This window comes from Oreochromis aureus, linkage group 12 (assembly GCF_013358895.1).
Source record: "Oreochromis aureus strain Israel breed Guangdong linkage group 12, ZZ_aureus, whole genome shotgun sequence".
In the NCBI taxonomy this organism is placed as follows: Eukaryota; Metazoa; Chordata; class Actinopteri; order Cichliformes; family Cichlidae; genus Oreochromis; species Oreochromis aureus.
In genome coordinates this window covers 10,903,685-11,042,387 of record NC_052953.1, presented here as the reverse complement: position 1 = coordinate 11,042,387, position 138,703 = coordinate 10,903,685, and the positions used below count along the sequence as shown (strand labels likewise).

Genomic DNA, 138,703 nt, shown 5'->3' with positions numbered 1-138,703 from the left:
TTTTTTGCTCCTCTCACTCTAGCAGTTGAGCTGTCTCACTCTAGCCCCAACATTCCGTCCCATACACACCCATTATAAACTCTGAAACGGCTGAAAAAACATCATGAAACTTAAACTGGAACTGAAGAAAAAGTATAATAGATATTGAAAAGATAAATACAAGTTGAATAGTTGAATGTCTTGTCTTCGTTTTAAAGTTTGAATGGTGGCTCTACGTCAATGTATGTGGAAGTAGATACAGTTTAAAGAGGAGTAAGTTGAAGGAGAATTTGAAGGGTCTCCCCATTGAAATACATGGGAAATTTTTGTTGAAAAAAGTTGAATAATTTTAAAAATATAAATGTTAAAAATGAAAAAAATAGAAGCACACCATTCCAAAAGAAGAGGAATCTAACGGTGTTTGAATGGTTTTTCTAAGCTGAACGGTTTTGAAGGAGTTAGCGTCCAAAAACGCGTCTGGAATAGATAGTGAAAAATAATAATAAAGAAACAGAAGAACAATACTGTGAATGCTTTTACAAGCATTCACACTAATTAGAAGAACAATACTGTGAATGCTTTTACAAGCATTCACACTAACTAGAAAGTGCATTTTCTGAAGAAACTGCAGTGTAAATGCTTGAATCTGAATGTATGCATTGAAATGAATTAATTGCTGAATTTTAAATTAAAAATGTTGAATGAGATGAAAAATACAGAAATCTGCACCTGAAAAAGAAAGTGCTGAACTGCTAAAAGCTGACATCCACACAGAAGAAGTTGGAAAAGAGCTGAAAATGTTTAAAATGCAAATTAGAAAAAGATGGGTAATGACTAAAGAAAATTTAGAGTCAGAAAACATCTGAATGAATATTAAAAGTTCATATTCTTTGAATCACTGAATGACTAAAATGTGATCCTCCACTTGGATCCACACCGTTTAAAAAGTTTAAAATCTGAGCTTTGAAAGACATGCTGTTGGAAAGAGAAGAACGATGGCGACGTTTTGAGGGTAAAATGATGGCTGTAGAGCAAACACTGTGGACACAGCAGCAGTTGAAAGAGAAGTGTTTAAGATCAATCTTGGCAGAGTGAGAGACAGAGCTCGTTAGGCAGGCAGGTGTGAGCCTGGTTGCTATAGTGACTGCACCCAATGGCTCCATACACACGCGCACAGACATGCACCTCACTTTTGCTGCTTAAAATGAACAGAAAAGTCAGGTCGAAACAAATCGCTCCCAAATGAAAAGTACAGGTCCTATTGACAAAATTCTTTCACCGTGAGCGGCAGCAATGTCCAGTCTACCTAATTCTCAGTTTTCATGCTTGTGGAGTTTATTATATGGACGTGGTGACAGTGTAAAGACAGCCTGTACTTCTGGTTTTCAAACGAACCTTCTGAGCCATTTTAACATTAGAGTCTATGGAGGAGTTGGAGGGAGGAGGCTGTGCATTGGTGACATTTATGAAAGAACCATAACACCTAGTACAATAGTAAACACATTGGATGAAAGAAGACAGCGATGGCTACGTTTTGAGGGTAAAATCATACCTGTAGACCAAACACCGTGGACACAGCAGCAGTTTTAAAAAATATTTTAAGATTAATTTTTTTGCTCCTCTCACTCTAGCAGTTGAGCTGTCTCACTCTAGCCCCAACATTCCGTCCCATACACACCCATTATAAACTCTGAAACGGCTGAAAAACATCATGAAACTTAAACTGGAACTGAAGAAAAGTATAATAGATATTGAAAAGATAAATACAAGTTGAATAGTTGAATGTCTTGTCTTCGTTTTAAAGTTTGAATGGTGGCTCTATGTCAACGTATGTTAAAGTAGATACAGTTTGAAAATGAGTAAGTTGAATGAGGATTTGAAGGGTCTCCCCATTGAAATACATGGGAAATTTTTGTTGAAAAAAGTTAAATAAAATTAAAAATATAAATGTTAAAAATGAGAAAAATAGAAGCAGTCATGTCCAAAAGAAGAGGAATCTAATGGTGTTTGAATGGTTTTTCTAAGTTGAACGGTTTTGAAGGAGATACAGTACAAAAAACGTACGGAAGAATAAAATATAACTAGAAAGTGCATTTTCTGAAGAAACTGCAGTGTGAATGCTTGAATCTGAATGTATGTACTGAAATGAATTAATTGCTGAATATTAAGCCAAAAATGTTGAATGAGCTGGAAAATACAGAGTTTTTAACCTGAAAACAAAAGTGCAGAACTTTTGAAAGCTGATGTTCACACAGAAGAAGTTGGAAAATAGCTGAAAAGTTTTTAAATTAAAATTTGGAAAACCTAAGAAATGAGAACAGAAAATTTAGAGTCAGAAAACATCTGAATGAATATTAAAAGTTCATATTCTTTGAATCACTGAATGACTAAAGTGTGATCCCTCCACGTGGATCCACACAGTTTTAAAGGTTTACATCTCTGAGCTTTGAAAGACACGGTGTTGGAAAGAGAACAACGATGGCGACATTTTGAGGGTAAAATGATGGCTGTAGAGCAAACACTGTGGACACAGCAGCAGTTGAAAGAGAAGTGTTCAAGATGAATCTTGGCAGAGTGAGAGAGAGCTCGTTAGGCAGGCAGGTGTGAGCCTGGTTGCTATAGTGACTGAGCCAGGGGCTCCATACACACGCACACAGACATGCACCTCACTTTTGCTGCTTAAAATGAACAGAAAAGTCAGCCCCAAACAAATCCTTCCCAAATGAAAAGTACATGTCGTATTGACAAAATTCTTTCACCGTGAGCGACAGCAATGTCTAGTCTACCTAATTCTCAGTTTTCATGCCTGTGGAGTTTATTATATGGACGTGGTGACAGTGTAAAGACAGCCTGCTCTTCTGATTTTCAAAGGAACTTTCTGAGCCATTTTAACATTGGAGTCTATGGAGGAGTTGGAGGAGGAGTCTGTGCTTTGGTGACATTTATGAAAGAACCATAACACCTAGGACAATAGTAAACACATTGGATGAAAGAGGACAGCGATGGCTACGTTTTGAGGGTAAAATCAGACCTGTAGAGCAAACGCTGCAGACACAGCAGCAGTTTTAAAAATATTTTAAGATTAATTTTTTCGCTCCTCTCACTCTAGCAGTTGAGCTGTCTCACTCTAGCCCCAACATTCCGTCCCATACACACCCATTATAAACTCTGAAACGGCTGAAAAATCATCATCATGAAACTTAAACTGGAACTGAAGAAAAGTATAACAGATATTGAAAAGATAAATACAAGTTGAATAGTTGAATGTCTTGTCTTCGTTTTAAAGTTTGAATGGTGGCTCTATGTCAACGTATGTTGAAGTAGATACAGTTTGAAAATGAGTAAGTTGAATGAGGATTTGAAGGGTCTCCCCATTGAAATACATGGGAAATTTTTGTTGAAAAAGTTGAATAAAATTAAAAATATAAATGTTAAAAATGAGAAAAATAGAAGCAGTCGTGTCCAAAAGAAGAGGAATCTAATGGTGTTTGAATGGTTTTCTAAGTTGAACGGTTTTGAAGGAGATACAGTACAAAAAAGCGTCGGAATATATAATAAAATATAATAATAATAATAATAATAAAGATTAGAAGAACAATACTGTGAATGCTTTTACAAGCATTCACACTAACTAGAAAGTGCATTTTCTGAAGAAACTGCAGTGTGAATGCTTGAATCTGAATATATGCATTGAAAAGAATTAATTGCTGAATTTTAAGTTAAAAATGTTGAATGAGATGAAAAATACAGAAATTTTCACCTGAAAAGAAGAGTGCTGAACTGCTAAAAGCTAACATCCACACAGAAGAAGTTGGAAAAGAGCTGAAAATGTTATAAATGTAAATTAGAAAAAGATGAGTAATGAGAAAAGAAAATTTAGAGTCAGAAAACATCTGAATGAATATTAAAAGTTCAAATTCTTTGAATCACTGAATGACTAAAATGTGATCCCTCCACTTGGATCCAAACAGTTTAAAAACTTTACATCTCTGAGCTTTGAAAGACATGCTGTTGGAAAGAGAAGAACGATGGCTTCGTTTTGAGGGTAAAATGATGGCTGTAGAGCAAACACTGTGAACACAGCAGCAGTTGAAAGAAGTGTTTAAGATGAATCTTGGCACAGTGAGAGACAGAGCTCGTTAGGCAGGCAGGTGTGAGCCTGGTTGCTATAGTAACTGCACCCAATGGCTCAGTACACACGCACACAGACATGCACCTCACTTTTGCTGCTTAAAATGAACAGAAAAGTCAGGCCGAAACAAATCGCTCCCAAATGAAAAGTACAGGTCCTATTGACGAAATTCTTTCACCGTGAGCGGCAGCAATGTCCAGTCTACCTAATTCTCAGTTTTCATGCCTGTGGAGTTTATTATATGGACGTGGTGACAGTGTAAAAACACCATGCTCTTCTGATTTTCAAACGAACCTTCTGAGCCATTTTAACATTAGAGTCTATGGAGGAGTTGGAGGGAGGAGGCTGTGCTTTGGTGACATTTATGAAAGAACCATAACACCTAGTACAATAGTAAACACATTGGATGAAAGAGGACAGCGATGGCTACGTTTTGAGGGTAAAATCATACCTGTAGAGCAAACGCTGCGGACACAGCAGCAGTTTTAAAAAAGATTTTAAGATTAATTTTTTCGCTCCTCTCACTCTAGCAGTTGAGCTGTCTCACTCTAGCCCCAACATTCCGTCCCATACACACCCATTATAAACTCTGAAACGGCTGAAAAAACATCATGAAACTTAAACTGGAACTGAAGAAAAAGTATAACAGATATTGAAAAGATAAATACAAGTTGAATAGTTGAATGTCTTGTCTTCGTTTTAAAGTTTGAATGGTAGCTCTATGTCAACGTATGTTGAAGTAGATACAGTTTGAAAATGAGTAAGTTGAATGGGGATTTGAAGGGTCTCCCCATTGAAATACATGGGAAATTTTTGTTGAAAAAAGTTGAATAAAATTAAAAATATAAATGTTAAAAATGAGAAAAATACAAGCAGTCATGTCCTAAAGAAGAGGAATCTAATGGTGTTTGAATGGTTTTTCTAAGTTGAACGGTTTTGAAGGAGATAGAGTACAAAAAACGTACGGAATAGATAAAATAGAATAAAGATTAGAAGAACAATACTGTGAATGCTTTTACAAGCATTCACACTAATAACTAGAAAGTGCATTTTCTGAAGAAACTGCAGTGTGAATGCTTGAATCTGAATATATGCGCTGAAATGAATTAATTGCTGAATTTTAAGTTAAAAATGTTGAATGAGATGAAAAATACAGAAATTTTCACCTGAAAACAAAAAAGCTGAACTGCTAAAAGCTGCCATCCACAGAGAAGAAGTTAGAAAACAGCTGAAAATGTTTTAAATGTAAATTAGAAAAACCTAAAAAATGAGAAAAGACTATTTAGAGTCAGAAAACATCTGAATGAATATTAAAAGTTCATATTCTTTGAATCACTGAATGACTAAAATATGGTCCCTTCACTTGGATCCACACAGTTTTAAAGGTTTACATCTCTGAGCTTTGAAAGACACGCTGTTGGAAAGAGAAGAACGATGGCTTCATTTTGAGGGTAAAATGATGGCTGTAGAGCAAACACTGTGGACACAGCAGCTGTTGAAAGAGAAGTGTTCAAGATGAATCTTGGCAGAGTGAGAGAGAGCTCGTTAGGCAGGCAGGTGTGAGCCTGGTTGCTATAGTGACTGAGCCAGGGGCTCCATACACACACACACAGACATGCACCTCACTTTTTTGCTGCTTAAAATGAACAGAAAAGTCAGCCCCAAACAAATCCTTCCCAAATGAAAAGTACATGTCGTATTGACAAAATTCTTTCACCGTGAGCGCAGCAATGTCTAGTCTACCTAATTCTCAGTTTTCATGCCTGTGGAGTTTATTATATGGACGTGGTGACAGTGTAAAGACAGCCTGCTCTTCTGATTTTCAAAGGAACTTTCTGAGCCACTTTAACATTGGAGTCTATGGAGGAGTTGGAGGAGGAGGCTGTGCTTTGGTGACATTTATGAAAGAACCATAACACCTAGTACAATAGTAAACACATTGGATGAAAGAGGACAGCGATGGCTACGTTTTGAGGGTAAAATCATACCTGTAGATCAAACGCTGTGGACACAGCAGCAGTTTTAAAAAAGATTTTAAGATTAATTTTTCGCTCCTCTCACTCTAGCAGTTCAGCTGTCTCACTCTAGCCCCAACATTCCGTCCCATACACACCCATTATAAACTCTGAAACGGCTGAAAAACATCATGAAACTTAAACTGGAACTGAAGAAAAAGTATAACAGATATTGCAAAGATAAATACAAGTTGAATAGTTGAATGTCTTGTCTTCGTTTTAAAGTTTGAATGGTAGCTCTATGTCAACGTATGTTGAAGTAGATACAGTTTAAAGAGGAGTGAGTTGAATGAGAATTTGAAGGGTCTCTCCATTGAAATACATGGGAAATTTTGTTGAAAAAAGTTGAATAAAATTAAAAATATAAATGTTATAAATGAGAAAAATAGAAGCAGTCATGTCCTAAAGAAGAGGAATCTAATGGTGTTTGAATGGTTTTTCTAAGTTGAACGGTTTTGAAGGAGATAGAGTACAAAAAACGTACGGAATCTATAATAAAATATAACTAGAAAGTGCATTTTCTGAAGAAACTGCAGTGTGAATGCTTGAATCTGAATATATGCGCTGAAATGAATTAATTGCTGAATTTTAAGTTAAAAATGTTGAATGAGATGAAAAATACAGAAATTTTCACCTGAAAACAAAAAAGCTGAACTGCTAAAAGCTGCCATCCACAGAGAAGAAGTTAGAAAACAGCTGAAAATGTTTTAAATGTAAATTAGAAAAACCTAAAAATGAGAAAAGACTATTTAGAGTCAGAAAACATCTGAATGAATATTAAAAGTTCATATTCTTTGAATCACTGAATGACTAAAATACGGTCCCTTCACTTGGATCCACACAGTTTTAAAGGTTTACATCTCTGAGCTTTGAAAGACACGCTGTTGGAAAGAGAAGAACGATGGCTTCATTTTGAGGGTAAAATGATGGCTGTAGAGCAAACACTGTGGACACAGCAGCTGTTGAAAGAGAAGTGTTCAAGATGAATCTTGGCAGAGTGAGAGAGAGCTCGTTAGGCAGGCAGGTGTGAGCCTGGTTGCTATAGTGACTGAGCCAGGGGCTCCATACACACGCACACAGACATGCACCTCACTTTTGCTGCTTAAAATGAACAGAAAAGTCAGCCCCAAACAAATCCTTCCCAAATGAAAAGTACATGTCGTATTGACAAAATTCTTTCACCGTGAGCGGCAGCAATGTCTAGTCTACCTAATTCTCAGTTTTCATGCCTGTGGAGTTTATTATATGGACGTGGTGACAGTGTAAAGACAGCCTGCTCTTCTGATTTTCAAAGGAACTTTCTGAGCCACTTTAACATTGGAGTCTATGGAGGAGTTGGAGGGAGGAGGCTGTGCTTTGGTGACATTTATGAAAGAACCATAACACCTAGTACAATAGTAAACACATTGGATGAAAGAGGACAGCGATGGCTACGTTTTGAGGGTAAAATCATACCTGTAGATCAAACGCTGTGGACACAGCAGCAGTTTTAAAAAGATTTTAAGATTAATTTTTTCGCTCCTCTCACTCTAGCAGTTCAGCTGTCTCACTCTAGCCCCAACATTCCGTCCCATACACACCCATTATAAACTCTGAAACGGCTGAAAAACATCATGAAACTTAAACTGGAACTGAAGAAAAAGTATAACAGATATTGCAAAGATAAATACAAGTTGAATAGTTGAATGTCTTGTCTTCGTTTTAAAGTTTGAATGGTAGCTCTATGTCAATGTATGTTGAAGTAGATACAGTTTAAAGAGGAGTGAGTTGAATGAGAATTTGAAGGGTCTCTCCATTGAAATACATGGGAAATTTTGTTGAAAAAGTTGAATAAAATTAAAAATATAAATGTTATAAATGAGAAAAATAGAAGCAGTCATGTCCTAAAGAAGAGGAATCTAATGGTGTTTGAATGGTTTTTCTAAGTTGAACGGTTTTGAAGGAGATAGAGTACAAAAAAACGTCACGGAATCTATAATAAAATAGAATAATAAAGATTACAACAACAATACTGTGAATGCTTTACAAGCATTCACACTAACTAGAAAAGTGCATTTTCTGAAGAAACTGCAGTGTGAATGCTTGAATCTGAATGTATGCACTGAAATGAATTAATTGCTGAATTTTGAGTTAAAAATAAAAATGTTGAATGAGCTGGAAAATGCAGATTTATTAAACTGAAAACAAAAGTGCAGAACTTTTGAAAGCTGATGTTCACACAGAAGAAGTTGGAAAATAGCTGAAAAGTTTTTAAATTAAAATTTGGAAAACCTAAGAAATGAGAACAGAAAATTTAGAGTCAGAAAACACCTGAATGAATATTAAAAGTTCATATTCTTTGAATCACTGAATGAGTAAAGTGTAATCCCTACACTTGGATCCACACACTTTTAAAGGTTTACATCTCTGAGCTTTGAAAGACATGCTGTTGGAAAGAGAAGAACGATGGCTTCTTTTGAGGGTAAAATGATGGCTGTAGAGCAAACACTGTGGACACAGCAGCAGTTGAAAGAGAAGTGTTTAAGATGAATCTTGGCACAGTGAGAGACAGAGCTCGTTAGGCAGGCAGGTGTGAGCCTGGTTGCTATAGTAACTGCACCCAATGGCTCAGTACACACGCACAGAGACATGCACCTCACTTTTGCTGCTTAAAATGAACAGAAAAGTCAGGCGAAACAAATCGCTCCCAAATGAAAAGTACAGGTCCTATTGACGAAATTCTTTCACCGTGAGCGGCAGCAATGTCCAGTCTACCTAATTCTCAGTTTTCATGCCTGTGGAGTTTATTATATGGACGTGGTGACAGTGTAAAGACACCATGCTCTTCTGATTTTCAAAGGAACTTTCTGAGCCACTTTAACATTGGAGTCTATGGAGGAGTTGGAGGGAGGAGGCTGTGCTTTGGTGACATTTATGAAAGAACCATAACACCTAGTACAATAGTAAACACATTGGATGAAAGAGGACAGCGATGGCTACGTTTTGAGGGTAAAATCATACCTGTAGAGCATACGCTGCGGACACAGCAGCAGTTTTAAAAAGATTTTAAGATTAATTTTTTCTCCTCTCACTCTAGCAGTTCAGCTGTCTCACTCTAGCCCCAACATTCCGTCCCATACACACCCATTATAAACTCTGAAACGGCTGAAAAAACATCATGAAACTTAAACTGGAACTGAAGAAAAAGTATAACAGATATTGAAAAGATAAATACAAGTTGAATAGTTGAATGTCTTGTCTTCGTTTTAAAGTTTGAATGGTAGCTCTATGTCAACGTATGTTGAAGTAGATACAGTTTGAAAATGAGTAAGTTGAATGAGGATCTGAAGGGTCTCCCCATTGAAATACATGGGAAATTTTTGTTGTTGAAAAAGTTGAATAATTTTAAAAATATAAATGTTATAAATGAGAAAAGTAGAAGCAGTCATGTCCAAAAGAAGAGGAATCTAACGGTGTTTGAATGGTTTTTCTAAGTTGAACGGTTTTGAAGGAGATAGAGTACAAAAAACGTACGGAATCTATAATAATAAAATAGAACTAGAAAGTGCATTTTCTGAAGAAACTGCAGTGTGAATGCTTGAATCTGAATGTATGCACTGAAATGAATTAATTGCTGAATTTTGAGTTAAAAATAAAAATGTTGAATGAGCTGGAAAATGCAGATTTATTAAACTGAAAACAAAAGTGCAGAACTTTTGAAAGCTGATGTTCACACAGAAGAAGTTGGAAAATAGCTGAAAAGTTTTTAAATTAAAATTTGGAAAACCTAAGAAATGAGAACAGAAAATTTAGAGTCAGAAAACACCTGAATGAATATTAAAAGTTCATATTCTTTGAATCACTGAATGACTAAAATGTGATCCCTCCACTTGGATCCACACAGTTTAAAAACTTTACATATCTGAGCTTTCAAAGACACTCTGTTGGAAAGAGAACAACGATGGTGACGTTTTGAGGGTAAAATGATGGTTGTAGAGCAAACACTGTGGACACAGCAGCAGTTGAAAGAGAAGTGTTTAAGATGAATCTTGGCAGAGTGAGAGACAGAGCTCATTAGGCAGGCAGGTGTGAGCCTGGTTGCTATAGTGACTGCACCCACTGGCTCCATACACACGCGCACAGACATGCACCTCACTTTTGCTGCTTAAAATGAATAGAAAAGTCAGGCCGAAACAAATCGCTCCCAAATGAAAAGTACAGGTCCTATTGACAAAATTCTTTCACCGTGAGCGGCAGCAATGTCCAGTCTACCTAATTCTCAGTTTTCATGCCTGTGGAGTTTATTATATGGACGTGGTGACAGTGTAAAGACAGCCTGTACTTCTGGTTTTCAAACGAACCTTCTGAGCCATTTTAACATTAGAGTCTATGGAGGAGTTGGAGGGAGGAGGCTGTGCATTGGTGACATTTATGAAAGAACCATAACACCTAGCACAATAGTAAACACATTGGATGAAAGAGGACAGCGATGGCTACGTTTTGAGGGTAAAATCATACCTGTAGAGCAAACGCTGCGGACACAGCAGCAGTTTTAAAAAAGATTTTAAGATTAATTTTTTCGCTCCTCTCACTCTAGCAGTTCAGCTGTCTCACTCTAGCCCCAACATTCCGTCCCATACACACCCATTATAAACTCTGAAACGGCTGAAAAACATCATGAAACTTAAACTGGAACTGAAGAAAAGTATAACAGATATTGAAAAGATAAATACAAGTTGAATAGTTGAATGTCTTGTCTTCGTTTTAAAGTTTGAATGGTAGCTCTATGTCAACGTATGTTGAAGTAGATACAGTTTGAAAATGAGTAAGTTGAATGAGGATTTGAAGGGTCTCCCCATTGAAATACATGGGAAATTTTTGTTGAAAAAAGTTGAATAATTTTAAAAATATAAATGTTATAAATGAGAAAAATAGAAGCAGTCATGTCCAAAAGAAGAGGAATCTAATGGTGTTTGAATGGTTTTTCTAAGTTGAACGGTTTTGAAGGAGATAGATGCCAAAAAACGTACGGAATATGATATAATAATAATAAAGACTAGAAAATGCATTTTCTGAAGAAACTGCAGTGTGAATGCTTGAATCTGAATGTATGCACTGAAATGAATTAATTGCTGAATTTTAAGTTAAAAATGTTGAATGAGATGAAAAATACAGAAATTTGTACCTGAAAACAAAAAAGCTGAACTGCTAAAAGCTGACAACCACAGAGAAGAAGTTGGAAAAGAGCTGAAAATGTTTTAAATGTAAATTAGAAAAACATAAGAAATGACAAAAGACTATTTAGAGTCAGAAAACATCTGAATGAATATTAAAAGTTCATATTCTTTGAATCACTGAATGACTAAAATGTGATCCCTCCACTTGGATCCACACAGTTTAAAAACTTTACATATCTGAGCTTTGAAAGACACGCTGTTGGAAAGAGAAGAACGATGGCTTCGTTTTGAGGGTAAAATGATGGCTGTAGAGCAAACACTGTGGACACAGCAGCTGTTGAAAGAGAAGTGTTCAAGATGAATCTTGGCAGAGTGAGAGAGAGCTCGTTAGGCAGGCAGGTGTGAGCCTGGTTGCTATAGTGACTGAGCCAGGGCTCCATACACACACACACAGACATGCACCTCACTTTTGCTGCTTAAAATGAACAGAAAAGTCAGGCCGAAACAAATCCTTCCCAAATGAAAAGTACATGTCGTATTGACAAAATTCTTTCACCGTGAGCGGCAGCAATGTCTAGTCTACCTAATTCTCAGTTTTCATGCCTGTGGAGTTTATTATATGGATGTGGTGACAGTGTAAAGACAGCCTGCTCTTCTGATTTTCAAAGGAACTTTCTGAGCCACTTTAACATTGGAGTCTATGGAGGAGTTGGAGGAGGAGGCTGTGCTTTGGCGACATTTATGAAAGAACCATAACACCTAGTACAATAGTAAACACATTGGATGAAAGAGGACAGCGATGGCTACGTTTTGAGGGTAAAATCATACCTGTAGATCAAACGCTGTGGACACAGCAGCAGTTTTAAAAAGATTTTAAGATTAATTTTTTTCGCTCCTCTCACTCTAGCAGTGCAGCTTTCTCACTCTAGCCCCAACATTCCGTCCCATACACACCCATTATAAACTCTGAAACGGCTGAAAAAACATCATGAAACTTAAACTGGAACTGAAGAAAAAGTATAACAGATATTGAAAAGATAAATACAAGTTGAATAGTTGAATGTCTTGTCTTCGTTTTAAAGTTTGAATGGTGGCTCTATGTCAACGTATGTTGAAGTAGATACAGTTTAAAGAGGAGTGAGTTGAATGAGGATTTGAAGGGTCTCCCCATTGAAATACATGGGAAATTTTGTTGAAAAAAGTTGAATAAAATTAAAAATATAAATGTTATAAATGAGAAAAATAGAAGCAGTCATGTCCTAAAGAAGTGGAATCTAACGGTGTTTGAATGGTTTTTCTAAGTTGAACGGTTTTGAAGGAGATAGACTACAAAAACGCACGGAATATATAATAAAATATAATAATAATAATAATAATAAAGATTAGAAGAACAATACTGTGAATGCTTTTACAAGCATTCACACTAATAATAAAGATTACAACAACAATACTGTGAATGCTTTTACAAGCATTCACACTAATAATAAAGATTAGAAGAACAATACTGTGAATGCTTTTACAAGCATTCACACTAATAATAAAGATTAGAAGAACAATACTGTGAATGCTTTTACAAGCATTCACACTAACTAGAAAGTGCATTTTCTGAAGAAACTGCAGTGTGAATGCTTGAATCTGAATGTATGCACTGAAATGAATTAATTGCTGAATTTTGAGTTAAAAATAAAAATGTTGAATGAGCTGGAAAATGCAGATTTATTAAACTGAAAACAAAAGTGCAGAACTTTTGAAAGCTGATGTTCACACAGAAGAAGTTGGAAAATAGCTGAAAAGTTTTAAATTAAAATTTGGAAAACCTAAGAAATGAGAACAGAAAATTTAGAGTCAGAAAACACCTGAATGAATATTAAAAGTTCATATTCTTTGAATCACTGAATGAGTAAAGTGTAATCCCTCCACTTGGATCCACACACTTTTAAAGGTTTACATCTCTGAGCTTTGAAAGACATGCTGTTGGAAAGAGAAGAACGATGGCTTCTTTTTGAGGGTAAAATGATGGCTGTAGAGCAAACACTGTGGACACAGCAGCAGTTGAAAGAGAAGTGTTTAAGATGAATCTTGGCACAGTGAGAGACAGAGCTCGTTAGGCAGGCAGGTGTGAGCCTGGTTGCTATAGTAACTGCACCCAATGGCTCAGTACACACGCACAGAGACATGCACCTCACTTTTGCTGCTTAAAATGAACAGAAAAGTCAGGCCGAAACAAATCGCTCCCAAATGAAAAGTACAGGTCCTATTGACGAAATTCTTTCACCGTGAGCGACAGCAATGTCCAGTCTACCTAATTCTCAGTTTTCATGCCTGTGGAGTTTATTATATGGACGTGGTGACAGTGTAAAGACACCATGCTCTTCTGATTTTCAAAGGAACTTTCTGAGCCACTTTAACATTGGAGTCTATGGAGGAGTTGGAGGGAGGAGGCTGTGCTTTGGTGACATTTATGAAAGAACCATAACACCTAGTACAATAGTAAACACATTGGATGAAAGAGGACAGCGATGGCTACGTTTTGAGGGTAAAATCATACCTGTAGAGCATACGCTGCGGACACAGCAGCAGTTTTAAAAAGATTTTAAGATTAATTTTTTCGCTCCTCTCACTCTAGCAGTTCAGCTGTCTCACTCTAGCCCCAACATTCCGTCCCATACACACCCATTATAAACTCTGAAACGGCTGAAAAACATCATGAAACTTAAACTGGAACTGAAGAAAAAGTATAACAGATATTGAAAAGATAAATACAAGTTGAATAGTTGAATGTCTTGTCTTCGTTTTAAAGTTTGAATGGTAGCTCTATGTCAACGTATGTTGAAGTAGATACAGTTTGAAAATGAGTAAGTTGAATGAGGATCTGAAGGGTCTCCCCATTGAAATACATGGGAAATTTTTGTTGAAAAAGTTGAATAATTTTAAAAATATAAATGTTATAAATGAGAAAAGTAGAAGCAGTCATGTCCAAAAGAAGAGGAATCTAACGGTGTTTGAATGGTTTTCTAAGTTGAACGGTTTTGAAGGAGATAGAGTACAAAAACGTCACGGAATCTATAATAATAAAATAGAATAATAAAGATTACAACAACAATACTGTGAATGCTTTTACAAGCATTCACACTAATAATAAAGATTAGAAGAACAATACTGTGAATGCTTTTACAAGCATTCACACTAATAATAAAGATTAGAAGAACAATACTGTGAATGCTTTTACAAGCATTCACACTAACTAGAAAGTGCATTTTCTGAAGAAACTGCAGTGTGAATGCTTGAATCTGAATGTATGCACTGAAATGAATTAATTTCTGAATTTTAGGTTAAAAATTTTGAATGAGATGAAAAATACAGAAATTTTCGCCTGAAAACAAAAGTGCTGGACTGCTAAAAGCTGACATCCACAGAGAAGAAGTTGGAAAATAGTTGAAAAGTTTTTAAATTAAAATTTGGAAAACCTAAGAAATGAGAACAGAAAATTTAGAGTCAGAAAACATGTGAATGAATATTAAAAGTTCATATTCTTTGAATCACTGAATGACTAAAGTGTAATCCCTCCACTTGGATCCACACACTTTTAAAGGTTTACATCTCTGAGCTTTGAAAGACATGCTGTTGGAAAGAGAACAACGATGGCTTCGTTTTGAGGGTAAAATGATGGCTGTAGAGCAAACACTGTGGACACAGCAGCAGTTGAAAGAGAAGTGTTTAAGATGAATCTTGGCAGAGTGAGAGAGAGCTCGTTAGGCAGGCAGGTGTGAGCCTGGTTGCTATAGGGACTGCACCCATTGGCTCCATACACACGCACACAGACATGCACCTCACTTTTGCTGCTTAAAATGAACTGAAAAGTCAGGCTGAAACAAATCCTTCCCAAATGAAAAGTACAGGTCGTATTGACGAAATTCTTTCACCGTGAGCGACAGCCACATCTAGTCTACTGAATTCTCAGTTTTCATGCCTGTGGAGCTTATTATATGGACGTGGTGACAGTGGAAAGACACCATGCTCTTCTGATTTTCAAACGAACCTTCTGAGCCATTTTAACATTAGAGTCTATGGAAGAGTTGGAGGGAGGAGGCTGCGCTTTGGGGACATTTATGACAGAACCATAACACCTAGTACAATAGTAAACACATTGGATGAAAGAGGACAGCGATGGCTACGTTTTGAGGGTAAAGTCATACCTGAAGAGCAAACACCGTGGACACAGCAGCAGTTTTAAAAATATTTTAAGATTAATTTTTTTGCTCCTCTCACTCTAGCAGTTCAGCTGTCTCACTCTAGCCCCAACATTCCGTCCCATACACACCCATTATAAACTCTGAAACGGGTGAAAAACATCATGAAACTTAAACTGGAACTGAAGAAAAGTATAATAGATATTGGAAAGATAAATACAAGTTGAATAGTTGAATGTCTTGTCTTCGTTTTAAAGTTTGAATGGTGGCTCTATGTCAACGTATGTGGAAGTAGATACAGTTTGAAAATGAGTAAGTTGAATGGGGATTTGAAGGGTCTCCCCATTGAAATACATGGGAAATTTTTGTTGAAAAAAGTTGAATAAAATTAAAAATATAAATGTTATAAATGAAAAAAATACAAGCAGTCATGTCCAAAAGAAGAGGAATCTAACGGTGTTTGAATGGTTTTCTAAGTTGAACGGTTTTGAAGGAGATAGAGTACAAAAACGTCACGAATATATAATAATAACTAGAAAGTGCATTTTCTGAAGAAACTGCAGTGTGAATGCTTGAATCTGAATATATGCACTGAAAAGAATTAATTGCTGAATTTTAAGTTAAAAATGTTGAATGAGATGAAAAATACAGAAATTTGCACCTGAAAACAAAAGTGCTGAACTGCTAAAAGCTGACAAGCACAGAGAAGAAGTTGGAAAATAGCTGAAAATGTTTTAAATGTAAATTAGAAAAACCTAAGTAATGAGAAAAGAAAATTTAGAGTCAGAAAACATCTGAATGAATATTAAAAGTTCATATTCTTTGAATCACTGAATGACTAAAATGTGATCCCTCCACTTGGATCCACACAGTTTTAAAGCTTTACATCTCTGAGCTTTGAAAGACACAGTGTTGGAAAGAGAAGAACGATGGCGACGTTTTGAGGGTAAAATGATGTCTGTAGAGCAAACACTGTGGACACAGCAGCAGTTGAAAGAGAAGTGTTTAAGATGAATCTTGGCACAGTGAGAGAGAGAGAGCTCGTTAGGCAGGCAGGTGTGAGCCTGGTTGCTATAGTGACTGCACCCAATGGCTCCATACACACGCACAGACATGGACCTCACTTTTGCTGCTTAAAATGAACAGAAAAGTCAGGCCCAAACAAATCCTTCCCAAATGAAAAGTACAGGTCCTATTGACGAAATTCTTTCACCGTGAGCGGCAGCAATGTCCAGTCTACCTAATTCTCAGTTTTCATGCCTGAGGAGTTTATTATATGGACGTGGTGACAGTGTAAAAACACCATGCTCTTCTGATTTTCAAACGAACCTTCTGAGCCATTTTAACATTAGAGTCTATGGAGGAGTTGGAGGAGGAGGCTGTGCTTTGGTGACATTTATGAAAGAACCATAACACCTAGGACAATAGTAAACACATTGGATGAAAGAGGACAGCGATGGCTACGTTTTGAGGGTAAAATCATACCTGTAGACCAAACACCGTGGACACAGCAGCAGTTTTAAAAATATTTTAAGATTTATTTTTTTGCTCCTCTCACTCTAGCAGTTGAGCTGTCTCACTCTAGCCCCAACATTCGTCCCATACACACCCATTATAAACTCTGAAATGGGTGAAAAACATCATGAAACTTAAACTGGAACTGAAGAAAAGTATAATAGATATTGAAAAGATAAATACAAATTGAATAGTTGAATGTTTTGTCTTCGTTTTAAAGTTTGAATGGTGGCTCTATGTCAACGTATGTGGAAGTAGATACAGTTTTTAAAATGAGTAAGTTGAATGAGGATTTGAAGGGTCTCCCCATTGAAATACATGGGAATTTTTTGTGTTGAAAAAGTTGAATAAAATTAAAAATATAAATGTTAAAAATGAGAAAAATAGAAGCAGTCATGTCCAAAAGAAGAGGAATCTAATGGTGTTTGAATGGTTTTCTAAGTTGAACGGTTTTGAAGGAGATACAGTACAAAAAAGCGTGCGGAAGAATAAAATATAATAACTAGAAAGTGCATTTTCTGAAGAAACTGCAGTGTGAATGCTTGAATCTGAATGTATGCACTGAAATGAATTAATTGCTGAATTTTAAGTTAAAAATGTTGAATGAGATGAAAAATGCAGAAATCTGCACCTGAAAACAAAAAAGCTGAACTGCTAAAAGCTGACAAGCACAGAGAAGAAGTTGGAAAATAGCTGAAAATGTTTTAAATGTAAATTAGAAAAACCTAAGTAATGAGAAAAGAAAATTTAGAGTCAGAAAACATCTGAATGAATATTAAAAGTTCATATTCTTTGAATCACTGAATGACTCAAATCTGATCCTTCCACTTGGATCCACACAGTTTAAAACCTTTACATCTCTGAGCTTTGAAAGACGCAGTGTTGGAAAGAGAACAACGATGGCGACGTTTTGAGGGTAAAATGATGGCTGTAGAGCAAACACTATGGACACAGCAGCAGTTGAAAGAGAAGTGTTTAAGATGAATCTTGGCACAGTGAGAGACAGAACTCGTTAGGCAGGCAGGTGTGAGCCTGGTTGCTATAGTGACTGCACCCAGTGGCTCCATACACACGCACACAGACATGCACCTCACTTTTGCTGCTTAAAATGAACAGAAAAGTCAGGCCCAAACAAATCCTTCCCAAATGAAAAGTATAGGTCGTATTGACAAAATTCTTTCACCGTGAGCGGCAGCAATGTCTAGTCTACCTAATTCTCAGTTTTCATGCCTGTGGAGTTTATTATATGGACGTGGTGACAGTGTAAAGACAGCCTGCTCTTCTGATTTTCAAAGGAACTTTCTGAGCCACTTTAACATTGGAGTCTATGGAGGAGTTGGAGGGAGGAGGCTGTGCTTTGGTGACATTTATGAAAGAACCATAACACCTAGTACAATAGTAAACACATTGGATGAAAGAGGACAGCGATGGCTACGTTTTGAGGGTAAAATCATACCTGTAGATCAAACGCTGTGGACACAGCAGCAGTTTTAAAAAATTTTTAAGATTAATTTTTTCGCTCCTCTCACTCTAGCAGTTCAGCTTTCTCACTCTAGCCCCAACATTCCGTCCCACACACACCATTATAAACTCTGAAACGGCTGAAAAACATCATGAAACTTAAACTGGAACTGAAGAAAAGTATAACAGATATTGAAAAGATAAATACAAGTTGAATAGTTGAATGTCTTGTCTTCGTTTTAAAGTTTGAATGGTGGCTCTATGTCAACGTATGTTGAAGTAGATACAGTTTAAAGAGGAGTGAGTTGAATGAGGATTTGAAGGGTCTCCCCATTGAAATACATGGGAAATTTTTGTTGAAAAAGTTGAATAAAATTAAAAATATAAATGTTATAAATGAGAAAAATAGAAGCAGTCATGTCCTAAAGAAGTGGAATCTAACGGTGTTTGAATGGTTTTTCTAAGTTGAACGGTTTTGAAGGAGATAGACTACAAAAAAACGTCACGGAATATATAATAAAATATAATAATAATAATAATAATAAAGATTAGAAGAACAATACTGTGAATGCTTTTACAAGCATTCACACTAACTAGAAAGTGCATTTTCTGAAGAAACTGCAGTGTGAATGCTTGAATCTGAATATATGCACTGAAAAGAATTAATTGCTGAATTTTAAGTTAAAAATGTTGAATGAGATGAAAAATACAGAAATTTGCACCTGAAAACAAAAGTGCTGAACTGCTAAAAGCTGACAAGCACAGGGAAGAAGTTGGAAAAGAGCTGAAAATGTTTTAAATGTAAATTAGAAAAACCTAAGTAATGAGAAAAGAAAATTTAGAGTCAGAAAACATCTGAATGAATATTAAAAGTTCATATTCTTTGAATGACTGAATGACTAAAATGTGATCCCTCCACTTGGATCCACACAGTTTTAAAGCTTTACATCTCTGAGCTTTGAAAGACACAGTGTTGGAAAGAGAAGAACGATGGCGACGTTTTGAGGGTAAAATGATGTCTGTAGAGCAAACACTGTGGACACAGCAGTAGTTGAAAGAGAAGTGTTTAAGATGAATCTTGGCACAGTGAGAGAGACAGAGCTCATTAGGCAGGCAGGTGTGAGCCTGGTTGCTATAGTGACTGAGCCAGGGGCTCCATACACACGCACAGACATGCACCTCACTTTTGCTGCTTAAAATGAACAGAAAAGTCAGGCCCAAACAAATCCTTCCCAAATGAAAAGTACAGGTCCTATTGACGAAATTCTTTCACCGTGAGCGGCAGCAATGTCCAGTCTACCTAATTCTCAGTTTTCATGCCTGTGGAGTTTATTATATGGACGTGGTGACAGTGTAAAAACACCATGCTCTTCTGATTTTCAAACGAACCTTCTGAGCCATTTTAACATTAGAGTCTATGGAGGAGTTGGAGGAGGAGGCTGTGCTTTGGTGACATTTATGAAAGAACCATAACACCTAGTACAATAGTAAACACATTGGATGAAAGAGGACAGCGATGGCTACGTTTTGAGCGTAAAATCATACCTGTAGACCAAACACCGTGGACACAGCAGCAGTTTTAAAAAATATTTTCAGATTAATTTTTTTCGCTCCTCTCACTCTAGCAGTTGAGCTGTCTCACTCTAGCCCCAACATTCCGTCCCATACACACCCATTATAAACTCTGAAACGGCTGAAAAAACATCATGAAACTTAAACTGGAACTGAAGAAAAAGTATAACAGATATTGAAAAGATAAATACAAATTGAATAGTTGAATGTTTTGTCTTCGTTTTAAAGTTTGAATGGTGGCTCTATGTCAACGTATATGGAAGCAGATACAGTTTGAAAATGAGTAAGTTGAAGGAGAATTTGAAGGGTCTCCCCATTGAAATACATGGGAAATTTTTGTTGAAAAAAGTTGAATAAAATTAAAAATATAAATGTTAAAAATGAGAAAAATAGAAGCAGTCATGTCCAAAAGAAGAGGAATCTAACGGTGTTTGAATGGTTTTTCTAAGTTGAACGGTTTTGAAGGAGATAGACTACAAAAAAGCGTCTGAATATATAAATAAAATATAATAATAATAATAATAATAAAGATTAGAAGAACAATACTGTGAATGCTTTTACAAGCATTCACACTAATAATAAAGATTAGAAGAACAATACTGTGAATGCTTTTACAAGCATTCACACTAATAATAAAGATTACAACAACAATACTGTGAATGCTTTTACAAGCATTCACACTAATAATAAAGATTACAACAACAATACTGTGAATGCTTTTACAAGCATTCACACTAATAATAAAGATTAGAAGAACAATACTGTGAATGCTTTTACAAGCATTCACACTAATAAAGATTACAACAACAATACTGTGAATGCTTTTACAAGCATTCACACTAATAATAAAGATTAGAAGAACAATACTGTGAATGCTTTTACAAGCATTCACACTAACTATGAATAATAACTAAGTTGTGTTATTCAGAAAAAAAGGAGGTAAGATTTGTGGAGGTAAGAAATGATAATTGAAAGGGTGTTTGGGCATATACTGAGATCATGAATGTAGTGCTGTCATGTCCTCTGAAAATGTGCAAGTCATAGTCTTGTGGCCTATAGAAGGTGTAGAAGGTGTAGGAGTAAAAAGATGATGCTTGGTAAGAGTTACAAACAATGAAAGAAAGAGAGAAGAATTATTGCCTCTAGGTTTATTATAAAGTAGAATGTTTATACAAGTATCTTATAGGGTGTTTTAAGCAGAAATAGATGGAATGAAAAATAAACAACAGAGCTTGTTCAAGAAAAAAATATTTGTCATAGCTAAAAAAAAATTCATCAAGCTAACAGAAACTGAAATATCAGAAAATAGAATATGAAATGATAAAATGGATAATGGTCATGTAAGCAGTCTACATTAAAGGCATGGACATTTAATATCAAAGAAAAGATTTCCTTCTTGCTCAGCTTGTATGGATTGACACCTGTGGGTTCATAACATTTCTGAGGATTGCATTGTTTTTTTGATCCACTTGAGTTGTTTCTCTGAGAGAAACGAGTAGACTCCAGGTTTTTTAATGTTACCACAACCTTCTCCGAAAGAAGTGACACCAACCAGCACTCCATCGCACACGAAAGGTCCTCCTGAATCCCCCTGACAAAATACCAAAAAGGTGTTGAGGTGGATGGATATTTTAATATTGATATTTACTTACTTACATACTTTCTATATACTTACTGGACAGGTATCAGCCTTTTTTTCACCATTTGAACCAGCACATATCATGTCACTGGTGATAACTGGGTTGTGGTTGTAATAATCACGAGAGTTGCATGTCTGTCTACTGACCACAGTCACATTGACAGACAGGAGAACATCTGATGTTTTGTTGTTTTCAGTTTTTCCCCATCCAGCCACCAGACACTTCCTTCCAGCTGGAGGGTCCTTGACAACTTTGGCTAACTGGAGACATTTTACTGTCTTGGTTAGCTTTACTGGTTTCTTCAACTGAAAAAAATATATATAAAAAGAAATATTACATATTGATAATGACTACATTACTTTTAGAGAGCTGGCCTTAAATTTTAGTATTTAGTATATATACACCAATGTTGTAAGGTTTTGAAACACCACTCATTTATTTGTATTCTGCTTGGAAAATCCAAACTAGGCACAGCAATTTATTCAAATATGTCCATACATGCACAGAAATAAATCATATAAGATTACAAACAAACTTGTTCACATTAATGCATCTCTCTTTTACTTGCATTTGGACAATTAATTATCACTTTACCTTGAGCAACATGAGGTCATTGCCCTTGATTGTCTGGTAATAGTCAGGATGAGGAAAACGTTTATCAACCTTTTGGACCTGCTTAGAAGTGAATTCTTTTTTCTTGAGTGAGTGTGCTCCCAGGGTCACCTTACTCATACTGTAGAAGAAAAAAAATGTATTAGTGAAAGTTCACTTATAACTTATAAACTTATTAATAGGTCAAATTAACCCTTTTAAATAAAACAATTATAACATTATCATAGCTGCACATATGTGTATTATTGTATATAGTTGGGTTATGGTTATTTTAGAGACATAGATAAAGCTGCACGGTGTTTTCCTCCAGGTGAATAAAGAATTTCAACGATAAATCATTTTTCAGTTATGAAATTTCTGAGTGCAGTCCCTTTCTATGACAGTGATTACCACGCTGTTTAAACATTTAATCTTTTTTTTCTCATTTGGATTATGGCCAACATCAATATTTATGTGCAATGCAGACAAATCTACTTGTGTTTTGCAGGCTTTTCTATAAAAACAACAGACAATATGTTTGATGCCAATTTGATTTGTATCTATGATAAGGAAATGAAGAAATTCTAAAAAATTAAAAAAAATATGACAATGACTAGTGCAAAATTCTCTGTGAAGATATTAATACCTACAAGAATATGGACAATCTATAAATAAAAAAGTAACAAACATTTTCCTTTTTCTTTTTCCTTCTGATCTCTTGTGAAATCTCTTTATGTATTATCTTTCACACTGTCAGTTAAAGATAAATATTGCAATATTGTGATTTGAAAAGCGTTCCTACTCTTTGCAGTGGGCAGCTGTCAGGACCCATTGTGGATCGATTAACGTCCCTCCACAGAAAGAATTTTTGCTTTTCACATGGGCCATGAAAGGCAACGAGTGTGGCTTGACTTCTTTCCCTCCAATAATCTCAGACCCACCACCTAAAACAAAAAGAAAACATCCATCACATAACAAACATCACATAACAGATGATGCAGTCAAAAACAGATGAGTGAAACAAACACTCTTCACCAACTGCTTTTGTAATGCCGACTATGCATTCTGCTTATTTAAATGAATGAGAAAATTGTCTACAAGTAAATTAAAGTACCATAGAAAATATTAATCACCTGGCTGGATGATCATGAGGAGCATGCATGAAACAAAAACAGTGAAATAACTCCGGCAGAACATTTTGCCCTGTGTCTCTCATAGATGTTGAATGCACTGAAACTGTGACGCTCAGCTTTACATAGAGAGCTGAAAGGATGTGGTCTGACAACTGAAATTAACAAGTCAGCAAAATGGGCTCCTAAACGCTTCTAAGGTTGTGATCAAATATATCATTACCAATCTTTACCCCATTCACCATCACCACCACCACCAACAACAACAACAACGACAAGAACACACACATATATACTTAACCACTTTTTGATCATGAGAAATCTGACTAGGTGTATTTCTCATGGATGAATACTTCATTGTCCTTGATTTGACTGTAAAACTAAACTTAGATTGTTGTAATTTTCATTCTGTGCTTTAAAAACTTCCACATTTCATGACATAGTGTCTGTGGTGAGGCATGGTCAGTGGTGCCGTGCGGACGCACCTGCACGGCATCCGCAATCACGCCTGCCGCCTGCCCCGTATTAAAAACACGGGGAAGCAGGGGTTGTTGTGAGTTGTGGTGTGATGAATGTGCAGCTGACAGCTGAGAGCTGCAGCCGTGTGTGCAATAACGATGGCTTTGCCTAACACTCTCTGGACCTGCCGTGTCTCTATCACACACCACTCATTCTAACTCATGGGACAATTGAGAGAAATGTGTAGGCTGGTCAGCAGGATACAGCTGAGACATTGTCTACTTGCAGTAGAATCCGATTGCTTGTTGGAACAGGAAGGGGCCATTCCCAAAGTTGTATATTTAATACATAACTAACATATTTTTAAAAAGGCACTTATTTTCTTGTTAGTGATGACTGGTATTCATGGCCACTGGCCATGGCCCTACATTGCTCCATCTGTGGCACGTGATCGCATGCAGGAGGCACTGATGGAGGCCACAACTAAATTTAACTCCACTTTGACTGAAGTGGTGAGGAGGTGAATGAATTACAGGGGTTTTTTTTAAGAATTAGAATCAGAATACTTTCATAATCCCTAAGGAAATTATGTGGGTTACAGTTGCTCCAAGAGAATAACAGTAACTACAGTGACTAAGTAGACTAATTAAAGTAACTAATTAAATAATACAATATAATATAAAGTTACCAAATAGAAGAAATAGTTCTAATATATACAAACAGCTCAATTATAAATATCCAGAATATTACAAAGGTGAGACATATATGATTGACATTTTACTCTAACCTTGTTATTTTACTGTAGAGCATGTGCAAAAGGGTGTAACTACTGCACTGTGTACTGTGCAGTAGTTACACCAGTGCACCAGCAGAAAAGTTAGGCGCACCCAAATTTTTCAACCGCATCGCTTAACACCACAGTTTTACATGTGCACTTTTTTGGGGGGGAAATTGCTGTCCATACAGACAATATTGATTAACTAACAACCTTGACAAGACAAAGTTCTTTATTTGGAGCACAGTACTACAAGAAAGATAAGTTACTGAAAAAGTGCTGGTGCTTTAAGTGCTTTGGCACTCTTTGGTAATATTGTAGACAATGTTAAACTTAATCATCACATCGACCTCCTCTGATGACCCATTTGCTGCTGCCTGCTGCTGAAAGGTGGGGAGAGGGAACACTTGGGCAGTGCATCTATCACAGCATATAATGTGTTTTCTGGATACACTGTGCTTTTTCAGCATTCACGGATTGATGGCTCCGTGTCAGAGCACTGGCTATGAATTTCAGACAGATCAGGCCTTAACTTAACGAAAAAGTTATCAATAGTTCTTTTTACATCTTTTCTTATTACCCACAGCTACATCCACTTCTGTTGGGCCTAGGCTACTTACTAGGGCTGGGTATCATCACTGATTTCTATAATCCATTTGATTCCGATTCACAAGGTCCCGATTCAATTCAATTCAATTTTGCCTCAGACAGTCAGAAATATTACATATTGTAACGATGGTTAAATGTTATTTTACAGTGACAGGTTGGTTATCTCTGCACGCTGTTGTTATTTCTTTAAGATACATGTTTGGTTGTACTGCAGGAAAAAGGGAGTTAATGTGTGCAGGAAGGGGAGGGGGGTCCTTGCTGTTGTGTGACTGCAGTGGCTGAAGTGAGGGATTGTACGAGGGCACTCTCCCCTGAGTTAACGGCCCGTTTGCCTGTGTTACTGAATAAACGGACAAACTGAGATCAAAATGTCTGGTTCTTGAGAACGTTACAATATTATTATATTATAGTCTGATCATTTATCAGTACTGATACATGTGAGACTTCTTCAGTTGTGTTTGCATCACAGCAGATACCTTTGTGTCAAAGTAACTCAGGATAAAACACCGAAAAACATGAAGGAGATTTCCCTGGCCTGGCTTTTTATAACAGATAACCTTAAAAATGTTCTGCAATATTCTGCAATTTTGCATAATTTTAAAAAGTTTAAATTTCTTCAGTATTGAACAGCAGAAATTAGGCTTTCTTGTCTGAGGTCATTTAAGTAAAAAAAAAAAAAAAAAGACAGCATCTGACAGCGCTGTAAACAATGGTAGACTGGTGGGTAATGAGCGAATGAATAATGCAGAAAACAGAGATTTGAGATGGGAAACTGTTCTTGAAGTACACTGAGAGAGAGAGCTGTGCATGAAGTGTGATTTTAACGTGGTGGAAGCAAAACAGCAAAAGTAAGAGGGAATTAATGATGACATTTATCAAATGTAAAGCGTAGTTTGGATCTTCTTTTGCTGCTGGTTCAGTGAATTTTGGTTAAAGAGAGACAAAACCTGCAACTCAGAATCTAGCGCAAAAAAGACGTAAACACAAAGCGCAGACCCACCAACGCATCAGAATCTGTGAGCTGTCAGCTTTCAACGGTGCCATCGGGTGAGAAAGCCGAGAAAGTGAAAGCTGATTCTGATGCGTCGGGTTCGCGGTCTGTGTTTACGTCTTTGTGTGGAATCCGTTTTCCTGCTCTCATTTGCTGTTTGCTGAAATAGTTTTGTGAGCTTTAACCTGAGATTCTGGCGTTTCTGGCAAAATACAATTCTCCAAAAGTTGAATCTGTTCATCTGGACGTAGCATTTTGTGGGAGAAATGTTTCGTCACTCATCCAAATGTACTGTTTATAAGGTTTGGGGAAACCTGCAGTCAGCTGAGACTGAAGAAGTCACTTGGATGAGTGACGAAACGTTTCTCCCACAAAACGCTACGTCCAGATGAACAGATTCAACTTTTGGAGATTTACTTTCCTGGATGATTGAGAATGCATCAAGACAAAATACAATTATATTTATAAGTTGATCAGGATTTAATGAATTGATTTCGCTTTATTCAAGCTACTCACCTCTCTCTATCTGCCTGCACTTTCAAACGTACACATGAAGGACTACAGGAATATCTGGACTGCGGCCAATTAGACAGGTCCCACCCCTGACTATTGTGAGTACAAGAAAACAATTATTAGAATATAATGTGTTAAGTTTGCTTAGATGAGAGGGTCCAGCAGTAGATCAGAGGAATAGGGAAGGATTTGTCTGTGTTTCAGTTTAGTTTAGCTGTAGGCCTGAGAGTGTGTGTAATTGTTTAGAGGGAAAGGAATTTATTGACACTGGGGGTCTGCTGTCATAAAAGGAGACAGGAAGCTACAGTTGGGGGTTGCTGATGCTGATGCTTGTACCTTTAATAAAAGCTCATAATTGTCATAACTTAGAAGTAGGCTTGCAGGAGACTCTCCACCTGATCTGTAAATGTAAGACAACAAGAGGCCAATGGCCCAGTGGATGCAGAGTGGAGGTCTCAGTGTTTGTAATATGTTAACTCTGTTTTGTATGTTGTCTAAAGGAATTTGGTGTAGCTGGGGAGAGGAGATTACTTTTATGACCGGCAGGAAGTCACAGATACAGACACACACACACACACACACACACAGAGTGCTTTAACTGTTACTACGCACCCACACTCACGTGCACTCACACATACACACAGGTACACGCACATAGTCACTCACGCGCACTCACATAGACACACGGGTACGCGCACACACAGGCACTCACGTGCTCGCACATACATACACAAACACAGAGTTTGCAACACACCACGGGGGTTTTATGATGGGGTCACTTCTATAAAGCTGATTGTAACAAACAAAAGAGTGGAAGATCTGCAGAGGGACACCGGCCTTGCACGTTTTCCCTTTTAGAAGGTGCATGCGTAACTGAAGATGAATAAAAATGAATAAAGGTTTTGTGAAAAGACTACTGAGTTCCGGTGCCGTCTCTGGATGCCTCGAGGAATAAAAAAGAACCGGGGTGAAACTGTTTCGCAACACTATCTCTGATTGGTTTAGACCATGATAGGGGCACAGGGGCGATTTTAGCCCATTTTGGGGGGTGCTGAAGCACCCCCAAAATGAATCAAAGCACCCCCAAAGATTTCTTACTTTTTTTGGACAATATTTGCTGCTTGTGTGACACACTGCTACAGTAAATGGTTGAGACATAACATTTTAACAACAAAAGTATAGATACCCCCCCCCCAAAAAAAAATGGTTTGTTCCAGCTCGCCCCCACTCTGGCTCTAGCGCTGTTGCTGCCAGAGCGATGGTGGCTGAGACGCAGCGGAGCGGAGGTGTGAGTGCCTGGCTTAACTTTCAGTTACTCTTTATATAGTTAGGTAGGAGTCAGACCATGTTTCTTTTTAGCTGAAAAACATTACACCAGGTAACCTGCAGTGTTCAAAACATGTTTTCCGACGATGTTTGCTACCCTACAATCCGTCCTGCTCTGTAGTAAAATCAGCGACATTTGACCGTCCTGTTGCTCCCACTGAAATGTATACAGCCTATTTAAAATCTAAAACTTAAAATTGTCAGTAGCTACTGTTGTTACCACTGTCCTGTTTGAAATGGATACTAACTAGTTAACTGACTGGATGCCCATTAACCTTATAACTCCTGTTGTGTGTGTGTGTGTGTGTGTGTTTGTGTAGAGAGAGACAGCCAGGTTCATAATGGATATAAGGAAGTTTTTTCAAAAACAGGAGCCACGTTCAGGTAAAAGTGTAAAATCAAACGATCCGTCAATCAAGAATAATGTTGGATCAGTATTTCAATATTTATATCTTTTATTAGATGTTCATGTGGTTTGGTTATTTGCCTTTTGGTTGAAAGTACACTGAGAGAGGACTTTTTGTTAGTGATCTTAATAATATTTTTTTCATATTAATGTAATTTTTCATCTAATTGAATACAATCTATTTGTGTATGATTGTCAGTCCAAAGACGGAGAGAGGAAAGGGGGAACGTGAGGAGAAAGTACAAGGTCAGGAAGAACCAGGTAAGAAAACAGACAGGGAACAGTGACGGGCAAAACAGAAACTGTTAAACTGACAAAGAGGAAAAAACCTGATTTTACTCACACAATCTGGAAGTTGTGCTCTCCCTGTATTAAAGCTGCTATACAGAAGCTGCAAAACAAACTGGGTTGAAACATTTTTGACCCTCTTTAACTACATTCCAACATAACATTATCATTGATTGGGGAGATTAAAATTAATGATATATTTTTATGTGGTTCAGCCACAACTCTACTAAAACCTCAGCCAGTAATAGGTAGGCCAACTTTTGGACCGTCCAGTTGTCTTTATGACTGCCGCAGTACGTACATCACATTTGCACACTATCAGAAAGTGCCAAACACTGCCCTGGTGGAGTGAGGAGCTGTAAAGAGAAGCAGAGTGCTCTGTTTATATTCTAAAAATGTTTTAAGCTTGTTTCAAAGATTCTGTACTGCAGCTTTAAATGTTTTCCAAAAGCACACATACACTTATCAGTGTTTCTCAAACTTTTTACAGTGTGTACCACCTGAGAAAATGTCAAGCTCTCCCAAGTACCACTATGAAAGCATGAAACTCATAAATCTTACAACACAAAATGATAATTATTAAATTAGTAAAATTAGTATCTGCAGTAAAGATTTTTATTTGTAATAATTTATTCTGTTTTGGAAGTATTTTTTATGTATCTGTATTATATTATACATACACATTAAAAGTGAATCTCTGTCCAAAAAATGCACTCAGTTTACTTTTTACTCACTATGAGCATCATTCATCATTTTCCCCCAGTAATTAAGGTTAGGATATGTTTTTTTTTTTTTTTTTATTTCAGTCCATTCTTCTTTTGCAGCATTTAAATAACCTTTATCAGATTTGATGGTTTTGTTACAGACAAAAACAGTGTTTTGCTTTTCTTTCACAAATGTGAGGATTAAATTGTGTTAAAATGTACAAAACAGTGATGTCATGTTTTGTGACGAGGACCCAGGCACAGAGAGACTTGATGAATTTAAGAATCATATGATTTAATAAAGAAATTTGCAGACTTGCACAGAGATGGTAAAATTATGATGACTGATAATGGAGATGAAGACAACAGATGATGACGACAGGGAGAAACACGGGACAGTCAGAGAGAACTCGGGACAACTGGAGACATTTAAGAATGCAGGGACTGACAGAGACAGGGAAGAAATCTCATCGTGACGTGTAAAGTTTATCTTGCCTGGCTGGGCAGCTCTCTGGGTGCTCAGCACCCCCAAAGCTCTGATCCTAGAATCGCCCCTGTAGGGGCATAATATGTGTCAGTTGTTGACCACATGGAGACTTTCAGAGTTGCAGAGAATATTTTTTTTTCTTTACTCGAACAGCTGGTCGCACCTGTGCGACCTAGGTGTTTTTTTTAGTCGCACCATTTAGGTCACACTTTAGAGCCCTGCTCTGAGGGCCATACTACGGAATACAGGAAACATTAGTGACATATAACTTTTCATTCACCAGCTTTTGTGTGTTAACAGAAAAGGTCAAAAGTGTTCTTGATGTGCACCATAAAAAGTAAATATATTCATTTTACTATGGTGGTGTCATCTCATACCGTGGGATGCAGTTACAGTCAGGAAGTCGAGCAACATCAAGTTGGGAGTTAGTGAGTCTTGATTAAATGATTAAACTCATTAAACTCAGTCATCATAAACAAGTAGCATTTTACATTTATTCGCTTGTTAATATTTTTTTTATTATAATTATTTTCCCAGTTTGACCAGTATTACTGCGTCCTGAGTTGCTCACAAGACACTGCAAAGAACTCTAACTAATGGTATAGTAAGAAACTGAGCGTCAGTGTCTCATGAAGCTCACGGTGTTACAAGTAAAGATATTATTTAAAATATTTTCAGACTGTTCATGTTACAGTAATGCTGAGATGTATTTAGACGGCTAAGTAGATTGGCTACTTTCCCTTTAGGATCAATGAAGTTATTCTTATTTTTTAACTATTCTTTAACTTGCAGTGTAGCTAATTGGTTGTCATCAGCAGACGGGAATGAAAAAACAGCAGCATTTAAGGTAAAACGTGTAACTAACAAACTGAGACTGCCCCTTGTCATGGATGACACTTGTGGTCTGTCGTGACATTTTGCACTCTTCCTGTGCAGTGTCTTAGCATTATTTTTGTGGCTTGCTCTTAGTCAAAGACTCATTATGTTTGTTCTTCTAGAAGTGAATGTCTCTTGTGTTGACGTTACTATAACTCTCTTTTGCAGGAAAGACTTTTACAACCTAACCTACCTCGGGGGGGGAAAGAAGAAGGAAAAGAAATTACAAGATATCATCTTTACTGTGTTAGTGCTTTAATTCCACAGCCATTCACTGGTATCTGGTTACAGTGACTCCAGACATGCTCGCAAAAGTACGAGACAAGTTTGACAATCATATGGACATATGTCACATGTCTGGAGAGGGACATATTAAGTTCAAGTATTGTATTTATAACTTTTTTCAGCCATGTATCTTAAAATGTAAGGTACTTGCTCTGAAGAATGTAGCATTCTGAAATCAGATACTTTTTTATATGACATATATTATGTTTGAGAAATTGGCAATTTGAAAGAGCTATAGTAAAAACAATGAAATAATCAGTGATTCCTTTTAAAAATTTGCTTTAATAGAAAGTAGAAAAAGAAGAATGTACAGTAGAAACAATGCAGATTTAAGGCACTTTTACATTCGCTTATCTTTTCAGGCGTTGAAGCTATGTACCCATATTTATGTATGGTGTGCAATGACAATAGCTAAAATGCTGGACAGTCAATCTTTTCCTACACAACACTAAAAGACTGGTTATAGATATCCCACCCAAGTTCCTGCAAGGAAAAGGGTGATGAACCCACTTCCAGTTATATGATTTTTAAACATACACTTGTTCATGTAATAGATGCGCTAATGCTTTTAATAGTCTGTAAAAATTAAAGCAAGCAAGAAACCTACTCTATAATAGATGTAACAGAAGCAATTAAATGAAAAAATAATAGATCAAGTGGACCCAGCAGTGGCATGTTTAACAGCATCAAAGATTCATATTTGGCTGTTAGCTCATATCTGCACTGATGTCGACATCATATTTCAGGGGTCCCCATTGTGTCCTTGATCCACTTGAGTTGTTTTTCTGAGAGAAAAGAATAGACTCCAGGTTTTTTCATGTTACCACACTCTTCAGGTCCAAAAGAAGTGACTCCAACTAGCACTCTATTGCACAACAGTGGCCCTCCTGAATCCCCCTGAGGAAAGAACAATCATTTTTGAATTATTTACAACTTTCAAGGTGGCAGCAGTTCTTCAAGCACAAAAAATTGCATGATCCTTACCTTACAGGTATCAGTCTTTTTTTTACCCTTTGAACCAGCACATATCATGTCACTGGTGATAACAGGTTTGTGGTTGTAATAGTCAGGAGAGTTGCACGTTTGTCTGTTGATCACAGTCACTTTAACAGACATAAGGACATCTGATAGTTGTTTAATTTTAGTTAGTCCCCATCCAGCCACCAGACACTTGCTGCCTGCTGCAGGGTCTTTGACATGTTCATGTAGCTGGCGACATTTCACAGTTTTGGTTTCCTGCACTGGTTCATTAAGCTGAAATAAGATTAAAAAGAAAAATAACATAGGATATAAATTGTGTATACATATCTTTACAAAGATTTTTCTTAATAAAAGAACTATAGGCAGTAATGCAAAAACCGAAGCCTCATTTCTGTACAATTTGCTTCAAGGAGTCAAAGTGATCTTTTAAACTTTATCAAAAAGGAAAGCTTTAAGACTAACCTTAAAAGTAAAGAGGGGGTTAATTGTGAATTTAGTGACGTGAATTTAACCAGCCAGAGTCAGTGAAAAATGTTAAGTGTTTCCGTTTTTTGACCTTAAGGGGCTTGAGTATCACTGGATACTTTCAGGTAACCACTTTAAAATGCATGCAGTCTATGCAATGGTCAGATTAAGAATTCAGTACCCTGTTTACTTTTCTGAGTAGCATCAAAGTGCCTACAATAGCATGAGGGCTTTGAAGGCTGAAGATCAACAAAACTGCTATTTTATTAGTCACAGCAAAAAAGAAGGATGGTTTAATGAATATGGGCTTTTTATAAAATTTGTCTGAAGTACAGTGTTTGCACTGAACCTTAATTATAGCTACTAAAAGTGTTGATATTGTTAAAACAACATAGAGACATGCGAGAGCCTTGGAAGAGTAAAACAGGCACACAAAGTGTTTGATTAGCAGCATTTTGAATAAACAGCAACCGAAAAAGAAGAAAAGAGACTTGATTTTGATTCTGTTTGATTTCGACCATGTCTTATCTGAAGCTTCAGATATGTTATTTTAGATTCCTTTTTAATTCACACTGCTGCATCTTTGCTTTGCTCACTGTTGGACATTTAATTATCACCTTACCTTCAGCAACATGAGGTCATTGACTCTTTTTTCTTCAGAAAAGCTGGGATGACGAAAAACTTTCTGAACCTTTCGGACCTGCCTTGAATGTGTCTCTTTCTTTTTCTTTTTCTCGATGGAGTGCACTCCCAGGATCACCGTTCTTATACTAGAAAAAGAAAAAAAAAAAACAGCAACAACACTTTGTGGTGATGATAGTTTGTTTATAGAACAGGTTAATAAAGATTTATAGAGCATTGTTTGGTTGTTATTGCTTTATAAATAAAATTCCTTACAGAATCTCTGTGAAAGATCTATCTTTGAAAAATGTGTAAAATGAGATTGTTTAATACTATGCTGTTGATAAAAATAAACCTCAAAGTATGCACATTAGCTCTACAGTTTCTATTTCTTTCTCCTATAATACTGTAGACACACTGGTCACGTAGGCCACTAAATATGATGTTATCAGAAAATCTGTCATAATTATGTAACTCAGTGTGTGTTTGCATGTGTATGTGTTTGTGTCTTTTATAGTTCAGTAAGAGACTAGCATGACATTTTGAATAGTACAACATCCTTGCAGGATCCAACAAAAATTAAGATTATAATTTTTTAAATGTGAATGTTTGAATTTCCTACCTACGACAGTGAGCAGCAGTCAGGACCCATGCTGGATCAATTAATATTCCTCCACATATTCCTTTGTCACTCTCCAGCAGAGCCATAAAAGGCAGCGAGTGTGGCTTGACTTCTTTCCCTCCAATAATCTCAGAACCATGACCTAAAACAAAATAAAAATGCCCAGTCACTTCACAAAATCGCTGGATGTTGAAGTCAAGAACAGATGAGCAAAAGAAAGAAGCACACTGCACCTGAACAAACTGCTTTGTAAGACTGAAAGACCTCAGTAATGTGAGTTATTATTGTGCATGTTTACATAATGGAGCAAAAAGCAAATTCAAGAGAAAACACTGCTCACCAGACTGGACGATGAAGAGAATCACACATGTGATGAAAAGACTGAAATCTCTCAGGCAGGACATTTCTTCTTACCTCTCCTTATCAGATGCTGAATGCACTGAAATCTTGATCATAGCTGTAACTTATGTTGAGCTGAACGGATGTGGTCTGGCTGCAAAAGAAATTTACTGGTTTAAGCTTACATCATTTCAGGAACTCTGGTTGAATTTACCACAAATAATGACCATTTTGTTTATTTACTGTGCAATGGTGGGTTTCTTTACGTGATTCAGAGTCACTGGGGGCAGATATGTCAGTAAGTGACTGACACTTTCACATTTGCTTTCTAAAATGTCATCTTATAAACCAGAAGAAAAAATGATTTGCAGAATAAACAATGAAAAAGGACACACTGTTCATAGACATGTTGAAATCATAAAACCATGAATGAACTCAAACATAGTGAATAATTGCAAACAATGCTCTGGAACTGTGTAAAACAAAAAAAAAAAAGGTTGTCTTTTCGTGAAGTTTACGTTACGTCTTTTAAAACATTAATTATCACAGAAAAAAGAATCATATCATTGTTAATATTTTTATTTTAATATTATTTTAAAAAAACAAGACAAGGACAGAATAGGATAGAAAATAATGGATGTATTCAACTCTCTTCTGTGGTAAAGCTGGCATTTAAAAAAGAGGGAGAACAGGAGGAGAAAATAAATAAATAATTATTGTCACAGTCGGGGAAGTGGGGAATAAGGACCCAAATGCCGGACTCTTTATGCTGAACAGTGCGTTTATTTATAGTGCAGTAAATAATCCACAGAATAAATCCCCATAAGATCCCCTGACTCCCGTGTCGTGTCTTCTCCCAAAACATCCGTGTTCTGTGCTCTCCACTCCCTGCATCCCCCATGTTTGCTGCTATCTGGCGTTCCACGCTCCTCCTGAGACACAATAGAAGCAGCCATCAAGACACCACACAACTAGTCTTCAACACTGACTTGAAGACTTGGAGACTTGGAGTCTCACGCAATAATCCCACGCCAGAGGGAGCTCCATCATACTCATAAATAGCTCCCCCTACGAGCCTCATCAGCAGCAGGTGCATGGCATGATCTTCAGGTGTGGCCAGCCCCCTACCAGGGCCACACCCACCAGGCCTGCAGGTGCCTGTCACCCAGCCAACAGGAAACAGCGCCAACCGCAGACAAACAAACATCCCAACACACACCTGCCTATTCCTACAACTTGGGACACAGACGGCAGCTCAGTGCAGCTAAAGCACACAACAATAATAATAATAATAATAATGATAATGAGTCCACACTGCTCAAGGACCCTGGATCCCTCAGACCCAGATCCCTGACAATTATAAAGAGTGCATATACACATACAAGGAATTGTAGTAAAGAGCCTTCAATATTAATATCTTGTGGATTTTGAGGGGTCCAGAAGAGAGATTTTGGATGCTTCAGTCTGCATTCTGGACCCTTCCATGGTCAGAGAATACCACCATCCAAAAAAGCCCAGGAGGCTCCTGTTAACCCTAGAACACTATCGCTGGGTGATTTACACCCGAGCAAATACATTTACATGATTTCTCTCTCCTGCAGCTGTTTGCGTGTCGAGGAGCCTGTGCCTTCACCAGGGAAGTCTCAAATGTCCCAGGAATGGGTGGACCAAAGACCAGCTTTCCAGAGTCATTATTTTGTTTTAGGAGTTTTTTTTTCTTTCATTTTGTTAGACATGGCACAGTTGAAAGTAAAAGAAGACCACTCTAATTTGTCATGTGTTGTCACATTTTGATATATTTGATTACTTTTTATTGGTTATATTATATCAGGTAAAAATCACCCGGCATTAGTGATCGTGTTACTATTTATAGCGATAGTGTTCTAGGGTTAAGGGACTCACCTTCACTAGAGTCCTTCAGGTGCTTTAGACCATCGAACTATCAAAAAAGACCACATCGGGTCTAATGAAACAAAGACTGGGCTGGAACTGGGCTGAATGCCAAGCATCATGTTTGGAAGAAAACAGGTGCTGCTCATCACCTGGCCAATACCATTCCTACAGCAAAGCACGGTAGTGTCAGCACCATGCAGTGGGGATATTTTTCTGTAAAAGGAAAACTAGTGGGAGACTAGTTAGGATCAAGCCAAAGATAAAATCAGCAATATACAAAGACATCCTTGATGATAACCTGCTCCACAGCACTGTACCTTGGACTTTGGGGAGGGTTCATATTCCAACAGGACAACAAACCAAAGCACACAGCCAGGATAACAGAGGATTGGCTTACGGACCACTCTGTGAATGTCTTTAGTGGCCCAGCCAGAGCCCAGACTTGAGCCTGATTTAATATCTCCGAAGAACACAGAAAATGGCTGTGGACCAACACTCCCCATCCAGCCTGATGGAGTTTGACAAGTTCTGCATACAAAAATTTGAGAAACTGCCCAATAACAAGTATGCCAAGCTTGCAGCGTCTTACTCAAAATTACTTCAGGATATATTTCCTGCCAAAGGTGCTTCAACAAAGTATCGAGCAACAGCTCTGAATACCCAAATGCATGATATATTTTTGTTTTTAATTTTAATACATTTGCAAGAATTTCAAGCAAAGTTTTGTCCCCTTTTTCATGATGGAGTACTGTGTGTAGAATTCTGGGAAAAAAATAATTTGATCCATTTTGGAATAAGGCTCTAACATGACAAAGGCTACATTCACACTGCAGGCGAAAGCGCATCAAATCTGACTTTTTTGACCTTATGTGACCCATATCCAATCATGGTATGGCAGTTTGAACAGCACAAATCTGATATTTTCAAATCCGACCTAGGTCACTTTGGTATGTGGTACTGAATCCGATAAATATCTGATGTTTTAGAAAGCGACTGCTGTTTGAACGGTCATGTCGCATTAAATCCGTCTTTTACATCACTGACACAAGACAGACGCTAATTATCAGCACCAGAGAAGACAAACAAGAAAGCATGGCGGCCATTGTTAAAGCACAGGCTCTCTTTTTTCTCAGTGTCCTTCTTTCTCTAATTAATTTGTCAAAATTCTGTCGGTTATGACTGTGGAGGAAATTGATAAACTGCTGCAACAACACCTACTAGCTCTGAAGCCACCATTTTTACTTTCGTAAACAGAGCGCGTTGTGTGTGACGTCTTCTTTTGCGCATGCGGGCCGCTTTGAGGGCCGTGAACCGTTCACACTAGAGCGCGTTTGCTGTCACATTTTATTTGTAGTGTGAACAAGCAGACAAAAAAATCAGATTTGATCAAAAAATCGGAATTGAGCATTAAGACCTGCAGTGTGAACGTAGCCAAATGTGGAACAAATGAAGCACTGTGAATGCTTTTCGGATACACTGTAGCTGGTTACTATTGTTTTGTGGAGCATGATATACCAAGTCCTTCTTCTATGTGACGTTATTACACTCACTGTCCAGCAAATAATCCCTGTGGATGAATTACAATAGAGCTCAAATAAAGGGCATGATGGAATTTCATAGATACGGTTGCCTTTTCCCTTCAACATTACAAGGTCCATCCATCCATCCATTCTCTTCCGCTGATCCGTGTCAGGGTTGCGGGGTGGCTGGAGCCTATCCCCGCTACTAAACAAGGTTATTCAATTTTTTAGTTCTGTTTTAGCTTATCAAGCAGTTTTATATAACCATATAACCACAGCTCTGTAACAGGAGAAGTGGCCCAGGACTGAATTATCTAAAAGTAAAATAAAAAAGTGTGGAAAATGATTGGTCACTAGTTTCTGAGCACAAGTAATCAGAATGAAAAATGAACAAATAAGAAAGCATGCTCAGTAATTTATCTACATCAAAAAAAAAATCTGTTCACAAGCCTCAGTTTCAGTTTCAGTAACTGAAACAGGAGCTGGTGAATCTTTCTCACTGACAGGCTGAATAATTTCACTTTGTTGTTTTACTTTCAAGAGTTTTGTATATACATTAAAAAAAACTAAACAAAAAAACATTTGTATGCTTTTATTGCAGCAGTAGCCTTCATATGCAGCAAACAGGAGTACTCATATTTTTGGGGTTACTTGGAAAATGACAAATTAATTTTGATTGAAAAACAAAGAAAAGGAAAAGTTTGTGCAGTGATAAGGACTAACAATAAAAAGGTTTCTGTCATATATGTGCAGAGATCAAGAATAAAAATGTAAAAGAATGAAATGATAACATTAATAATGTTCAAGTCAGTGGTCTACAGAAACAGCAGTAACAGATTTAACAATGAAGATTACAAAGATGCTCATGTTCATTAAATTGTGATGACTGATTCCTGTGGATTCCTTAAAATTCAGATGACTTCGTTGTTTTTTTGATCCACTTGAGTTGTTTTTTGGAGAGAAATGAGAAGACTGCAGGTTCATTTATCTCGCCACACACTGCAGGTCCAAAAGAAGTGACTCCAACCAGCTCTTTATTGCACAGCAGTGGCCCTCCTGAATCCCCCTGCAGCAAGAACAAATGTTTGAAATTTTTGGGGGGTGTTTTAACTAATCTGGAGATTTAAAAAAGCCAAAAAGGTCTTGCGCTTCACTGCAATTTACAATTTCATATTACAACGCAACATACTAATATATACTTACATTACATGTACTAGCCTTAGCATTTCCATTTGAACCAGCACATATCATGTCACTGGTAATAACAGGGTTGCGGTTGTAATAACGACGAGAGTTGCACTTCTTTCTGTCAATCACAGTCACATTGACAGACAACAAGACATCCGACCTATTCTTCTTTTCAGTTTTTCCCCATCCAGCCACCAGACAGTTGCTGCCAGCTGCAGGGTCTTTGAGAGTTTTGCCCAGCTTGAGAAATGTCACTGTTTTGGTTTCCATCACTGGATTATTAAGCTGAAAAAAAGAAGCTTTACATATTGATAATGATTATCCATGTATTGTGTTTATATAGTTTGCTATAAAGTAAGTAAAAAAGACAGAACATAACAGCAGGGTGCATACATGGAACGCCTTAACTAAGCTGCTGGCTTAATATACAGGAATATTTGTGCTGAGTATGGCCTGGAAGTCCCAAGGTCAAAATGGAATACACCCCCTAGGGTGGTTAAGAATGACCAAGCTAAGATCCTGTGGGACTAAGTAAAGAAAGAAGGCTGTAGTGAGAGATGTAGCTATATCAAATGATAGCAACATCAAGAAGAAGGAACATGGGAAGTTTGGGAAATACCAAGGGCCGAGAGAGGAACTACAGAAGATGTGGAGGTTGACTCAAAAGTTGTCCATTAGGTAATTGGAGCACTTGGAGCAGCTGACCCCCAAACTAGGTTACACTTCCTACAAGTGTCATTATTACTAAAACTAGTAGTGTGGCACACTAAGCAGGAAAGTGCAAGAGGAAAAGGGGATAAAGCATGATGCTAGCAACATGGCTGAGAGCTAAGATAGAAAATCCCTAAAGATAAAATTAATCAATACTTTAAATATAATTAGCAGGTAATTTCAACAGTGAGTGTAGTTTCGTGATACTGGACTGCAGCGAGCCAACACCAAATGAGTCAGTTAATAAACAGATTGCTAATTTTTAACAGTCACTTATTACTCATTGGTCAGTACTAGTTTAACAATGTTTTGACTTTAAAAAACATGTTTCAACTATGTAAAAAAAGTAAGTAAAGAAAAGAAGAAAAGTAAATGTTAGGTACTGTGCTGCCTAACGTTTCATATTATTCATATTGTTACATATTTCAATTGTCTTTTCACAAATAGAAATGTTTTATGTAACATAAAAAATATGTAAAACTACATCAAATCTCATGTGATTAAAATTGTGTATTTTAATTTACTGCCCCATTTTAAACAAATTCCTCTAAGTGGGTTTTCTTGAAAAAGCGTTTAAATTACAGGGTTGCGTCTTTGCTTCATTTAGTATTGTGAATTGCACAGTGAATATTGACCTTACCTTGAGCAACATGAGGTCATTGCCCTTCAATATATTACAAAAGTCAGGATGAGGAAATCGTTTCTTAACCTCTCGGAATTGTTTCGAATCTTTTTCCGCTTTCTTGATGGAGTGTGCTCCCAGGATCACCTCACTAATACTGTAAAAGAAAAAAATACAGAGTAAAGATGAAAGTTCACATATATAAAAGCTTCATAGGGGAGGACTATGTAAAACAAAGATAAATTAACTCTAAAAGTTCCCTTGTTATATGCATATTATTAGAGGTGGGTAGGTTATGGGTTTTACTGACCCTTCAATAAATCAGCATGAAAAATAGAAATTACTTTCATGGGTGTAGGGTGATGATGGCTAGAATATGAACAGATTTTGTGTATTGTCATTTTCTGGAGTGTTATCAACCTCTCTTTTCATTAATGTGCAAAGCAGTCAAACATACTCATGTTTTACAGGCTTTTTTTCCTGAGAGCTGAGGCTTTTCCTTAAAAACAGCAGAAAAATCGGAGGGATTTTTAAAAGCAATGCTGTAGTGGGGCGTGGTCAGTGGCGCAACTGCAGCGCGGTGGGCGCAACTGCAGCGCGGTGGACGCACCTGAGCGCCATCAGCGATCATGCTGCGCCAGCTTTAAAAGGGTGAACTAGGTCCTTTCTTAGTTGTTGTAGGGGAAGTGTGCAACTGCGAGGTGAAAAACTGAAGCGGGGTGTGAAAAGTGACGGCAACCGAGAGTAATAAAAAAGAATGCTGAGCAACACTGAAATGTGGTCGCCTCCGCTATGAGTTTATTCAAATACATTTTCAAGGAGACGTTGATTTGATTGAGCCTACTATTAACATGATAAGTAATTATGTAAATTATTGACACTGGAGACGTGAAGTTTTTGCATGTTTATACTCACAGTATCAGTGAAAGGATTACTGACAATATTTTATATATATACATATGTTATATGTATATATTATTTTATATTATTATATATATATTATAAAAATGTAAAAAAAACAAAAAAAACAAAAACCACAATGTGTTATTTTTCACAGTCTGTTAAAAATATTAAAATATTTTGATTTGGTGTCAGAAGAGTAAGTCTGTACTTAGTGCAGTGGGCAGCAGTCAGGACCCATTGTGGATGGATTAATATCCCCCCACAGAAATATTTTTCACTTTTCAAGTAAGCCATGAAACTCAGGGAGTGTGGCCTGACTTCATTCCCTCCAATAATCTCAGAACCATGACCTGAAATTAAAAGAAAATATTCACTTAAATAACAAAATCACCAGATAATCAAGTCAAGAACTTAAAAATGAAAGAAGGAACAGATGAGTAAAACACAAGAAATGCCAGCGGCTTTGTAATACTGAAAGTAATGCCCTTGCATTCTGTGTAATGAATGAATGTGCAATAGAAAATATTACTCACTTGACTGGATGATGAAGAAAATAACACATGAGGTTAAAAGACTGAAATTCTTCAGGCAGAACATTTTGTCTTACCCCTCTTTCATTAGATGTCGAATGCCATGAAATGTACTTTGATGCATAGCTTTATACGCTGAGTTCGCAGGATGTGGTTTGACCATGGAAAATAATGAGTCAGCAAAACTGACACATGCCAGCTGATGAACTGATGATATTGTTTCAAAGCAAGTGGTCAGATTTGTCATAAATAATAACTATTTTCTGTAGTTTCTATATGAGAGAGGGGATTAAATTGAACTTCCATTGTAGTTTTAAGGTTTTTATTAAAAGTCAAGAATGGATTAACTGAATTCAATTTAATTTTAGATAAAAAGGCACTTATATTGGTGCCAAAGTATAATTCAGTTTAATGCAGTAACCTGAATTGTCAATCAAAGTGACCAATCACATTAGGACGCCACTTTGTTTATGCTCTGCCCCCCAAACAGTCACTAGTCAGTTGATTTCAGTTTCGAGAGCACGAAGGAGAGAGGAAATCTGCTGCAGCGCTTCCAAAGCACACACTCTGGTGTGTTGCAATGGCTTCTTTGTGGCCGTGGCTGCTGAACTCTACACATGTGGATTTTTGAATTTCTGCACAAGGAATTGTGTAAAGTATCAATGAATACTAGTGTTTGTAAAAACTAAATAATTTTCTTGTTATTTTGATTTTTTTCATACAGAACTTTTAACATAAATATAATTCCAAATCCTTACCTCCAGAAAAAGTGAGCACTGACAAACACTTGCTCCTGTGTCTTCACTCCAGTCACTTGCCTGCTTCGGATGTCACTCACCTGGACTCTGCTGTTCCACAGACTTTGCCTGCCTGCCTACAGTAACATGTCTGTGAAGGTTCTCAGTCACCCAGGTCATCGTAGTCAAAGGAGTTTGCGAAGAAAAGCGTCTGGACTTCTTTAAGTTGCTTGAAGACGTTTCACCTCTCATCCGAGAAGCTTCTTCAGTTCTGAACTGAAGAAGCCATGTGTTTGGGATTGTTGCCTTGCTGAAATGTCCACCCTCATTTCATCTTCATTATCCTGGTAGATGGGAGCAGATCTTTATCAAACTCCATTCGTCCTTCAATAAATTGAAGCATGCCATTGCCATATGCTAAAAAACAGTCCCACACCATGATGTGGTGATGTGCAGTGCCTTTTGACCTCCAAACATGGTGTTTAATATGGCATCCAAAGAGTACATTTTGGCCTCATCTGATCAGACTATATTCTCCCAGTATTTCCCAGGCTTGTCTAAATGTTGCATGTTGAACACGCTTCAACAGGCTTTTTCTTTTAGCAATGGAGTCTTACATGGTGAGCGTGTACATGGGTCATGGCAGTTGAGTGCATTACTTATTGTTTTCTTTCAAACAATTCTAACTACAGATTCCAGGTCTTTCTGTAGCTGTCCACAACTGGTTCTTGGCTCTTGGCTCAGTCCTATGTCTGAACTCTTGTGGGGAGCATCTGGTCGTGGTTGATGTGAAATGATGTTCTTTCATTTCCACTTCCAGATTATGGCCCCAGCAGTGCTCACTGAAACCTGCAGTAATTTAGATGTTTTACAGTAACCAGTGCCATTAGTATGTTTTGCAACAATAAGTTTGCAAAGGCCACTGATTTTATCCATTATAACATGTTTTTTCTGTGACACCTTGGTAATGAGCCTCCTTTTTTACAGGCCATCAGTTCGGACTTACCCAGCTGATATTAATTTGCCCTTTCTTTACGTGGTCAATACTTTTTTCCCCTGTGTCCATTCTCATTATTACATATAACTTATGGACTTATGGACTTTGATTTATTTGCATGTGTGGACTGGATGGGTTTTACCGATATCTGGCGAGAATTTTATATTCATATGTGCCTGTTTTTAGGAAATTGGGGAGGCATTCAGTACTTATTTTACTCACTGTATATTTGTACATTTGACAGTTGAAATGAGCAGTAAATCTGTTCACAATGCACAGGTTCATTAAAATTTACTGTTGGAATGCTACATCTCTTCAGTCTGTGCACATTCTACATTCATTACTCTGTGTATATTAATGGTCAACACAAAACTTTCATCTTCCTGGTGAAGCTGAACAAATGCTGATTTTGGATCGTGTTATCAGAATTACTCAAGTAATACAAGGAATTATAGTAAAGAGAGGTACTTGGTAAGGGTCGCAATTTTAACAAAATATTTGTGTCTATCATAAACTCTATGGTGGCTCCAGTGGTAAAGGTTTTTCAGGCAGCAGTATTTTTGTTGTTTACTAAAGTTTAATTTTATATGTTATTATATACCCAGACTGACAATCATATTTGACATATCACTTGCAAATTTGGCAACAATAGGACAAATATTGCCTGTCATGGGTCATATACATGAGTGACTTGCACATTTCGTTTATTCTTGTTTTATAAACAGACAAATGCACATAGACTATTTGAATTTGTGTTTGATGGTCTAGACAAAAAATTAACTCCAGTTACACTTGCTCGCCTAGATGGCTAAATGGTGAAGAGGACGAGACTGTAATTCTGCTGACACTTTCCAAGATGACAGTGAATAAAGTGCGGGACCATGTGGTGACATATCACCATTCATATAAATGAGTGCAAACGTCACTTTTTTGAAGCTGAGGTGCGGTCACTGAACAAACCATCATCATAGATGATCCTGACCACCATCATTAGACCCCCACTTATTGGACAGGCACACAAGGATAGAAAGATGTCATGTTTCATACAACATGACATACCTTTGTCTTCAAAACACACGCATCTAGCAAAGAATCATGCACTTCTCATTTTCAACAGCTTTATTTCAGTTCATTTTTATCCCATTTCTTTTACTATTTTTTAAAAAGGTTTAGACCGCTAGTTTTTGGCAGATATTCAAAAAATGCTCAATTTTCTTTTATAGCAAAAATACAGCTTTCCAGTCATATTGATTCAACTTAATTTCACCCGATATTTTCCCACTGTGCCCCATCAGAGGGGCTTGCTCCACTGTTTGAGAACACCCATGTCAAGTAAGACTCTTAGAGAAATCTTATCTGCTTTAACAAAATCCTTTAAACCTCAAAATATAGACACATATAAATGCAGACCATTGGTGACAAAAAAAAACTATTTATGCAATAAAAACAAATATTTAACAGATAGTAGAAGTTTAAGAAGGAAAAAGACTCAGAGAGAGATCTAATTTTGAGTCAGAGTTTTTTTGATCCACTGGAGTTGTTCGTCTGACAGAAAAGCGTACACTCCAGGGAGTTTACCACACTTCTTAGATCCAAAGGAAGTGATTCCTGTTAGCACACCATTGCACAACAGTGGTCCTCCTGAATCTCCCTGTGGAGAAAATTATAATATGATGGTCAATGAGTGTTTCTTCATTCACTGTGTGTTTATACACCACTTTGCATTTAATTATAAGTTATTATTAATAATCTCTGCCTCTCGTCAACAGCATGTCTTTTCCCTGTCTTCCTCCCTCTACCTCCCACTGTTCGAGGCAAATGGCTGCCCCTCCTGAACCTGGCTGTGCTGGAGGTTTCTTCCTGTTAAAAGAGAGTTTTTCCTTCTCACTGTCTCCAAAGTACGTGTTCATAGGGGGTCTTCTGATTGTTGGTGTTTTTTCTGTATTATTGTACAGTCTTTACCTTACAATGCTTTAAGACAACTGTTGTTACGATATGGATAAAATAGGATCGACTTGAATTTATTTATTAGTTTATTTTTTCTGATCATTAACAGTGGTAAAAATAATTATCAGGCATACATACCACACAGGTATCTGCTTTCTCTGAGCCAGCACATATCATGCTGCTGGTGATAACAGGTTTGTGGTTGTAATAGGCACGTGAGTTGCACTTCACTCTGTCAATCACTGTTACATCGACAGACCTCAGGACATCTGACATTTGCTTGACATTGCTTTTAGTTGCTCCCCATCCAGCCACCACACAGATGCTTCCAGCTGCAGGATCTTTGACAGTGTTGACCAACTTGAGCCAATTAACCGTCTCGGTTTTCTTCACTTCCTTGTTAAGCTAAAGTTTAAGATATAATTACTTAAGCATAGTGAATTCATCATTGCCTTAATAGAATTTGTACAATAAATAAATAAGATAAAATTAAAACAATTAAAAAACACAAATTTATTTTGAATGAAATCACTTAAGTCGACTCAACATGAAGTCAGTCTTTAATCACAATCGAAATTGCAAGACTAAAGTTGTAATTCTATTTTGAACAAAAAATTCAAAATATCAGAAATTTTCAGGATTGTGCAGCTTACACTTACTGTTATATCCTATACAAAATCCACTCTTCCAAGAGGGCATGACAAATGTGGCAATGTGTCTTGACACAACGACTGCAATCTCCACTTTCCCACTCTTTTATTGACAAACAGTCTCAAGATTTAAAGATTATCTTGAAATTTCAACTTTATTCTCAAAATGATTAGTAATACTTTTGTTCTTAATGCGGCCCTGATGCTCTGTCGTACTAACATTAAATGAAAAAAGAAAAATTATGTAAATTTTGCAGAAAAGCATCTTTCTCTTTCTGATCTCAGGTGAAATTTGAGCTGTTGAATTTTGAACAGATGGGAAGATGAGATAGATCTAATTTTATATCTGAAGTTAAATAATCACAAGTGACACCCTGGCTTTGCAATTGTATTTATCTTGATTAAACATTTTCTCTTCTTTCTTAATATGTACTATGTAATGTTAGCAAACATAAATTTATTGGAAATCGCTATGGATTGTTTTTCCATTCTTTTGTAGTCACCTTACCTTGAGTAACATGAGGTCATTGACCCTGTCTTTTGCATCAAAGCGGGGATGAGTAAAACTTTTTTTCACCTTTTGGTTCTGCCTGAAGTTTTTTTTATCTCTACTGATGGAGTGCACTCCCAGCAACACGTTCTTAATTCTAAAAGAGCCAAAACAGTGCAGTGTTAAATTAAAGTTCAATTATGGCATAGGTTTACTGGCCAAGAAAGTGTCAAATAAAGAAGCAATGAAGATTTACTTTCTCTCTGATTACTGAGGGGTTACATGATAAAAATACTAAGGTCAGAATGTGGCATGTAGCTGATTGGAGTATCATGAAGCTTAAAAGTGTTGACTTGCATGATATTTTAAATAACCATGACGAAATTGATTTTTTTGTGATCCAGTAAAAACATAAACAAATGCTTCAGATTCCTACTTATCACAGTGAGCAGCAGTCAGGATCCATGCTTGATCAATTAGTATCCCTCCACAATAGCCCTTGTTACCCTCAAGCAGAGCCATGAAAGGCAGTGAGTGTGGCTTGACTTCATTCCCTCCAATAATCTCAGCACCATCACCTAAAATGACAAATATTCAAAGAGATCACTAAGATAAATGAATCGACAAGCGCTTAAACCAAAGACAGAAAACTCTCTGCACACCTTGCTTTTTAAGCCTATAAGACATCTATGTGACACAGATCACAGAATCTATACACAAAATACCTGAAGCACATCCAAATACAAATTCTAATATTTATTAAACCTTTAAAATTCATGTAGGAGTGATCAGGAAAAGTGAAATTAGACTCCAACTAAGAAACCATAACAAATTTGCTGAAAAACATTACTATGACAGAAATAGACATATAGACATATGGACATTAATGAGTAAAAATGTCCAGCCTTATTTAATACTTAGTATTAAATAAATCAAAAGCAGAAGAAATTACTCACTTGACTGAACAATAAAAAGAACAACACATGAGATGAAGACACGGAAACATCCGAGGTAGTACATTTCTTCTTATTTAGCTTTGACTAAAACACACTCTGGTGCACACACTCGTCTTTATCTACTAAGCCCAAAGGAAGTGGTCTGAAAATTCAGCAAAACGGGCCCACACATGACGTGGGAATGCATTCATTTCAAAGATAGTGGTAGCATTTACAATTATTCATAACCATGTCTTTTTTCTATGTCGTTGCTGAGGTTTGTTCTGTCTGGTGTCCTATGAGTCATCCTTGAATGTACATGTCCATATATCTACTTATATGAAACAGCTGAAAGAGTGTGTTGATGTTAAAAGAAAAAGCACTTGTAAAATTTTGAGTTTAGTATTTAGGCTGTGGTCATCTTCGCTCTTTGGAGTCGGATGTGACGGTGAGCAAGAATGGAGAATCAGAGGCAGTTGTTGTTTAAGCATAGTTATGTGAAAAAGGAAGTTTTCACTATGCTGAGATAGTGATTACATCAGGGATTACTTTTTAATTACACTATAGCCATTACGGTTCACAACATATCATCACACACACAGGCCTTTGGGGCCAGCACTGCTGTTTAGCAGTGGGGTGCTTGTGTTACTGCTGACCCGGACCCTTGGTGGTCCGGGGTGGCTTGGACCTCCCTTGTTTTCGGGGGAGCAGGTAACAGGTGGTTCTTGGGTGCTTGGAGCCCTGCGACCCTGATCTTGACTCGCACTGAGGTGGCTGGCCTCTAGTGCGGTCGGCTGCCAATCGCCATTGGTCCTGCTGGAGGCAGTATTGAACTAATTAAAGTGGCAGATGGAGAACATGGATAGGAATCCAGACAAGAGAAGAAGTCACTGGAGCAGACTGAGCAACAATACCAAGTCACAGGGGGAAAAAAACAGATTTGTAGCAAGGAGAGCCCGACTGCCACCACTGAGGTGAAAACAATCTGTCCAGAGTGCAATACTCTGTCCAGATGCAAAACCCACAACTCCACTTGAACTCAAAGACAATGTGAAAGGAAAACAAAAAATGTTGGACAAAGGATGTTAAATTTGGAGATGCCAGGCAAGAGGAAAGGAGGAAGACCCCAGAGGTTTATGGATGCCATTGAGGCAGACATGCAGAGGGTTGGTATAACCTCTCAAAGGGAGCACCCAAAAGAAGAAGATTTACAAAATATTAATAATTAATTACTTAATTAAAGGCAGAGTCATTTAGTTTTCTATGTTGACATTACTGTAATTAACTACTACTCAGAATGAGAAGTCAACAACCAAGAAAGCATATGCAAGAAAAAGTTGTTCACAGCTCTCTCTTTTTTTAAGGTTTGTAATACGGGAAGTGGTGAATCTTTCTGGCTAACAGGTTGAATAATCTCACTTTGTTGTTTTACTTTCATGGGGTTTGTATGTCCACAAAAAATGTGTTTTATCTGATGTGTTTCCAGCACATGTGATTGACTACAGCAAACAGGAGCACTCATATTTCTCTTGGTATTTTATATAATTTGTAAAAAGAGAAAACAGTATGTTTTTAAATTAACAAACAACCAACATCTTTGTTTACAAAAAGGAAAAAAAAACAAGGGTAAAAAAGGGACAATATGTCATTTTCCACTGCAGGAACTAGGTGATTACTTGTTTGTTTTTTCCAAAGGACTAATTCCCTGTTGGCCATGAGAAAGAATATAGGACTGGCTTTTCATTTCATGTCTCAAAGCTAACATGTCAACCTATATGTGCAATCTGCAGTGACAGCATCTAAAATATTAAATTTTAATCCATCACCTATTACAGCGGCATTGTCCATTTTTGGTAAACACAAAGGCCACAAAGGCAGTTATCCTGCAAATATTTGACTAATCTGACTTTAGTTCCTGCAGTGGAAATGGCTAACCACAGCAGAACAACGATCACATGTGTGTATAAGAAGGAACACGTGAAGCTTGAGAAGTACCAAGGGCTCAGACAAGAGCTGGAGAAGATGTGGAGGGTGAAGGTAACAGTGGTCCCAGTGGTAACCAGAGCACTAGGTGCAGTGACTCCCAAGCTAGAAGAGTGGCTTCAGCAAATCACAGGAACAACATCGGAGCTCTCTGTCCAGAAGAGGGCAGTCATAGGAACAGCTATGACACAGCGTAGGACCCTCAAGCTCCCAGGCCTCTGGTAGACCCGACAGAGACAAGACAACAAGACATCAAAGATTTCCATCTTGTTTAGCATGTTGATGCCTCTAGAGTCATGAAATTTCAGTTGGCTTAATTTATTCATGATCCAGTTGAGTTGTTATTCTGACAACAAAGAGTAGACTAACTGAAGGTGTTGTTCTGGGTCTTATTAAATTAATGTATACTTAACCGCTGACAGATAAGAAGTATGGTTATATTGGTACAAGCAAGCAGTCTGTTTACTGTTAACTTTTTCAATTCATGATTATGGTTAAGGATTGTTCATCATTTTCAGCTTCATTTCAACTTTTTATTTTGTGGGTTTTTTGCTGTGTATTAAGTTGTAGTAGCTCAAAATGGCTGCAAACCGAGGTCAGGTCACTAAACAAATTATAATGCATCATGGATAATCCTAACCACCATCATTCAGTTCAATTCAATTCAATTTATTTATATAGCACTCTTCACAGGATAAAAACCACAAAGTGCTTCGCAGTAATATTCAAAGGAGTTTGCAAACTCCAGTTTGCAAAGAAAAGCGTCTGGAGTAATCTAATTAATTACGTCTTCGCAGTAATATAAAAACAGAAATACATTAAAAAAAAACATTTAACCATACAGTACATAAACAGGATTCTTTCATACTGAATGCAATAACTTTGTCTTTACAAGACATTTATCTAGACACTCATATGCACTCTCAATATGGCATCTGATTCTTGGTGCAGTTGCTATTTCTACATTTAGTAACCCAGACCATTGGTTACTAATGCAAAACAAAAGTACATTACAAAAAAGTACACTTGTATCAGTCAACTGAGTTTCACACCATATTTCTACAGTTTGACAACCACTGATTTACAACAAACATTCAGTAAGACTCTGGTTTAACATCATCGCTAAAATCATAAATATAGACAGATATAAATGTAGACTTGTGGTGACAAAAATAACACAACTGAACTTAGTATCCCTCTTTAATTTAAAGATGGAAGCAGGAATGATTCAGAGAACTCATTCTATTTTAGATCCCTTCATTGTATTTTTGATCCACTTGAGTTGTTTTTCTGACAGAAAAGAGTAAACTCCAGGTTTTTTAATGAGACCACACATCCGTCCAAAGGAAGTGATGCCAGCTAGCACACCATTGCACATGAGAGGTCCTCCTGAATCCCCCTGCAAAGAGAGCAATAATATCAGTATCATTTATTCATTTATTTTTCGACTCGTTTACGGTTCAAATGGTGAAGTGGACAGTGAGGCGTACATACCTGACAGGTATCAGCTGTGTTTCTACCATTCGAACCAGCACATATCATGCTGCTGGTGATAACAGGATTGAGATTGTAATAATCAGCTGAGTTGCACTTCACTCTGTCAATCACTGTTACATTGACAGACCTCAGGACATCTGACATTTGCTTGACATTGTTTTTAGTAGTTCCCCATCCAGCCACCACACAGACGCTGCCAGCTTTCGGCTCCATACTGGTTTTGGGCAGCGTGACCCAATTTACAGCTTTGGTTTTTTTCACTTTCTTGTCCAGCTGAAATTGAAATAATACTTATTTAACCATAATGGTTTCATCATTGCTTTTATAGAATTAGTAAAAACAAACAATAAAACACACACACTTATCATATTTGAGCGAGAACATGTATATATTTGAGCTTATATGTATAATTTTGACTTAGAGAAAAGTCAACAAAAACACATTTTCTATAAATTCCTCTAAATATAATTATCAGCAATCTTGGATCACTTTTCCATTCTTTTGTAGTAACATTACCTTGAGTAACATGAGGTCATTGACCTTGTCCGTCCCATCATAGCAGGGATGAGGCAAATTTTTTTTCACCTTTCGGACCTGTCGGAAATCTTTTTCATCTGCTTTGATGGAGTGCACCCCCAGCAACACCTTCTTAATGCTGTAAGAGCAAAAACGGTGCAGTGTTAAATTACAGTTCAGTTATGGAATAGGTTTACTGACTAAGAAAGTGCCAAATATGGTAACAGTGAAGCAGAGCAGCACTTGTTTCTTGTAAAGAAGTGTTCAAGCCCCTGAGCTGTTGTGGTTTCTTGAGTCAAATAGCTATCTGCCAAATTATAGCTGCTATAATGAATGCTGAGTGGAGCATCATAAAGAGGAAATCTTACTGACTAGCATGACATTTTGAATAATCATAGTGCAACATCTTTGCAAGCTCCAACAAAAATTAAGATTGCAATTTTCAAATGTTAATGTGAAAGATTCCTACCTATGACAGTGTGCAGCAGTCAGGACCCATGCTTGATCAATTAGTACTCCTCCACATATTGATTTGTCACTCTCCAGCAGAGCCATGTAAGGCAGCGAGTGTGGTTTCACCTCAGTACCTCCAATAATCTCAGAACCATGACCTAAAATGACAAATATTCAAAGAGGTCGTTGAGATGAACAGATAAATTCTCTTCACGGCTTCCTTTGTAAAGCTAAAAGACATTTAGATCACACAATCTACATGCACAACACTAAACAAAGCATAAGAAACAAGCAGAAAAACATTACCATGACTTAGGTATATTTACATCAATTAATTCATTAGTATTAAATAAACAAATGCACAACAGATGAAATAACTCACTTGACTGAATAATGAGAAGGACAATACATGAGAGGAAAACATTGAAACCCCTGAGGCAGAGCATTTCTTCTTGTTTCGCTTTGATCTAAATAGACTGAAACACACTATGGTGCACAAAGTCGCCTTTATGTAAGCTCAGAGGAAGTGGTCTGACAAATGGAAATTCATGTGTCATGAAAAGTGGTCGCAAGCATGAGGTGAGGATGCATTCATTTCAAAGCCAGTGATCCGATTTACAAGTATTTGTAAATCTCATGCTCTGTGTGGCACAGTGCAAGTCATCAGTGGGTGCAGGTGTCAATACATGGACTAGAGTGAAACAGTTGGAGGAGGACATTATTCATGTTGAAAGAACAAGTCCTTTACAAGAACTACAATATCAGTCAAAAGTTTCTTTTCATAGCTATTTATATTTTATATTTTATAAATTATATATTTTTTATATTTTAGATTCTTCAAAATAGCTACTCTTTTCTTTGATTATTGCTTTGCACACTCTTGGCATTATCTCGACGAGCTTCAATGAGGTAGTCAGCTGAAATGGTTTTCCAACAGTTTTGTAGGAGTTCCCAGAGATGCTGAATAGTTGTTGGCCCTTTTGCCTTCACTTTGTGGTCCATCAGATCCCAAACCATCTCGATTGGGTTTAGGTCAGGTAACTGTGGAGGCCAAGTCATCTGGTGCAGATCATCACTCTCCTTCTTTGTCGAATACCCCTTAGACAGCCCGGAGGTGTGTTTGGGGTCATTGCCTGTTGAAAAATAAATGACAGTCGAACTGAACGCAAACCACATGGGATGTCGTGTCGCTGCAGGATGCTGCGGTAGCCATGCTGGTTCAGTGTGCCTTCAATTTTTAATAAATCCCCAACAGTGTCACCACCAAAGCACCCCATCACACCTCCTCCTCGATGCTTCATGGTGGGAACCATGCATGTTTCTGCGTCGTACAAAAACACGGTGGCTGGAACCAAAGATTTCAAATTTAGACTAATCAGACCAAAGCACAGATTTTCTCTGCTCTAATGTCCATTCCTCGTGCTTCTTGGTCCAAACAAATCTCTTCTGCTTGTTGCTTTTCCTTAGTAGTGGCTTCCTAGTATCTATTTGAGCAAATCCACAAAGGAACCCTGACAAAGCCCATCTGTCATGGTCCGTGTGAGCAGCTGGGTGTGGCTGGTGTGGATCCCGGCCTCCTGTAACACTAGCGTTCCCCCACCAAGCACTATATTGTATATCACGAAACACTAAGTTCCTAGGTTTAGTCTTTCCTTGTTTTTCCTGTGCCACTGTAAATAAAAACTACTTCAGTTCAACTATTTTGCCTCCACACTTCATCCCGCACTTGGGTCCAGTTCTTGTACAGGCCTCTGGCCCCCTTGACATAATCTGTGAAAACCATTTCAGGTGACTGCATCATGAAGCTCACTGAGAGAAGGCCAAGGGTTTGCAGCACTGTCAACAAAGGAATCTAAAATCTAAAATATATTTAGTTACATATATACCCTTAGGCCCCCTTCTCGATTCAGAGATGGTCGTTCCCTTTTCCCTTTACAGAGGGTACATCTTTCACCATCTTACAATGCTGTGATTGCAGCCATTCCCCAACTCTCTGTGAATGGTACTCATGGCCATTGATCACTGGGCTTTGGTCAGTGGTTATTGATCAACGGTCATGAGAATTAGCATAGTTAACATTAAGGAACTGACCTCCCAGCCCATTGTTTATAAGATTGGGGAAACCTGCAGTCAGCTGAGACTGAAGACACTTGGAGGAGTGACGAAACATTTCTCCCACAAAACGCTACGTCCAGATGAACAGAATCAACTTTTGGAGATTTACTTACCTGGATGATTGAGCATGCATCAAGATATTTAGTTACACACATGCGCTTCATAATTCCATATATTTTGATTCATATATTTGATGGCTTCAGTGAGAATCTACAATGCAAATTGTCATGAAAATAAAGAAAACCATCAAATGAGAAGGTGTGTCCAAACCTTTGACTGGTAGTGGTCACTATGGTCACTATTTTTTTCTCTGTAGAGGTTCTTTTCTGTTTTTCTTATCAGACATGTGACTTCAGAGCAGCTTCATCTGGCAGCTAGTGCCACTGAGAGTCAGTGAAGCATGTATGTTAGCTGGGACTCCACAGATATACCCTGAAGGAATAATAATCTTCTCTAAAATATGGAGCTTAGTATTTAGTCTGTAGCCTTTTCAGTTATTTGGAGTGTGAAGTTAGAGTGACAATGACGATGTTTCCAACCTGGAAACATTGTCCTCTAGTCAGGTATCCTTTGTCAGGTATCCTTTGTGTTCTGGGATGTGGCAAAATACCATTCATGTTTAGAGTACCCAAATGGTTAGTGTGGGATAGCAACTAGCCATACAAGTAATTTAAATTCTCAATGCTACTGACTAGGCCAGAAGAGAGCACCTTCTTTCTGTATTTGCATCTGTTGCTCCAGCCCCAGACACATCTGACCAATAAGCAGACTAAATGTTCTCATGTGGTTTGTAGTGACACGTTTTGGTTCACTTGGAGTTTTTTTTCTGTGTGAAAAGAGACAAAACCACAGGAAAACCTACACCCCACCCCCTTCAGTCTAGCCCAGTCATAGACTGGAAGTTGAACAAAATTAATGACTGAGTTGGTAAGTTGGTGGAACATAGTCATAGCACTGCGTAGCATTTGTTCCACTGAACACTATGCAGTGGTTTGAAAAAGTAAGTATAGGTCTTGATTTAACACCTTGTGGAACCACCTTTGGCAGCAATAAGTTAAAGCTCTCATATTCTGTATTACTTTAACACTTTTTGTGGCAGAATGTTGGTCAACTCTTCTTCTCTAGACTTTGACTAGATGACCGTAACAGCTTGACTCCTTTCTTTTTCAGCCATTCTGCTGTTGTTGGTATGCCCGACATCTTTATTCCTGTTGCATGGCCCAGTTTCAGCCAAGCTTTAGCTGTCAGACAGATGGCCTCACATTAACTTTGCATTAACTTTGTATACAGATTAGTTCATGGTCGAATCAATGACTGCAAGGTCCCCAGATCCTGTGACTGCAAAACAAACTGAGGTCAACAAAGCTCCACCTCTATTTAATGTTTGACAGTCAGTATGAAGTGTTTGTGCTGATATACTGAGTTTGGTTTTCTCCAAATCTGGCACTGTGCGTTAGAGTCATTGTTCCAAAGAACACTGTTCCAGAAATCTAGCTGTTTGCTCAGATTCTACTTTCATAATCGTACAATTTTGAACTTTAACATTTAATATGCTAACTGAGGCCTTTAGAGTCTGAGATGTAGCTCTTGGGTTTTTTGCAATGTCTCTCAGCACTTCATGGTTTGACCTTAGGATGAATTTGCTTTGACATACACTCCAGGGAAGATTATGCCTTTCTATAACACTGACACCTGAGTGCTCCAGACCAGCAAACTGCCAAAACATGTGCTTTTATATAGGTGGTCATATATGCTGATGATCAGTTAATCAAGTGCATTAGCAGCACATGGCTTCTACATACCTTTTTACTTTCCTGTAGAAACAGGAATAGAAAACAACAGAATGGAATAGAATAGTCCTTTATTGTCATTGTACATGTACAACGAAATTACAGGTGCTCCATACCAACTGTGCCGGGAACAAATATAAATAGTAGACAACAGGAATAAAAAACAAACAAGATTAATATAAAAAAAATTATAGAAATTATAGAAAGAACAAGTTGGTACAATCCCAAAGTCTTTTTTCTTTGTTTTTCATTAAATGTGCGCAAATAATCAATAAACCAACAACTTTATTGAATATTTGTATTTATGCCACTCTTTGTAAATAAGCTTGTCAGCAGAGTGTCAACTGTTTATACTACTATTCAGTTACTGTTAACTTGTCGCCTGATATGCTACATAAATCCTAAAGGCAGCCTAAAGGCCTGAGAACCATGAGATCAGCAAGGTCTTTATGTAAAACACATTGCTTGTTTGTGTAATCACTACTTTTCTGACCTATGTTTGATTCAAGAAAAATATCTCACTCTCAATCAAGAATACTGGTAATGTTATTTTCCGTCTTTGAAATGCTAATGTTTCATTTGGGTCATGACATTCAATTAAATGCACTGCCACAATCTGAAACTATTGAGAAGACCCTAAAAGTTATGTTTGTCTAATTCTAATTTAAAGCAACAAGTACATTTTGAGAAGCTTTATAATATTTCGTCCAATATCAATGGGCCCTGTAATAAAAAAAAAATATTGTAATAAACAAACAAATGAACAAAAAACACTAAGAAATATAAAAGAAAAGAGAAATGCTAAAAGTGAAGAATAACAACAATAAACATTTTTTAAATTTTACAGTTTACATTTTTCTTTTTGTTCCTCTTAATAGTTTATATTTTTATGACTTATAACTTCTAGCAGCACTGGATGAAATATATTGTTCTTCGTTCATTTTTCACATTTACTGACTTTCTTGCTTTTTTAAATAAACTAAAGGTGAGTACATCAAGAAAAAGTGGAAAAACAAAACCACAAACAACATAATACATAATATGTGATTTCGTTCTACTATTCATTAAAATCAAATGACGGTTTCATCTTGAGGTAAAAAGTGATACTACAGTGGCCCATCTGACACTTCATTGTATTGACCTGTGCTAATACTTCATAACTCAGACTGAGATGAGTTACAGCATGACACATTTTGTGGGAAACAACTAACAGGTGGTTTTAGTTAAAAAAAAAAATGAGATGAATTTAAAATATGGCATAAAATGCTTTTAACAAATACTCCAGGGATTACTTTTTTAAATTTTGAGGGTCACATATTTTCACATATGCTCACTAATCTGAATGCCCAATGGTACAACCATACAATACAAAACAACAGTGTAGCTGTCTGTTTATAAAGATGAAGCCAATGTGAAAGTGCCTTAAACCTGCATCCTATGTGAAGGGCCGCTACAATGCAATATCTCTGGCTGCGTAAAGGCTTTCAGTACTATGAGTCTGTGGGTACACGGCAATGGAAAACACAATCCTGTTGAGTTCATGGTCTTAGTCACTCATTTAGGATCAAATTGAATAAAAATCCAAATGTATTTTGGAAAATTTGGCTATGCCATGTTTCAAAAAAGAAGGTTTAACTGTAGTATTTTCTACTCACTGGTTAACGATTCATTTGCAAATGAGAAGCAGTTTATTTAAAAAATGAATCTGTCTCCATGTATTCTATATTCATTGTGTTGGCATTTTTCATTTAAAGAGATTTTTCTACAAAAGTCTAGACTGTGTTTTTTCAGTGTCTTAACCAATGCCTGGAGTTTTCTGAGAGACCAGATCAACTACTGTGTCTTCAGTTGAGAGCAACACTGGAGAGATGTAATGATTTGATTCTTCAAAACTACCTGCTGTTTAAAAAATAGAAATAAAAATGATGTTATATGTTATGGATATTTTTTTAAATATATAGATTTTTTACTGGAGAAAGAAGACCTACCTTTTTTAAGGATATGATAAAGAATGCACAGTGGAGGAGCAAGCAACATGAGTTTGATGACCATCAAAACAGCAAAGATGATACCGTGATCTACTGAAGTAGAAAGGATATAGAGACACAAATGCAAAAGAGGGAGACGAGCACCAATTTACAATGATGAGTAAACGGGCTGAATATAATAGAATATTTTAAGTTGTTGTCAGTTATTGTACACAGTATCTAGGAAGCAAGCCATGACACAAAAATAAACAATAAGTACTTCCTTACCTGTTTTAACTTCTACTGTTGTAGGGTTACTTTGCAGGATGACATTTCCACCAGTAACGCTGTCAGGCCGAACAACAAAGGCAGAGATTTGTAGGAAATACTTTGTGCCTGATGTTAAGTTGGAGATGCTGATGCTCATCGCTGCAGAACCATTGGTGCAGGAGTAAAGGCCTGTCTCACACCTGCTGTCACATATGGTCACATTGTAACTGTGTGGTGTCGTCTGCATAAAGGCAGAGATATTCCAGCTAAGATTCACATGTTCCGCACCCACTGAGTCCACTGTCACCGACTGAGGGGAATGTGGACCTGTGGGAAGAAAAACAGTCACAGTCGAGTAAGAGCTCAGGTATGGATCATGGATCATAAAAAAGAACATGTTATCAGATAGGTTTGATGAAAAATGATGGAGAAAACAGAGATTTAAATACCAGGTGATGGGTTATTATATGAGGAGAGCTAGATAGGTCAGTGAGGGGGCATCTAGCCAGCAGCAGAACCAGTATCTGCTCTTTTGTGGGGAGGAACAGGAGAATCCTGTCAAAATACTAAAAAATGATCTCCAGCATGAACTACGGTGGACTAGCACAACTATCTAAATGGGTTGGAGGTACTGTCTCATGTTACTGTGCTTTTGAGCAGGGATCTCCAACTTCAGTGAGCTGCGGGCCACTGCTGGCACTGTCATCTCATTGTATTATTTCAAATATTGTATAACAAGACAAAACTGCAAATTTGAACACAATTTTTTTTATCACTCTTAACTAACTGAAGCCTTTCATTGAACTACCAAATAAACAAATTGGTACTCTCTTTCTGGCCAGACACATTGCAGCACTTTTGCAATCATCATGTTCATATTTAACAAAATAAAAATGCAGACATAAGTGTACACATTAGTTTTTTACTGCCAGTGAAAAATGTTTTCTTTACAAATAACTCTCTCACTGAACTAACACAGTCAGTCCCTTAACATGTTTGTACTGTCTGCTCATATTGCCTTCATATTAAATAATTTTTTGCTTTTTAATGAACTTTTTAAGGAACAACAGGAAAGAAATCCTCCCTAACAAAAAGAGTAATTTCAAGAGCCAAATTGCATTATATTTCTACACCTCAACATATGGGCCGCAACTAGGGTGACACGAGCCGCGAGTTTTAGAGCCCTGCTTTAGAGGTTTAAACCAGCAAAATTATTTTAATAAAGATTTTTTCAACTGCTGCCTAACTAATCTGTTATAAATAATAACAGGCAGGTGGATGCAGGATATAAACAAAGCACCGTAACATAACCAATAGAGGATGGGATCATTTCCTAGTGGCAACACACTCACCTTAGACAGGTAGAACAGGTTTTTAGTCACTGCATCATGTTTCAGTGAATCTGACTGTTTGCATTTTTTAGTTGTGTGCCTCATCTTTATTGAGTAGCATATTTAGGGGGCGATCGTAGCTCAAGAGTTGGCTGTTTGTCTTGTAATCGGAAGGTTGCCGATTCGAGCCCCGGCTTGGACAGTGTCGGTCGTTGTGTCCTTGGGCAAGACACTTCACCCGTTGCCTACTGGTGGTGGTCAGAGGGCCCGGTGGCGCCAGTGTCCGGCAGCCTTGCCTCTGTCAGTGTGCCCCAGGCTACAATGTAGCTTGCCATCACCAGTGTGTGAATGAATGTAGTGTAAAGCGGATTGGGGTCCTTAGGGACTATTTAAAGCGCTATACAAATACAGGCCATTTACCATATTTAGACTATGTAGTTACTATATTTGTCAGTTTCTAACTCCAGAAACAGCAAAAATGCATTACTTACCCTGACAGACAACCATGTGTGGTTCCTTACAGTAGCGAGCCAACAGGTTCTTGTCTTTTTCCAGCATGGCCTCTAAACTTGCACAGCAGCCTTCATAGTTTCTCCTATACCAGTGTTCATAGCCCAGTTGTTCCCCATTCACCCACTGCCAGTCACTGGAGACACTCTGGCGCTTCAGACCAAGCCAAAAGCTGACTTTTGTGGCAGGAGTAGCATTCAGGACAGTGAAGTACTGCTCCTCTGTGGTCAGGACAGCAAGGTCCACATAGTACTTCTGACAGAACTCCTGGGCTTTGACCCATGGCATAGGTCTTTGGAGTAGGAAGTAATAAGAAGAGATCTGACCCACTGCTAAGCCATGACATACCACTGCGTAAGGAAAAAAAAACATAGATGAAGGCAGAGTAGTTAACAATAGCTATGTTTGGTTGTTGGATTGTAGTATAATCTATTAGACATGTTTTCATTATATACATTTAAATAGTGCGTTGCAGTATTTAGTAGAATAACTGTGTACAAGTGTTAAATAAATACTGAAGTATAGCCACCATTTTTCAATCTACAGAAATGCCCAAGTTGTAAAGACAGACATTAACCTTAGAGACGAAAATGCAACTGAGAGATTTGAGACTACATTTATATGTCATTGTAGAAGAGCATGGAACAGGGGGCCAAGGGTCTTCTCCCTCTAATAATATGTCCTCGTGAGCAGCTAAGTCACATTTTAGGTAACATTAACAGCAGCTAGAGTATGCAGTCAGAACATAAGTACTAATAAAAAGCTTATTACATCAGATGTTTCACTCATTTTGACATTTACGGACAATGAAACATGGAATGACAACATGCCTGACTCATGTTACAGACGTTTTGCAAAATGTTACCTAAAATCGCCAGCTGTTGCAGAATTGCCGTCTCATTGCCAGACATAAAGTAGAATCCGTGTAGTTTTCTGGAAGGTGATATATATGTTTTTATTTCTTTCCCATCAGACAGCTGACCATGAGCTGTCTGGTGTTTCTCAAGTGCTCCCTGTAGTCATCCCATACTCTCTCCTTCTCATTTGCCCAGGACTCTGTTCGTGTGTAAATTTATAAAGTCAGCTAAAGCCTCAGGGTGATGCAAGAGGTGAAAAAATGGGAGTGTCTAAAGCTGAGTGCTTACCTGTATGAGGAATTAGTTACATGAGATATTAAACTCTATAAATGCATTTGCTTTACATTGTTTTCCTAAACCTTTCCAGTATCAAATATCCTAAACATTACAATCTCCTTACTAACTGCTATTTGAATTTTTGTTAATCTCAACTGGAAAACATAAGATTGTGCTTCTTGGCAGACAAAAGTGTCTGGAAAAGCTCAACAATGCCACTGTAACTGAAGACTAGGAGAAAGCTGCCTAGCTTTTATAAGGCGGTTAAAAATACTGTGTAACTAGCTCCACCCTGCAGTCTATTTTTAGAACAGCCTGGTTGATAGTTTGTTAGTTAGAGTGTACTTTTTGACTTTCAAATATGAGCCCGATTAAATATTTGAAGAACAGCAAACAACATTATTCAGCTTTCAGACTCTTTTGTCTGTCAGGTCTCTGTATTACCCATATGGAAAATTATGCAAAAAATTAAGAATGATGTAAGGTTGAAGTACACATTCACTACTGTAGTCAGAGGGAAATTGTTCAAAAAAATGTTTTCTATTGTTTTCCCCATATGTTTGCACTTCATCACAGACATAGTAGTTTTTGCAGCATAAAGCAAACACTAGAATTGTAAACACTCCCCCTAAGTCACATCTAGATTCACACACTTGCCGAGTGGTGGATACTGTAGTGAGTATACTGAGCTATAGATATGTCAATTAGGAGTGTATATTACTTCCTTTCAGTGTACAACATTTTACATAAGGGACGCAGGATATGTTGACCCTTTTTGTGCAGCCAGTTTATGCTGAGTGGAGCCATCTTGACTTTGACCTGGCATTAAAGGCCAGCATATTTGTAAAGCATTTGGGATGCAGTAAGCTCACAGAGAAACACAACTTATGCAGATTTCTTCTCAGTTCTTTTTTTTTTTTTTAAATTTCAGTTTCTTTGCTGACTGGGCTTCATTTCAGACTGCACTTGAGGCATGGTGCTGCTTTCAGCTGAGTGTTGACATTATTCATCTTGACCTTATATATCATCTTAGTCAAAAGTGGAAAAGCGTAGGCTAGACTTTGCAGACATCTGAGGTTACAGGGACTATATAAACCGACCTCAGTCATTGCACGTTTGCTCCGACATCTCAGTGTGACTGTGAACATATAAACTATAAGAAATAACTCATGTAGATTTGGTGGTGGGGGGGTCTTGCTCTGTTTTTATAAAGGAAGTCTTCACCACAGTGCTTTTGCACAAAGTGTTCTCTTAAATCTTCTCTGGTCACGCTCTTGCAAGTCAAATTTTGCAGCACATAAGCTCACACACAAAGTCTTTTCAAGCAGAAACCTATTCTGCTTCATTTTACATTTAACTTAAGTCTAAGTGATTTAACTACTAAACACATAACTTTTAAAACAAACCACAAAGCTTTCACTCTATTTCTAGGTAAAATAGGTAGTAGGGATATTTCAAGTCATAGGGGCAATAAAAGCTACCTCAGGCTGAAAGACTGTATTCTACTATTAGGTTCCTAAATTTTATTCCATTGTGCAAAATACAATAAAAAAAAAAATTCAGGAAGTCAACATTTACAATGAAGACATATCAGAATGTAATATACATAAAAACACAACAAACACAAAGTGAACTCACATACAGAACAAATAAATGATGATGAGCCTTAAGTCAGCAGCAACAGATTTCAACTGTTGGTGCTGAGCCATTTCATATGTGTGTACACTAAAACATATCCCATGTCTGTCTTTTGCTACCTTTTACATGATAGTAGTCAGTACGGCATATCTGTCATATCATAACTATATAAAAGATTCATGTTGTGTAGCTATTAAAACAGGAAACCTGTGCTAGCGGCATGCACGATGCATGACAAAAGGTGTGAGCTGGTGGTAAACTGGCTTTGTGCTGTGGTTGACATCATGGGTGGGAAATGTGTGGTCTCTATGACACAATTGCCAAGAAGGCAGCAATGTGTACTTATGTGGTAATTAATTGTATACCTATTTCTAACCAGATGCTAAAGAACTTTATTATCAATATGAATGTCACGGTTCCATGACACTGGTTACTACAAATCCCAGATGTGAAAGCGCTGGTCCGCACCGGTGGAGAAGATCTGAGAATTGTCAGGGTTTAAGGCCAAGTGTAGGACTCTATCAGAGTGACCTGGTAAAAAAAAAAAAAAAAGATTAATTCATTATTTAAAAGAACTGAAAATCAGTTCTTGTTGTTGCTATAAGTAGTAAGAAAATGCCACATTAACAGGGAATTAATATTGAATTGTATTACCTTGATTATAAAGCCTTTTTACATTGGTTTTTATGTTTTTTGATGGAATCACACATCAAAAACCAGGATTAGAAAGCAAATTTGACAGACATCGTGGATTCAGGAGATAATGGAATAAAAGCAACATGAAGTTAAATGGAAAAAACAGATAATACCGAAAACCGAACAATATAAGCACTCTGTCCCAAACCTCACTGCGCACATATTTGTCTGTGATTCAAACAAGTGTTTCATTCAGTAGCAACTTCTCCTTGTTTGCCAGTACAACTGAGTCAATCAGAGCCTTATTGGCAAAAATGAGAAGGGGGACTTTATGACTGTGGTTAACCAAGAAAATGGTGACTAAAAATCTGCCTACAGAATAACGGCCTGCATTGGTGCGACTCAATGGGAGCTACACTATTTTGTTTTTGTTTGTTTTTTTTCCATTATGAAAACAAGTCAATTTCCCTATCTTATCACAACCAGTATTCTTATGGGAATAGGACTTTTTTACCATACGGGTTGATATCAGTAATTACACTTCTGAAAAATAGCGCAGAATGACCAGCAGGTTTTTATTTAAAACACAAAAGTACAAAAAAAACTTAAATTAAAAAAAAGTATATTTTGAGAATTACTTGATCATTTATTTATTAAGTAAAAATATTAAATATTACACATTAGTGGGTTGAAAAAGACAGTGTGCCTTTTGCATTCAGTGTTTGGTTTGAGCCCCCCTGACCAGAAAAAACAGGAATTTAGCATTTCTGTTAGCAGTTTATTTCTCATTTTTTCCCCCCTTAAGCCGTAAGTATTGGTTTTCTAACACCAGCTCACAATACTACAGGAAAGTGAGACAGCTCATATTAAAACTAGTAACCTTAGTTTCATATTCACTAGAGGGAAGCTCAGAACATGAATCACTCAGCACACGATGGCCATTAAAGACATTAGTGGTAGGTGACAGAGCTGCTGCACTGACAACTGCTTCAATGACAATATTACTCACTGTGTTATTGACACAACACATTTGTTCCTATGAGTGTGTTTTCAATGTGTTGAGACTAAGTTGGGATAGTATCAGACAGCAGTGCTGATACAATTTAACGTTGCATTAAACAGAATTATTTACTTTATTAATAAAAAGGTTGTAGTAATGTAGAACAGTCACGTGTTTTTTTGGTTTTCTAACCTGTGAACTGGTAAATGGGGCTGAGAGAGTGAAACTCCCACACCCAAGATGTGACTTTGTGATGAGGTAGGCCATGACCTGTAACCAGATATCGCTTCTTTTCAGCCCATTGTAGAGAACATATCTGCAAATGGGGGTAATTAGTAATAGTTTATCCAGCATTTATATACAGTAAAACAAAAATATCCACAATACTTTAACTCTCAAGCACCTGTGAATTTGTTTGGGCAGAAGTTACACAAGATGCTGATTGTGTGTCCCAGATTCTCAGCTCACCATCTTTCCATCCCCCTCCTGTAGCAATAATGTTTCTCTGCCATGGGCACCACCCCATTGCCTAAAAAAATAACACATACTAAGGTGGATACATAAAGAGCATTTTTAAGCCTCTGTTCACTAACACCAAAATCCTTACACCTTAAAACCATTAGCCTCTTATTCACGTTTAGCTGCTTTCACGTGTGCTCAGACTCTGTGACTCTGGCTGTGTCAGCCTTTAAAAATGCCAAACATGTCTTCACTTGTGAATGGCACTGATATTGTTTTGCAAGTGAGGCAAGTAATAAAAATCAGTAACAGATACTGACTGTAGAGAAGGGCTGTGCATATGGCTGGGTCAGTTGGTTCACAGATCAACAGCAAATTACATATTTAAGCGTTTTACACTTTTGGGAGGATTGCCAAGATATATCTTAGTTTTAAATATGGACATGTTAATGTTGCCATTGTGTTCATGTTTTTATAAAGGAACAGCTAAGCACAACATAGCAAGATGTGTGTTCAATAGAGTCTGCTCTATAACACACACAAGAATCGGTTTACTTTTAGGCTCCAATTCCAAGCACACAGACCTTGACAGCACTGGGCTGCTTCACTGTCATTACGGGCTGACTTGACATTTTTTTTCCCATGATGTCATCATCCCAGATATGGAGAAGGCCTTCTGTGGAGCCGCTGGCCAGCCATTTGCCTCCTGGTGACCACTGCAGACTGCAGACCCCCTCCCTCTGGGTGGCTACACCTACCAGAGGTGTGAAAGCCCGAGGGTCAAGGTGACAGATATGTCCAAGAACAGATCCACTGTCAGAAAAAATACTGCTTTTATGGACACTTTTATTAATTAAGTGTCTCCTACCCTGTTCATGACTAATTCATCTACATTTCTTCTACTAAAGGGATAAAGCTGTATGACTTTAGCTCTTATCCTAAGCCTATCTATCCTATTTATTCATTCATTTATTTAGCATAATTTCCAAATTGGTCAATCTTTTCCATTTCATTATTACACAGCACATTCTTTAAATACCAGAACAAACCAAATGGGTACCTGCTAAGTAACTGCTGTTTCCAGGAAAGAGCTCTCACCACAGTCAGGTGTGACAGCAGAAACCTCATGTTCTGCTTGTGTTCAACATCCCACAACTAAAGAGTCAAAGAGAGACAAAGACACCACAAACAGTCATCCTGCTGATTCAGTAAATATGACACTTCCCTTCTCACAGAGCCCCCCCATACCACATTTGGTTTGAATAAGTTTCCAACCTCTATGAGCTCATTTACCTGTATCTCCCCTCGTCTAGTCGCGATACTGAGGGCTCTTCCATCCGTGCTCCAGCACAGAGACGAGACCGACTGACGATATCGGCATCCTGATTGTGGACTCAGGTCCAGATGTCCAACCAGATCACGAGTTTCTGAATTCCAAATGTAAACTGAAGAGCCGAGTGCTAATGCAACCATGCCATTACAGCTGCAGTCGAGAAGGTTAGTGTCTGAAATGACAAAGTTGCAAAAACAAAGGACTACAGAGGACTATATTGTAGGCATAAATTATGAGTCATGTATTGATGAACAGAATGCGCCTTAATTATAAATATTATAATTTTTTGTTAAATCTGTTAAATCCACCAGAGTGTTTTCAGTAAGTATTTTTCAGAAAAAAAAAAACAAGTAGCAGATGTTCCAGGTTGTATTTTTGTTGCCCACATGGCTATGCTATTTAAAATAATGAAATTTCACCAGCACACCCCAACACAACCACCATTATTCGTCAAACATGATGGAAATGTTATAGCACGTAGATGTGCAACTTCTTAGTGGCCCAATATTGATAGAAGAAGAAGTGTACACAATACTCTCTACTCAGATTTAACCAAATACAACCAAACTGAAAAAGGACAAGTGAGTCACCTGATCCAAACCCAGAAGAGCATGCTTATCAGTTTTAAATACAAATAAGCCCACAAATAAGCACCAACCAACAATGGTGAAGTAAAGGCCCAGTAGAGGATCTCAAGGGAGGAAGCACCACATTTAATCATGTCCATGCATTCTTGACTTCAGGCAGAATGAATGCAATGCAAAGGATTACTAGTTTGTTCAATTACTTCTGACCCTTTAAAAATGAGACTATTTATAAATGTGACTGTAATTTCCTAAACAGTTAATGGAACGCATTATTAACCCCAATGAATTTAAGCTGAAAACTGCATTTCAGCCACATTTGGATTGTTTGTTTTACAGTCTACTGTGGTGTCTGTGAAGGTTCTCAGTCATCCAGGTCATTGTAATCTAAGGAGCTTAAAAAGAAATGTCTACTGTGGTGGTGTACAGAAGCAAAAAAACAGTGTTTATAAAAGTCATATAGGGCTTCATTTTCGCTTACAGTAGTCATTCAGCATTGATGGTGCTGCCAACTTAACCACTGACTTCCCGTGCAGGCTCAGAGTGGCTTTGTTCAGAGTGGCAAATGGCTGAAGATCATATTTTCTTTCATCATAACCTTCAATGATAAAATATAATTTAAAAGATATTGTTACAAAACATACATTGTACATCTGCTGTTAATCCATTAATTTTCAAACACTTTCTTTGTTGTGTCGTGTTTTTGACATGAATCAATAGTTGCAGCAAGCATCTACATTGATGTACATTAAACACTTGTTGCATTAAACTAGAACGTGTAGAAGCTTGTGATGACTGCTAAAGTGCCTAAATGTGAATAAAGTCTTAAGAGAACTTAACACGTGATTTCTTTAAAACTTTTCTTCCTTATTGTATGCTACCAAATTTCTCCAGACTTCAAAAACTGATGTGCAGTCTGATAAAGTAAACCTATAATTACATCATCCAGCATTCAAAAAAAAAAAAAAAAAAAAAATGCAGCGTGATCACAGTTTGTATTTGGGTTTCCCAGTATGACATCATGTAGTATCAGTCCAGAGATCATTTACACAATCATTCATGTTTCTTTGAGAGAAAAAGAAACATGATCTACCTGAGCAATTGAGATTTTCAGGTTCTTGAACTGCAGGTCTCCACACCCATTGCTGTAAAACAAAAACAAAAAAAGGGAAACAGTTACTCATATTTAAGTTTCAAAAATATCCAACATTAGCATATCATTGAAAGTTAGCATTAGCAATATATGCAGACTTTCTTTTTTTTAAATGCTTTATATATTTTATGGCGGAATGAGACAAGAAAAAGTATTCACAGTTAAAATCAATTTAGAATAACCAATCACCCACTGCATGTCTTTGGACTTCACACAGAAAGGCCCCAGACTCTGTATAAACCCAGGACCTTCATCCTGTGAGGCAGATGAGCTAGCCACCACACCACCATCCCTGATAGGATAATAATATTTTATTATTCTTATGTCAAAATGATTATGTTCTTTTACACTTTTTTTTTCACTTCGAGCAACTTTTGGAAACCACACACATACAAAACTTTCTGACTTTTTTCACTTTTAAATGATAACTTCTATGTTTGTGTATGAGACAATGACTTGCAGAAGTCAGTTTAACATACCCCTCAAACTATTGCATCACAACCACACACACACACGCACACACACACACACACACATACACACAAATGAGGAAGTGCAGCTTCCTTAAACAAACCTCTTGTGGGGCGTTTTCTGCAGCAGGCCGTGTCTTGGCAGCGATCGTGCACTCTGTGTTCACCAAGTTAACAGACTCAGAGTGAGACAAGCTTCCCACCAATGCTGCCTCTGGTGAAATCAAATGACATCATAGAAAACGTCCAGCAGCTCTCAAATAAAAATGACTGTGTCAGTATGATGATACACCTGGTGAAGATGAAAAAGAATGAAGTATTGTTTCTAGATATAAGCCTAGGGGAGTGCACGTCTGTGCATTTTAAAATCAGCAGTGTCATATAAGAACAGTGTTACCCAGCTGAATCATAAATATGTTGTTCAAGTGCAACACCAACAGCTTAGGTACAGTCCCCAATGGCGTCTTCGTGTGGCAGGAAAAAGTTTTTTCGTTTTGGTTTGGTTAGGTTTTTTTAAACCAAAATATTTAACCAAATTATACAAACATTGTTGCATTGATATGACATACACATCATGCTTTAAATCCTGAATCAGTCGTTCCCCCCCCCTTCTAAAAATCAGTCGTTTAAAACCTGACTTGGGGTAATTTCTGAGTTTAATCACACTTTTAATGAACTAACTTATGTGAATAAGCCTGGCATCAGTATTGCATCATTATTATTATTATTACTGAACTTCTCTGTGTTGTTTAATACCTTGGATATTTCCTGGTAGGACTCCCTGTCCTGGTTCATGCTTTCTCGGTGGAGAATCGAGCTCCAGCCTCTGACAGACCGTATCAAACTCGAAGCTTGGCTCACACTGCCGCCCAGGGGCCAGTGGGGTACTTGCAACAGGGCCTTCTCTGCAGCGCCTCTGGATGATCCGCCTCCTGAAGCATTTGTATGTGACTTCGTGGGCCTCGGATTGTCCCTGAGCAGACAAATAACAATGATTTTTTTTAATACCATCTCAAAATAAGGTTATTTAAAATGTACTAAACAGTAACTTCATATCATTACAAACTAATCTATTAAGAGCCTAACTTCCTGTTAAGATTTTTCGAAACCTTTCATAGCAGATGAAGATTCAGTAGTTATTTAAATGCTTTACAGTGATTACTGAGGAAGCCACTGGAAAGTTTGTATGGTTAAGTGTTTGCTGAGGTTCCTCTAGTGTTAATAATCTGCACTGAGCCTTCAGGCATGTTTATTATTATTAAAGAATAATACGTTCCTGATCTCTGTTTTTAATGTTTTTAAACATTAAAAACAATTGTTATATACATCAGTCTCAATATTCATTCCTTCTTATGCTTTTTACATTGAACACACCTAACAAAAACTAAAAGATAAGACATTGTTTGTTTGTTTGTTTTAAAAAATATATATTTTTAGCTGACCCTGTAGTCGGCCTATATAGATTTCTGTAGTGTAGCTGCAATGTAAGTTAAATGTAAGTTCACGTATTATTAGTTTTATTTTGCTGCTGAGTTTCCGGTATAGTCGCTTGCACCGTTTCCCGTCCAGCTTAACGCGACTGTTTCCTCTGATCCGCCCCAGAACTTCTGGAAGGAGAGCCCCAGTTCAAGCCACGGTTTGTTCTTTCCCCTCCAAGATGGAGGCTTTGGGAGGTTATCCTACCAGGTCCTCCAACCCAAAAGCGAAAAAGTTAACTGTGCTGTTGAGCATGACGGTGGGTGTGGGGTGCTTATTTCTTCTGCAGACCCAGCTGGTGAAACCCAGAAAACCGAAGGATTTTTATTCATTCGAGGTGAAGGACGCGAAGGGGAGGACGGTTTCTCTGGAGAAGTACCGAGGAAAAGTATGTCCACATCATCACCCGTCGTTTCAGACTGAGAATAAATCTGGCCAAAACCGCGTTTAACTTACCCTGTGTCAGTTTAGACTTGATTTATTTGCAGAGTGCGTCTTTTTAAGAGCTTTTTAAACTAACTGTGCACTGCTCCTAATCCCCTCCTTTGCAGGCGTCCTTAGTTGTAAACGTGGCGAGTTACTGCCAGCAGACGGAGGCGAACTACAAGTCTCTACAGGAGCTCCACCGGGAGCTGGGCACCTCTCACTTCAACGTCCTGGCCTTTCCCTGCGGACAGTTCGGGGATACGGAGACCGGAACCAGCCGGGACATCGAGGCTTTCGCCAAGTCAGCCTACGGCGTTACCTTTCCTTTCTTCAGCAAGATCAAAATAATGGGATCAGAGGCTGACCCTGCTTTCAAATTCCTCACAGGTTGGGAGAAAGGCTTTTAACGAATATCATGACTGTGGGATCACTGAGTGAGATCACAGAAACACTGATTACATATTTATACCTGCTCCAAGTGCACGGTGTATTTAAGGATGGAAGGAAGTCAAATTTGGAGCTGTCACCAAACCTCAAACTACAAATACGTAACAATTGGTCTCACCTGTGTTCCAGGTACAAGTGTTGATAGTCTAAAACCAAACTAGATTAGGCAAAGCCTACTTTTACTTCATCTGAGAGGAAAATAATCTGTTACTGTTGTAAAATGTGGAGCTGAACATAAAGTTTTGTATTTTTCAATCACCCCAGGGTAATTTAATGAGTTTTTATGAACATGATGCACCTGAAAGAAGACCTGCAGAACAAGTCTATGAACTCCAGAGGTAACTGGAATATAAAGTATGGTTCTGATCTATTCTTTGATTACAAGACTTGATGGTATAAAATGTAATCAATTCAGTGTCATATCTGCTAAATAACAACTTAATTTATGTTGGTAAAGCAGCAGAACTCACATTCTGGTCCATATCTGTTTTTATTAACTGTATTTTTTAACTATCTTAATGGACAGTAACACAACAGTCATGGCGAGCAATAATGATTAGCAATAGCCAAGGGGAATTTATCTTTTGAAATGATGCTACTACAGCATATGAAAATAAGTATGCACATTTGAGTTTTTTAGTGTTAGGTTTTCACTTGATTTTCAGTTACAACACATACATTTTCACTGCACTATCAAATTATATAATATTGAAATGATACTATAGGATTGTTTAGATCTTTTATTCTTATTTTATTTATTTAATATAATTTTTGTGTATTCATCATTTTGATTTGATAGTGTCCACTCCTGTTAGGAAGTAGCTAAAAGGAGTTATTGGGGTTCTTTTTTTCTGTCGTCATGGTAATCTGCTATTAAGTTATGAAGTTAAGGCATTTGGTATTTTTGGTATTTTAGCATCCTGTAATCTACCTAACTGTCATTGTTTTTAAGCATATTTTAGAGCCTGATGTGTCTGTCTGAGTGAGACACTGTTTTATCCTGGCTTTATCTTTGAGGAATATCTTTTTGTCTTCCGTGTGTAATAGTTTGTTTTACTATATGGAAATTGAATTACTTGTTGCTGCCCAAACAACTTTAAAAATTGCTTAAAAATAAGATAAATTAAAAAAAAAAAAAAATGTAGCATTAACAACTGTTCTGCGACATCTTGTTTGTTTTTCAGATTCTGTGAAGAAAATTCCAAAGTGGAACTTCTGGAAGTTTCTGGTGAACCCAGAAGGGAAGGTGGTTCGATTTTGGCGAACAGACGAGCCCATGGAAAGCATCAGAGAAGAGGTCACAGCGATGGTGCGGGAAATCATCCTAAAGAAACGAGTGGAGCTATGATGGCCCCTAGTGATCGGCACTGGACATAGCACTGCTTTATGTCTGTGTTTCCTGAGCTGTGGCAGCCAGGAAGGACTGAACTGTTGACAGTGAGTGTTGCTTGGAGAGGGTTGTTGTTCCAGAAAGATGCAAGATGAAAATATCAGGCAATCACCGTGATGCAATGCAAGTCAGAGTGTGTGTGTGTGTGTGTGTGTGTGTGTGTGTGTGTGTGTGTGTGTAAATGTGTGTATGTGGGGGTGTGGGGGTGTTTATCCTGTGGTCAGTGATGAGCATTTCTTATAATGACCACTGCTGCAGCTGCAGTGGTTATTTAGCTTTTCAGTTGTTGGCATTTTGAAATGTTCAGCTTTCCTTCTTTTCATCTCTCCAGTGTTTACATTAAAATCTTTTTTTAAGAGGAAGCAAATTAATTGAGCCTGATTTGACTGATTTGAGCCCAGCAAACTGTGCAGCATCTATCCAACAATAAAATGTTCTCATAAGTATTTGATTTAACTAATGACTTGCAGATTTTTCATTTAGATGTCCTGTGTTGTGGGTATCAAGCGTCTTTCTTAACTGAATAATTAAATCACATTACACATTAGCTACTAATGTTAATGCATTGATATTAAGGCCATCTGCATAAATATGCTGCTGATACCTTCCATGCTGTGGTTGATTTTTTTCTGAATGTTTATGACTATGAGAAAATAATATAAAATAGATAACGGAATCAATGAATCGCATCTTAATACTAACTGATAGCAGTGAAGGGTGACTACAGACATCACTGTTGGTGTGGATTAAATGGACAGCTGGAGGGCAGCAGCAGGTGAGCTGGGACAGGAAGAAACTACCAGCTAACAAGACACTGCCTTCCAGTCACCCACAATTCAACAGCTTCACTTTCATCTAAACTGTCCTTATAATTAAAAATTAATATTTTCTTTGCAGAGTTTGCAAACATTTAAAAGTCATATCGAATGGCTATTGAGCCATTAGTGTGACCCACAGAGTGAAATGTAACTGTTAAAGTAGCAGAGCAGTGTGAGCTGGCTGAAGAAACGTCAGCTAACATTACACTGCCACCCAACCAGCCACAACTCTTCTGTCCATGTAAATGCAAATGCGTGGATTTGACTGCCGACGTTCAGCTGCTCAGTTATTTATCAGTATGCAAAATGTAGAATTGTCTCCCAGCTTCACTCTTGGCTGACTTCTTATTCGCAGGTGAATGAAGCGGATTACGTGGCAGTGCCGACAAACATGTTTCAGGTGAGATGACAGCAGCAGTGAGGAGTGCAGCTGACAGCTGTCAGTCAAATAGCACAGCCAGCAGCAGTACACTGCCGCACTGACACTGCAAGATCAGCAGAAAGAGGAAGGAGGCAGCCAACAAATGAAGCGGGAACATTTCTGATTATTTTAATGCCAGTTTCACTTTAGTTCCCCCCTTACCTTGAATGGAAAGTGCCGCTTTCCTGTAAAATCTCGCAACATCCTCCTGATCATAAAAACAAAAACACCACAAGCTCAGCTCATCATCACGTGAAACTAGTGTCTAACATCTTAGTCTACGCTTTCAAAGAGTTATTCACCAAGCTGAGGACTATTTCAAGTATGCTGCAATTAATATCAGTGACTGTGTGTTTTGGGTTTTTGTTTTTTTTTTCTACACCACTATACATAGCACATGCTGTGGTTAGAAGAACCCAAATAGGAAGAGTCCCTGTGTTTAGTGTTTGAGTTGCCTGGTAGCAGCAACAGCAAACGATCCTAAGTAACATATAACATGTCTTGACTGCTCTACTGAGGCTATTTTAATTGCCCGCAACTATAACTTACTTACCCATCTGCGTGAATCTTCACTCCAGCGTTTCAGGCGCATCTTCCATTTCCTTCATTTAAGCATGCCCCAGTCCCCCACTTGTCCTCCCTAGTGAGGACACTGACCGGTCATGCCTGGTGCACCTGTTGTCTCCTCTCCTATATACTCTCGCTGGGCGGACGCCGGAGCGGGAAGCAAAGTCCTCTGCTGTGCTATTGGCAGTTAGGTCCATCCCCCCCCCTGTTCTTAATTAAGCGGCCTATAGACTCGCTCCTATTCAGGGATTCCCTTCGCGTCCTGGTTTCTAATGGAAACAAACAGACAAAGAAAGAAAAAGAACAACGCGGTAATGTTATAAAGGTGGAGGTGGCTGCGTGTTATCAGTTGATGTCCTAACTTAGACAAGGACAAACTACTTCACCTTTATTTCTTTAGGGTGGTGTCAGTTTGCACACTTAATCACATGGTTTGCAGATGCAGGCTTTTATTCAGCTTGTTATGTCGCTGAAGAAAGCATCATTTTAAACATAAAGGCTAATGATGATTATCGGCTATAGTTACTTTAGGAAAGAGGTAGGGTCGTGCAGTTTAGCACCTTTAAAACACACGAAAATTTATTATAAGTAAATCATAAATCACAAATCCTGAAAGAATGCCAAAACGGGAACTGAGACCCTAACAGAGCGAATAACCTAAAATATTTAGCATGTTAAGAAATACAATTATTATTATTTATATATTTATTTATTTCTAAATTGTAGGCCTAATAAGTTGTTTTAGATGTTTGGAAGTGAATTCAAACATCAGCAAATTTTGACAACACATACTAATAAACACTCCGCAAACTGCAGATTTTACTGATTGGATTTAATGCGTTGTCATAAACCTGTAACAGCTCCTCTGGTGGGCAATCAGTGGCCGTGTTTTGCGGGTAAAGGCCGTGTATCCGCGGGCCACACCGTTTAATGAGGAGCTGCTCTGGCGCTAAGTGGGCCGAACGGCGCGAGAGCACGCACGTTCTTGCCACCTGCCACTTCCATATGCGCTCGCACCTCGAGTGCGAGCCCGGGACAGTGCGCCAGGTGCTCCATCAGGCTGTCATAGAGCCCAAATGATTGACAGAAAAGGTTAAGCTCTCAAGATAACCCACAGTAACCTTTAATTTATCATCACGTCCAACAGAAACAACAACAACAACAACAACAACAACAACAACAACAAAACCGGCTCCGTGTTTGTTATTTTTACTTTTAACCTGGAAAATTCACAAATCTGTGGCACAGCAAACAAAATTACCACATAGCGTACTATAATCTAAATCCACCCAGTTCTCATTCATAAAATAAAAATGGTTAAACTAGTTTTGTTTAGTTTTTTTTTCATCAGTATAAAATGTATCAAATTTAAACAGCCTGCATTTTCGTGTAATCTTTTATTTAGCCAGTTCATTTAAATTTTTTAAATGAGTTAAATGTGAATTAGCTTTCATTTGCCCAGAACCTTACACGTCTGTATCCCACCACAGGAACAATACGTATTTTTTCTCCCGCTGGACTCCGTCTGGCTTGCAGCCTCTCTCCAGGTTTGAGTTTAGTCACCTTAGAAACGCATTGTGTCTGTATTTTCCTTTCTCCTCCCGCATTGTTCCCCGCAGTTTGGCGGTAGCTTAACCGGTCAAAAGTGTCACAGCCAGCTTATACAATGCTTTGCCCTGTGCCATGCTCTCACCAGCGGTGTTGGTCAGTTACAAAAGCATTTGTTTGCTGTAAAAGTGGCTCAAGGCCCGGCTGGATGTCGAGCTCAGCACACGTGTAGATGTTTTCTATAATAAAGTGGCTGAAATTTGACATTAAGCATCAGATTGTGGCCAAGGTTGGCCAGTCTGTAACAAGGGAAGTAGGATAGTTTAACTACTAGATCATTATTATTAGGCTATCTGCATGTCTATTTAGAAGCAGCTGGACAGGTCAGATGTAAGAATCTGCCATACTGACTTGCTGAATGACAGATGTTTTGTAACACTTGTCTTCATCCTTTTATCTTCCTCATTACTTTCTCTCTCTCCTTGAACAAAAGGAACACAGCTCTGCTTTTGTATGTAATCAATTAACAGTCACTGTTATGTGTAAAACCTCACTCTCCTCATCATTAAGTTTCTTCTTGAAAGTTAAACACCACATTTCTTTTGCAATGACTAAATTGATTTAAACTGGCTTTGCATTACAGAGAAACTTTTAAAAGCTGGATTTAAAAAAAAAAACATCAGTCAAGTGGTCTTTAAGTATAAATTTGCTATGAGTTATTTATCGGTTAAATGCACCTCAACTTCCCTCAGTGGTGTAACTTTCCATAGTCTTTAAATAAATAGTCAGGCCTGTGTTAATCAGGTCTCCATCTCGCTATCAGGTTCTTCTTATCTGCACTCGCTGTGTTAAATGCGGTGTTCATGACAGCAGGAGTGTCAGTACTGTAAACTGTCCCCAGTCAAGGGTCTGCACTGTTGCCTTCACTGCTGTAAAACAAACAGGCCCTGGTTGTGGAAGTTTATACAGGTGCCTGACCTGAGATTGTCCAAATGTCTTGTGTACCAGACAGGCTCTTACAGCTAAAGATTTCAACAGTGAGGTGGAAGAAAGATTTTCAAAGGTCAGAAGGTAACATCCTCTTTAGATAAGTTAATCTCTTCTTCTCGGTTTAATTTCCTTTTTGTTTTGTTTTTGTCTGGTTTATGGTGGTTTGGGTTTGTTTTTTGTGTGTTGAATCTGATTTTCTGTTTGTTTGCTTTTTTAGATAGATGAAACAGCTAAAGTCTTTCCCTCTGGGTATACTGTTTATACAGCTATTGTGTTAGCAGTCAGGTTCATAAGAGTGATAAGTCAGGAAATACAGCCCAAAAAAGAGAGAATCTGTTTAAATTTCCAAAAAGGATTTAACCCTCTCAGGCTCAAATTAAGTTTTAGTTACAGGAAAAATCTGATATTTGGGGAAAATTATCAAAAAAAAAAAACCTCATAAAATATGTATGTGGGGTAATCAGGTTGTTAGTTTTTAACTGTTGCAAATCGGCAACGCCTGCCTCGAGAGGGATAAACAAGGATGTTGGCTGCACTACATCATTGCTCTGTCCCCTCTTTCAGGCCACACAGTCACTCAGACAGAGACAAAGCCCCTGCTTCTTAAAGCAGGTCATAGGGTTACATTTGTTTCACTGCTCAAACAAGGAAAGTTCACAGTTTATTTCCATTTGCCTAATTATCACCTAAGCTCCCTTATCATCTTTAAAAAAAAAAAAAACTTGAGTCAGCTACATGAAAATGTACACATTGTTTTACAGTTTTAAAAACATTTTTATTTCCAAATATGTAAAATCATTGGCATTTTCCAGGACAAAGAATATAACATGAGATGCAAACATAAACAAATATTAAACTATGTAAACCAAAACGCAATGTAAACAACAGCTTGGGCAGTTTAATTTCCTTTGTTAAGCACCTCTTCTCTGAATGATTAGCTTTCAAGCTACCTGAGGAAGACATCACTGAATTATTTACAGATATCACTATAGATTATAAGTTAAGCATTAACAGTTGCAGCCCACAGATACACTTCTGTCCAGCCAACAGAATTAGGGCATCTGCATAAGAGCCACATAACAACTCCAGCTTTATTTGCTAATCTCTCATTTCAACTTTGTTTGGGAACCCAGCGAAAGCGGTATCCTCCTTGCTGAGTCCTTGAGGTAAAGGCATGTCCATGAGGAAAGACCTGAGTTCTTATAGTGCTGTGTTCTCTGACAGAGGTTCTAAAAGATGAGACACTCTCACCAGCTTCTGCTGCATCCACAGGCATGTTGTTGTCTTTAGCTATGGATGTCTGCAGGCCTGAGAATGCACCATACATGCATATAGCCTTTGATTCCTGTTGCAGCCTTGTTTCAGTAGAGCTGCTGTGAAGTACAGCATTGCAGCGTGTGCTAATATCCCTCAACATGTCCTCCACTGAGTCAGAGGATTCAGTTTCATAACCTTCATCCAGCCGCTGTCGCTTACAAGGACTCAGTGAGGTTTTATCACCACCATAAGGCATTACTGGTTCTTTTACATTTGAGTCTCTGACTGTCATCAATTTCTGAAAGAAAATGATCCAAATTAAATACTAGTAACAAGTTTGAAACACAATTTATGACAATACAACCAAGAGGTTACATCATATACATGATAAATACTGATTTGAATTCTCTCATTTCTGAACTTACTTCAAGCACAGAAGCTAGGTGCTTTGCTCGACTAGCCAGCTGCCTGAGGTGAAGGTTTCTTTCTTCAAGACAATCAATCTCGTCTTGTTGCCTTTGGAGGGACTCGTGGAGCTGCAAACACACAAAGCAAAATATTTTCTGTAATGTGGTCATCTTTAATAATTATTTCACTTTTTCATTTTGGCATAACTAAGTTTGTGTTTAGATGTGGACAAACAGTTATTTCAAATGTACCCTTAATTTACCTATACATGTAGGTTTTCCAAAAACTCTCCATTGTATACCTTTTAAACCAAACTAGGTTCTGATCAGGATAAGGTCTTGGATATTATAGCAGGTAAATAGGTTTATATAACTAAATAATTAATATAATTATAATTTTTAACAATTATAATTTTATGATTTAGATCCATTATAGTCCAAATTACATCAAACTTTGTATCATCATTTACATCATTTACATTGTGCAGTAATGCTCCATAAGACCTTACCTGTTTGTTGACTGCTAAGCTATGTCCCAGTGCCTTTCCATGACACTCTGCTATCCCTTTCCAGGAATCTCCATCCTGGGCAGGTGGGTTGCCTGTTTCTGCAGATGAGTTAAGCAGACTGTCTCCTGGTGAAAGGTTGTGCTGAGGGGTGAGGGGAGGTATAACATATCCTTGAAAAGGTACCAGCTCAGCTGAGGACAAACTGCTCTCCAGGGTTGTAGGCGAAGCTGACAGAGAAGACAAGAACCCAAGGACTTAGCCAACGTGATTTTGGAGGTGCACGATTTTAACTGTATTCATGTCAATATAAAAGTAACAATAGCGATGAGCAGCACCCCAGCTGTGTGGAAGGTTTAGTTTTCTCACCTGCCATGAAATCCAGCCCATATTCTCCAAAATCCTGGTTATTTGCATCCAATTCCTGTGTAGAAATAAAAATGACGATCGGCATTTATCAGTATTTCATATAAACAATTCGTTTTAAAAAACGAAAAGGTGCAGTTTTACCTGAAAATCCCACCAGGAAAAATCAGGGCAATACGATGTTAAAGCAGAAAATGTATTCGTTGTCATTTCAGTCAATATGTTTTCGTGTTGTCGCGTTATGAGCTCACGCTTGTCTGTGTCAGCTCGTGGAAAAAGGCTGGACCATTTTCTAGCCTGTGTGTCATGAGTTAAATGACATTCGTGTAGGATTCCAGCACATCGTGTCAAACATTAACAGAGTGATCCAGACCTGCACCTCTGCTCACCATCCTACATCTCCATCCGTCGGGAAGATGTTGCTTCACATGGCTACATTTAAGCTATACCATTTACGTGGAGATGTGACAAAACTGATGTCCATTTTTTTAAAGAACATTTCGTTTTTTTCTCTCACCTGACAGCCGAGGGAGTCTCTCTCCTGTCTCATAGAGGATGCACCCTCTTCCAAATCATCCCATGCAATTGTTGAGAAAGCTGTGACAGAAGAAAACAGTGGAACCCCTGAATGCATTTATGCGCTCAAAGTGACTTTAAACTTAAAGGCACTAATCCTGAAATTCAGCCATTGTGTCAGGGTGAGCTTACCTTGTTCGATGATACATGGAAACTCAACATACACAGTGACGGGACTGCTGCTTCTTGGCACAAGCACTTTATCCTGTGGGTAGAAAACACTATAAAAGTCTTTCCCACTGCACAGAGAAGCTCTGTGTTTTGTGAAAAGGCAAATATTTCAAACCGTTTTGTTTGTGACAGCGTTCGTCCATTTTTGCCTCACTTGGTTGGGACAAATACCATCAAACGTTTTTCCGTCTCTTTGCATCTCGATGAGCTAAGCTCCGTCTGCAGAACTAGGAGGGCATGATTTGATTTAGAGCTGATATACTCGACGTTCTCCCGGTCTGTGTTTCTTCATGCCGCGGTTTCACACTTTCGACCCAATCAAATGCACCTATTTGGTCTCCAGGGAGTAACAGCGTCCTCGGAGATTAAACGGGTGCAGACTAACGGTTTTCTGGTCTGAAGTGTAACAGTGGTGCCGCGCGTAACGGCGCCATTAGGCTACAGCAGGTGTTCCTTGCCTCAGACCTGCTTTCTTTGAGCATTCAGCTAGATAGTCCCTGGGCCAGATGCTGGCTATGGTTTCTTTTGGACATATTGATATGTTTAGAAAAATGCCTTAGGCTCATGGGTCATTGTATGGCGTACACAAACAATAGAAGTTGTGCAGGCTGAGCGTCACAAAATAAAGTCGCCAAAATATCTTATTTTATAATTATATATCGTAATTATTATTACATATTTTATGTAATTATAAATAAATCCTCATCAATTTATTTAATAGCATTCTGCGACCAGAACAGTCAGTGCGTAATTTCCATCTTACTGTGCGTAAAATATCTAATTAGCTTAGGTACAATCCTTCTGCTACACTTAAAGATCACGGGAAAAGGAAAAGGGCAATTACAGCCGACAGCTCAGTAAACAGTCGTGACAAATGCCTCTATTAGTAAACAAACAAGAGTACACTTAACGCAGAATACACCTGTGTGGTCGACACTGTGTCAGCAGGTCGAGCTGCCACGCGTAATGGATTATCAGATAATCCATCGATTGACCAAACTGGGTTGGCACAATTCGGTTTCACATAATATGGCCAAGGGTAAACAAAAAACGAGGGTAAACTGACCTCCAGGCAAACAAGCACAATAGCCCGTGAGCCACAAGAGTCAGTACTTTGAGGAAAGTAACAGGGTCTTATCCTCACATTTACAGCACTTTCATACCACGTGTGTGTTTCTCTCTGTGTGTGTAGGGTGGGGGGTATTAGATTTATACCTGTAAAAAACATGTGCTTTCTGGGGTGACATTCTGTCATCAGTCATTTAATACTGCAGTGCTTTGAAAACTGAGACTCCACTTCCACGTCTATTAAAACACAAAGAATTTGCAAACAGACATTCAACTGCTTTTTCTCAGGTGTCATGATTACCTATGCATGTAATCAAGGCAGATTTTTATGTTTTCAACTCACATGTATTCTTTAAGTTGTCATTTTAATTTATTTTATTCTGTTTCATATGATAGTCAAAATTATTTTAGCTGCATTCTTTGTAGTAGCTCACACTTTGTGTGGCACATTTTGCTTCAACCGTAAACTCTGAAATGTGCTTTACAAAGGTTTATTTACTTGACTGCATATAGCTGATTTATTTCAACAGTTAACATAAGTTGCAATGAAAAAAAAAACTTAATTTTTCACAATAAGTTGAGAAACTGGGACAAATGCATTTGGAGATGATTTTAATTAATTGTAGCAATCAATTCATTACAACACAGTTTCCTTCATTAAAGATGTTCCAAAAGTGACAAAACTCATAAACCTGCAACAAATAAACTGGCATACAGAGGATTCGGACTTTTAGTTAAAAAATAATGAAAAATAAAAATTATATTTCAATATACTTCATAATTATATAGCAAATTATCTTAAATAAATAAAAAGCAATACTAAATCATAAGCATCCTGTAGCTGTAAACGGTTGACTGTCTATGAGGTATGTATAAGTAAAAGTAGGTCTGCATAAACACAAGACTTTTGAGCACCGAAGCCCTCAAAATAGATATCTTATCCCCGATTTCTTTGTTTAAAATATAACATTATAACCCAAAATTAAAGGGGAATTTAAATTGCTGTTATCAAAATAGTCACACTCATGTAGTCACATAGTAGACATCACATCCAATGTCTCCAGGTTTAATGACACCAACAGCTTCAGGTTGTCTTTGCATTCCTGCACTAGACCCTGTTTGTAGCTCTCATCCTTCATTGCTAGTGAGTCTCCCTCATAATGCTGAGAGTTGTCAGATGGCTGAAAAGAAACTGACTGTGTGCATAGTTCATCCACAAAACTGTCCCACTGATCTCCGTGTGAATGGATGGTTTCATGCTCAGGAAGACCTCGATCACGTTTCAGTAACTCACTAGCTACTCTCAGTGCACAGCTGGCAGTCAGTGATGGAGGGTATTTGTTGAAAGCATAGTCTGCAAGAGTCAGCTCACAAACGTTTTGTGCAAGGTTGCTGCACTGCCTGGGCATTTTTGTGTCAGGATTCATGCTTGAAAACCTGTCATCACCTTTGTTCCCAGTCAGTAGCTGTGAAGCCTCGATGCAGTTGGTGTAATAGTCTAGAAAAAAGGCCAGGGTGGGTGCAGAGAGGCGGAAGTTAAGACGAAGCAGGATGAGACACTCGAGGTTGCAGAGCTGCTCTTTGGTGAACACATCACAACACAATGACAAGAGATGGCTGATTCGTGGTGAGAACACCTCCACCTGCAGAGGACAAAGAAAAGGATAGTAGAATGATATCCAAAAACACAAACCGTCTGCTCCACGAGCATACCGCACACGAAAAGACAAACCTGTTTACTCGCTAGGAGAAGTGCGGTGACACCAAGGAGCTGGAAGCAGTCAGCAGCAACAGGCGTGGAGGCCAGAAACCTGTCCATGATGTTCACAGCCAAGCAGCAACACTCGAAAGACAGACGGAAATGTTTGTGCACAGGGATGAGCCAGCTGACCAGCTTACACCGGGACTCTGCGGTCAACTGTTAGTAAAACACACACTCATCAAAATAAAAACTTTTCACTTTTAGTGACCTTGGTTCTTAAAAATGATGTGCTTGCCTTCTCTTAATGTACAGCAAGGTATAAGGCATTTCACAGTACAGTAGCCAACATATTATCAGTAAATAGTCCTAAAATCGTCATGTATTCTGCATCTCTGGTGTTTCTTTAGTTGAACAATTGAACTAATTAGTAACTGGAAGATTTAACTATCTGCCTTTAAACAAAAGGAGTGAATTACCATTTCAATTTATATGACACAAATATATTTGGATTTTTTTTTAAGTAGCCTAATAAGTCAAAAAGTACAAGTTTACGTCTAACACGGTTCATTTAGTTCCATGCTGTAAGTGTCTTACTTGCGGTTGGCGTGCCAGGCTTTTGCAGGGATGAAACTGCGCCTCTTTCTCCCTTTGGATCATAAACCCGATGTCTCCGTACTGAAGGTACCAGCTGCAGAGTTGCCCTGCAACAGGTTTTTGTGACATGAGCAGGGAAATCTCATTCTTAGCTGGGGATGAAATCGGAGAGCATGCCAAATCTTCTTCAAAACCAGAGTCTCTTAATTTGGACACGAGTTTCTGTTTTCTATTCCGAGCAGTTTGGCGCTGTTGAGCCAGCGTGAGAGTTTCTGGAGAAGGAGAGGCGACGTTCATTCGGCTCCTTTTGAAAACACTGTCGAAATCACCTTCACCGTTCTCAAAAGACACCATCTCCAGTGTCTGATTAGAGCCGGTTTGCACACACGCTGTTAGTCCAGCGACTGCGTATTTAGGCTACTGAGAGCAGTGCGTCCACAGCAGCAGTCTCCTGGATGCTGGTTTCTGGATTTAGAGGGGAGTTCTCTCTGATGACGTCAGTTTTCGCGGGGTCTTCCCCGCTCAGGCAGCTCACGGCTCTCCTGTGACCCCGGGCAACCAAAGCTAAACAATCTAATTAATTATCCTGAACCATATGTTAAACTTTTAAGTCTATTACACGAGAGAGAGAGAGATTAAAAGACAATAGATGACTTGCCCTTTAACTTGTTGCAGAAAAACATTAAATTACTTGGGCTTATTATTTTATAGAAACCCTACATATGAAATGTTCACATGTGAAATGTATATGAAATAGTTTACGTATGATACATGTATTTTTCTTCTTCTTGTTCTTCCTATAATCATGCTAACATCAGAAAATTATTAACAACAATAACAACATTATAATTTCAATTTTACTACCAAAATGTGACCAGTGTATAAAGTTCTTAATATTCACGATGTTTTTATAAGTATTAAAAATTAAATTTTTGTGCAATATATCACAAGCTTTTTTTTTTCCCTTTTTTTGCGGTGGGCGGAACACGGCCGCTGACGACTAGAAAATAAACGGCTCCTATGTCACCTTTCAAACTCTAGTGCAAGACAAGAGAGCGTGCCAAGTCAGAACTGAGCAAGGCTTCAACTATGTCCTCTGTGCACTAGCGGGAGGTATTTTGATGAATTTAATAATACACGTGTATAGTAAAAGCTAGCGTGTAATTAATGGCTGCCTTTATCTCAGCTGTAGGCTGGGCAGCTCGACAAAAACTGCAAGAAACAGGGACGATAGCCGCTGCTAGCTGTTACCCTTAAGTGCCTGTGCTAGCAAGCTAAGTATGTGTAGCTAACGTTAGCATTGCTGTAACTGTGTGTCAGCAGGAGCTAACAAGTGCGGTTACTAGCACTTATTTGTTGACGAGTTGTAAGGCACTGAGGTGGCAAAGTTATAAACCGGCAACTCGAGGAAGTAGAAGAAGTAACAGTAGAGTCAAATAATAACGCTGCTGAAGCTAGGTAAGCTAGCTAACGTCTACACCATGTCATAATCTCACAATCGTGTAGTTTGGGTTAGCCTTTACGTGTGCGCAAACTATTTCAGCTAACTAAGCGGCTGTGTTATACTAAAAATAGTGACGTAAAAATGTTGACACTTAAAACACGTTTTTGTTTTTTAGTTTTTATTTTAGAAATGTCAGCGTTCATGGCCATTAAAAAAGGGTTAACTGTTAACCCGAGTTTGCAGAAGTCACCCGCTACCTATTGGCTCAGCATTTTCGAGCAGGTGCTGAGCTGCAGAAAAAAAAAAAAAAAATGCGGCATCGCCTAGATAAGTTGTGCAACAGTCTGGTATGGATTACATGACAAGTTGTGAAAATTGTGAGCAGTTACAACCAATATATGTTTTTCTACATGCCAAAATAAAATGAACTGAAGTGGGACACTGCTTCTTCAAACAAGGGACTTCTGCCAAACGCAGAAGTTTGGCAGGTCTCTTGTAACACAGTTTGTGTCAGTGCTGTTTTGATTACATAAGGACTATTACCACATTAACTGGACATTTTATCTTGCAGTTTTAGCACAACAGTGTATCATGGAAAACTTGGGCAGGCCTTACCGGGCTAAGCAAGGTGGCAGGGAGAGGGGGTCGGCAGCAGCAGCGGCAGAGAAGGGAGAAAGCTGGTGGATGCAGGACCAGGTGCGAGGGCAGAACTTCAGATCAGATGGAGGCCAGCAAGCCAAGAAAAATCAAGGTGGGCCTTACAGGGCCAGCCCTAAGAAGGGAGGACTGGTGCCCCTAAGCCACTCTCCTGGTGGATTAAGAGGAGGCCACAGCCCCTCACAGAGAGATGATGTCCGGTGGTTCTCAGGTCCTCAGGAAGATAACTGGAGAGAGCGCTCGCAGCAGAGCTGGAGGAGGGGTATGCAAGGAGAAAGTCCAAAGGAGGACAGGGAACAGGGAAGGAGAGAAGCCACGGATGATGGTTCTCAAAAGTCAGGTAAGGGTTTGGAAATCAGTCTCTGCAGAAGGAATGAAACACTTTCAGCTTTATCACTAAGTCTATGTTGAAAACAAACTAGAAATTCATACTTCCCCCTGCATTTCTCATTTTCAAAGGCAAAAGACGGCGTAACAGAAACAAGAAGAAAGCTTTTGCTGAAGAGAACAGGGGTCTTGTGATTGAAGAGTCCACACTCTCAAACAAAGAGCTGCGCAGCCCACGGCAAGCAGAGAGGCGGCTTAACAGGGACGAGATCTACAGCATAAAGAAGGTATAGACCCCAAAAGTCATAAGAGTGATTTAAAAACTAAAAAAAAAATCCATTCTTTTTGTAACCAGACTTTCTTCAGTGACGTAATGTTTGAGTTGTTTGGTGTAGGTGATTTACAGATATTTCTAACAGTGTAATTGTTTTGTATGTGTGTGTTGTTTAATTGCTTCAGAGGTCCCACAGCAACCCTGCTGCTCTTTACAACTGTGCCCTGTGTGATGTTCTCCTAGAGTCTGTGTCTGAAGCTTACAAGCATATTCGGGACAAACGGCACAAGAGAAGGGCCAAGGTTATTTTACATTTACCATATATAGATTGTGTTACTGTGTTGCTATTGTGGAGTAGTAGTTTTTATGCATTAAAGGCTGTGATTAAGACCCCTTTCCTGTATTTGCATGTTGGCTTATAGGAGCGACAAGAGCAGCTGATGCTGACTGAGATCCTGCCTCCTAGTCCAGAACAGATCAGTGCAATAAGTGCAGTACTAGATGGTGTTGTCCAGGAACATGGTCTGAACGACCTGGACGTTGAGAAGAGACAGTGTGTTGTCTCCACCATGCAAGATCTCCTCCTGTCTGTCCTGCCTGGTAAGACACATAAAGAGGAAAGTTCACGATATACAACAACTGTACTCTTTCAATATTATTAAAATCGTAGCAATATTTACCTGCTTTCTCTCATCTGTAGAGGTCCGACTCAGGCTTTATGGATCATCTTGCACTAAATTTGGATTCAAGGATTCTGATGTCAACATTGACATTCAGTATCCAACTCACGTGAGTAACACAGTGTGAGTTCATGATGTGTGATACAATTTTATTTTATTTTTATGTTAATTTTATAATGATATTAAAGTTATAAAACTGGAGGCCTGTCAGAAGGATAATTGGTAATGGAAAAGCCTTTCATCTGCATGTATATGTTACAAGTTACATGGGTTTAGGGTGACATTATTTAAGGTTACAAATACAAGAAAGCAAAAGTATTAGTATATGGCAAAGACGTGTGGGTGGGGAAAATATGCTTTCACTTGATTTTTAGATTTCACAAGTTGTGTTATGTATGTTGTGCTTGTAGCATGCACCATAATTATGTTCTTTTTTATATTGTATTTATGCTGTATAAAGGCTTTGAAATGGAATGTATTCACAGATGCATCAGCCAGATGTCTTGATGTTGGTTAAGGAGTGCCTCTCTGTGAGCTGTGAGTTTTATTTTCATTTTACTGTAAGAGTCTTGAAGAAATGTTTCAGACGTGGTAAAGTCAGTCATGTGCTTGAGTGTCATGGAAAGTTTAAATTGTTTGTGTTGTGCTATTCTCAGCTCTGTTTGTTGAGATGGAGGCTGATTTTCATGCCAGGGTGCCTGTGGTCATCTGTAAAGAGAGAAATAGGTCTGTGTCATTTGCAGTTACATGGGTTTTTCTTGCCTGTGAGAAGATAATATTAACAGTACTCATACCACAAGAGCATAAAACTCAAAATTAACTTCTTTTTTTCCCCTCCCTCCTCAACAGTGGCCTAATCTGCAAAGTTAGTGCAGGGAATGAAAACGCGTTCCAAACCACCACATATCTTTCTGCCCTGGCAACTCAGGAGCCTCTCCTCATGCCACTGGTTTTGGGCTTCAGACGCTGGGCCCGGGTATGTTTCTAGTAGACAAAGACTTGTTCCTCACATTAGCAAAGGCATCAAAACTATTCATTCCATTTTTTTTGTTTTTCAAAGTTGCATTTGTTCTTAACATCATTCTTGGCTTTCTGTTAAGATCTGTGAAATTGATCGTGCAGAAGAGGGGGGTCTACCACCATACCTCTTTGCCCTTTTGGTTATCTTCTACTTACAGAAGCGCAAAGAACCTCTCTTGCCTACCTATTTCAACCAAGATGTAAGTCTTTATTTTTATTTCCATCCCTAAAAATAAATTTAAAAAACATATTAGTTTGCTTTTACTTATTGGCTCTTTTTAGGGGTTTTTGGAATAAACTAATGCAAACATCTGCCTATCTTTAGATTAAGGTGTTTTCTCTCAGCCGGCTGTCAGGCTTCAACCTTACGCATATAGAGGATGGGTATTTACACTGGGCCTACACCCCTTCCTCCAAGGAGTCATCTCAACCAGCAGAAGGCAACTCCATAAAGGGGAAGGTAATCATGAAGATGGACACACATAAATAAACTGAAAGACTTCCAAAGCACAGAAAATATAATTCTGACTTTTATTTGAAGACATGTTTTTTTTTAAAAAAAGGCTGTTAAATAAATTGAAAACTTGAGTGATACTTTTTCAGACTCGTAGTAATTATAAGGCTGTCTTGCAGGTTCCGCTGGTGTTTCAGAGTCCTCATCCACCGGTGGAAGTTGGACTTCTTTGGGTTGAAATGCTTCGCTTCTATTCCCTGGAGTTCATCATGGCTGACAATATAATCAGTGTGCGGACTGGTGCTGTCCTCTCCAGAGAGATGAAAGACTGGCCTAAAAAGCGCATTGCTGTAGAGGGTCAGAAGCTTTCTCTTATGTTAGAATCATTTTCATGTCTTGATACTTCTGTAAGAAGAAGTGGTCACACAAAATCTGTTTTATTGGTGCTTATTTTTCCGTTGATTCTGTCCAAACCTAGATTTTTATTTCTGTTTAATTCATGCATTAAAGCAGTGGTTCTCATACTTTTTCTTGCATACCCCGCTTCAGAAGTTGGAAAAGTTAACAACCCACAGTTTTGTTTTGTTTTTTTTTTTTTTGTTTTTTTAAGTCATTAACTATTAATTGTAGTTTTACTTGTAATATTGTATTTTAAAAAGTAATTTTGCTTAAAGCTCAGTGCAACATAATCAACAAACGGTTGTATAACCCTTATCACACCCCCACCCTTTGAAAAGTTATTAATTCAATTTAACCCCCCACCTCCCCTCCCCAAACCTGGTTGTTTGTGTCCAGTTGCAGTGGCTGAGGTGTGTTTGAGAACCACTGTGATGAAGAGACTTCTTTTATGTGTTCTAATGTTTACAAATGGTTCTGTTTCAGACCCATTTGCTGTGAGGAGAAATGTGGCCCGCACAGTGAACAGCCAGCAAATGTACGAGTACATCCTCCACTGCCTCAAAACCACATACAAGTACTTTGCACAGTCACTCAATACACCAGCTGCTAATCACAAAAGAGGACTGAAGGGAGGATACGTTCAAGGGGCCAATGCTAAGGCTTTGAGTGACGAGAGTGTGTGCATGTCAGATTTCAGTAATCTCAGCATTCATTCAAAATATACGAGCCAATCTAAAGCTGTAGAAAATGGCCCTGAGGACTCTGATTGCATTATTGAGGAAGAGGAGGAAATTGAAGAATTCAGTGACTCAGATGAAGAGCGGGAAAAAGAAAAAGTGGACTTGGGCAAAAGCAGCCTTTCGGAGGATGAGGATGACGAGGACGAGGACGAGCAGGATGATGACAGAAATATTGATGTCGACATGCATAACAGACACCACCTGGACAGCTTCACCATAGAGGATGAAGAGATTTTCCTAGTGGACGAGATCTCAGGGGAGGAGCTTTTGTCCGATGAGGAGGGTCCAGATTTGGACACACCTGGTTCAATGGATGAGGAAGAGGAGGAAGAAGTGGATTTGGCACCTGTCAGTGTTTCTCTTCTACCGTCAGAGGATCAAATTAAAGATGAAACACCAGGAAATAAAAGTGAAAAACAGAGCAGACCATCTTATGAGTTCACCAAGCAAGCTTTCACCAGAGGAAAGGTAAGTTCACCTTCACTTGTCATCAGTAACTGGCAGCATTTGCAATTGTCTAATTTGATTAAACAAAAAACACATAACATTTTAAAGTTGTATGGTAAAGATTTAGGTTGTAAGTGAGGAAAACTATATGTTTAACTTCTTTCAATATCACATAGTCCCACATGGTCGTGTGCAGCTTGTGCAAACGTGATGGACATTTGAAGAAAGATTGTCCAGAAGATTTCAAGAAAGTGCAGCTTGACCCCTTGCCCCCTGTAACACCAGAGTTTCTCAGTGTCCTCAACAAAGTCTGTGAGCAGTGTTACAGTGAGTATTATGGGGTTGTTAAGTATTTTGATTCAGATGTGATGCTCTTAATGTGAGGACATATTTCTACTCTTGCAAATTTTAGTAATGCATACAATGACAAAAATATACAAATATATTTAAAATGGTTGAGAGAAAAAAAAAGTTTTTGTCAATGGTGTGAACAAGTTTTAAAAAATGAGGCTCATGCAAACATTTTCATATTGTTGGACTCAACAAACTCTTAATTGTTGCAGGTTCCTCGTTTCAACTTAATGAAGTCCACCTGTTCATGGTTTTTTGAATTCTAATCATTAGTACTTATGCAAAATTTTATGTAAGATTTAAAAAGTGCTTTGGAAGAAAACACAGATGTAGCAGTATCAGTGGTTTTAGACTTATATGGTAAAATTTATGTGAGTTTAAGGTTTAAAACGCGGGATGAGAATATGTTAAACTTTAAAGTGTTAAAATGGTACACAACTCTAAAAAGAGCTTAATGCAGGTGCACAAAGTGTATAGCATCTACTGGACCTCAGCTTATGTGAACTGTTTTTCGAAAAATAATTTTGTATATAGTTGATATACTAGTTAATTTTAGTTAGTTATCATAATATGTCTAATTGGCAAGTTCATATATAATAAAGTTATTTCCTGAGTCCTGTTGTAAAGCCAGTTAAGACTACTTTTGGTTGAACAGTGCTTGTGTCCAGTAAATGACTTGGTCACTAAATATCATTCATTCATTTATTTTTAAGGTGATTTCGCCCCAGATGAACTGGAAGTGGGTGTAAGAGAGTATATCCTTCAAGACCTTGAGGTTTTCGTGAGAAGACAGTTTCCTGGTGAAGTCTCTTTTAATTTTTTTTTTTTTTTTTTTCCAAAATTGAATTGGCATGATGATGCATCTAAATGATTTGGTTAACAAATCATGTGTTGATTATTTATTTTAAATCACAGGTGCTCAATTACAACTGTTTGGCTCATCCAAAAATGGCTTTGGATTTAGACAGAGTGACCTAGACATCTGCATGGTGTTGGAAGGACAAGAAACCATAGATGTGAGTTACCAGTAATTCTTTATCATTTAGTTTTGCTTCTGTTCGTCAGGAAACCAGCTGCAGTTGGTCTTTAATTTACACCAACTGTATTTATCAAGCCTCTAATGACAACTTGAAGTTGATGTTTTCGATTTGCTGATATGCTTGAAGAATAAATTGGTAATATTATTTTACTTGGAGGCAAGTTGCCCTTATTCCTTTTCATTGCTATGCTTGAATTACTTATTATCTAGCATAGCAGGAGTTATTATTAAATCATGTTTGCCTTCATTCCATCATAGGATATTAACTGCATCAACGTCATTGAAAGCTTGGCAAGATCGCTAAAGAAACACCCAGGTAAGACATAGTAGCTGTGGTACGAAACTGACATTCATGCACTTTATTTTGTCTGCAACCAGGCACTGTCACTTTTGATCAAATGACAACAAACGTCTGGTTTTAAGAGATTCTAAGGTTCTAATTTAATCTTTAAAATAATTCACCTTAAAAAATGTTACCTACCTATTCACATTAATGGGAAATGCATTAAGCTGAAATAAATTGTCACTGGATAAAGTTCTTATCTTTCCCATAAGTGCCAGTAATGCCATTATGTATCCACATCTGTTCTGTCATCAGGTCTGAGGAACATCCTTCCCATCACTACAGCAAAAGTACCCATTGTGAAGTTCTACCATGTTCGCACTGGCTTGGAGGGAGACATAAGCCTCTACAACACACTGGTGGGGCTCTTTTTGTCTTTGTGTGTATTTAAAAATAAGAAAATGTGCACCTTTTGAAATTTGCAGTTTCTGTTTGTTTTTGTTTTTTTTTCTCAGGCCTTGCACAACACCCACCTGCTAGCTACATATGCTGCAATTGACAGAAGAGTGAAGATCCTCTGTTACGTTATGAAGGTTTTTGCCAAGGTGAACGTGCTTTACAGACTTGTGACTAAGACATCTTTAAGTGTTCTTGCTATTGTATTGTTCAACATTAAATGTTGTTTCCACTTCCATTACAGATGTGTGACATTGGAGATGCTTCACGTGGTAGCCTCTCATCATATGCCTACACCCTCATGGTGCTGTTCTTCCTTCAGCAGAGAAACCCACCAGTTATCCCTGTGCTGCAAGAGGTACAGATGACTGTTTGAAAGAAGAGCCAATTTTATCCTTTTTACAAACAAGTTGCACATAGATGTGTGTTGATTTGGCTATGCGAGTGTAGTCTTAAATGCATTTATTCCCTAAAACTAAAACAACAACCTTATGCCTTCATTTGGATGAATTTGTCAACAAGTCTCTTTTTAGTAGGTATGTAATGTATTTCACAATATCGTGTGTCTAAGCTTACAGACAGCTTGACTGCTTGGTTTCTTGCAGATCTATGATGGGAAGAAGCCTGAAGTACTAGTAGATGGTTGGAATGTGTACTTCTTTGATGATTTAAAAGCACTAGTGAGTATTTTGTATTTGATTTGTGCCTAAACAATATGGTTAATATAAATGTAAGACTGTGTCTTAGTAGCTCATCAATATCATCTTTTTCCACCTTCAGCCCAGTCACTGGCCACACTATGGGAAGAACACTGAGACTGTGGGGGAGCTGTGGCTTGGCCTACTCCGCTTTTACACTGAGGACTTTGACTTCAGAGAGCATGTTGTCTGTATCCGACAGCATGCCCGCCTCACCACCTTCAACAAGCAGTGGACGTCCAAATACATAGTCATTGAAGGTAGCCTTGTGTGAGACTATTGCTGCAGTGTATTGTACCTAATTTATTCACAATCAAATGTGTAATCTTTATTTGCTGAATCAAAGTAATTGTGTATGTCTGCTTGTGAAGATTTTTCAAGTTCCTCAAGTTCCTTTTCTTTGTCTTTGTTACAGACCCATTTGATCTCAATCATAATTTGGGTGCTGGTCTCTCGAGGAAAAGTAAGATGGATATAGATTTTTATTTTTCCCTTTTCTGTTATCTCAATGATTTTTCTTGCACTTTTCACTACTTAAAATGTGTGTTTTTATTTTGGCCATCAAAACAGTGACAAATTTCATCATGAAGGCTTTTATCAATGGCAGAAGAGTGTTTGGAACACCCATCAGATACTTTCCTCCTGTGTATCCCAGTCAGATGGTCAGTATTTGTTTGAACATTACATTTTTATTTATTTTTTTTTTTTTATTATTATTGTGGTGATATTATCCAATCAGCACTAAAACTGTGTTTTACCTGCATCTTTCCCAGGAGTATTTCTTTGATCCTGAAGTGCTTACTGAAGGAGAAGTGGCTCCCAATGATCGCTGCTGTCGCATCTGTGGAAAGATTGGCCACTTCATGAAAGACTGCCCCCTGCGTAAGAAGTGGGTGTAATCTCAAGTATTTTGTCATAATATTTACTTACTCAAAAGTCTGTTAGCACCTTGCGTACCTGCCTTAATGTTAGCATTACATCGTCAATGATTTTGGCCCAGGTCTAAGCATAGAAGGGATTTGGAGAGAAGGCCAGAGTACCCACAAGACAAAGTGGATACAGCAGAGGAATCGAAGGATCAGGTCAGACACAAAAGTGAACACTGGCGGAAAAGGGATGGAGTGGATATCCGCTGCTGCTACCTATGTGGATCAACTGCCCACATCAAGAAGGACTGTCAGCTGTACAGAAGCCCTGCAGGTAAGTATCTGCAAGTTCACTTTACGTTCTTTGAACTATGAAAAAAGTCACATACTTTCAGTGTTCACTTGTCATTTGGCAGGTAATGTGAAAATGGAGAATTATTCTTCTTCGCCCCACTTTAGGAATTTGCGAGAAACAGAGAAACAGGTATGTTGTATGTTTTCAGTCAACCTAAAATATAATTAATTCTGCTTTGTACACTTCTACACCTGTACATCTGTTGAGCTTTCTTTTATTTTAGGGTATACCTATACAAGAAGATAAGAAGAAGAGAAAGCAGCAAAATGTGATATTAAGTCCACAAGCAGGTAATTTAATTTCCTATACTTTTTATGCATGGGATCAGATGTCTCAAAAACCTATACTATTAGCACTATGTAGCTGATTTTAACATGTATTTGATTTATTTTGTTTTTAAATTGAAAGTAATTTAAACTATTTGGGCCCAACTAGTCCAAAATAATAATAGCAACTACAGAAAAGCATACAGCTATTTATTATGTTACATCTTCATTAAGTTTAGTTACACCGCATTTGTACTTAATTGTGGATTGTTAGCCAGCATTGTCATCCAAGGATTACCTAAACTACAGTGAGCCTTTGATTAGGTGTATATTGGCTAATTGGCACCCTATTTAAAAATGATGCTTTCCCAACATACATTTCTATCCGTAAAGCACACATTTTGCCAACTTAATTTTTTTTTTTTTTTTTTTTTTTTAAACAAGAATTATCTGTAATTTATGGAGACAAAGTGTACTTTCAATTTTCAAAGAAACTGGACTTAGTTCACAGTGTATTTTTGCATTGGGTCAATTGTCTAGGGCTCATAAAGAGTGACGACGTGATTTCTATGCAGCAGGCTCAGATTCATCCATCTTTTTCTGGACTCTGGAGCAAACACTTGCTGATCTTTTTCCTCAAATGTAGCATTCTGGTCCTCATTTCATCTGTTGTTTTCCATGTGGTCTTAGAACACATTCTCTGAGTTATTGTACCTCGTATTGTTGCCTGAATATTTATTTATTTATTTTTTGTCTTGGTCAATAAAGCAATGTTTGGTTTGTCTGGATCAAGCAGTCTGCCCAGTTTTGTCACCTTCTTAATATACTGTGTGTGGGGGGGGGGGGTTGTTTGGGTTTTTTTGTTTGTTTTTGTTTAGTTTTTTTTTTTTTTGTTTTGTTTTTTTTTAAAGTTGCTGTTGAGTTAGAAAATTGTGTTTGGAATAAATGTTGATGACTGCTTTCTGGTTTGTTTCAGGTAGTTTAGCCTGCCGAAATTTGGGTCGCTCTGGTCAGAGGAAGAGCCCAGTGGAATGAGAAGCAGCTGTGAATAAAAAAGAAAAAACTACGAGATTCTACTTTTGTCCAGGCAGACAGCAACCCAAAGTCCAGAAACCCTTAAATCTGAATGGTACTGTTGGGCCAATGGTAGCCCGTTCAAAGCCAAAGCCAGGACATCTTGACTTGAAGCCAAATAGGGCCTTTTTATTGTTGTGGGTTTTGTTTTTGTTTTTTCTCCCCCCAAAGCTCTCCTGAGAGTTTTTTTTTAAAGCTTTCATTTAAAAAAAAAAAAAAAAGAAGTTAAGCATGCATGTCATGTCTGAAATACTTTGCCAGTAAAGAGGTTTTCCTTTTCTTTTTTTTTCTTTTTTTTTGGTGTGTGTGTACATATATATAAATTTTACATTTAAAGCAATATTATTGCAAATTTGGTGTAAAATCTCTTAAAATTGGAATGTAAATAAGTGTCTCCTAGACAACTAATAGCTTAGATCTCAGTAGGGTATCTTTTGACATCATACTGTATCTTTAATGCTAAATTTTATTTTTAATTTTTTTTGGTGGACACTTGGAGGCTCAACCGTCCTTTAATTTGGTAGATTTGGTTAACCAGTGTTTATAAACACTGTTACAGCTGTGAGTCAGATTGATTATGGTATTTGTCTGCTACTCAACATCAAAACGTCAAGGCTATTTCGCATTAAACCAAAAAGGTTTCAGTTCATACACGTTCCTTTTTTTCCCCTTAAGTGTTGTTTTAGAGATTGGGGAAAAGAAATACATGTTTCTTTATGGCAGTATACCTTTTTAATGGCCTGGATCTTTATTTTTTATTTTTTGTATTGTAAATCATGTGTTTGTCCTCTGCACTGATGTCCATCGATCCATGTTTCTGGTGTTCTTGAAGACAGAATTACCTGCAAGGTGTCTCCATGTTTGTGTGCCTTTTTGTTAGAGAAACCACCATGTAGATATGTTTCTCAGGATCACAGTTTTATTCTGAGACTGCTGGTCCACTCAAGCTTCATGGATACATACTGCCCTAAAACTCCCTGCAGACGTTAGTAGAGGGACGGTAAAAGCTCATTACCTCTCAATTTTCTGTACGTCTTCACACTGCTAGGATGTGTTGTAATGATGGTAGAGGATCACATGCTTGAGGGAAGTTGGGTTAAAAACTTCCTGTGCAGACTCTTAAAATTTATATTTTAAAAAGGAAGAAGGAAAAAAAAGCTGTTCTGGCTGACTGCACACACTGCGCTCCAACTAGAGGTAATCTCAGTTAGTTCATTGGAGAGAGAAATGTATTTATTTGCCACAAAGGCTTCATTTCATTGTAATGTTGACACAGATTGGTAGCTGCACTGTGGGGTGGGTGGGTGTCCAGGCCCTTGGATTATGTTGCTGCTAGTTATGTCTCAAAGGCCTGCTTATAATTCAACGTATGTGGGGTGTCTGGCTTTATATCTTACTCTTGCTGAATTTTATATTAAAAAAATGTTGGTATTGTAATCATATTTCTTATTTTAAAGGATGTGTGCTTTAATTGCTTTAATACCAGCTGTATTTTTATTTTTACCAGGATTAAATGGAGGATTTAATTTGGTGTCAGGGACCCCTGATTGTGTTAGGAAAGGTTTGCTCATGGTCCATTTTGTCTCAAAGAATTAAACTGAAATCAAATTCCAGTGTGCTTTTTTTTAAATGTAGTTTTTATTTATCCTACCCTAACCCCTTTCCTCCTCAAAATATTTAAAGTATATGAAGCAATAATGCCAGGAGTCTTCAAAATGTGTTGTATCATATACTGCAAATCCTACAGGTGTCACCAAAGCTGAAATGGTGAAATTCTTTCATGGTTTTAAACTATTTTCCATTTTGTGTAGTACATTGCTGTAGCAAATGAAAACTTGTTGCACTGTCAGTAATACGTCAATGAAAACTGCACTCCCTGTGTAATTATAAGTCGATAGCGATGGTAAATTTGAATCATTAATCATAATTAATTTTATTAAAACATTTATACGAACAGCTGGTGGCAACAAAAAATATAGCATAGTAAAGAGAAGATGTATTTTTTCTTGTAAAGGATGATTTGACCCCCAAAAAAAAAAAAAACCCAAACAACTTAAGCTCTAGAAAATCTAGTAAGCCTGGAAAACCAAGCTCTTTGACGTTATAAATAACTATTTAATAACAATGTGTGTAATGTAAAAACTATCCACACATGAGCACCACCGCAGAAGTACGTAGTACCTTTGGGTTTTACACAAGGCACTCGTCTGTAAGAGAAGGTTACATAACAGCGGCATCCTGTCATTTTAACCCTTAAGCCAATTTGCAGCCACAACTGTCCGTCGCAATAGTAGCCAATCAGATGGACGGATAATTCTTTGGGGGCGTTTGCTAAGTTTTTACACGCTTGCGCAATCCTATGTTGTGATTTTAACAGTCGCGAGCAACATGTCTGCCTCCATGGTGCGAGCGACCGTTCGAGCGGTCAGCAAAAGAAAGATACTGGCCACAAAAGCGGCGTTGACACTGGTATGTTAATAATTTTTTGGTCATACATGCATGTGAAGCACTTTATGTGCGGTGAGTACATAGTGCTCGAATAAGGTTGGGGTTAACGGCTGCGTCCGGTATGATGTTAGTTGTGTAAGTTGGCTAAGCTAGCTAATCATCTGTTACAGGCAGAGCAACTTCTTAACTTCAACTTCTCTTAAACCTATTGTAACGCTGCACCATTTCGTGTCGCATTGGCATTCACAATATTTAGAGTAAACATTGGCGGTTCTGCAAGCACGACGTTAGGCTTAGCTAGATGCTAACATTGATAAGTGGCTAGTCAAGACGCCCTTTGTTGGTGTGCTGCTGAAGTTTCTGTACCTTGACAGAAAACTGGACGTTCGCAATATCAAGCAGAGTCACAGTTTCAAGTCATACACTATATAACGTTAAGCTTCTACTGGGATTTAGAAAAAAGGTGTCTGGCCTTAATATGTTGCGGATTATGGAGTAAAAGTTGTAACATGCAGGTTTGATTATTGAGGCTTGCACAGAGCTGGCAGCATCGACAGTGAATAAAAACCACCCCAAATCATATCCCGTATCAGTCCTAAAGAACACTGGACACATTTCCCATAAGGCAAATGGTAACACTGGTTCGTTTGCTGTGTTCCGTAAACTCTACATGCTTAGAAAATAGATGGGTTGAGTCTGGTTTCACTGTTTTTGGCCAATAAACTTTAAGTAGTTAATAAATTGTATAAGTAATACATTTTAATAACTGTATTACTTATAAAATTTTAGGTGGTTTTCCAAATAATTGCAATTTTATAGCTATATTATGGTGGCTTGTGTTCGGGTTTTTGCTTGCATTATGAACTGTTACCAAAATTCCCCCAAAACGGAGGGTGGGTTCCCAGACTAGGTGATTGTACATAAATGTATGACAAATTTAAAGTACATAGTGTGATATTTAATGTTAATGTAAATAAAATTCTGAGAGTGCAATTGGCGTGTATTAAGCTCTCAGTACAGGCCAGAGTCATTACTTGTTTTCATGCGTGGGATGAATATGCTCAGCTGTTGGTGTTTCAGCTGATGAGCTCTAGTAACAGTGCTGTTGCAAGATAATGTACTTGCATGGTGGTTTCTGCTGATAACATTAGTGTACTGAAGTGAACTTAAAATAGTGGGACATCCTTCAGTGATGCAATTGCAAATGGTGCCTTACATAAGGGGACTGCCGTTACCTACAAAACATAATATAGTGTATTTACTATATACGTTACTATGGCATGATGAGTTATTTTTAACCTTGTGCTGGTGCGGTAATAAATACACTCTACAAGGACCTATAAGTACATAACTTTGTAATTTAAAACAACTCTGGGTTGTGACACAGCAACACATGCAGATGATCACAATTTAATGGCTTACAGAAATTGGCATTTTGTCTACCAAATGCCTCCACATTAGAACTCCGACACTGGCACTGATACTTTCAGCAACTACTGCTACAGCTGAGGTTGCAGAAGTTCTGGTTATTTCATGACACTGCTGTTGGTCTTTTTACAGTGGGGGGGTTAAAGAGTGGGTTTTATTTCAACAGCAGCTAAACAGACAATATTCTTTTTCTCTGTTGTTTTTAGAAACAATCCTTTGCCAAATGAATTGTTTCCATCTGAATGCAGTGTAAATTGTAGCTGATGCCAGGAACGTTTTAACCTTCTATTGTCTCTTTTTAGACTCCAGCAGCAGTGAGCAAGATCAGATTGTTGTTGCAGGACAGACCAGAATATGTAAGTAATGAATATGGCCAATAAAACATCATCCAGTCAAGAAGACAAAGCTTCTTTATACATTGATTAAAAGTGTTCCTTTAGTATAGCATCAAATCAAATCAAATTCTGTCATATTGATCTGGTCAGTTAGGTAGCGGACAGGGTTGTTAATCAGTTTCAGCTGCTTTGGTGTTAATGAAATTAACAACAAGTGCACTAGAGGAGCAACAATGAGACGACTTCCAAATCAGGAATAGTTTTATAGGTGGAGTCCACTGACATTTTTTTTTTCTCCCGTCTTTTCTGACAATTTTTCACTAGTTTTGCATTTGACTAGGGTCAGCATCACTAGTGGGGAGGCGATGAGGATATACCTGGACCCTACAGAGGTTGCACAGGTAGTTAAACTCCTCCAGGATGGCACATTAATGTATGCCATTTCAGTGTCTCCCAGCACAGCCTCAAGAGGATTGATTGAAGTCCTTAACTCATCAGCGATGTGGGTATCTGCTCCTTTGTGCAAGGAGGAACAGATTGAGCATGGCCACAGCCCTACAAAATGAGGCCACTGATGTCAATGTCTCTGATCAAACCATCAGAAACAGACTTCATGAGGGTGGACCCAACTTCGTCTGTTGGGCGCTGTGCACACTGATTGGCATTTGCCATAGAATAGGAATGCATACCCACTTGCACCCTGTGCTTTTCAGTATGTTCATTGAACATATGTACTGATGTAAAAGGGTTTGGGGAAACCATGGACAGCATTATGCTGCTTGTTTAGCATGACTGGTTTGGCAGTCAGTCAGTTAGTGATTGTCTGGGGAGGCACATCCATCCTAGACTGTCCAGGAGTTCAGTGATGCCCTGTCCAGATCTAGGATGAGATCCCCGGGAGCATGGTGCGACGTTGTCAAGCATGCATACAAGCACGCTGGGGCAATACAAACTACTGAGTAGCATTTTGAGTTGCTGCAATGAAATTTCAGTCAAATGGACTACCCTGCTGCATAATTTTTACACTTTGATATTCAGGGTGTCTTTGAATTCAGTCCTCTGTAGGTTGATAATTTTCATTTATATCATGTTATGTGAAATTCTTTTCTTCCTAACACCGCACACAATCCATATCCGTATAGATACACCCCCATCCCTAAATAAGCTTTGTCTATATGGGTTAAACATTAACATGTTCACCTTATTTTTTTCATTTGCTAAACTTTTTTTTAATGAATCATTTTACTTGAAATTAAATTTAAAAATGTTATAAGGAATATCTGTGGGGAGTAGACTACCAATGTCAGCAAATTGGTTTTTGAATTACAGCTCAAAATGTCAGTTATTTAATTAAAACGGAATTTCAAGCATTCAGAGAGAGCTTTGCCTATATAGAAAGGTATCATTGCTACCATGAAATTCACAGGAACAAAAGAAGCATTTTGAGACACGATTAGTGTCAAGATGGTGTACTAGTTAAACTGCAACATTTTACTAAAAAGTATAATAATGCTTAAAAATAAAAGTATTGAGATGTATTTTTTTCTTGTATCATTCATCCTTCCTATAGTGCATATATTACAAAAAAATAGGAAAAAAGTGTATGTTAACATACATCTGGTTCTCCATCAGATTGGTTTGAAGGTTGGTGTGAGAACACGTGGGTGTAATGGGCTGACTTACACACTGGACTACACCAAGGAGAAAGAAAAGTCTGATGAGGAAGTAATACAGGATGGTAAGCTATTTTTTTTTTTTATAATGAATCCAAGCTGAGAAAGACTGATTGTGTTTGCCACACTAGGTTCTTGGGTACTGTAATTGATTGAAAAAGGTTAAGATTTTTGTGTGTTTTTAGGTTAAGCAAGTGCGATTTTTAAAAAGTTCCAGGATTAAAAAAATAAATTAAAAAAAATCCATTAAATTTAGATGATCTCACATTGAGCTCCCATTTATCTTCTTGGACCCCTCTCGACTGCTTTCAGCATGGTTTCTGTTTGTAAGTCTCTCAGTGAAAGTCCCATTTGGACCACTTGTACTGTGCACACTCCAATTTCACCACATACAACTTCTGTTTTTCAAACCAATCCAAATTTGGTGTGAATGATCATCACACAGACTGTGGTGCATGGCAACAACTCTCTCATTTACAATGATTTATTTTTTCTTTTGGCCATATTAACCCAGGTTAATGTGGTTAACATCAACTCCACAGTTTTCCTTCTTAAGATGCAGGGAAATTTACGTTAGGTCAAGTTTAGCATTTTCAGAAGACCATTTCTGTAACATTATCACAGATTGTAATATTTATGTTTCACTGCCTGTAAACAATCCAACCCTAAACTTCTTAGATAGCGGCTGACTATAAGGCTGAAACCTGATAGTAGTGATGACAATGTTTTGATCTTTTTTCAGGTGTAAGAGTGTTTATAGAGAAGAAAGCCCAACTGACCCTTCTGGGAACTGAGATGGACTTTGTGGAGTCAAAGCTGTCTAGTGAATTTGTCTTCAACAACCCTAACATCAAGGGTACATGTGGTTGTGGAGAAAGCTTCAACATATGAGCACCATGGAGCCTCAGTCCCCCTTCCCTGCTCCAAACCCTGTCTCACTGATAAAGACTGACAAGGAAGTCTGATGTAAGGAAATCTTTGAGATGTGGGCATCCTTGAGTTACTACCACTGCTCTTCCTGCAAACCACTCGCACATACGTAGTCATGAAATCCATGTATGCATATTGATGCTTAGAAGATTTTAATGCAATTGATGTAGTCAGAACCATCTTGACAAAAAATGATTTTTAGGTTCAGATACCTGTGATGTAGACAACCGTTTATACTCGGCTCTGCCGAAAAATCTCTTAGGACCTCAAAAGAAATGACTTTTTAGGTTAAAGCTATGTTATTCACACTGTTTTTCATAAATTCAGTCAGCTCTTGCCATGGCTTGTGTGAGGAGAAAATGATACATGTCCTGAGAACATGTTCACTAAAGCTGAGATCGGATGGGATTTAGACTGGTAAACAAAAGGATGAAGCATGATGTTTCCACGTTTGAATCTGTCCTCCAAAACTTGCAGAAAGCCAACAATCAGCTGTTTGACAAACACACCTTTAAGGTGTGCTATTATCCAGGGTCATGTACCAGTAGTATGCAGAAGTGGAAGAGCTCGAGTGTCTTGAAACTGTTTTATCAGTTTGTAAAAGCTTTTTGAAAAGTATATATTTATCTGTGTGTAAATAACCAAGATTGTACATCCCTTCAACAACAACATACGCACAAAAAAAAACAACGCACAAAATATGCATCCCTCACATGAAAAATGAGGTTTGTTTTTTCATTTTGCTTGATGAAAGCCAGGATTTTGTTTGTATAGATGCTCTTAAGATTCGTAACCTGTGCAATATGTCAGTGTATATATGAAAGAATAAATAGATCACACCGCAGCCTCTGCTTCATGTTCTGTTTCCATGTAGGACTCTGACCACCTGTTACTGTCAGAGTCATCACAGTTGTCATGGAGATGTGACTCCGTGTCACTGCAATGCCACAGAGTGCAGTTATTTGAGCCTGTTGCCCACCTGTCTTTGGCTTTTTTTTGTTTTTTTTTGCCTACATTTTGTAGTCAGGCTGGAGACGGAGAAGAAGGTACTGTCATTGTCATCTCTATTTTAGAGCTTAAACAGTAAAATGATGCAATTTCAGTTCACTTTATTGTTGGCGATTTGCTTATATTGTAGGTGTTCTACAGTCATGGATACTCAAAGCAAGGATGGCAGCAGAGAGTCTTATGAGCTCAAGGTATTAAAAATCAGAGTATGTGTAGAAAGATTGCCTTTTTATCTAGTTCTAGTTTCCCCTGATTTCTCTGAGGTGTTTCCCAAACACCAGCATCAGGCCATGATTTTTCATGAACCACTGCCAAATCTAAATGGTCCAAGTCTTAAGTGTTACTTAAAGTAACATGAACACTCAAAGAATTTCCAAAGCTGTCATCAGGAAACAACTGCTAACAAGTCTTTGTCAGTAAGACCCAAGAACAGCTCCCAGTAAAGTTCTACATCACAAATGAATTGGAACAGTAGCTGGGATAGGCTCTAGCTATGGGTCATGAATGATGGCTGAAATATTTGATTGCCTTGTGCATTTTTTGTGAAACCCCCTCGTGTACCAATGTCTTTTGTGTGTCTTAGATTTCTGAGTTATTAAAGGGTTTCGCTGAGAAGAAAACATCACCCAATGAGAGCAAACATACTAACCCCCGAAACATCAGCCTCTCCATCACAGAGCCAGGAACTTCTTACAACCATGGGACCTTCAGATCTAGAGCAGTCCTCCCTAAAAAACTCTGTCAGCTGTACACGTGTCAGTACGAGAGGCTAGATCATCTGAGAGAAAGCTTCAGTGCTCCGGTACTCGTTCTTGCCTGCATCCCTGCATCTCAGGCGGGACAAAAGCAACCCATGTTATCGTTCTCAGATCCAGTCCTCTTTGCACACCTGGTGGAAAAATCAGAGATCCTTGCCTCTGACTCAGTCATTCGTATGAGAGAACAGCTTGAAAAGCAAGAGATATATCCGTACATCCTAGGAGTGCAGGCTTGGAGGAAACGGGAGCAACGTGAACCACAGTGCATGCTGCTTAAACAGTTTCCCCAGACTGGTCAGTAAACAGTTGTAGCTACAACTGTCACATGTAGGTCCTTATTGGCTTACATTTCACATGGCTAGGCTGAACAAGTTCACTGCTCTTAACTGCTCTAAGGTTGAATAGTAGCCATGGCTATTATGCAGTTACAGCTTAGTTAAGTGGGTTTTATATCAGTATTAATTGGGTGGACATCTTGATTTTGAGAAGTCAATTTTTTTAATGAAAAACTGCAGGAGAGCAGTTTTATAACTTTTTCCATACACTGACATACATTTGGTTAGCCACAAACGTAGGCAAAGATGCATACTTTATTGAAACTGACATAAGAATATCTAAGATCTGAAAATTAGTTTCTCATATGGATTTTTCATGAGCAAATATTTTTTGAAAATTATAATAAACGTGAGATGTTCAAATCTTTGAAAATTCCCAGTGAGATTAAGAACAGGAGATGATTCACATGGTGGAACACCAGACTTATCAAAAAATTTAAAATTTTTTGATAAAAATTGTAAATATTTTGATACATATAATTACTAGATCAGCAATAGAGCCTTCACTGACTGTTGTTGCTTCACCCTGGTTAAGGGATAACCAATAAATGGTTCTTCAAGGACTTACTGGACCTCCAGAGGAAGCTGTTTTTGGGTGCCTCAAAGAAATCCGGACCCCAGAAGAAATCTCAGACACCTGGAAAACTTCACACCACCAGTCAGAATGTTCTTCTTTAATGCTTAGGAAAGTTCAAGACTGACAGAAGAGATAAACTGCAAATGAAACTAGCACTAACACTTTGTGGCAGAGTGGTCATTGAGGCAAGAAATACATAATTACGTGTCAGAATGGTACCGTGTTCCATAAAGCATTTTGAGACTTGAAAAGCATAATCCTAAAAATATGAAATATCCAATAAAATCATCATTAGATATGCAGGGAATAAAGTTAGATATGTTTTTCACCCCAAAAAATAAATATAAAATATACAGATTTATAAAGACATCAGCACATACAAGCTTGATTTTTTGTTTACATGCAAGCTTAATTCCTTTTAAATATGAGGCATTGTTTGTTATTGTTTCAAGCAAAAATAATTTTAAAGTGTCTAGTGGCCAGGTTAATATGTCAAACAACAAAAACAGACATGGATTATATACTCAAATGCATCTTTTTCTGTGTATGACATTGTGAAACTGGCAAGGTTTACTTGTTACTTTTCAGCCAAGGCTTCAAAGGTTCTAATGAGAGCTCCAATAATGGTTAATTGTACTGGAGGTGGTGAGAGATCAAGCTGCAGATCTTGTGTAAAGTGGCGTACCTCAGCATTTTCTCCCTGTTTCCCTTCCTCAAGAATGGCTTCTTAATAGTCACCTGTCACCTGAGAACATTTCTGTCCATCTGTCATAATTTTTTTTTTTTTTTTTTTTTTTTGGGTCTTTAGCCCTGCTTCTTTTTGTCCTCCATTTGTCCAGTTTACTCAACATGTTTTTTTAAGCACAATACACACCACACCAAGATATGCTGCATTTTTAGCTAATAGTTCTTCAACTTTTTGGAGAATAAGTAATATTACACTGACTATCAAACTGTATTATCGTTTATACTTTTGTAGATTTAACTAAAGAAATGGAAACAAGTTATGTACTTTTGCACTAGGCTAATATCAAAGAACCTAAAGATACAATTCAAAACTGTACTTATCTATTGTATGTAGAAACTAATTACTTTTTCATCCCTTTTTTATATATTTGAATGATTCATAGGTCAGTGTTTAGTGGTTTGAAAACATTAGTAATAAAAAGAAAACTGAATATGGTCAGATTTATCAGCTTGACTAAAAATGAGTGGCAATATATAAATAAACTTTCTGAAAGACTTTCAGAAAGTTCGATAAGGATAGATCCATTCTCTTCCACTTATCTGGACTCAACAGACTAGCTCATGAGACACACAAATTATGAGCATAATGACTCTTTTCACATGGCACAGAGGCAACAGCTTATTAATATTAACCTGATGAAGAAAAAGAAACTACTTTAGCATTTACAAGGTCACCCAGTCCTAGTTACAGGTAATGATATTGAGTCTCTCTCACTCGTACACACACAGACATAAATGATGCGAAGCAAAACAAATCGCCCATCATTTCCTATATGCCCACCCACCAGGTCTAGTGGTCTATAACAGTCTTTTCATCTCAGACCTGCAGAGAATCCATCGACAACAGTGCTGCACCTTTGTTTAGAACGCAAAGAGAGGAGCACTGCCGAAGCAAACAGGCACATCACAGGTAAGAGAAGCTTAAAAAAAAAATCACTAAATTTGCTTATATATTAGTTTGTCTTTACTTGATGCCATACAGTTCTGTCCAATTATTTTCAGTTCTCTAAAAATGAATACAAATGTATAAAAGTGGCTCAAATGTCAAAACATGCCATCTAATACTTTTGTTAAACCACCTAAATTGAAGCTGATAGTTTTCATTCACATCTTAATTATTTGATTTAAAATCCGTCTCTGTTGTCTTTGTTCTTTTTCATTTTTTGCACTCTGCTTTTATATTGAGAATTATACAGTCATATGTTCTACATTTATTGTAGAAATATCTTGGCTTTGATGTGTGAAGATGATGGTGGAATCAGACTCTGATCACGGTCCAGAGTGTGTGTCTGTATGCAACAAGTCTGCAACTCTGACAGGCCAAGGGCCACCGGTGTTGGTTAATGCCTGGCTGGTCCCCACTTTCTTTGGCTTCATCATGCTGATCGGTCTAGTTGGGAATTCTTTAGTGATCCATGTTATCACCAAACACCAGAAGATGAAGACCGTTGCCAATTTCTTTATAGGTAAATATCTCTGAAACACTGCTGTTTTTAGATAGAAGCTCTCATATGTTTGCTTGTTTTAACTATTCCCTAAAATGGTTTATTATTTCAAATGGAAATAAAACAAAAATGTGTTTAACATATGAATGAATAAAAACCAGCAACTATGCTGTTCTGTCCTTTTGATTCCTTTAATTTAAATATTTTTGTTTTACCATGATAAGCCATTAACCATGAAATGAAAATGAATGCTAAGAAATTTAAAAGAGTTAAAATGATCCTAGCAATAACAGTGACCACCTGTTTCATTCATCATTACAGTTTTCTCTTGAGTTGTGTTCTTTTTCCCTTTCAGTGAATCTTGCTGCAACTGACATCTTGTTTCTTATTTGCTGCGTACCCTTTACTGCCGCACTGTACCCACTGCCCAGCTGGATCTTTGGAGAATTTATGTGCTGTCTGGTGAACTATCTTCAGCAAGTGAGATACACTACACAGATACAATCCAACTATGACAGGCTGGAAAAATGAGAGTGGTAACAAAATTGAAACATAAAATCAGTCACCATTAACTGTTCAACATTAATGATGTTAATGACTTCAACAGATGTTAATTCAAACACCATGTAAGTGTTCTGCAATAATAATATAAAAGTCCAGTGAGACATTAGCTCATTATACAAAGTACATCAGATAACTAATGTGCAGCTTCCCAATAATGCAAAAAAAGAGAAAGAAAAATACTGAAAAAATGCTTTTTTAAATTTATACTTACTGAGAAATGTAATAAAAATACTTTAATAGCTGGTACACAATATCAGTTTAATAATGGCTAAAATAAAAATACTGCTACTAAAAAAGCACTGCCATAACATCCAGGTTAACATCAAATTAATAAAAATAATAAATAAGGCTGTTAAAGTGACATTAAAAATTCCTGGTTTATGTCCTTTGTGTTGCTCATGCAGTTGAAATTTCTGTGGAAGATAAGTCTTCGTTGACAGATTTTTCAAGTTTAAAAGTCTTCTTTATTTACACAAGCTGATGAGGAGCACAGCATTATGCCTGTTAGTTCAACTTCCTTCTGTCTTTGCAAAATGCCCAGAATCACGACTGAATGAATACCCATAACTATCAGTTATGTAGCGTAGCCATCCCGTCTCTTTGGCAATGGCATTGCTATCTGTAGACATCCCCAACTTTCTAAGACACATCAGATGATTACACATGAGGCATCTGATTAAACTACAACTTGGTTTCTGGGCCTCTCTACTCTTCCTCCAGACTCTAGGACCTTGATTTCCAAATAAAATGCCAAATTTACCTTCATCTGAAAAGAAGACTGTAACATTGAGCAAAGGTCTATTTAGCCCCAGATAAGCTCCTCGATATTATGAATGCAAATACTCAAAATGTATAATATATTAATTGCATACATTTCTTGTGTTTTCACTTTCTACAAGATATAATACTATAAAATACACCAGACACCACAGGTTTAAAAAGGTTTTGTTGCACAGTGATCTCTTTTATCATTGATCAGATGGTAATCGTTTCATTTTTGTTTTATATATAACACCAGCTCAAAACAATAAATGCAAAATCAATATCCTACAGTGATGGGGAGGAAGAGCTTCCTTTAAACAGGAAGACAGCAATTTTTTTTACTATTGTCAAGGTTTTGGGAAAACTACAACTACAAAACTACTACTCAGATGTTTGGTTATGCCACTGAAGTTTGTTGTTGTGAAAATATCTGGTGAGAAATGACAAAAAGATCCAGATGTAGGGAAGTTTGCAAAACCCCTAACAGGCGTCATCGTTGGTGCAGCTAACCCTTGACTTCAGAACAAAGTCAAATACACCCATAATTTACTTTTTTTTTTTCTCAGGATCTATGTCTATCAAATGCCAGGGGTGGGGAGTGCTAGGAAGTGTCATTTTCAGGGTGTGACTAGGTGAGTATACAGTCTTAGTGTAGCTCTTAAAGGTGTGACAGTGAACAAAAGTACTGTGATGACACAAACTGATGCTGTCACTTTAAAAACAGCGACAGTGTTCGATTATTTTCATCTGCCACAGGTTTCTTCCTGTTAAGAGGGAGTTTTTCCTTCCAATAGTCCAACATTATTGTAGGTTCTTTACAATATTAAGCACCTTGAGCTGACTGGTGTTGTGATTTGAATTGAAAAACTTGAAAATCAAGTGCGCCTTGATTTTGCATTCACAGCTGAAGATTTGGGGTAACTGCATGTCTTACTCCAACTCTTCTGTAAACCCGTTTGTGTATGCTTTCATGGGCAACAACTTTAGAAAGGCTTTCAAGCATGCCTTCCCTGCCATTTTGCTGTGGCGCTCAAGAGGGAAAGTCAGAGTGGGAAACACGGACGCAGAGGAAGGAGTAGAGACGGCTCATCGGGCACCCAAAGGAGAAGCAGAGATGCACTTTCTTTCATCTAGCCCCTAAAGGCCATGCTGAGCATTTGGACACGGTGCACTCATTGTTTATTTATACTTTCTCCTGAGATGAGAGCAGTCTGCTCACTGTAGTATATGTTTGCTTGGACACGCACACACACACACACAGAAACATTGTATAATTCCATGTGATCTCTAAATAGGGACAAACCGGTCAAGCGAGTCTCGTGTGTTTCACGAGCTGCTGAAATACAATTATCTCTGTCACGCTTTTCTAAGTTACGGTTAAATTAATGCTGTCAGCCTGACTGCTAGAGCTTCTGGTTTTACCTTTGTTACAACTTCGTAGAAAAAAACCCAAACTGTGCCAACAGCAACTGCAACATACTGGTTCCATTTGATAGAAAATTGTCTTGCTGAATCTTTGGTAACACAACAATCTGTGCAATACTGTGCAGTAAATACTCAAACTGATTTAATTTAGTGTGTTGTGCTTACATTTTCAAACATTTATTTACTTTCATCTCATCTTTTTAAAAATGCCCATGTTCACACTTACACTTTTGACTGTATCTTGTAGTTTTTGTTCCAAATTCTGCTTCTTGTCCCTCTGCTGTGCTGATTTGTCATATTTTACAAGTTACGAAAACAGAAATGAAACAAAGCTTCTGTGTCCTTCAGTGCTCTTATGTAAGCAGTCTGTACTTGTGTTATATTTGCATTATAAGTACTGTGAGAGTGTACTTTTTAAATATCTTTTTAAACTGTAGCATGCTAATGCTTTTCTCTCTGCTGTTGTTGGTTGGGAATGTGGAGCAATTTTAGTTCATTTTATGGGAAATGTTGTTATTTTGAGGACAAATATATACCAAATATATATCAGTCTGCATTTGATTTTGGTTAGTGTTAAGAAGAGATCAAAGTTTAGATTCAAATAGTGAAAACTGTGTCTTACAGAGTCTTACTGAAATGAAACAATTGCATGTGACAAGGTGGTACCGTGTGCAGCTACTGGTGAGACTGACTTCAAATGAAGGGCATTTACGTCTTTACGTCCATCCTTACTCTTAACAGGGAGCAGATGTGTAAAAGACACTGTGGGATGTTCATTTTCTCCATCATTGCAGATATTAGACAGAATCAAATCTGAAGGAAAACACAATATGTTGCGTTTGTTTGCTCGGATATATTATATTTTGTTGTTTTTTCACGATGCTATCCTATGCACTCTCTTTTGATGTTGACTTTTTTGAGGAAGCAGCTGTGAGCACATGCGACTTGTCTCCATTAAACCCTGTTAATGTTCTGCTCTTCAGATGTTTTGCTGTTGTGGGTGGAAATAATTTGTTCAGTGGTATTTATAAGTGGGAAGTGTGTTTTTCTCCTTCTATAATGTGCAGTTAGACCCAATATGGGAAAAAGAGAACGCTGAAACACAGTTCTATGAAAAGTAATCAGAAGCTATCAGGATAATAAGGAAACATTTGATCAAAATGTATCTAAATGTTGAGACTCTTTCTTTCTTATCCAGGCACAGACACAATATGAGAGGTTCCATATAACCTCTATGGGATGTTGTTATTCCTCCTCTTCTCAGTGCCATAACTTTGCAGAATCAACTCATGCTGGCAAGCAATATGAATTTGTCATTTCCAGAAATTCCAAATTCCTGCAGCATTGATTAATTGATTATTGAATAAACAGGATACTGTGAAAGAGCAGCCAGTGCTCTTCCTGCTATACGTCTAAAGTACTTTCAAATTACTTGAGACTTGGAAAGTTTTGCTCGCTCACATTTTCGGTGGCGTGACGGTGCACTCAGCCAGTCATGTGACAACGGGTCCTAGTTTGGGTCCTGGTGGTGCCTTCAAATGCTGCTAAGTAAGTAAGTAGCCTAACTTAGTTGGCGTGAACTGGTCAAAAAAAAATGGCAAGTGTAGGATCTATGTATAGTTTATTATATATGTGAAATAATTGAAATGAGGAAAAAAAATCATTTGATCTCAATTAAGAAGTTTCTGCGTGATCTAATTTAATAATTATTTAAGTTAAATATTTTCCAATGTTGTAAATCTTTTAAAATCAAGTTGTTACCGTACTTAAGATCAAAGGGGAAACATTGTCTGGGAAAAATTCACAGTAGTTATTTCACAATAGTTTAAATTTATTAACACTAACCCAGAGTACTCTTACTCTAATATTGACTGAAGAGGAACATTTGAGTACAAGGTGCTTTGAGAACAATTTTTCATTATGCTTTCAATTTAAAACAGGAGCCACAGAGTTTTTTTAATGCAATAATTATTTAATATTTGAATCAGAGCTTATCCACTCGGACATCCTAAAACGTTAACGTGTGACAATAACGGCTAAAACTAATAATAATCAGTAATTACTGGAGTTAACGTTTTCCGAAAACGCTGCGTCCATATGAACACAATCAACTTTTTGAGGATTTGAGCATGCATCAAGACTTCATTAATACTACCTCTACATGGTCAACTATGCATTGTAACCTAGATTGCATGGCCCTATTTTGTAATTTGAGGCTACAAATTTACGAGGCGTTCCCAAACGCAACATGCTACTGGCATCCAAGCCAACCAGTGCTGGAGGAGGAGAGCAGAGACACGGTCGAAGCTCAGGCTTTCACAGCGCTGAATCTGGTAGAGACAGCAGGCAGGGACAGCATCCACCAGCCGGAGTTTCGAGCTTTCTTTACATCATGGAGCACAAACAAACCATCAACTTTGGAGCCGGACCTGCAAAACTTCCCCCCTCTGTAAGTTGGTATCCCTCTCTTGCTTGTGTAACGTTAATAATATGCGGAAACGCAGAAAAAAAAGCGAGCTAATTGCAAACTGCCTTAAAGCAAATTGCCACTTGATAATTTGTGCAACCGCAGGCGCGTCGCGGACACAATGGCCTTATTTTCCTTTCATTTTCGTAAAGAGAGACACTGTATGAGGAAAAGGACTTTTGGTTTAATGCCATTGTCAGCTTGGCATTTGTCAACAGTGTGTTGAGTTGCATCAGCCTCATTCATTCATGTAGAAACCTGCTCCTTTGTGGTCCACTGGCAGCGGCAGAGAGAACCTCTAGATGGCAGAAGAAACACGCTTAGATGAGAACAAATCACAGCTCCCAGATAACACTGACGCCTCCCGCGAGGTCTTTTCGGTTGGCTGCAGACTTAATGTACTCTGAGTGGTTTGTACTGCTGTCTGCGGGGCTTTGTAGAGCCCAATAAACCCAATGAACTGTAAGGATTTAGTCATGCGGCGTTTAAACGGTCAAAACAAAATAAAAAATTGTAAAACGGAAAGAGACTGACAAGTAAACTCACTGTTGTACAGTTGCAATGCTGATTATCGACTGTTTTAGTGCTTAGGCAAGTTTGTTTTTTGCTATTTTGCAACCCACCAAGATTTGGGCCTTCCAACAGTGTTTCAAAATGTGGTTTAATTTACTCATGCTTAAAAACACTGTAGTTTATCAAATGGCCAGAAATAACAGCATATATACATAACACATGCATAGACTTCTCTTAGCAGTGACTCGTCATCCACTATGAGCCCATTTTCTAGACTAGAAAAACCTTAATGCGATAGCAAAGTTTACTTTTAGGACCATCAGTTGGTCATTTTATGATTTTTTTTTAGGTCAAATAAGATTTGTGAAGCTAAAATGTGTATTTATTAGTTATTAATAGCAGTCCGATTTATAAGATAGTGATCAGAGGTGCAACACATTTTTAATTTTAATTTACAAACCAACATGTTGGTTAGTAACAAAGACCAAACACATCTTGGTGGTTTCATTAACAGCTGTTTTCTTGTTGTAGTCCAAACTTTATTTTTAGTGCAATGAAGAAAAACATGTCCAGCCACCATCATAGTTTTTGAAGAGATACTTACACGATGTGTTGCAGGTGCTGCTTCAAGCACAGAATGAGCTCCTAAACTACAGCGGCACTGGCATCAGTGTCCTCGGTGAGTAGAAAAACAGATCAGTACACAAACATGTTAATGTATTGTCTCTAGATTTTTCAGTAAAGGATGACTCTGTTGTGATAGATCCTTTGTGACCTCTTGTTAATTGTGGCCTGTAGCTGACATTTCATACACAGTGTGTGTTTACTGTACTGTGTCCAGATTAATAAACCTTGAGAGATTTCCACATGTCCAGATGTTTCATAGCTGATCACTGCTTCCTCAGTCTCTGGAATCTGTATAATATTAAATATCACAAATAACACATTTTCATCAAAGGTGAGTGTATGTCATATACAGTGAAATAAAATCCCCCCAAAATGTTCTTTTTGTACTAGAGATGAGTCACCGATCATCAGACTTCAATAAAATTATCAACAAAACAGAGAGCCTCCTGCGAGAGCTGTTGTAAGTAACCTTTGTTGCTCTGTTGTGTTTCTTCAGATATGCTGCACTATAATCACGCCTCCTAACAAAGGTGTTAATTTTTTTTCTTGTAGTTTCAGCTCGCAGTACATAACGTGTTGTGATCATAGTCAGACTTCTTTTAATGCATAAACCCTCGTACCCTTTTTTCCTCTTTCGTACAACAGCGCTAATGACAGGCAAACCGGTCAAACAAGATGGTTGTGCATCTTTCCTTCGAAGTTATTCTTAGACAGTCACATTGCTGTCAATCCGATGGAGACTGATAGAGATGTACAAGAGATAGTTGCATGTTTTACCTGTTACATTTAAACCACACTAGTGTCTCAGCCAAGTAAAGAGATGCTATTTGCTTCCAAACTGTACCTTTGCTTGGTTTAAGAATCAGACTTCCTGTAAGTTTACTGCTGCACGTGATTATGTCTGGATTTCCTTTAACACACACTGGTATTTTTTTCCCCAGAAATATCCCAGACAACTACAAGGTACTGTTCCTGCAGGGTGGTGGGTCTGGACAGTTCAGCAGTGTTCCTCTCAACCTGATTGGTCTTAAGGAGGATAGGTGTGCCGATTACCTGGTGACGGGCACGTGGTCGGCCAGAGCAGCAAAGGAAGCGGAGAAATATGGCAAAGTGAATGTTGTTCACCCAAAACTGGATAGTTACACCAGTAAGTGTGCAGACTGGCAAGTTTTTTCTTTTGTTTTTTTTTTTCCTGCCATGACATTAAAAAATGGCAGGAAATTAAAAAAGGAAAAACTAGTTTAAGCAGTAAATAGTCAGTAATTGTTATTCTGACTGCATCAGGACAGTGAGTCTACAAAATCTGGCTGTGTACCCGGGTGGTTGCATAATAAACAATAGGGCCAAGCACCAGTGAAAGACTCTGGTATGCAAGTGGTCATTTCCACATGGTTGGGCGTGATTGGGTTTTCATTGGGGCTCTTGTTTATATTAATATTTAGTATCAACGCTACGGTGCTTTGAGTTACAGTACTGTGCAAAAGTCTTAAGCCACCCTCCATTTCTTTATATTTTGTGCCAGGACAACAGACTTTCTTCTAATTTTTTGCAGCGGTTTTGAGAAGTAGTTTTTCAGGCTTTCTGAAGGTCTTTTAAAGGTTTTTTTTTTTTTTTGAAAATTGGCGGCTTTTTCACTTATTTTCAATTCAGTTACTCCACCTGACCATTTTCAGAGGCGATAATCATTCAAACCTTTAAAAAGCCATGTAACTCCAGGGATTAACCAGTGTTGCATCTACACAAAGCAGTAAAACCTGACAAAGAACAATTTTAATTGAATTATATTTAGTCTCTAGCTGCGTATTGCAAACATACATTTTCTCCCATTTCTTTAATTGAATCTATGGGAAAAAACAAAGATAACATGACCTTCTTGGGGACACTCCCATATGGCTTAAAATCTAGGACTCTCCACCAATTGCTATCAGAGCTGAAGAAGCTTCTCGGATGAGAGGTGACACGTCTTCAAGGAAACTTAAAGAAGTCCAGACGCTTTTATTTCCGAGCTCCTTAGACTACGACAGGGGTCGGCAACCCTAGGCACGCGTGCCACCGTTGGCACGCGAAGGGTTAACTGATGGCACACACGACCATAGCTGGACTGGCCATCGGGCATACCGGACATTTGCTCGGTGGCCCGATGATTTTTTTTTTTTTTTTTTTTTTTTTTTTTTTTTTTTTTGTGGTGGTTTGGCCAGACGCTGGTCGGTGTGTAAAAATAACTCAGTTGTTTGGTGTTGGCCATGGCGGAGCTTCCACAGATTCAGTAAAATTAACAAGTGGTGGAGGCCAGCAGGTGGATGAGGGAAGGGGAGGCAGGAGGAGGAGAGACCCGAGGCAGCCGCCGGTCGGAGCATCAGGTGAACTAAACTTCAGGTAAGAAGTTATGACCTGCAGTCTATCTGGGTCAGATATAAAGCAAGTTTAGGTGGAGTTTATTTTCGTTGTGCTGACTTTTTACAGTCAGTTACAATAACTCGTACTGCGTGCTACTAGCTAGCATGATGGAGTTTATATACTGCTGGGCGGGTGCTATGATTTTATTGATAGTGAACTTTATTTTATTCATAAGGTTAGTTAGTAGAGTTGCCAACCGTCCTGTACAAACGGAATCGTCCGGCATTCAGAGAAAATATTATGCGTTTCGTGTTGAGCTGAGAAGGAACACAGTTTGTCCCGGACTTCAGCCAGGATGGAAAAAGACACAAAGCTGGAGTTATTCTGTGTCTTTGCTGCACAGCTGCATCTTCTTCTCCTCTCATTCTCTCCCCTCCCTCTCCTGTTTCTACTTCAATCATGAAACTGATCAATGATCAGCTGATCGGCTTTTCTCTCTTGTTTATTTATCGCTCACTTTGCGCCAGAAAGAGGAAACCGCCGGATGTCGCACTAAACAACAGCAGCACGTTTAAGCTTGATCAGCTCTTGTTAGAATTTATTTAATATTAATTTCTAGTATCAGCTGATGTTTGCTGGAGCCACAGCTGTAAAACCTGCTGGTCATGATATTGTTTTGTATATCTGGTGAGAGGGAAACATGAAGATGAAACCAGGAGATGTCCTTACTGAATCATCAGAGCTGAACAGGTGATGGAGAAACAGGTTTACCTTTTAGGTGACATGAATGAGTTGAAGGGAAGTTATGAACTGTTTCTGAGAGACAAATAACACCAGGATCCTTTTCTATGTAGCTGACAGCTGGTAACTGTGCAGGGGCGGGTCTAGCAAAGTTTTGCCAGGGGGGCAGGTAGGGCATTAACAGGGAAAGAGGGGCACAAAGAAATACTTTCTTATTCTTATTTAAAATGTCTGGCTGTTTTTAAATAATTATCTGAAGCTTACAACCAAAGTTTTTATCTGATTTAATCATACATTTACCAGCAAGACAGCGTTTGTTTCAATTCAAAGGCTTTATGGCTTTAATATCTGGGGGGTCTTTAGTCAAAATGCATCCATAGACTCGAGACAATGCATTTTTGGGAATTTCAGGTGTATGGACTAATGTTTTATTTTCTGATCAAACCAGAAATCTTTAATGAGCAGCTGGATTTGTCTCGCATTAACTGGCTGAGTTAATGCCAGTTAATGCGACATCGAAGCAGCTGGAATCCACAGCTGTGCGTGTTCATGGAGCTTGCATTTTCACCTGCTGGACATCACTACCTGACAAGTTTAACTCTCTTCAGAACATTGCAGAGGCCTTATTGACAGTATTTGGCTCTACATATCTGTGTGAGCAGGTTTTCTCTCACATGAGTGTCCTCAGGTAGCCGTCTGAATGCTGGACACTCGGAGACCTGTGTCTCTGAGTGGGAGACCAGAAATCACATTAACATGTGTGTCTCTGTATTAACAAACATGCCATATTGGCCCAGTTTATTTTTCTTATCATTGTTGTGAGGAGACCATAAATAGCATTTGTATTTTCTGTTGTACAGTTCATTTGCTGTTATGTAGGTCTTGTTATGAATAAAAAGTGTCTTTTTTTGTTTCAAAATAGCTGATAACTATTCGCTGATAGCTGCCAACATTTACAAACAAATATAATTCTATAAAGTGGTTCTATATAATGTGTAACTGTTCATATAGAGCGTTATTAAGTTTATTGCTAATGCAATCATATGGCACACTGACTTCTGAGGAAATTTTAAATGGCACTCGCCATCAGAAAGGTTGCCTACCCCTGGACTACGATGACCTGGATGAGTGAGAACCTTCACAGACAAAGATAACACTGTTTGACAGACGTAAAATTGTATTCTTGTACCAGTAAGCTGATTCTCAAAGTTCTATTATATTGGTATGTCTCGCTACCAATATAGATGTTGGCATATCTCGGTATGGTGTGCAGTGTGTCCTTTAAAAAATTTGAGGAAACTGGAAAAATGGAGGAAAAGAAGTAAGAGGCCTAAAAATCATCTACAGCAGAAAAATAGTATCTGAAAGTCATGACTTTAACAAATGGCAGAAAATCCAACAAAAACCTGACACGAGGTTCGTAGAGATACATCAGCATGGCAGTATTCCCAAATACACATTATTGAAGCAGCGCGGGATCATCTTGAAAGTGAGCAAAATAAAAGGCAGCCAACATCCCAAAAAAAGTTTTGGATGTCCTTCAGGAAACCTGGAGAACTATTCCTGAAGACTACTTGAAGAAATTACAAGAAAGCTTGCCTAAGAGCCTTCTTTACCTGATACGACTTTCTTCACATTCTGCTATCGCCATACAGTGATATTTTAATAAGTTTTTGATTGCTCTCACTGTGCTGCTAGCGTGGCTATAGATGCTTTGTTAGTCTTGTTTTGATTTTATTATGCTGTTTTTGTGTGTGTGTGTAGAAATCCCTGACCCCAGCAGCTGGACCCTGAACCCCTCAGCCTCCTATGTGTACTACTGCTCCAATGAGACAGTCCATGGTGTTGAATATAACTTTACCCCAGAAACTAATGGGGTGGTCTTGGTGAGCGACATGTCCTCCAACTTCCTGTCCCGACCTGTGGACGTCTCTAAGGTGAGCTGGAAAAATGAGCTGGAAAAATGTATATATTTAGCTCTTGTGCCCCTGGGACCCTGTTCTTAAATATGTATTTAAATTCTGTATTCATATATTGGCTACCAGGGAATTTTGAGTGGGGAACATGTCCAGAAGTTCTTAGCTTCCTTTTGAACTTATAAGTTCCCTCTCGCCAAAGCAAAGGCATTTTTTTTTTTGTCCCAAAGTAGATCCGTAGTTGTAGGCAAGGCTGTATTTATTGTGCTCTCCTGCATTCTGCAGTTTGGGCTCATTTTCGCTGGGGCTCAGAAGAATGTGGGCTGTGCCGGTGTAACCGTGGTCATTGTGCGAGAGGACTTGCTAGGTCACGCTCTGAAAGAGTGTCCCATTGTCCTGGACTACAAGGTGCAGGCTGAGATGAACTCCCTGTATAACACACCCCCATGTTTCAGGTAAAAACTCACCACTGTAAGAAGCTTGTCTTTATCCTCCATACTGAAGATGATCAATATGTCAATTTGTCACAAACTTTAATCTTTTTCATCACTGGGTTCAGCATCTACATCATGAGCCTGGTTCTGGAGTGGATAAAGAACAATGGCGGCAGTGCTGCCATGGAGATGCTCAACAAGCAGAAGTCCTCCATGATTTATGACATCATCAATGCTTCTAATGGTTTCTATGTGTAAGTATCACATCGGCATTTAAATACAAGAATTCAGAGGAAAAAACAAAATGATAATGAAAAAATGGGTCAGGAATTAAAACTCTACCAAACCTACATATTAGTAGTGAAATAAGGAGTTCAAACCAGAGCTGTTTGCTGTGTCCACCTGCTCAGGTGTCCTGTAGACACAGCCTGTCGGAGCCGGATGAATGTACCATTTCGTGTGGGGAAGAAAGAGGGAAATGAAGCCTTGGAAAAGGAATTTCTGGATGGTGCTTCCAAACGTGGAATGATCTCACTGAAAGGACACAGGTTAGTTTGACAAACATGTTGTGTGTATAGTGTTGCTCAATTAAATCTGGTTTTTATATGTAGATTTCGCAACCTAGTAGAATTAATTTCCCTTTTAAGGTTATAGAAACAGGGTGGCACATTGGTTAGTGCTAGTGCTTGGGACCTGGACTAACTGACAATTCAAAATTGGTGGTTGGTGTGAATATGATTTAAATGGTTCTCTGTATTGGCCCTGTAATAGACTGGTGATCTGTCCACGGTAAAGCCTGACTCTTACCTCATAACTACTAGGATGGAACAAGCAGACTCCATGGGTGGAAGTGGAAGACAATAACTTTAGCCAGGAGCACAGATGTTGGATTTGTTTTCTATTTTTGTAGAGACAGAAGGCAGTGTATGAAACACACTTTTTTTTTCTCCCCCTGCAGGTCAGTTGGAGGAATCCGCGCATCGCTGTACAACGCCGTAACACTGGAGGACACTAAAGCACTCGCTGAGTACATGAAGGAGTTCGTCAAAGAGCACCAATGAAGCCTGCAATACCGAACGTTGGCTGATCCCAGAGGGGCAGTTTCATTATGTTAATACAGTTTTTCAAAGAGGAAAAAAACAACAATTTGTAACTCTTCTTTTAATCTTGTTGAGATCCACGTTGGATGTGAAAGTTGCACCTTTTTACACGCCTTTTGTAACAGCCTGACATTGTTCCTAATAAGCTACTGCCTTTGCTAGTTATATATGTGTTAACATAGCCAGAAAACGAATTAAAAATAGTAATTCTAACAGTACTTATATGTGTAAATGTTCCAGGTGAATCTTGTTGTTTGTAAAAACTGTACTTACATTCCAGTAAAAATTCACTTGGCATTACTTTCATTTTGCAGTTGTTTATTTTTTTAAGCTACTTTTTTTCTTCTTTTTTAAAACTGCTTTGCAGTGCTGGTGTTTTTTTTTTTTTTCTGTTTTAGGAACTTTGTTAAGAATTGTTTGGGGGAAAAAATCACTTGTTCAGGGGAGAAGGCAGAAACAGAAAATTGGGGTATATAAAGCAAATTAACCTTTTGCATATCTAAAAAGTCTTAACCAGGGGCAGCCTGTATCTTTTTACACTTCATCAGTGAGAGATAAACACACATAAAGCTATGTTAGCCAGGAAAGAATCAGTTTTGAATCACCCCATCACCCCTGCAGTAACATCATTTAATCAAACAGTGCAACAATTTACTCTTAAGTAACAATGTGCAGTGCAGCCATAAGCAGAGTTACTCTTTTGCCTGTGAGGTTAAACAGTCACGTACTTCTAACTGGCTGCTAAAAGCAAGAGCAGCTCCGTATGTAGGAGTTAACAGGTCTATATAAGGACTGTGTCATTATCAGAGAGACTGGGCTCCATGTGGGTGTCCAGAGGCCTGTTCATTGCCGCCTTTGCCCCACTAACGTCTATCGGCACGGCACTGCAGTGCATTTAACCCTGACCTTTGACCTATGGGGAAAATGAGAATTATATTATAGCAATAGATTGTGTAATGTATCCATAGGCCAACTAAAATAAATTTAAGTGTAGTCTTGGTTTACAGGGACTGAAAATGATTTTTAGTTGAACATGAATCGTGTAAACTGTGCATAGCTAGAATGTGCTATGACTCTAAAATCTTCCAGATTTTTTAACCCCTCCATAAAATCTGCAAACAGCAACTGTGACCTAATAAGCTCTATGAAAGCTCACCAAACAAGAGAGGGGAAAACACATTAAGAAAAATTATTCACATTATAAGAATAAAAACAAAACTGATTTAAACAGATTCAGCATTAAGACAAACAGATTCTAGTATTTTTCAGCAGCCAAGTTTAAAGCAGACAGTTGTATCTTCTTTCCACTGGTACTATTGACTCTTACAAAAGGGTAGGGGATAAAGATTTCAGGAGTAGGTCTCGTCCATGTAGCCTGGACATCGTAGGCATCGATCTCTTAAGCAAAAAAAGAAGAAGAAAAATCTGAAATAGGAAGGAAGAAGAGATCTTAAAAAGAACTGTTTTTTTTTTCACCTATGTGTATTGTTGCCTATAAACATCAACAAAATAAAACTAGATGTTTTAGCACCAAATATCCTCTAGGTGGAAGTGTTCATCAAGAAACTTATTTTGCATAATCCAGGCATGATTGAATGGAGTCTTTCAAGCTTTGCCCATCCCATTTAATTATTAGGCTTTAGTGATATGTTATTTTGATGTAATCACACTGCCAAGATTGGCATATTACACAACAAAAATTATAGTGTTATTATGATATTGTGGCACAAAAGAATAGAGACAACGGAAACAAGTAATTTTTCCTAATAACTCTCCTCAGAAAAAGAATCTGGATTATAGTCTTGTTCTCCTGTCGAGGCGCAAACACATGTATGCGTAAATGCATGTTCATGGTGTTGTTTACTCTCTTAAGGTCAACTGAGCATCACAGGTGAAGCATTCGGTGAAGCATCCACAGCTGAAGAAAGAAAGAATACATCTCTACTTCATAGTGCATGGAACCCTGAAAGTAATTCAATTCAATTTTATTTATACAGTGCCAAATCACAACAACTGTCGCCTCAAGATGCTTTATATCGTAAGGTAGACCCTACAATAATACATACACAGAAAAACCCAACAATCATATGACCCCCTATGAGCAAGCACTTTGGCGACAGTGGAAAGGAAAAACTCCCTTTTCACAGCAGGAAATCTCCGGCAGAACCAGGCTCAGGGAGGGGCGGGGCCATCTGCCGCAACCGGTTGGGGTGAGCGAAGGAAGATAGGATAAAAAAAGTAATAAGTTCTTCAGGAATTGTTCTCCAGGCTTCCTGAAGAAAAAGTACATCAGTATTAGACACAATAAACATGTTTATTTACAGTTATTGCTGTAAGATGCATAAGATAATTCATATTCCAGGAGGGGAACATTTTAGTTCATAAACAGGGATAACTCTCTCTCCTTTTATTCTAAGTTACATTTATTACATAATCATTGTGAGGTTAGTACTTTTATCTTTGTACTTCAAAAGACAGCCTTATAATGATGTGCACGATACTGCAAACTCCTTTTTGTAAAATTAAGATCATTTAGTTATTTTATGTATTATATATATATACCGCACCTTGCAAATGTTTTAAGAACAGGGATATAGAAGATTTGTTGAAATGAGGGGCAGGGATCGCTCAGTAGGTAGAGTAGTTGCCCCATGATTGAAAGGTCGTGGGTTCGACTCCACTGAACGGCTACCCTGAGGTACCCCTGAGCAAGGTACAGTCCCTACAAACTGCTCCCTGGGCGCTGCGTTGGTGGCTGCCCACTGCTTCACTAGGTGACTGGGTTAAATGCAGAGGAGTAATTTCTCTACGGGGACTAACATATACACATTATTATTATAGTAAACAATCATTTTTTCGTGAGTCTAAATCTATTTCTTATTCGTATTTTTAATACAGAGTCAATTTCAATAACTAAAAAAAAAAATTTATAACATCATTTTTGAAAACATCCTCACTTTAACTTTAGTGCCTTGAACCTTTGCACAGAACCGTATCTCTGAAAGCGACCAGGATGAAGTGCAAGAGCTGAAGCTGTGTTTCAGAGTCCACCTGGTGACCACTGAAAAAAAATCAACTTGCCATTTTCTTACTTTCATTTTGAAATGTAATGAAACACAAGGCAAAGTTGATCCAGGAGTTATTATTTTATATAACATCCCAGGTGATTCTTTCCAAAAAGTAATTTTGGCTGTTAGCAAATATCAATACCAAAAGCAGGGGAGAAAGTCTGAATGCTGCTGTTGACTGTGGCTCTCCGGGGTGGGAGATGTTGGACCTGCTGCTAAGGTTTGTGTGCTGAGAGGTAAAAATTATCTACCTGAGTGAGGTATTGCTTTAAGTCAGCCCTGTCAGTATAATAGGAAACTGCCTTAAATCTTTCTTTACATTTCCACCTTCAGCTTAAGACGACGTAAGTCTTTCAGCTTTTAATAATTTACAGTTATTTTCAGTTTTTGCTTTGAAGATCACAGTAATGATGTCATGTCCCCATTAGCTGCAGGTATCATCCTCGTTTTTCTCTAGAGATCAATTGACTTTTGCTAATTGCAGAGGCCATCTGAGCTCTGACACTTGGTCACTGAGCATTAGTGTTTAATTAGGCTACTTTTGTTTTCAGCATATTTATTGTGTGATTATGTTTCTAGTTTTACTTAGGTACTGGCTGTCGAAGGAAACTTAGAGGCACACATTTGAAGGAAACATCAAGGTATGTACTATTTTGATGGCAAGCTATCACATGTATATCAAGTTTATGCTATATTAGGAAAAAATGAGCACAGAATGCAGGACACAGGAGGCCACACTGCAAAAACAAAAGTGAGCTTTAATGTAAAGCTGATTTAGTGGAGGGGGGGAAAGTGCAAGAAAACACAAAAATAAGAACAAGCACAAGGAAGAACACTGGTAAAGAACACGGGTAAGCATACACACTGACAAACAATGATGAGAAGGGCAGGGCTATAAATAGGCAATGCAGAAAACTAATTGACTCAACACAGGGGAAACTAATGCGGGCAGGGCAAACAAACACAAAAGGCTGGAAAGAAATGACGACAGAGTGTAAAAGGCTGAGACAAGCAAGGTAAGAGAGAAAACTAGAGAGAAAACACAAAAAATAACCAAAGTTCAACAAAAAAAACCAGACACAGTAACAATATAATTATCAAACAGATGCTGAAAAGAGGTTGAAATACAAAATATTACTGATTTGCTTGGAAATTAATATTGATTTGCTTAGAAAAGGAAATACGAATATCTTTAATAATGCAAGCGTTTGGTGAAATATTTGAAAGTCCATGTGATTGGGTTTTAAATTTCTGTTTGGGCTCAAGTACAATAATATCAACCGTTGCCTGAAGCAAGAAAGGTAGTGTAAATAATGCAAAGGGATCAGTGAGAGACATTTCCTTTCTGTATCTGTGTGTCTACAACATGAGTTATGTTTCTGAAATGAAAAACTGAACAGATCTCTTATTGCAAATCCAAGAGACCTTTAAACCTTGCAAAGCACTTGGGACTAAAGCTTTAAGGAAAAAAATGAAACAAATCCAGAGATGTAAATTCAAAAAGGGATGAGAAGGCTTTCCCCTTGAAATCCCCTGAAAACACAGTCTGTGATGGACATACACTCACCGGACAGGTTTTTAGGTACCCGTTCAGACACCCTTTGGCCTTCTGAACTGAGGTAATTTTTAATGTCATAGATTTAACACGTTGCAGGAAACATTCCTCATTTGACTACTGAGTGTCATCTTGAAGAAACCAGTGTGAGATGATCTTTATGAGCTTTGCGACATGGTGCGTTATATATATTGATGCAAAGCAGAATGGATCCATGCTTTCATGTTGTTTATGCCAAATTTTTACCGTTCTGTCTGAGTGATACAATAAAAGTTGAGATATTTTTAGTATCAGAGTTTTCCCAATTGCCTCCGTTGTAATTCACATAAACTCATTTTCTTAGCTGACAGAAAGTGCACCTTGTGTGGTCTTCTGCTTGTAGACCAACTACTTACAAGTTTGACATGTTGTGCTTTTACACTTCTGTATACTTTGATTGCAATGACAGTTACTGCCCTCCTACCAGCTCGAAGCAGTGTAGTCATTTTCCTCTGACCTCTGACATCATCAGGAACTCTTGTTTCATTGGATATTTTGTCTTTTTCAGACCACTCTCTAAACCCTACATATGGTTGTTTGGGAAAATTCCAGTAGATCAACAGCTTCTGGAATATTTAGACCAGCCCACCTGACACAAACAACAATCAGTATAATGTAATATAATGTATGTCTGTGAAGGTTCTCAGTCATCCAGGTCATCGTAGTCTAAGGAACTTGGAAAGAAAAGCGTCTGGACATCTTTAAGTAATATAATGTAAATCACCTTTCTGCCAAATTCTGATGATAGCCTTGAACTTCAGCAGGCCAATATTACTCTGTCTATAGGGTAATTGCACTCTGTTGCTGTCAAATTACTGGCAAATTAGGTGTTAACGAGCAGTTATATGGATGTACCCTAATAAAGTTGCCAGTGAGTGTATCCCCAGTTGTCTGAAAACTGAAGCTATCTATCTATCTCAGCTCAGGATCACTAGTTTAAAAAGCTGAGGCATACAACATATTTTGTGTAGGAGTGTAGAGTGTTTGCCTGTAAAATGAGCTATATTAATTTGATTTTCTTTTCACAGAAATACATAAATATATACTACTACTATAATACTGCTTCAGTCATACTTTACAAAAACTATAATATGTTACATGTTGTTAAATTAAGCTCATTTCAACAAATCTTCTATATCTCAGTAAAACTATATATGAAAATAGATGTCTGAGCTAACATAGCATTATGCCATATATTCTTTCCAGTGAAGATTCTGCTCTTTTGTCTTTATCAGGTGACAGTTCTTTATACTCTGCCTTCTGCCAAGATGCCACATAGATTCTGACAAAATACCTAACCTCTCAGTAATTTTCCTAAAAATATTGTCCACGACCCTGCTGCAGATCCACCTGAAAGCTGAAAAAAGCAAGTGAGAGATAAGAAGAGGTAGAGGGGCTTTGAAATGCCAGTAGAGTTATAGCAGAGATGGGAGGTTGTGACAGGATTGTGTGGTGATTCTCGTCCTGTCAAGCCCACTAATGTCGAGGTAATGCCGCCGGCAGGCTGCAGTAAGACGGTGATAATGAAAAACACCAGGGAAGACAATATCAAATGGCTCCTCTACATCCTACAGTGCAGATTAGTCGACACAAAAGTAGGGTGGTAGCAGCAGAGGAGGCAGAGGCAGGCTTTAGTGCTGCTGATTGAGTCTCATGTCAAGAGCTCCATGCTTCTAGCATGAAAAGTTACTGTGACTGACATTCTTTATACAGTCAGACCCACACATACACACTCCGTTTGCACTGCCTCAGAATCTGTTTTCTATAGATACTGTATATGCTACCTGCCTTAAGAGGAACATCACTGAATTTCGAATGTATACTTGAAGTTTATTCCTTTTCCTTGGATCTGCTCAGTGTGCACTGCAGAACCTTTAGTACAATTTTAAAGATTGCGTTTCTCCCCAGAATTTATGTTGCCACAACACTACACACAGAGGAAAAAGTCTGCTCAGGTAGCTGATAGCTGGAAGAGAGCAGAATACAGATTTTATGTATGTATTTATGCTTTTGATTATTTGGTTCTTTTGGCAGGGTGATAAGCTTAAGAAACAACACTGATATATAAAGGTTAAATGAAATATTTCAAACACTGGCCATACTATTCTCTTGTTTCCTTTCCAGTTTTCAAGTACACCAGTCCAATTCACAGGAAAGACAATTGTCTGCATATTTAAAATGAAGGAGTTTGTGCAAAATTGTTCCTGCAAGGTTGATAACAACACAAAATACGCTTGTGTTTTAATGATAAAGTTCAGAGTTTGAGACCAACATTCAGAAAGCAGCTAAAATTTTGAATTGGGCAAAGGTTTTTGATGATAATGGGACATCTGCCACCACTGAGATGCCACAGAAAGAAAGGATTTTCATTTCAAATTTATTTTAATGCTGCACAACAAACCTGGACCTCAAACCTGTACAAACTAAATAAATTTGCAGGAGGAAACAGTATTTTCGCTTTTAATTTCAGCTACTTTAAAGGCATAGCAGTGTGTGACTTTTAGTTTTTCTACTGCTCTGGTGCTTAATGAACTACGACAACAAAAACAATTGTACTTACAGCTTTAGAATGACTCCCATTATCCCTTTTGTTTTTGGACAAAATGTCTCAAGAACTTCTAGGCCTTGCACACGTGTTTACATTTTTTGCTAGTTAGCTAGTTAACTAGCTAGCATGATTGTTGATAGCGATCCTCCACCTACTGGCTGAATAGTGCATGGTAGCATTTTACACTGCACATTTTTGGTGGTTATGAGGACACCATTCTGGTAGGTGTGCTGTACACTTCATCGAGCCTACTGGAAATGTAAAGGGACTGGTGGTGATAGAGGCAGCAGTGCTAGAATTTATGGCTTAAAACTTGGCCAACATAGCCTGGTTTTAATCATTTAGGCTACTCTTAAAAACGGCTTTTAAACACCAAGTACCAGCATTCATTATGCTAATTGAGGTAATTAAATTTTTTTATGGCAACATACTAAATAGTGACTGTAGTAAGCACTGCAACAGCCCAACATATGCTAGGAACATGTAAGAAAATACCAAGTACAAATCACTCAGTGATCACTCACTCAAAATGAATAAATTAACTTGAATTAAAATGGTTATTTTATTGTTTTGTGCACTTAATCTCAAAATTAATCATTTTTTGCAGGATTAATCTTTTGTCTTATTTGTAACAGTGTTTCATTTTCCATATGTATATCATATTCTCTAAAGGTCCGTCGTCAGTATCATCTGATAATGTTGCTGATTGGAGTAGGCTGCACTGCTAAGAATCATATGACCCATTTTTATGTTAGACTGGACACAGCCTGAAGTGGTAAATCCGCCTAAATGGAGAGAGCTAATGACCACTGTTGTGATTATCTTTGACTGGCGTTTAGGTTTTGTACAGCCAGCTAAGGCAAAGAATGCCCAGCCGTGTTGAACTTTATTTCTGAGATACCCCACAAGAATCCAGAATTGAACCTACAAATTCACATTTTTTTGGATACAAACTTGTCATTCAACATATAAACACACTATATTGCATTTCTGTGGAAAATTCATCCTCAAAAATTGCGCTGTGAAAAAAATTATATAATTACTAAGATAAGGCGATAATGAGCTGGTCCTGATGTTTGGTCCAGAAGTTGAAGCTATATTAAGGATGCGTTCTTACATATTTTACGATTCTTACATATTTTACGATGCGACATTTTGAACTCTTGTTGACAGAGTTGGGACGACATCCAAGGAAGTGAGAAATCATTTTTGTGTGTAGAGAGCAGATGTGTAGCTATTTGTCTGAGGTAAAATAGTATTATTTTAATATTTTTATATATCAGTATTTGTGTGCGTCTTAAGCCACAGGGTAATGGTTACCAAATGCAGTGGTCTGGTTGGTCAGATCTGTTTATTTGGAGCAGAACAGCAGAAAAATCAAGGTTAGTTCTAAAGAATCAATACCACAAATTCATTAAGCACCCATTAAGAATGGGTAAATATGAAAAACATTTTAATGCAGGAAATATTTGCATTGATTTATATTTCCAGTATTTAAAGGCCTTTAGACCATGAACCTTTGTACTTTTGCAGTAAAGAAATCCCTCGAAGCCTGTCATACTACTTTTTATAACAACATCCATGTGACTCACTGGCTGATTTAGTTCCATTTGCCGATTGTTTTACCTATAAAAAAAAGCTGTCTGATGAATACATACAGGATGGCTTTTTTTTTTTTTTTTTTACATCTAGTATGTATTTATTACTTCTATAAGCTTGCTCTTACAGCCTCAACCATGCCTGATAATTAAACATGACCAGAACTGCACGTCTCTTCCCTGCCTGTTATTATTTAGTGAGCCCATAAAGCTGAATGTCCTTTATGCAACAGTTCATTTAAAGGCCACGCTGGTAATGAAAAGGAAAATGAAGGAAACTAAAAAAGAAAAAAAAAACCTTGAAACTGAAGGACACCATTTTTACCAGCTGTGACAGCGTGGCTGTTATTATTTTCAGCTTGTGAATTTGTGTGTGTGTTACTTTTACAAAACGGGGTCTTGGAGGCACCAACTGTACCAGGAACTACACAAATATGATTTTAAACTCTTTGATAAATGTTTATACCTTTTTCTGTAAATGGATTTAGCGATATTGCCGGAACCACGCAACATGCTGTCATGAAACGCTTCAGGTAGCTGCTGTTAAAATGAAGGCCCAGCTCAACATCTCATGTCTCTTCAGTGATCACTGTAGAACCTCTAGCTCCCTTTCTTTCTCTTTAACTATTGTGTCTTCAGTCCATTTAGTTTCTTTTTCTTTTACTCCATTCTTTATTTAAGATCCTTTGTTGTTTTTCATGTCTCTGCCTTCCTACTCTTGTCTAATCTTAGTCTTATTTCTCTTCACTTTCTTTTCAGATCCTCATATCCACATCATCTCTCTTCTTCCCTCCAACACCATCTAATATATTTCTGTCTCAGCTGAATCTCCTTCCCAGCTTTCGTTTTCTGTGCCTGTGTATGTGTGTGTATGTCTGTCTCCCTCGTAAACTCATTGCTCCACAAGGCTAATCTTGTTAGCACCAAATGCGCCATGTTCCGCTAGCTCCTCTTAATTGCTGTTGTGTTATTAATGAGTGGGGAGCGGGGAAATCACTCTTAATTAGCTTGTCTCATTCGGCAGGCATCTCCAGTGAAGCAGTGGCGACGGCGCTCAGGCACAAACACACTGGGGATAATTAAAGCACTTCACTTGTCGGAGTATTTATCTAAACCAAAGAGCAACAAGCCGTTCCTGCAATTAGCCTTGTCATTCATTACCAGCAGAGTGCCATTCATTTGAGTGTTACATTGTCATTTTGCCATTCATCCAATCTGAACCATCTAGGTGCAAGTGCTTAACTCATTCAAAATCATGGCATGGCCTCAATGCACATTTGGCTTGTGCTGAGTCACTCGCTATATGTGGAAGCCACATTACTGTGATAAATTAAGTTATAGTAATGCATGAAATCAGGTTACGAATGTATTAAATTCTGATTATTCGAAATGAATACATTTTTCCTATTCCTTTACTGTATTTTACCATTGTAATCCAAACCTTTCTGCTGAAAAAAACAAAAACAGGTTTACATGAACAAACAGCTGTTTGAAGATAGATGGTGATCTGTCCAATCTGTACCTCACATCTTGCCCTTTGACTGCAACTAACTCAAACTCAAAGTGATAACATTGTGCAAATAGAGACCAATGAAGACCAAACCCCTGAACATATTGTGTCATTATAAAACATGTAAAGGTAGCTCATATGGTGAATTACAAATACATTACAAATGAAAAGAATGGGTCCACTGGTCCACTTTCTCCAATACTCAGTAGGTCAGACTATACCCATTTTTGAGCTTGACTTTCATTTTAAGTTTATCTGTACAGCTGTTTTGTGACCATCTAATAAAGGTTAAATAAAAACCCCAAAATAAAACAAAAAAATACACTAATTAAAAATTTAAAGAAGCTTGAAAGACACTTCCTCTCTGGAAGTCTGTCTCTGACCACGCCTTCATGTCCATCTGTGATCTTACTGCATTTATCCGCAGAAAGCAAACATTAACTTCAGTGTCTGACAGTTCCCAGACACTGAGGACTCTTTAGTGAAAGAGTCCTCAGTGTCACATCTGGTGTCCTCAGAGGAGTTTTTTTGGCCTCACCAGCACCTGATGCTCTAATAAGATTTATTTCCCTGTGACTTTAACCTTTTTGCTAAAATGACATCCTAATTAAATAGTTACCATTTGATACAGTGGATGAGTTCCAGCACACATTGCAAGTCTAGTGCACTGCAGTACAATATTGGCAAAGTAAATCATTTATCAAGGAAAATCAGAAAAAAATAGACCAGCTTTTAACTTTTATTCGTAGAGTAGTAAGCCTTACATTTTCAGGTCTTCATGCTTGAATACCAGCAGTCTACGTATTCCTTAGCAGAATAAGTCTCTGCTCTGACCTGGTGTCACGTTTTCAGATGTTTTGTTTGCCGCAAATGTCTCTTTCAAACATCCACTCCAATGGACACTTCTCTTGTTCTTTTCATTATTCCACACGTCTCATGGCTTGAAAGCTTGTTCCCTTGTCGAGTCTGGCCAATGAGAGCCAGCAAAGCATGAAAGGTCCTGTAAGCGGTTTTGCTGGAAAATGGGGCTGATCGGGTCGGCTGTGACTCAGGACTTTGAGCTGGTTGTCTGCTAAAAGGCAAGTCAGTGGTTTGTTCCTCAGATCCTCTATTCTGCTGGTTTCCATTCATGATAGGAAAGGAGCTGGCAGTGCTCTATGGCACAGGTTAGTCTGTTTTTCATATTTTGCTATTTTAGCATTAGGTTTCTTACACCCACTTGACCTGTAAAACCAGCTATTTGAAGCCTTCTCTACAAATTCGAAATACTTGATACTTGCTTATTTCACCCAGTGTTAAACTGTGCTTGAATCTGTTGCCCTGTAAGCTACACATCATCCAACTTACTGACTCTGAAACCTCTTTTCTGACTTTTGTGGCTTTAGATTTGTGTGAGCTCTTCCTGTCAGTTTTCCACTCTTTCCAGAAAATATTGTGTTTAGGACAGAGAATAGGTTTTCTTTAGCATTCATCTAAAGGAAAGGATATTTACACGGGCAACATGTTAGTATACGGTCATGTTAGCAATAGACACGACTCTCTCCAGACATATAGTGCCCATAATTGGTTCAGAGACTATGACACAAATTTTTACAGTCTGGGATTTTTAAAGCTATCAGCAAACACTGGTGCACTTCAAAGAATTGTGTGGATTAACTCTAAAGGCTTAATTTACTACCACTGCTGCAAAAAAAGCTCCAAGTTGGCTAACTGAATACAATTTTGGGGGGTATGTGTAACTGATCAAAATTCTGGAGCTATTTTCCTCGATTCTACAGCTTACAGAAGGAAAAAACAATCTGTAACTGTGTCTATGAGTGTAAATGAAAGCACCTATCTTTGTCTCCGTGTGACCCTGACATGTTCTCGTATGATGAAAGACCAGTGACAGTGCATTAAGACAAATTTAATTTGCACCTACAGCTGAGTGAGATGAGGGAGGGAACTCTTATTGGGCACGACTAATTGCTGCCTGGGGATCTGTGTTCGTGTGTACCTGTGTGTGTATACTGTGTGTCCCCGGCTGCGTCTCTGCCAATATAAACAGTTTAGTGAATATTTAATGCATGTGTTTGTCTGTGTGTGCCTGTCAGTGTGTGATAACAGAATGTCAGCAAAGACAGAAGAGTTAATGAGGCCTTTTTTTGCCATGAGGAGTGGATTGGACAAGGTGCACACAGCTCTGTGAGCACTATTTCTGTGTATAATCATGACTGCTGTGGGTAATCTGTGCAACCATGGTGTAGAGTAAAAGAATGGATACTCAAATTAATCATCAACATAATAAACTTTTAGTCTGTTCAACACATATAGTGTGTTATGTATTCTGAAAATTAACCTAATCTTCATATTTACATTATTATTATTATTACTGGTGACAACACATGAACTGGAGACCATACGGCAGTCTAACGAAGGTGCATTGGTTCTATGTTTTACTGACACTGAGCAGGCACCGGTCTCTCAGGGTAGTACTGTCAATTTCAGCTTTAACTATAAACTCCTGAGGAAAAACATTTAGGTGCAAATGACCTGAACTGTGGCCTGTACCATCATGTGCAAGCACATTATCATTCATCACCTGCAATATTTGCTAGATTTGGCTCCCCATGTCCTTTTCCTCAAAATGAAATTCCATTTAAATATCACCTGTAATAAATCAACTTAAGTGATGTGTACTTGACTGTCACTAAAGTTGGTGTTCAGATAATGTGATCACCTTGGGGCACCAGGTGGATTCGTCATCAGTGAACTTCGTTTTAAACTCTGCACTCGATGTAGCCACAATACTTTCAGACAGTAGTAGTGTTGTCTCTTGATGTGTGTTTCTTCAGCAATAAAAAAATGAACACAAATAAATCTCTGTTATATGTGCAATATTATGTACCACACTGCAGTCCTACTTATTTAATTCTATTCTCGAGGAATTTGCATCCAGAAACACCATTAGCAATATAAACAGAATAAACTGCAATCCCACCTAATAAAACACAGTGCTAACACAGAAAACCCATTATATTAAAATATCTAACTATAATGCACAAAATCTTTGTTTGTGAACTCCTCTATCAGGATCAGAAGTTGGGCAACTAAAACTGGTCTTAAGCTCCTGAAGGTTCCTATCTATATCGGATCTTATTATGTCATCACGTTACCTAGCAACCAGCTACCTAGGAAAATGACCCAAGTAGCATTTCTGCACCTACAACAACTCATAAAAGCATTGTATGAATTTAATTTCAAGATATTAACATCTAATTATATCCAGAGAACTTTTATGTATTATGATCATTGTGTTACCTAGAAAACTTACTAAGGACTAAAATTACACACAAAATATATGTCTTAGTATCTTAAATTATATCAGAACATGGCTGTGTGGGAATGGCGCCATCATGATTTGTGTTACACCTGCCTATTTGCTACATACGCAATAAACAACATCTTTGAGCAGTGCCTTGATAGGAGCTCCTTCTATATGACAAGAGATGAAAAAATACAAAACACAACATTTCTACATGAAACAGTTTATGATACACCCGCATTAAGTATATTTAATAAATGTGGAGCTATACTGGGTAATTTCTTACATAAATTATGCCTCCCACATGCAACAAAATGGATATTTTTCTTTAAAGAAAATGGAAACTTTCTTCTCTGAGGACAAGCTGTCGCTATCCCTGCTAGGCAGTACTGACTAAAGTCACCTGTCACCTGATGCTCTCTGGAGCAACTTAAAAGCTAAGGAAATGTCTGCTACAGTGAACAATACCTGACAGGCTAATTTTGACCTATTACCGTAGACTTAAAAAATAATTGCAAGCCATGGACTTTGGTTTCCTATTAATTAAAACTAAGGAAAAGATGTTATGAAAGGATACTAAATCTTACTTACATTGCTATTTTAACACAGTGGAGATCGAGTACATTGCCAGAATAGGGTTTCCAGGGAGCAATCCAAATGTAGCAAGGCTTGCAGTGAAGCTTCAAACTTAAACGGAATGGTGATCGAATTTTTGCTTTTTCAAGAGACAGTTGTGAATCTTTTTTGATTAAAGCAGCATATATAATATGTACATAAATAAAATACATAAATAATCATTATCCAATAATTCACTTTAAAGTGCACTGTGAATTTTCAACATTTTCAAAATATAGGGAGCAGTTGCCATGCAACTTTAAGAAAATAAGACCAATCATGTATTTAATTCAAACATATTTGCTTCTAATTAGATGCAAATTTAAAGTGAATGAGTGATGTCATCTATTAACATCAATCAACACTTGCCTCCTTACATACTAACATTTGATATAGTAGATCCAGGATTATGTGCTTAATTACTTATTACTTTCTTATTATTATGTAGATTAATTACAGCAGTTTCCAACCAGTTTTACAAATAAAATCTGCAAACATTTTCTATGTTAAGTTTATTATTTTTTTTTACTTTTAATAGTATTGCTAAAGTACTCTAACAGATAATGCATTAACAACCACTTTTCTGTTTTCTAATATACTTGAATGAAATGCTTTTTTTATTAGAGCTTCACTTTGCATATTTTTTATAAATGTGTAATGGTAGGGCTGTATTTTAGTTGGGAGCTGATCCTTCACTTAATGTAAGAACAGTCTAGCATTGTGTGTTGTGTTTGCATTTCTGAATAAAGCGAGAGGAAAAAGTAGGCTACTGTCAGGGGTAAAACTTTTTGTTCCGTGTAATCTCATCTGTCGTAGTGCTGCAGTGTTTCCTCTGTCTCTGCACGCTCATGTCCTCAGCAGGCAGGCTCATAAATTGGGCAGCTAAGCCTTTCATAAAGTTTAATAAAGCGCTGTTTCGTGGCTCAGGGGAGCTGGTATTAGTGACGAGAGCCACTGCTGCCATTCCAGCAAATCACATCATCATAATGAGGCTGTACTATGGGAGTAAGACACCTCCCTCACCGCCTACACATCTACCCACCCCCCTCGACCATCTTTGTTTTCTTTATCATTCCTCTGACACAATATGATGTCTTCACTTCACAGCCTTTTCCAATGGGAATTTGGGGATAGCGTTGTTTAAACGTCGTGGCCAGCTTGGACAGGCTAGGGTTATTTCTCATTTAGTAAAGATCACAGACGCTGTAAATGCTCCGGCGGCATGCCGTGAATGCCAACACCGGCGTGATTGGCAGCTTGACGGCAGCAGCAGCATTTGCATGGCATTTAGCTGGGCGGGCGATGGCCACCCCTAACACCAAGGTGGGTAAATAAGATGACTTCTCTGTTCACACAATGTACACACGCACAAACACACACACACGCTTATGCACTCACGCATGCAATCTCGCTCCTCAACAGCCCCCAACTATCTTGGCCTGCCAAACCTGGAGTCACTCATAATTGTGTGGCATTTAGGCAGAGGGAAGGGACATCTAGTCGTGTGGGCGAGTGGTCCACTGAAAGTCTGAGCCGCCCACCGCTCAGTTCTACATTTGAGGGGGTTATTTGAGAGTGATTAGGGACAGCTGCAAATTACCCAAACTAAAAAAAAGGTGCTTTATAAGTGTTGCAACCCTGAATAGAGCTCATATTTTTTAAGATTACTACAACCCCACACCTCCACCTTCTTTTTTCTTTCAAAAGCTAAATTGCTAAAACCAGAAAAAGTAATAAAAGCACTGCTGTAGCACCATATAATATATATAGTTAGAGTGATGCAGCTTGTCGTCTCACTTAATTGAAGTATCTTATTCATTTTAACTGGATGACTATTGATTATCCGTGACATTAATAAAATAAAACACTATTAAGTACTGCAAAAAAAGTGATAATCTCTTTGGTCAAATCAATCAATTCTAGTTGGGATTTTAACCTTCTTTGTGTTATCAGGCTCTGATAATAAGCTCTCTGATCCAATCATCCAAGTGTTGTTTAGACAGTTGCTTTCCCTGGACAGGATGAGCAAAACAAACAGCTGGTTGCATAAGCACGAAGCAGGCTGGGGGCAGATACATGGGGCCTCCTGTACTCAGCGGTAGCAAAAGTATGAAGGGAAAAAAGCTCCCAGGTCTAAAATGAGGTATCAGTGAAAGGTGTCCACTGACGCAAATTAAGTGCAAACCCTGCAGTGCAGATATGGATGGACTAACACTATAAACTAGTAGGAAAAGGCCAGTAGTTGCTATTTCTGTAACTGCCTTTTTTTGCAGTATTTTATTCATTCTCAACTTCTGAAGGGAGATGGCTGCCTCTTTATAGCAGCTTTGCCCATCTGATACTGAGGATGCAGAGTAAAATAGCTTTGAGGAGCCGTTTTCTCAAACATGAAAACATCTACCTTCACAAGAATAACGGGAGTAAGAAAATAAGTTCATTAGAGTCCAGCCGGGGTTGGGACTCATACTGATGCACATTTGTTGACTGCTGTATTGATATGTTGACAGTATTTTCGGGTTTATTCAGAAAAAAAAGGAAGATGATGCAATCATTGTTTCCAACAGTACGTTTTTGTACAGCATGCATAATGATAAACTTTGGGTTTGTAAAGGTCTGCCCTTTGTTTTGTACTAGTCTTGTAGTGTTCTTTGGTTTGGTCTTGGTAGCCGGCGATCGACCTCCGCTCCTGGCCGCCGCCCGGCTCACATTGTACCCGACCCTACAGTACCTCCTGCGGGTGGTGGGCCTGCAGGAAGATGGGCCCATGTCCCTTTTTCGGGCTGTGCCCGGCCGGGCCCCATGGACTAAGGCCCGAAAGGAGCCAGCTGAGGTGGTTCAGGCATCTGACAAGGATGCCTCCTGGGCGCCTCCTGGATGAGGTTTTCCGGGCATGTCCGACCGGGAGGAGGCCCCGGGGCAGACCCAGGACACGCTGGAGAGATTATCTCCGGCTGGCCTGGGAACACCTTGGTGTTCCCCCGGACAAGCTGGAGGATGTGGCTGGGCCCCGCGACCCGGATCCGGATAAGCGGAAGACAAAGGATGGATGGATGGATCTTTGGTCTGGTAACCTTGTGTGGTTTTAATTAATGAGAAAGGACATCTGGACTATGAGAGAAAGGGCTTCTGGACAAAAACTATTTTAATCAGTAACATTTATACAAGCAGTGGAAGCATTTAGGATTCCTAATTAAATCGCTTTTGTGGAAGTAAGTATCCACATAAGATTCTTACTTCCACACCAAAGCCATACAAATCTTACCATCTACATCTCACCTTAAAGAAATTTTCCAGTGAAGCAATTTATTTTATTTTTTCTATTCAAGTAATTTTATGGTGTGATTTGATAGTCTTCTCAGTCGCACCGTGTGTATTGGTGTCAGCAGACGTGTCAGCAGTGAAGAATCAAAACTCAAGACTTGTTGTTTCCAAGTTCAATTTATCATTTCTCTTCTACTGTTTTAAATCCCCATAAATTAAAACCCTTGCATATGTTCACATACCTCTTTTTATTCCCAGAGTAGGAGATTTATTTGTCAGAAGTCATATTAACCTCTCCAAGTCATCTTATTTTCTAATAATTTATCCTGGTGCAGACGCTCACATTTACACACAGTCCCTCAACTTTTATTCACCTGCAATGATTCTGAAATGACATTACCGGTGACAGCCAGGCAATAACAAAAGTACAAAAACTTCTTTGAAAAACAATAAATCAATAAGCCTTGCCAACAATTCCTGTTACATTCGCGACTCCTTGACACCTGAAGCTCATTAAACACAGCCTAATGTCAACTTAGAAGAAGGAGAGTACACAGAGGCTCGCCTTTTCACAACCTATCACAATAAGAGCTGCTGAGCAGCCTTGATATATTGTATATACTAGAAATAAATATGATTGTCCTTTAATCTGATTTTATTATACTGGGGACTCCCGCTGGCAAATCTACTGAGGGCTGATAGCCTGTAATCTTATTGCAGGGAGCGCGGTGTATTTCATATCCCCTTCCTGATAGTTTTTTATCATGTCAAGACTATTATTGTTCCTATTGGTATATGTATTTCTCCATTTATATGCACTCGTGTATATAACCTAATAAATCCCGTTATTGCACATTCTTGAGCATCTGTCTCTGTTTGCATATGTATGTGTGCATGTTTGCGTGCATCCAGAAGTCTCTCCAGCTCGCATGTGGGTGCTAATTTTGCCCCTCAGCATGCCGTGCTGCATTGAGGGTTCTGCTCTGTTTATGAACCAGGCATATTGACCCAATTTAAGGCCTTGGCGCTTTCTCTCTCATCTCTTTCTCCCTCTGTCTCTCTCTTTGTCCACCTGCCGGCACATATTGGGAGCCTGCACGGTTGGCGAGACGGGCTCGCTCGGTCTGAACTAAACGGCACCCGCATCATTGAGCAGCATTACCAGCCTCTCCCGACTCATCACTCCCACTAAATGCTGCAGGTCTGTGTGTGTGTGTGCGCATGTCTGTACAAGATGTGTTCGTGTAGAGGGCCCGTTAACTAGAAGGTCTAATAAATCAACCTGTCTGTCCACAGCCTCCGCCCATTCTTTGCTCTTATCTGTTCCCCCTATTACACCTCCCTCCTCCTTCCTCACAGTCCTCTTTTTGCTCCCCGCTTTCTCTCTTTCTTCCTCCTCTGCTCTCTCCATCGCTCCCTCCTTTATGTCCTGTAATTCTTCTTTTAAAGCTCAGAGGGTGGTGTTGGAGGCATTACGCGCCTCCTAATAGATCACTGTCTGCGAGCAGAGCAGAGCAGAACAGTGAAAAGTAACATGGCCATCGGCAGATCAACTTACTGTTGCATGTGTGCATGTGGATATTCTGACAATGCACTGTATTGTCCCAAGTATTTTACCATTGTGCCCTTGTGTGCATGATCGCGTACACGCGTCTCAGGTACTCCTGATTGTATATTATGTGCAGCTTCTGTGTCCAGGCATACACTACAACTGAATGCAGCGTGTGGCAAGGAATGATCTCCCTGTCCTACTGAATGGTGGCTGATTGAGACACATGGACTGCCGTTGTGCCCTGATCTAGTTGCCATTGATTACCTATCAGGGTTTTTGATTGCATCCTGGAAGTAATTCTTTTAAATAGGCCCTAATGGCCTCCAATCTGGGCTGATGACGACCTCAGAGAGTCCAATCGCAGATCCATTTAGACTCTTTCAGACCCCTCCATGTACACTCTGAAACTCTCACTCATAGCTCACCCCTCTACC

General features: G+C 38.2%; 14 protein-coding genes across 24 annotated transcripts; 6 read left to right on the top strand and 8 right to left on the bottom strand.

Moving 5' to 3' along the window:
* Window positions 1-21,161: 21,161 nt before the first annotated feature.
* On the bottom strand, window positions 21,162-23,458 carry LOC116312316 (granzyme A-like). Its single transcript, XM_031729711.2, has 5 exons — window positions 23,385-23,458; window positions 23,054-23,195; window positions 22,255-22,393; window positions 21,696-21,965; window positions 21,162-21,611 (listed from the first exon to the last, which is right to left on the bottom strand). Exons 1-5 carry the CDS (start codon window positions 23,446-23,448, stop codon window positions 21,450-21,452), a joined length of 777 nt encoding a protein of 258 aa, XP_031585571.2. The 5' UTR covers window positions 23,449-23,458; the 3' UTR covers window positions 21,162-21,449.
* Window positions 23,459-31,349: 7,891 nt separating this feature from the next.
* Window positions 31,350-41,589, bottom strand: LOC116312285 (granzyme K-like). 2 transcript variants are annotated; one of them, XM_031729662.2, is made up of 5 exons: window positions 34,130-34,210; window positions 33,790-33,931; window positions 33,169-33,316; window positions 32,085-32,354; window positions 31,350-31,997 (listed from the first exon to the last, which is right to left on the bottom strand). In XM_031729662.2, exons 1-5 carry the CDS (start codon window positions 34,191-34,193, stop codon window positions 31,836-31,838), a joined length of 786 nt encoding a protein of 261 aa, XP_031585522.1. In that variant the 5' UTR covers window positions 34,194-34,210; the 3' UTR covers window positions 31,350-31,835. The 2 variants fall into 2 exon arrangements, with proteins under 2 accessions (XP_031585522.1, XP_031585521.1); XM_031729661.2 differs by lacking the exons at window positions 31,350-31,997; window positions 32,085-32,354; window positions 33,169-33,316; window positions 33,790-33,931; window positions 34,130-34,210 and adding exons at window positions 38,119-38,607; window positions 38,745-39,014; window positions 40,081-40,219; window positions 41,174-41,315; window positions 41,499-41,589.
* Window positions 41,590-44,351: 2,762 nt separating this feature from the next.
* On the bottom strand, window positions 44,352-47,374 carry LOC116312306 (granzyme A-like). Of its 2 annotated transcripts, none has more exons than XM_031729689.2 (5): window positions 47,273-47,374; window positions 46,753-46,894; window positions 46,335-46,473; window positions 45,315-45,581; window positions 44,352-44,880 (listed from the first exon to the last, which is right to left on the bottom strand). In XM_031729689.2, the coding sequence occupies exons 1-5, from the start codon at window positions 47,334-47,336 to the stop codon at window positions 44,731-44,733; spliced, it is 762 nt and encodes a 253-aa protein (XP_031585549.1). In that variant the 5' UTR covers window positions 47,337-47,374; the 3' UTR covers window positions 44,352-44,730. The 2 variants fall into 2 exon arrangements, with proteins under 2 accessions (XP_031585549.1, XP_039477027.1); XM_039621093.1 differs by having other exon boundaries at window positions 46,404-46,473.
* Window positions 47,375-49,812: 2,438 nt separating this feature from the next.
* Window positions 49,813-52,211, bottom strand: LOC116312307 (granzyme A-like). The gene is made up of 5 exons (XM_031729690.2): window positions 52,083-52,211; window positions 51,717-51,858; window positions 51,248-51,386; window positions 50,729-51,004; window positions 49,813-50,633 (listed from the first exon to the last, which is right to left on the bottom strand). The coding sequence occupies exons 1-5, from the start codon at window positions 52,144-52,146 to the stop codon at window positions 50,472-50,474; spliced, it is 783 nt and encodes a 260-aa protein (XP_031585550.1). The 5' UTR covers window positions 52,147-52,211; the 3' UTR covers window positions 49,813-50,471.
* Window positions 52,212-55,680: 3,469 nt separating this feature from the next.
* On the bottom strand, window positions 55,681-60,726 carry LOC120443000. 3 transcript variants are annotated; one of them, XM_039620518.1, is made up of 5 exons: window positions 60,549-60,726; window positions 59,665-60,033; window positions 57,861-58,169; window positions 57,594-57,686; window positions 55,681-57,504 (listed from the first exon to the last, which is right to left on the bottom strand). In XM_039620518.1, exons 1-5 carry the CDS (start codon window positions 60,592-60,594, stop codon window positions 57,401-57,403), a joined length of 921 nt encoding a protein of 306 aa, XP_039476452.1. In that variant the 5' UTR covers window positions 60,595-60,726; the 3' UTR covers window positions 55,681-57,400. The 3 variants fall into 3 exon arrangements, with proteins under 3 accessions (XP_039476452.1, XP_039476453.1, XP_039476455.1); XM_039620519.1 differs by having other exon boundaries at window positions 55,681-57,501; XM_039620521.1 differs by having other exon boundaries at window positions 57,594-57,683.
* Window positions 60,727-62,317: 1,591 nt separating this feature from the next.
* Window positions 62,318-73,830, bottom strand: LOC116312318 (cell division cycle protein 20 homolog B). Of its 3 annotated transcripts, XM_039621275.1 has the most exons (12): window positions 73,621-73,830; window positions 73,230-73,275; window positions 68,846-69,062; window positions 68,194-68,303; window positions 67,560-67,611; window positions 66,948-67,064; window positions 65,843-66,054; window positions 65,610-65,704; window positions 65,134-65,362; window positions 64,494-64,619; window positions 64,283-64,406; window positions 62,318-62,985 (listed from the first exon to the last, which is right to left on the bottom strand). In XM_039621275.1, the coding sequence occupies exons 2-12, from the start codon at window positions 73,269-73,271 to the stop codon at window positions 62,888-62,890; spliced, it is 1,422 nt and encodes a 473-aa protein (XP_039477209.1). In that variant the 5' UTR covers window positions 73,272-73,275; window positions 73,621-73,830; the 3' UTR covers window positions 62,318-62,887. The 3 variants fall into 3 exon arrangements, with proteins under 3 accessions (XP_039477209.1, XP_039477210.1, XP_039477212.1); XM_039621276.1 differs by lacking the exon at window positions 73,230-73,275; XM_039621278.1 differs by lacking the exons at window positions 64,283-64,406; window positions 64,494-64,619.
* Window positions 69,732-72,284, top strand: gpx8 (glutathione peroxidase 8 (putative)). The gene is made up of 3 exons (XM_031729691.2): window positions 69,732-69,953; window positions 70,117-70,378; window positions 71,623-72,284. The coding sequence occupies exons 1-3, from the start codon at window positions 69,747-69,749 to the stop codon at window positions 71,784-71,786; spliced, it is 633 nt and encodes a 210-aa protein (XP_031585551.1). The 5' UTR covers window positions 69,732-69,746; the 3' UTR covers window positions 71,787-72,284.
* Window positions 73,831-76,978: 3,148 nt separating the features above from the next.
* On the bottom strand, window positions 76,979-79,684 carry LOC116312319 (multicilin). The gene is made up of 7 exons (XM_039621207.1): window positions 79,571-79,684; window positions 79,417-79,489; window positions 79,226-79,305; window positions 78,712-78,766; window positions 78,346-78,572; window positions 77,855-77,965; window positions 76,979-77,727 (listed from the first exon to the last, which is right to left on the bottom strand). The coding sequence occupies exons 1-7, from the start codon at window positions 79,652-79,654 to the stop codon at window positions 77,284-77,286; spliced, it is 1,074 nt and encodes a 357-aa protein (XP_039477141.1). The 5' UTR covers window positions 79,655-79,684; the 3' UTR covers window positions 76,979-77,283.
* Window positions 79,685-81,140: 1,456 nt separating this feature from the next.
* LOC116312289 (cyclin-O) lies at window positions 81,141-83,173 on the bottom strand. The gene is made up of 3 exons (XM_031729665.2): window positions 82,820-83,173; window positions 82,256-82,441; window positions 81,141-82,166 (listed from the first exon to the last, which is right to left on the bottom strand). The coding sequence occupies exons 1-3, from the start codon at window positions 83,171-83,173 to the stop codon at window positions 81,555-81,557; spliced, it is 1,152 nt and encodes a 383-aa protein (XP_031585525.2). The 3' UTR covers window positions 81,141-81,554.
* A 633-nt stretch (window positions 83,174-83,806) lies between these two features.
* tut7 (terminal uridylyl transferase 7) lies at window positions 83,807-96,262 on the top strand. Of its 4 annotated transcripts, XM_039620810.1 has the most exons (30): window positions 83,807-83,932; window positions 84,835-85,014; window positions 85,132-85,260; window positions 85,380-85,534; window positions 85,707-85,823; window positions 85,944-86,121; window positions 86,222-86,310; window positions 86,687-86,738; window positions 86,858-86,927; window positions 87,051-87,177; window positions 87,302-87,421; window positions 87,547-87,681; window positions 87,855-88,032; window positions 88,558-89,282; window positions 89,438-89,588; window positions 90,326-90,412; window positions 90,528-90,628; window positions 90,910-90,967; window positions 91,250-91,353; window positions 91,450-91,539; window positions 91,635-91,748; window positions 91,996-92,070; window positions 92,171-92,348; window positions 92,504-92,551; window positions 92,659-92,750; window positions 92,862-92,977; window positions 93,089-93,288; window positions 93,350-93,438; window positions 93,533-93,599; window positions 94,116-94,361. In XM_039620810.1, exons 2-30 carry the CDS (start codon window positions 84,855-84,857, stop codon window positions 94,277-94,279), a joined length of 3,969 nt encoding a protein of 1,322 aa, XP_039476744.1. In that variant the 5' UTR covers window positions 83,807-83,932; window positions 84,835-84,854; the 3' UTR covers window positions 94,280-94,361. The 4 variants fall into 4 exon arrangements, with proteins under 4 accessions (XP_039476744.1, XP_039476743.1, XP_039476742.1 ...); XM_039620809.1 differs by lacking the exon at window positions 94,116-94,361 and adding an exon at window positions 94,552-96,262 and having other exon boundaries at window positions 84,835-85,260; XM_039620808.1 differs by having other exon boundaries at window positions 84,835-85,260; window positions 93,371-93,438; window positions 94,116-94,360.
* Window positions 96,263-96,975: 713 nt separating this feature from the next.
* On the top strand, window positions 96,976-102,307 carry isca1 (iron-sulfur cluster assembly 1). Its single transcript, XM_031729666.2, has 4 exons — window positions 96,976-97,118; window positions 98,828-98,881; window positions 100,493-100,598; window positions 101,276-102,307. Exons 1-4 carry the CDS (start codon window positions 97,038-97,040, stop codon window positions 101,422-101,424), a joined length of 390 nt encoding a protein of 129 aa, XP_031585526.1. The 5' UTR covers window positions 96,976-97,037; the 3' UTR covers window positions 101,425-102,307.
* Window positions 102,308-102,359: 52 nt separating this feature from the next.
* On the top strand, window positions 102,360-104,289 carry LOC120442974. 2 transcript variants are annotated; one of them, XM_039620429.1, is made up of 4 exons: window positions 102,360-102,509; window positions 102,602-102,662; window positions 103,055-103,523; window positions 104,126-104,289. In XM_039620429.1, exons 2-4 carry the CDS (start codon window positions 102,615-102,617, stop codon window positions 104,263-104,265), a joined length of 657 nt encoding a protein of 218 aa, XP_039476363.1. In that variant the 5' UTR covers window positions 102,360-102,509; window positions 102,602-102,614; the 3' UTR covers window positions 104,266-104,289. The 2 variants fall into 2 exon arrangements, with proteins under 2 accessions (XP_039476363.1, XP_039476362.1); XM_039620428.1 differs by having other exon boundaries at window positions 104,100-104,289.
* A 1,425-nt stretch (window positions 104,290-105,714) lies between these two features.
* On the top strand, window positions 105,715-108,800 carry kiss1rb (KISS1 receptor b). Its single transcript, XM_039620832.1, has 4 exons — window positions 105,715-105,798; window positions 106,109-106,354; window positions 106,689-106,813; window positions 108,564-108,800. Exons 2-4 carry the CDS (start codon window positions 106,135-106,137, stop codon window positions 108,798-108,800), a joined length of 582 nt encoding a protein of 193 aa, XP_039476766.1. The 5' UTR covers window positions 105,715-105,798; window positions 106,109-106,134.
* A 2,531-nt stretch (window positions 108,801-111,331) lies between these two features.
* On the top strand, window positions 111,332-119,519 carry psat1 (phosphoserine aminotransferase 1). Its single transcript, XM_031729692.2, has 9 exons — window positions 111,332-111,533; window positions 112,683-112,743; window positions 113,082-113,151; window positions 113,633-113,838; window positions 117,534-117,706; window positions 117,971-118,140; window positions 118,245-118,373; window positions 118,530-118,667; window positions 119,078-119,519. Exons 1-9 carry the CDS (start codon window positions 111,333-111,335, stop codon window positions 119,178-119,180), a joined length of 1,251 nt encoding a protein of 416 aa, XP_031585552.2. The 5' UTR covers window position 111,332; the 3' UTR covers window positions 119,181-119,519.
* The last annotated feature ends 19,184 nt before the right edge of the window (window positions 119,520-138,703 follow it).

Excerpts from the sequence above, each read along its gene's own strand:
- kiss1rb (XM_039620832.1), top strand. The coding sequence starts at position 106,135 with ATGATGGTGGAATCAGACTCTGATCACGGTCCAGAGTGTGTGTCTGTA. Across the intron at positions 106,355-106,688 it reads CGTTGCCAATTTCTTTATAG|TGAATCTTGCTGCAACTGAC; the intron begins GTAAATATCTCT and ends TTTCCCTTTCAG. Across the intron at positions 106,814-108,563 it reads TGGTGAACTATCTTCAGCAA|CTGAAGATTTGGGGTAACTG; the intron begins GTGAGATACACT and ends TTGCATTCACAG.
- LOC116312306 (XM_031729689.2), bottom strand. The coding sequence starts at position 47,336 with ATGTACTACCTCGGATGTTTCCGTGTCTTCATCTCATGTGTTGTTCTT. Across the intron at positions 46,474-46,752 it reads ACTGCTGCTCACTGTGATAA|AATTAAGAACGTGTTGCTGG; the intron begins GTAGGAATCTGA and ends TGGCTCTTTTAG. Across the intron at positions 45,582-46,334 it reads ATGACCTCATGTTACTCAAG|CTTAACAAGGAAGTGAAGAA; the intron begins GTAAGGTGACTA and ends CTTAAACTTTAG.
- tut7 (XM_039620807.1), top strand. The coding sequence starts at position 84,855 with ATGGAAAACTTGGGCAGGCCTTACCGGGCTAAGCAAGGTGGCAGGGAG. Across the intron at positions 91,354-91,449 it reads TAAGCCTCTACAACACACTG|GCCTTGCACAACACCCACCT; the intron begins GTGGGGCTCTTT and ends TTTTTTTCTCAG. Across the intron at positions 91,540-91,634 it reads TTATGAAGGTTTTTGCCAAG|ATGTGTGACATTGGAGATGC; the intron begins GTGAACGTGCTT and ends CTTCCATTACAG.
- LOC116312307 (XM_031729690.2), bottom strand. The coding sequence starts at position 52,146 with ATGCTCTGCCTCAGGGGTTTCAATGTTTTCCTCTCATGTATTGTCCTT. Across the intron at positions 51,387-51,716 it reads ACTGCTGCACACTGTCATAG|CATTAAGAAGGTGTTGCTGG; the intron begins GTAGGAATCTTT and ends TTGCTCTTACAG. Across the intron at positions 50,634-50,728 it reads ACACAGCTGATACCTGTCAG|GGGGATTCAGGAGGACCTCT; the intron begins GTATGTACGCCT and ends CTCTCTTTGCAG.
- gpx8 (XM_031729691.2), top strand. The coding sequence starts at position 69,747 with ATGGAGGCTTTGGGAGGTTATCCTACCAGGTCCTCCAACCCAAAAGCG. Across the intron at positions 69,954-70,116 it reads TGGAGAAGTACCGAGGAAAA|GCGTCCTTAGTTGTAAACGT; the intron begins GTATGTCCACAT and ends CCTCCTTTGCAG. Across the intron at positions 70,379-71,622 it reads TGCTTTCAAATTCCTCACAG|ATTCTGTGAAGAAAATTCCA; the intron begins GTTGGGAGAAAG and ends TTTGTTTTTCAG.
- LOC120443000 (XM_039620518.1), bottom strand. The coding sequence starts at position 60,594 with ATGTCTGGCAATGAGACGGCAATTCTGCAACAGCTGGCGATTTTAG. Across the intron at positions 60,034-60,548 it reads GCAACAGCTGGCGATTTTAG|TGGTATGTCATGGCTTAGCA; the intron begins GTAACATTTTGC and ends TTCCTTACGCAG. Across the intron at positions 58,170-59,664 it reads ACACATGGTTGTCTGTCAGG|GTCCACATTCCCCTCAGTCG; the intron begins GTAAGTAATGCA and ends TTCTTCCCACAG.
- LOC116312289 (XM_031729665.2), bottom strand. The coding sequence starts at position 83,173 with ATGGTGTCTTTTGAGAACGGTGAAGGTGATTTCGACAGTGTTTTCAAA. Across the intron at positions 82,442-82,819 it reads GCCTGGCACGCCAACCGCAA|TTGACCGCAGAGTCCCGGTG; the intron begins GTAAGACACTTA and ends TTTTACTAACAG. Across the intron at positions 82,167-82,255 it reads TTCTCCTAGCGAGTAAACAG|GTGGAGGTGTTCTCACCACG; the intron begins GTTTGTCTTTTC and ends TGTCCTCTGCAG.
- LOC116312319 (XM_039621207.1), bottom strand. The coding sequence starts at position 79,654 with ATGCAAAGAGACGGAAAAACGTTTGATGGTATTTGTCCCAACCAAGTG. Across the intron at positions 79,490-79,570 it reads ACGCTGTCACAAACAAAACG|GATAAAGTGCTTGTGCCAAG; the intron begins GTTTGAAATATT and ends TTCTACCCACAG. Across the intron at positions 77,966-78,345 it reads GCTTAGCAGTCAACAAACAG|CTCCACGAGTCCCTCCAAAG; the intron begins GTAAGGTCTTAT and ends GTGTGTTTGCAG.
- LOC120442974 (XM_039620428.1), top strand. The coding sequence starts at position 102,615 with ATGGATACTCAAAGCAAGGATGGCAGCAGAGAGTCTTATGAGCTCAAG. Across the intron at positions 102,663-103,054 it reads GAGAGTCTTATGAGCTCAAG|ATTTCTGAGTTATTAAAGGG; the intron begins GTATTAAAAATC and ends TGTGTGTCTTAG. Across the intron at positions 103,524-104,099 it reads TAAACAGTTTCCCCAGACTG|GGATAACCAATAAATGGTTC; the intron begins GTCAGTAAACAG and ends ACCCTGGTTAAG.
- psat1 (XM_031729692.2), top strand. The coding sequence starts at position 111,333 with ATGCTACTGGCATCCAAGCCAACCAGTGCTGGAGGAGGAGAGCAGAGA. Across the intron at positions 112,744-113,081 it reads CACTGGCATCAGTGTCCTCG|AGATGAGTCACCGATCATCA; the intron begins GTGAGTAGAAAA and ends TTTTTGTACTAG. Across the intron at positions 113,839-117,533 it reads AAAACTGGATAGTTACACCA|AAATCCCTGACCCCAGCAGC; the intron begins GTAAGTGTGCAG and ends GTGTGTGTGTAG.
- LOC116312318 (XM_039621275.1), bottom strand. The coding sequence starts at position 73,271 with ATGTTGCGAGATTTTACAGGAAAGCGGCACTTTCCATTCAAG. Across the intron at positions 68,304-68,845 it reads CCTACCAGGAAATATCCAAG|AGGCAGCATTGGTGGGAAGC; the intron begins GTATTAAACAAC and ends TGATTTCACCAG. Across the intron at positions 65,363-65,609 it reads AAACAGCAGTTACTTAGCAG|TGGATCTGTTCTTGGACATA; the intron begins GTACCCATTTGG and ends TTTTTCTGACAG.
- LOC116312316 (XM_031729711.2), bottom strand. The coding sequence starts at position 23,448 with ATGTTCTGCCGGAGTTATTTCACTGTTTTTGTTTCATGCATGCTCCTC. Across the intron at positions 22,394-23,053 it reads ACAGCTGCCCACTGCAAAGA|TATGAGTAAGGTGACCCTGG; the intron begins GTAGGAACGCTT and ends TTTCTTCTACAG. Across the intron at positions 21,612-21,695 it reads AAAAGGCTGATACCTGTCCA|GGGGATTCAGGAGGACCTTT; the intron begins GTAAGTATATAG and ends GTATTTTGTCAG.
- LOC116312285 (XM_031729662.2), bottom strand. The coding sequence starts at position 34,193 with ATGTCCTGCCTGAGAGATTTCAGTCTTTTCATCACATGTGTGATTCTC. Across the intron at positions 33,317-33,789 it reads ACTGCTGCTCACTGTCGTAG|TATAAGAACGGTGATCCTGG; the intron begins GTAGGAAATTCA and ends TTCTTTTTCTAG. Across the intron at positions 32,355-33,168 it reads ATGACCTCATGTTGCTGAAG|CTTAATGAACCAGTGCAGGA; the intron begins GTAAGGTGATAA and ends ATCTTATTTCAG.
- isca1 (XM_031729666.2), top strand. The coding sequence starts at position 97,038 with ATGTCTGCCTCCATGGTGCGAGCGACCGTTCGAGCGGTCAGCAAAAGA. Across the intron at positions 98,882-100,492 it reads TGCAGGACAGACCAGAATAT|ATTGGTTTGAAGGTTGGTGT; the intron begins GTAAGTAATGAA and ends GTTCTCCATCAG. Across the intron at positions 100,599-101,275 it reads TGAGGAAGTAATACAGGATG|GTGTAAGAGTGTTTATAGAG; the intron begins GTAAGCTATTTT and ends ATCTTTTTTCAG.